This window comes from Lontra canadensis, unplaced genomic scaffold (genome assembly GCF_010015895.1).
Source record: "Lontra canadensis isolate GAN:19392208 unplaced genomic scaffold, GSC_riverotter_1.0 scaffold3, whole genome shotgun sequence".
Lineage (NCBI taxonomy): Eukaryota > Metazoa > Chordata > Mammalia > Carnivora > Mustelidae > Lontra > Lontra canadensis.
The window spans coordinates 44,691,949-44,808,199 of record NW_022630997.1 but is presented as its reverse complement, the minus strand read 5'-3'; the positions used below and the strand labels follow the sequence as shown (position 1 = coordinate 44,808,199).

Here is a 116,251-nt window from a genome sequence, read left to right as displayed (position 1 = left end):
GGACCCCGGAGGGACCCCAGAGAGCTGAGTCCAGCCGGTGCTCACCGTGTCCTTCCCGGTTGTGGCACTGTGCACTCGCTCTGCTTCCAGGTCTTTCTGACAGAAACACGTGGGTGAGCCACGTCATCATTGTCAGCACCCCCCCGCCAGGTCTCATTTGGAGCACAGAATCCGCAAAGCTCCCAGATCGGGTGGCTTCTTTTAGGATAATAACCCTAAATGCAGTCAGAAGAACAGCTGACTTACCATGTGCCAGGCACTGAGTACATGCGCACAGAGTATGTAAGTACTCTGCTTAGAGCAATCCTCACCACAGTCCCATAAACAAGCTCGGTGATTTTCCCATTTTTGTAGATGGGGAAACTGAGGCTCAAAGGGGGTTAAGAAATGTTCCGCAAGTCACAAGCATTGCGGACTTCCCTGAAGCTCTCCTGGCTGTGCATTTGATGGGATGAACCAGGGACAGTGTGTGGAATCCCCTTGGCGAGGTGTCGACCACCCAAGGTGGAGGGTGCCAGGCAGCCGTGGTGGGAGACAAGGGGTGGAAGGAGGGAGGTGGGGCTGGTGGATCAGGCAGCCCCAGTCGGTGTGGGAGTCCTGGGAGGGAGGCTGGGGTACCTGGGTTGGAACACCACAGCTTACGTTCTCTTGTTGTGGGACCTTGGCTGGTCCATCTCCACTTTCTGCCTTTCGTTTTCCCTCCAGAACAATGGCTGGGGGACCAGCGGTCGCCATTCATGGTGCTGCTGCTCCGTGATAGCTTAGCACTTGCCATGGATTGGTGGGTTAATCTTTACAAGATCTCTGATGAGTAGGTACCTCTAGTCTTTCAATTTTACATAGAAGGAAAGCAAGGCACTTGGGAGGTGAGGTGTCTTGCTCTGGGTCTGCGGCAACACTGGCCTTGAACCTGGAGCCGGTCTGACACTTGGGCCTTTAACCTCTGGGCTAAATTTGGAGCCCTGGGATTCCTACTGGCTGGATGAGCTCTGGATTCCCAGGGGTCTTCTCTATTGCTAGGATCAAGCAGTGAAGGAAGTCTCAAGGGTAGGGGTCCTTCGGGGGTGGACACAAACAGGTCACCTAAGTCACAAGCTGGACTCCTGGGCTCCCCTTATTACTTTGATGTCCGTTCTGCAGCCTCCTTCCTTCTCTTGGACCCTGGGCACCTGGTTTCCCCACCAGCCTTCCCCTGGGTATCTCAGACCCAGTTTCTCGCTGCTCTGGTCCAAGGCAGGGCTCAGCCAAGGGAGAAAAGGATGTAGCTCTGCGCTGCCCTTGCACTTAAGGAGGCAGGTGGCCTCCTCCTGCTCAGCTCACACGTGTGCATCATCTCCACCGTATCTGTTGGGACGTGATTCTAGGCAGTCTCTGTTCGTTTCCTGAATAGCTTTGGTTCTGGACCACATTTTTGAAGACTTTTGCAGAACAGATGGCCCTGGAAGGTATTGACTGTGCCTCTCTCCAGGGCAGGGGCGTTTGCTAACACCTCCCTTAGAAGACAGGCATTTCCTAAGCGTGGGGTTCCTCAGCTGTGACACCAACCCACCGTGGGCCCAGCAGCCTCCAACTTGGCCCCGTGAGACTCGACGTGAGGGAACGAGAAGCTCGCTCAGCCCGTCACACCATGAACAACAGAGTCTTTGGTCTCTGACCCGGGCATTTGACCCTCCAGGAAAGAGGGTGAGCCTACAAGGAGAGCCACATCTCAGACCATTGTGACTCTTTACGGTTCTGGTGATGAGAGTGGGTGCTACAGAGACGTGGCTTTCTGGGAGAGGGAAGAGCGAGAGCCCCGTGGGGGCCATGACGAGGGATACAACACCCCATGGATACCGCTCCCCTTGGTGGCGGCGGAGGGCTGAGGAGAAAGGGTCCCTCCTTGTCCTTCTGAGGCTGTGGGGCTGGAGGTCAGAGGGGAGCAAGCAGCCTGAGTGTCTCCTTGCTGTTGCTCACGCTCCTATAGCAAGGTGGAGGAGGAAGGACCGACGAGTCCCCAGAACTGGCAGCTGATGGCTCTGGGAGAATCCAGTCTGACCCAGGCTGCCACAGGTCTGCTCGACCCCCAAGCTCATGAGGGTCAGCAACTCCTGATGTGTCTCCTGGTGACCGATAAACCCATGTAGACTTGGAGCTAATCTGTGGCTTGTGTTTGGCTTTCTGGGCCATTTCCCTTCTGATAGGGGTGTCCCTTCGAAAGCCACTCGCCAGGGACCGATGGAGGGCCCAGCCTTCTGCGTCCCCCTGGCACTCAGGGCTCAGTGGTGAGCTTTGAGATCACAGGGTCTGGCTGCCTCCCGGGAGGGCTCATCTCTTAGCTGCTGTTCTCTCTGGGCCACGGGGCTGGAGACGTACGTGGACCTCTTTGGAACATTCGGCGGAGGTCAGTTGTGGCTGGGTGGGAGGAAGCTTTCTCTGGGCCAGCTGGAGGGGACTCGGGAGAGCACCCAGCTTGTAACATGCAATCTATGGCCCTTTTTTTAGCCCGCTCCGGATCTGGGTCTTCACCCTGTGCTTTAAATGCCCCGTGCACTTTGCTCTCTCCGCGACCCGGTCTTCCCACAGCTCTTGGCAGCCCCTCTGCCCAAGGCTGGGCTCCGCTGGCCCGAAGTAGCTCTTTGGTGGCTGGGAGGGATTTCTGACCTGGTTCCCACCCCACAAACCTCCCAACTTCTCAGCCCTGGCTTGGCTAATTGATCTGGAGGCCTTGCCAAAAATCACCTCCGGGAGGCCTGTAGAGCATAAATGCGGGGGCAGGTGGAGGGCCCGCTGGCCTCAGCTGCCCGAAGTTATAAAAAGAACAGAAGTGCCTGTGTCGGGTGGGTGAGTAATGGTGACCGCAAGGTCTCATCGTCAGCTGTTGGGTGAGATGATGTGTTTCAAGCCTCCTTCAGTTCCCAAGGCCTGAGTGTCTCTGGAGGCTTCTGCCGTTTTTCACCTCACAGCCTTCATGGGGAGGGGTTCAAACCATCCGAAGTATAACAGCCCTCTGCAGAGTGTGCTCACCCAGTGTGGAGGACTAAGGGAGGGGATTTTGATGCTGTGCAATTCAGCACGCTTTTATTGAGCACCTACTGTGTGCCAAGTCTTGGCAAGAGGGCACCCAAGCCCTGCCCTTAAGAAAGTTGATAAGAGGGGTGCCTGGGGGCTCAGCCATTAAGGGTCTGCCTTCAGCTCAGGTCATGGTCCCAGGGTCCTGGGATGGGGCCCCACATTGGGCTCTCTGCTCACCGGGAAGCCTGCTTCTCCTTCTCCTACTCCCCCTGCTTGTGTTCCCTCTGTTTACTGTGTCTCTCTCTGTCAAATAAATAAATAAAATCTTTTTAAAAATTTGATAAGAAATGCTTCACCAAGAAGTATGTGTCATAATGGGTTTAGGGAGGAGGTGTGTGCTGACAAAGGATCTGGAGGAGGAGTCATAACTTGCCAGGAGGCATCCCAGCTCAGGAAAGAGCCTGTGTGCAAAGCCCTGGGGGCTGAGTCATGGCGGGGGGCGGGGGGGCGTTGGGGGAGCTCAGAGGTTCATCATGTGTTTACAGTGCAGGGCTAGAAGGCACTGCCCAGAGCTCCCCAGCCCATTAACAGCAGAGTCGTGACCAGACCCCAACCTCCCGACTTCCCATCGGAGGTTTTCCTCTTGCCAGCAAATACTAGTCATCGTCCAGAAGATCACTTTCGGCCCTGGAATCAAAAGCAGGCATACCTCCAGGTCACCTGAACTGAGTTCAAAGTTTATACACAGAGAGCAGAGCTGGAGGAGGGGACGTTCTCTGGGACTTGGGTAGTGCTTTCCACAGTACCCAGTACACAGTTGGTGCTCAATAAAGGCCTCTTCCTCTTTTGGGGGACACAGAGGACAACTATTGACATATGACGATTTTGAAGCTAGGGCTTGTGAAAGCTCTGTGCCGATGGAAGGTGGGAATTCCGTAGGCAAAGTGTGGGTGCCCGTGTGCCCCCTCCACCCTGTCCCCATTTGAAAGAGGGTGGGTCATCCTGGAAATGAGCAAATGTACCTTCACCTCCAATCTTTGAGTGGCAGACAGCGATGCCTTTCAGTCTGAATGCTCAGAGCATTCAGTTTTAAGGGCTAAGGAGGAAGAAAATTGCCAATAATATTTTGGCTCCTCTGCCCCAGCTCTTAATGGACTTCCAGATATATGGCTGGGCTTCTCCATCCTTGATGGGAGACAGGTATTTCTAGTCTCCTTTTCCAGATTTAAAAGCCAGCTCCAAGACGAGCCATAGACCAGAGCCATCTATTGGAGCAAAGGTGGCTTTGGGTGAAGAGGAAAAAGGTGCTACCCCGTGGTGTCATTCCAGAAGCTCAGTTTCATGGTTAGAATGCCACCCTGCTGTGATGCTGAGCTCACCCATGACGCTGAGAATACAGACATACAGGAGTATTCTGTCTTCCTGAAATCTGTCAGATGTATATCCAGATAGATATCTTTATATTTTACATTGATATATAATTTAATAACTCTATAATATATAATTTTTTATTAAATATGTAATAAATTATGTAGTTTATACATCATGATATAAGTATATACTTTATAGTATGTAATATATAATGTGTACATTGTACATTATTTTTTACTTTTAATTTTTTATTTAAATGCTAATTAACATACAGTGGATTATTAGGCTCAGAGGTAGAGTTCAGTGATTCATCAGTCGTATATAACACCCAGTGCCCATTACGTCCTGTGCCCTCACTGAGTTACCCCATCCCACCACCCCCTCCGCTCCAGAAACCCTGTTTGTTCATAAATTGTACATTAAAATAGAGATTATATAATACAAAATACAAAGATATTTCTATTAAAATATATATATATATATATTTGACATGTTTTGAAAAGACAAAATACTATTATAAGCACCCCTTATGCTATATCCTAACGCCTTCACCCCCTGGGCTCTAATCACCCCAGTGAACAGCCATGATTGATTCATGCCTCAGTGTGAGTGGGGAATCTGGTAGCATTTTCTTTCTCAAGCCTAACGCTGATTCCAGCCCCTCAAAGAAGCTTCCAGGGGTTGCTGAGAGCGTTCTGGATGGACAAGATCCCTTAACAGGGCTTTTCAGCCCCTGAGAGGTAGGATCCTGCCCCACTCTCCCCACTGGCTCTTGGGCACCTATCCCGACTGCGCAAACGTGGGTCTGGCATCCCTTCTCCGGGCTCTCACAGCACCCGTGCCTCCTCCCTTCCCAGGCACACCCCTGCTGAGCTCAGGGGGTATGCTGTAGCCCTCTCTGGATCACTGGTGTCGGGCACAGAACAAGGAGAAGGGCCGTGCCAAAGGTTTGTTAGATGCTGACTGGGAGTTGGTACATGGAGCAAGGAGAATCTGTGTCCTGGGGGCGTAGGGGCACCCTGACTGGTTAAAGCCAGCTGAAGGAAACTCACACCACTCTGGCATTTTGCCGAGTTGGCCCATTTTGGAAGGTTGGGCTCATCATCCTTGGTTTCCATCCTAACCATTCACTCCCCTCCCTCCTTCCTGATTAGAAACCCAATTTCTTTCATCCCGTGAGCAGCCATGTGCTTCTGAGGAGGGCCTCAGCCCTCATCAGGGACTGGCTGTGGGGAATTCTGGGTATGCGGAGTTGAGAGGCTACAGTGCTGTAGGCAGGCTCTGGAAGCTTCTACCTGGCTCCTCAAAGGGGACACCAGAAAATGCGGAATTCTGTGGGAGAAAAGTCTTCCTTTCTTCAACCTAAAAAATGGAGAGGAGAAAAAGAAAGACAAGGGAAATTGTTTAGATTCAGGGTCATTAAACCTTTTCTGTAAAGGCCAAGTAATAAATATTTCAGTCTTGATGGCTCATCCTGGCACTGTGGAAATGACTCCCACTCTGCTTTGCAGCATGAGATGAAGCTGAGAAAGTGTAAAGGTGGTAGGCCCTGTGTACTGAAGCAGGCCGTGGGCTGGGTTTGGCCCCACGTGTCCGCCCACGCGTGGTCTTGATTAAAGGAGTCTTCTGAGACACACCAGCCAAACGCATTGCGTGGATGTTGTTTGGACTCTGATTTGAACAAACCAAATCTTCAAAACAAAACTAAAGAAAACAAATTTCTGTGACTGAGAAATTCAAATTATGAGCGGATATAAGATGATTTTAAGGAATTGTGAATAATTTTGTTAGATGTGACAAAGAAATGTCTTTTGGTTGTTGACGTTGTTTTCTTCTTTTTCTTTGAAGAAGAGAGAGTCTTTATCTATCAGTTACTGATACGAAATGGGAGATGATGTCTGAGATTTGCTTTAAAATAACCCAGGATGTATGGAGGGGAGGGGCAACGATGAAGTAAGACCCATCTTGGGCTAATAATGATAGAAGCTGGGTTGTGGGAAAATGCAGAAGGTGTTGGGTGGGTGGGTAGTGGCTTCATACTACTCTGTCTTCTTTTGTGAATGTTTGAAAATTTGTGTAATAGAATTTTTAAAAAGAGGGGACAAGGAAGAACTCTCTTTTCCATTGCCTTGGTCACCGTTGCGTTTGGTGAACATGTGCTTTAGGCTGGCACTAATGTAGCCATTTTGTGACTAAGAGGGGGACAAGCCTGAGGACTAGACTAACCACAAACATGGCAGAGTGGAAGGAGGAAAGATATGGGTTGCCATATAATTCTGCTGGGCTTCCAAATTAACCAGGCAGGCAGAGGTGTGTTTCAGTATTCCATATTATGTGGAGTAATAAATTAAGTCATGTTTATTTATTTATTTGGTTACGTGTAACACACCTCACTGGAGAAAGGACCAGAATGGAGGCCTGGCCCATCTTTGCTGCAGGATGTCACCATGATTTGAAGAAAGGCTTGTGAGCAGTGAGTCCTTGCCAAATCTCTCTGAGACTTTCTATCACAACCAGGGGACTCCCGGAAATAGGAGAGGGTCTCTGCTTTCTGCCTGCCTCTCTTGAGCCCCAGGGGGCCAATGTCAGGACCTGCACTGGATTTTGGTTTGCAATTATAAACTTACAGTTTCTGGAAAGGAAATGGCAGACACGAATTCCTGAAGGACAGCTGGCCTTTCTGGCATCCCTCCTTACAAGGACATGCAGACCTCCTCTCCCTGAACCCCTCAACATGCAGTAACCACAGCCATATAGTGTCTATATACAGGCACAAACAGCATTGTTTCTAACTGATCTCATGGTTCAGCCGGTCCTGGGGGTGTCAGCTGTTCCATAATGTATGACACATCACTGTGGTTAACTTAACCCGTCCGGGTCTCCTAGATACAGTCACTAGCCAATTGCCAAGAAATGTGCAAAGGGAATGCTGGGGGGAGGGGTGGGGGTTGGGGAAGGGTGATGTGGAGAAGGACCACGAGGCATGGTCTCTGGTTACTCTAGATGCATCTGGAGCTCTGTCCAGACCCAGACTTCAGATATAGCTCAAGGCCAGGCTTGAGAGACTGGCCTAGGAGGTGAGCGTGGTAACCCTGAATGAGAAGCGGGTCACAGATCCTCAGTGAGCTTGTTCTCATCCTAATTTGGCCCTCGTTTTCAAGGCTTTGCTCAGAATAGTGATTCTTACATTTGAGCATGGTTAGAATCCTCGGAAGATTTGCTAAAGCCTGGTTGCTGGGCCCCGCCCCCCTGAGATTCTTGTTGAACCGGTCTGGGGCGGGGCCTGAGAATTCAAATTGATAGCAAATACCTAAGTGATACTGCTTCTGCTGGTCCAGGGACCCTGACCTGGAACTTCTTAGTGGGACCGTGGGTCTCAGATATCAGGAAGAAGAGCTCCAAACCTTTCTTCTTCCCTTAGGAATGAGATTAAAACCGATGATGAGCAGCCAAAGGGCCGAGGTCCTGGGCGGGAGGAACGAACAGGGTGATGCTCTAGGATCATCTGGCCAGGAGCTGGGAGTCTTGGGTCGTTATCCTGCCCCTGAACCAGCCCACTGTGTGGCCTCGGGGAAGTCGCCTCTGTTTTCTGGGCCTCCGTTTACCCTGTTAGAAAACGAGCAGAGAGCACTCTTCTGTGTGCCTCCTAGTTTTCACAACAGAAAGAGTTGTAAAAAGAAAAAGGGAAGACAAGCTGACCCACGTGACCTCTCAGGGAAGCCTGTGGGCTTTGGCTTGGACCCAGGTCTTCTACTAAACTTGTCAGGAACCCCTTCCTTTCTGGAATCCCTGTAGCCCTCACTGGTGACTCTGCTCCAAGGTGGGTTTTGCCCACCTTGGCCTGTGGAGGGGTTTCTGGTGCCGGAAGTGGAGGGTATTTTATTGAACACCTACTATCTCTTTCCCATCTTACTTGGTTTTCAGGCGTTCTCATTCACCCGTCGTGACTTCCAACTGGCGGCTGACTGCACGCCGTGACAGCTGTTTGCATTTCCCCCTCCTCTGCCGGGGTCTTGGACAGAAGGAGCGTTGGATAAAAGCTGGAGGGCTGTCAGCAGGAGAAACATCCAAGCCGTACTCTACTGGGCAAGGATCTCAAGGTAAGAGACAGGGAACCCAGAACTTGCCTTCCTAGGAGCGTCCCCAGCTGATGCCTATAGATTTTTTTGCTTTGGCCCTGTGGACCTCTAGAAATGGGGCCTGCCCCTCAGCCATTTCCTCTACCTTCCGCCCAGACTCTGAATTATGCTCTCCTGTCCTCTCTTCCTAACAAAGGCTTCCTCAGTAGAAAAGAGCTTGGACATACAATACTTGCCAACAAAAGCAACCGTTGTAGCCCCAGGGAAGGGGGTGGGGGTAGAGAACCAGGGTGAGGTTTTGCTCTCTGCTTGCCGGGACGGACTCCGGGGAAGGCCCCAGCCCATTGCTCATGAGTCAGGCTGCTGGGGTCCCTCTTGACTTCCCAAGTTTAAGGCATGAAGAATGGGGTGGGGTTCAGGGAGGGGGCTAGGCGAGCTTTTGGGATGGCAAGGGGGAAAATCAGCGCTCACTTTTCCGTCTCCACAAGGCCCCCACTCTTCAGCTGGGAAAACTGAGGCCCCGAGAAGGGAGGTCATTTTATCCTGAGGTCATTTAGTGGATTTGTGGAGGGCCAGATGGAGACAGTTCCAGCCTGATCATCTCACAGCCTCTCCTCCAAGTTCCCATTGACACACTCACACACACACACACACACACACACACACACACAAACCCCTCACATTCTTGCTCCATCTGCCCTCACACACAAAACCACAGTCTGGCTCTTGACTTCACAGCTCTTAAAGAACCAGAAAGAGGAGAAAAAGGAACTCTCTTTTGCCTGAACTTCATATAGATCAGTTTGGTGGTGCCATTTTCAAATAACTGGATGGTATTGGTGTTACTTGGAACAAAATACGCTCTGCATTTTCACAGGACCTCAGAGGTCGCCTGCGAGCCCTGTGAGCCTCCTGGTTTCTTCCCTTTGACAGATGAGGTACTGCAGCCCAAAAAGAAAGAGACTTGCCCTTGGTCACACAGACTATACTTGGCAAAGCTCAGCCTAGGGTAGTCTACTGACCCCCGGTCTTGTCTCTTTTTCCAGCTCAGTACCAGACTCTGGATTCTGATCCCAGCTCTGCGGCAGACACGCTGTGTGACCCAGGACACTGCTTCAGTCTCTGAACCTGCCTTCATGAAATCGCTGCCCCTCCAAAGCCTCTTCACTCTAGAAGCACTTCCTCTCAGGAGGCCCTGGGCCAAGGCCTGGGGCCACGGGGAGGAGGAATCCAGCTCTCTGCCCACAGGACAGGAGACTATTTGGAACCTAGCAAGGGTGCAGACCCGAAGGCCTCACGTCGTCATAGGCGGAAAAGTGCAGGAAGCCAAGGCCTCTCTCTCAGGGGATCCAGAGTTTCCCAAGAGAAGTCTGGTTAGGGAATTTCCACCCACAAGCTGGTCTCCTTTTAAGAAGGCCCCACAACAAAATGTCTGGCCTCAAAAGTGGAAAGATTAGGGGTCTTTATACTCTTTATACAAAGATTCTTTATTCCACAGTTCCTTAAACACACACTCACACACACACACACACACACAAAACTCCTTTCTCCAATTCCCACCTCTGGCTTGCTTGAAATACAGTTCATTCGTAAACTGTTAGGAACACCTTTATACAGTCAAGCAGCCTCTGGGCTATTTGCCCTGACACTGCAAAACCAGCAATCCACTCTCATCCCTGACTCTTGGTTTTGCCCACCTTGGCCTGTGGAGGGGGTTACTGGTGCTGGAAGTGGAGGATATTTTATTGAACACCTACTATGTGCTACCGTTCACACTCCAAGGGAGGCTCAGTGCTGGGACTTCTATCAGGGCCGTCTGAGCATGAAGCCGGGGCTCTCTCTCTTCCCCTTTTTCAGCACCGCTTCTTGACTAGGACACAAGTTGCTCACTGCAACTGTGGGCACAGAGAGCTGTAGTCTGCGAAATGGGTAGATCCAAGGGGTCAAAGGTTAGTGTTGGCGTCAAAGTAATGAAGAGAGAAAGAAGGAGACACCCTCTCTTAGGGAGGAGAGTGCTCACTGTCTCCCCACCCAAACGTAGTTGGACATTCCCTTCGACGCTGTGCCTCTGGAGAGTGGGCCCTGTGGTCAAGTTAGGGGAGCCGAGGGAACAAGGAAAGCGGCTACTCTGGGGGGGAGCCCAGGCGCCTGGCTCCGCGTGGCACTTCCGATCCGGCTGGGCCGCATGCCGCTGCTCTCCCCGGCCCCGCGCTCCGCCCCGGCCGCGCGGCGCCCCCCGTCCGACCCGCGCCCGGCCCCGCCCCGCCCCGCCAGCGTGCCCACCCCCGGCCCGGCCCGCCCCGCCGCCCCGCCGCCCCGCCGCCCCCGTGGCCGGCTCCTGCCGCGTCCGGGAGCGTCACGGCGCGGGCGGACGGAGTGGCTCGCTGCAGTTTGGCACGGCGGGTGCTGGCGCGTCGGCCGCTCCGCTCCCCCGCCGGCAGCCTCGGGCGCGTGGAGCCAGCGGTCCAGGCGGTGGCGCGGGGGCCCGGGAGCTGGCCGGCGGCGGCGGCGGCGGCGGAGCAGGCAGAGGCCGGCTGGCCCGCGCTGGGCAGTCCGGGGCGCGCTCCAGCCTCGCGGGCAGCCGGGAGCTGGGGGCTCGGGCGCCCTCCAGCCCGCGTCCGCGCGCGGCCACATGGCTCGGCTCCGCGCGCTGCTGTCCTGCCTGCTGCCCCTGCACTATGCGCTCTGCGCCTCCGCGGGCAGCCGGACCCCAGGTGCGTGCAGGTCGGGCGCGCGGGGGCGCGAGGGGTCCCGGGTGCCCGAGAGTCGGGCTGGTGCCTGGGGGCCGGAGGAGCCCCGCAGCATTCGAGCGAGTGGGAGTGGGAGGCGGTGCGCGCCCGGGGCTTGAGCTCATTTCTTCCCCTAGGTCCCCAGCGCTGACCCGCGATTGCTCTTCTTTTTTGGCACAAGAGGCCGAGAGAGACCCTGGGAGAGGTTTTGGGAATTTGGAGTCTCTTCTTCGGGGGTGTATATTGGTCTTTGTCTCTGTATTTCGCAGTGTATTTCTCTAGTTTTCATCCTCTCTCTCTCTCTCTCTCTCTCTCTCACACACACACACAATCGGTCTGTGTCTGTCCTGTGTGTCTTTCACTTCAGTGTCTTCTCCCTCTCCAACTTGTGTGCGTGTGTCTGTCTCATCCTTATGGAATTAGGCTGGCAGGTGGTCCCCCCACCCGCCAGGGAGCACCTGGCACTCCCACTCCTGCTTGGAAACACACGCCTAGCCCTCTCCTCCAGCATTCTCGGGCTCTGTGCAGACACCCTCCTCACACACAGACCAGACACCCTGCGCCCTCACCTGCTGTGGCTCTGAGCGTGGGGAAGAGGCTCTGGTCGTTTCCATACTCCCTGCTTGTCTGTGAACTGAAGTGGGTTCTCTCTAGCAGAAATCTTGGGGGTCTTAATGGGTAAAACCAGAAGAGACTCCCCCCACTGGAAGTGCCTTAGGCATGGGAGGTTTCAGGAGACCTCGTTTTCTAGGCTTCATCAGTAGTGTGAAGGGGCCCAGGGAGGCAAGAGATAGAGAGCCATGTGGAAATGAAAATCCCTCCAAACTCCAGTCCTGAGTCACCAAGCCTGGAAGCCAGCGAGCTGTCATTCCTGCTGGGCCTGGCTGGGCTCGGGGAGAGCTGTGCGAGGACCTCGCTGCTGGCATGCAGCCTAGAGCGTGGGGCCATGACCTCACACTTAATTCAGTCCGAGTGGGCAGGTCACCCCGTGCGTCTCCTTTTATTTTTGAAGATCTATATTTACCGGGCTTGGTGCTGGGCCATGTAGAAATCTCAGCAGCCTCTGTTGACTTTAAAAAGTTTTATTTCTATACTTGGAAAAATATAGAACCTGTATTCCCTCCCTTCCCTCTCCAGCTCCTCCTTTCCCCCTGACACGTGCCCAGGATCCCCTGGGTTTCTAGGTGTGTTTGTTTTGCCAGCTGTGTTCAGAGAGCTTGGCAAGGAGGAGGGGCCTACCCCAGGCTGGGCGGGTGACTTCAGCACAGGGGGTGGGGGGAGTTGGGGCAGATCCTGCCATCCCTCACTTTGCCCTGGGGGCTTTCGGGGAATCTCAGCCCATTCCTCGGCAGTGCCCCAAATTGGAAGGCTCGTTGCTAGAGTGACAGACAGGACTCTGGCATCATTCTTTTCTTCTGTTAAGTTTAACAGGGCCTTGGGGACTACAGGAGCAAGTCAAGTCCACAGAGTACTTGAACGCCGCTCAGTCCAAGTGCAGAGATCCAGAGGCTCAGGAAGCCCTGGATGAGTCTTGGATGAACTTGGACTAAGGGGTCCCTCCAAGTGACGCTCAGGGTTGCAGTGGGATTGCCGGTCTCCCTTTACCTTTGCACAGAATACGTTTATATAACTCTGTTTGTTCCAGCAGAAATGCGTCTCTCTGGAAAGCTCCGTGACTATGGTGTGACAGTGCCATGCAGCACAGATTTTCGGGGACGCTTCCTCTCCCACGTGCTGTCTGGGCCAGCAGCAGCCTCCGCCGGGAGCACCGTAGCAGAGGGGCCCCCTGCACCACAGTCACACTCTGGTCCCCTCCGGGTGGCCCGCAGCCTCCCACGCCCAGAAGGAGCCACCCTGCACCCTGGCCGGGTGGGGCGCCCCTCCCTCTACTTCAATGTCACGGTTTTTGGGGAGGAACTGCATCTGCGCCTGCGGCCCAACCAACGGCTGGTGGTGCCCGGAGCCTCGGTGGAGTGGCAGGAGGATTTTCGGGAGCTCTTCCGACAGCCCCTGCGGCGGGAGTGTGTCTACACTGGGGATGTCATGGGCATGCCTGGGGCTGCTGTTGCCATCAGCAACTGCGATGGATTGGTAAGGACAAGCCTTTCATCAAGCCACTTTTTGCCCCTGACCCCAGGCCATCTGAGCCTGTCTGACAGTTTCCTCCTTGGCTCCTCTGTGTTTGGGACTCCTATGGGCACAGTGTATGATTTGGGCCATGTCCCGGACTTCCCTGCCTTCAGAGAGCTCTGCATTTGCTCCGCTGGCCACCAGGTTGCCGCTCTAGTGGGTGTGCAAGGCCTGGTGTGGATGGTGTCTTGTTCATTCCCTCATGGTCCATGGATACATGGGATGCCAGCTTGCCTAGCCCAGACATGTGCAGGGGTGAGGAAGGCAGGCTTGGCTGGGATTGAGTCCTGGCTGGGCCACTCACCTTCTCTGCGCTGCTTTCCCTTATGCGTGAAGTGAGGCTTTATTCATAATGCACATATTTACTGTGTGTGTCCCTTGTGCCCAGCACCCTTCAGGCTCTGGAGGGTACGTCAGGGCCTGGGGCACATGTGGTCCTTACCTTCACGGAGCGGACGTGGTAGCGATGATGATGGGATCTCCCTTACCGGGCAGCATGGTTGGGGGTCAGCACCCACCTGGCATGGGGTCAAGGCTCTGGCGACATTAGCGGCTGTTAGGATTCTTACTGTTAGGTCCTCACTCATCCCCTGATGTCTTTGGTCCTAAAGTCTGTCTGCTCTTTCCCAGGGCCCTGCTCTGGGAGCTCCCTTTCTCAGGACCTATTCCCTCCTCCCAGGCTTGGAAGGCCCTGCTAGTTGGCTCACTATGGCAAATCAGAAAGCCACGGGTGGCTCCTGTCTGAGGCTTGACTCGTGCTGAGGTTCAAGTCCATCCGCGGGCCCAGGGCCCTGGTGGAGGTTCTTTCTGTGGCCTCTGCGTTGTCAGGTAGGAGCTGATGTGTCCCAGGAAAGGACCCCCATACTTTGCCCTTTCACTTGAAGTGAGGGATGAGTCAGATTTGGGGGGATGGGAAAGGGGGTGTTTCTTCCCTAGCAGGGCTGAGAGCACCCCTCACACTCCTTCCCTTGCGAAGCGTCATCCTGCTGATTGTCACATGACCTGTGTTTGGGCTGGTGCATCTTGATCTTTCTTTTTCATTATCAGCCCCCTTCAAGTGTCTTTTTAGCCATTTTTCCTCCAGCTCCCCTCTTGAAATTTTAAGACCACAGATGGACTGCACATCTGTTTGTAAATTGTATGTGTATCTGTGCGTCATATATATATATATATATATATATAAAAAGAATACATTTTCTGCCTTCCAAAGAATGAGTTTTTGTCCGTATTGGAGGTGATGGCGCCCTCCCCGCCCCCCGCCGGAGAGGCATGGTCTGGGCAGTGGTTGGCTCTCAAGGTTGAGCGTATGCTGGAATCACCTTGCATGCAAGTGTTCTGTGAGGCCGACTTTGAGAAGCCCGGGTTGTGAGCACGCTGCAGAAGGCTGAGGCCTTGTCCTGGGCGAGCCTTGGCTGCCACCCACCCTGGACCAGCAGGTTTATGCAGCAGAAGCCCGTTGGCCAGAGCTGCGCTGTGGCCACAGCTTGGCTTGAAAATCCGAAGGGATGCTTGGGGTCTCCCAGGGACACAGTGTCTTTGCAAACGGAGAGACGGAACACGCTAGAGCAGACTGGTGACTTGACTGCATTGCATGGACCCCTACAGCCCTCGGCTGCAGAGGCTGCTGGCCGTCTCGGGACTGGGCTGTGTCTCCCACTTCTTTCGCTACCCCTGTTAAAGTACCCTGGGCCTGACAGAGGTGTCAGTCGGTGATTAACACTGTCCCTGAGCAACTGTCCATGGTCTTTGCTTGCCACTGGGGCACCGCTTCTGCTGTTGGCTGTCTCCTTAGCCAGTCCCCGGCCACAGCCCAGCACAGAGTCCTCCCCAGGGCGGGGATTTCCGTGTTTCCAGCCCATTCCAGAAAGCTACCCTGTGTCCCCTGAGAGCAAGGGGCTCTTTGTAGTGACCCAGCTGAGCCACCTTTGGACGCCAAGGCCACAGGGCAGCATCTCTGATAAGATTTAACTCTGCATCTGTATGTGGTCTTTGGCTCTTAATTCCATCCTCCTTGGCATTGCACGTCCTGAAGTCATTCCTTCCAAAAAATGATGCACACATAGAATGTCCCTATGCACACATAGAGACACACAGAATAGTAGCAGCCGGAGTCCTTCCTGCAGGCCAGACCCAGCCCAGACCGGATCCCTGCGTTTGTTAACTTCGCTCATTGTGTAGCCGAGGAAACAGCCTTAGCAGGGAGAGCTGACGATAATGCAGACAGCTTCTGTTCACACAGGACCAAAGAGTTGATAGAGCCCTTCAGTCGTGTGTGGTGTGTATGGGATGTTGTCATCACCCTGCTTTGCAGAGAGTCCCATCCCTGCCCTCAAGGAACTTGGGTGCCAAGCAGGAGAAACCTCTCTAGTGGTTTCAGCATTCTCTTGTTGGTTTTCAGGAGCCCGGAGGGGACGGTACTCAGTCGGTGGGAGTGACTGTTGTCTTTGGTGCTGGAGAAGGTGATATCGGAACTGGGCCTTGAAGGATGAGTAGAAGTTTGCTGGGGCCAGAGGAGGGTGGGGAGGGTGTTCTGGGCAGAGCGAAGAGTGAGTGACGGCACTGGATGGATCTGGGGAGGGGTTGCCAGGAGACACAGTGGGAAGGTGGGCTTTGGCCCGACCTTGAAGGAAGGCAGGATAGGAGAGAGGGCCCGCAGTGGGGATGGGGCAGCCTAGTATCTGGGAATTGGAGGCACAAGCTGTGTGTCCCTGAGCACGCTGCCTTCCTTCTCTGGGCTCCACTTGCCTCTTAGGTACATCTCCGAGGCTAGAATGGGAGAGCTCAGAGCCCCTTCCAGCTTCAACATTGGTGCTTTGTGATAGGGAGCAGGCCTTGCCGAAGGAGTTTGAAGCCAGACCTCTCTAAACCTATAGTTAACGCCTCCCTCCCTAGCTGGTCCTAGGATCTGCTTTGTGCCGGATGGGGCTGCTTTGGAGGTATAGGGAGGAAAGATTCTAGCCCTGAGCTTGACCCTCATGGCCAAGCAAAACTTCCAATTGTGAGAAGGTCTTGAACAAAGACCCCTTTGTGTGGACAGACTGCAGCCATTTGGATCTTAGCTGCTCTGGTGAGAGGCACCATGTGTAAACTGGTGGCCTGACCCTCATTTCCAACTGGGCCCTGTAGTGGGGGGCAGTGGGCATCACTGCCTTTCCATCTCCCGACATCCCATAGAGTGCCATGGGATGGAAACTGGGAGCATTCCCTGCGCTGTGGTTAATTCCTGCTAAAACTGAGGAATGAGTGCTTCCCCTCACTTCCCACCTGCTCTTCTGGAGGATTTGGTGTGGCACAGGAGTGCAGAGGGGTCAGGAAGGACCTAGGAATGAGGAAGCCAGGACCTCTACCCTGGATGAGTTTTCAGGGTAACGGGGACCCAGACATAAAAGCAGACAAATGACAGTCTTGTGTGATGCAGCAGTGGAAGGACTGATTTTTGGTTAGGGAATCTAGGAAGGCTCCCTGAAGGAGGTGGCGTTGGCTCGAGACTGATTGAACATTGTAAAGATGAGAGACAGTGCTGGGCCTCTGGCCAGCAGAGAGATTGACTGACCCAGAGCAGGCTTGAGAATGTTTGGCAGAAGGGAAGAAGGGATGTGGGGAGGCCACGTTCTATCTGCAGAGAGTTTCCTCTGGGGCCTGGGGCAGCTGTCAGACCCTGGGGTCCCTGCCCAGGAATGTACTCAGGCAGCAGCTGCAACCTGATGGACCACCATCCAGGGCCTTTTTCGGGGAACCCAGCCAGTCAGTGCAATGGTTCTCCTGACACTCCTGTGACCCCTAACCTCTGAGGGCCTCTGGGCTGGGAAGGCCTGTGTCACCTTAGGACCCCTCCAGCTTGAGGCCAAGTGCAGAACAGACCCCCTATTAGCGATTATGGCTCTGAATTCCTGGGAGGAACATGGAGGCCTGTGTGTCCCTGTGGGTTCAGAGCCAGTTCTGGAGTATAGCAATAGGGTTAGCAGAGTGGGGGACCCTACATATCATCTAGTACTCAGACCAAAAGTCCCCCCCCCCCCCCCCACCATGTCATCTCTGCCTCTCTGGTCCTGGGCCTTGCTGCCCCTCCGCTGGGGCGACGGGGACTTGGTTGTGCTGTTCATCCCCCCTTTGCCTCCAGGACTCTGTGAGTCACCAGCCTGGTGTGGAAGCAAGGCACGTGTAAGCTTTGTCACCATCTGGTTCCATTTACCACCCTCTGCAGCTCATGCATATTCAATGGCTTACAGAGCAGACCCCTGGCAGGCAGTGGGAGGAGGAGTGCAGGGAGGGTGAGTCCCAGCCCTGCTTCTTGCCCCTGCCTGCTGTACAAAACCCAGCAGCTTCAGAGCCTCAGTCCTTCATCTGTAGAATAGGATTACAGCGGGGGAGGGGGCGGCGTGGGGATGGGTGGTGACAAGGTCCGGGGTTTTGGGGTTTCATTAGGCGGTGATGATGAAATGTTCCAAAACAGACCACGGTGGTGATCGCATGACTCGGTGCGTACACTAAATGCCATTAAATTCTACACTTTAAATGGGGGAACTGTTTGGTAGATGAATTACATTTCAATAAAGCAGTTAGAAAATGTGGCTGGCCAGCAGTAAGGCCTGAGAGAGGCGGTGTCCATAATTATGGGGAGACAGTCTAGGATGGCAGAAAGTGTGGGGTCTCTTTGCTCAGGCCCAGACTAGCTATGTGACCTTGGGTGAGTTTCTAAATTCCTCTGTGCTTAGACTCCTCATCTTTAAGGAGTGGGGGTGGGGGGGTGGGGCGGGGAGCAACCACCTGTAGGATTGTTCAGAGGATTAAATAAGATAATGTAAAAAAAAAAAAGTGCCTTCTCTAGTATAGGCTGGAGTTAAAAGGGGAGCTTATTTCAGTGGTTCTTGGTAGTCATGCTTCTTACTTCTCTGTAGTAATTGCTACCGTCATTACAGTTATTAGGAATAGCGGAAAACACTGTAAATATGGTTAGAGTCCATTGTATTGCAACAATATATAGATTAGCGGGGTTCTCTGGGGAGGGTCTGAGGCTATCTCTAGTACCCGGGGCCGGCCAAGCCCTGCCTTCCCTCTGCTTTGGCAGTCTTCTCTGTCTGATCAGCCGATTGGCGCTTGCGCGAGGTGTGGAAGTGTGAGCCTCATGGCCCATCTGCGATAACCCCACATGCCCTCCAGGACAGGGATACTGAGAGGCTCAGAGGAGCACTGTGCTGACAATCCTTGGGCCCCTGGCCAGAACCCAGCCCTTGACTAGGTCCTGGGGGGTGCAGGGATGAAACTCGACCTTGGCTCTCTCCCCAGAAGCCCACAGTTGAAAGAGAAGGCAGATGTGTGCTGTGGACAGTGTGAAACAAGAGAGACCGTCCTGAACTTGACCTTGTGGGAATGCAAGAAAGCAGAATGCCCTTGGTGGGTGGCCTGGAGGTGAATGTTGCCAAGGAGAGGTGCTCAAGGAGGGCTTCCCAGGGAAGAGGACATTTGGGCCACATTTTAAAGCCACAGTAGGAGTTCTCAAAGCTGAGAGGTAGAAACTGTAGGCATTCTGCAGGGAATGAAATCTTGTGTCTTCCCAGGATTCAGGAAATGGTGAGTCATCCCAGCTCTCCATGGGAGAGGGAGAGCAGTGAAAATGTGGGCTGGAAAATCTTTGCCTCCCCTTGAAGCTTAGACTTGTCCCTCTGGCTATAGGGAGCCACAGAAGGTTTGTAAGCTAGAGTTAACGTTGGTGCTGGGGTAAGATGCTGATGCAACGCTGGAGATTTGCCTGTGGCTCACTGGTGCTCCTGTCAGCACCTGTTCTTGCCCCGGGGACTGCTCCTTGCTGGCTGGGGAGTGGGCTGACCTAGCAACTCCTTGCGAAGCCCCCTTCTCTGCCCTGCCATCCACCCCTGCCCTGGGGATGAGGAATGTGAGGCCTAGATTTCCAGAGGGACCCTCGTCCTGCCACCCAGCTGGCCTGTCTCTGTACATCGTGGTCTGTGGGCCACCTGCCCTCACCCCAGTGTGCTGACAACCCTGGGAGGGATGGAAGGGGTCTGGCCTCATCTCCTTGCTCCCAGCCTGGAGAGTGGCTTCTGCCCTGCAGACCCCCACCCCCACCCCAGCTGAGCTGATGTGTTCACACCTTGCTCTGCAGCCCCCCACCTTTGCTCATGCCGTTCCTACCTCCCACAGTGCCTTTCCCTTCCCTCCGCCTGATACCTCTGTCTCAGTCACCCGGTTTTTAGGAACCAGAGACTGGCTTATACCTTCATTTATCTCAGCACAGAGCATAGGCTGGGCTCATGCAACCTAGGAGGCCGTGGAGCAGGGAGGCACAGGAGAAAGAGAGAGGGCCAGGAATAGTAGGGGACGTGGGACTGTGCCCTGTTTAAAGGGAACACGGTCTGGCTTTGCGAGACCTTTGAGTATTTGAAGGAGAAATGAGCAATAACGGTTTTTAAGCAAGGTGTTCTATTTGGTAAGATGGTGTGTGGGCCCAGCACAGCAGGGCAATTAGCTAGAGGCCTTGGATCGCCATCGGGGCAGCTCGTGAGGTGACGGGAGCATGGCCCCTGCAACCGGATCACCTGGGTTGACACCCCAGCTCCGGCTTTTACGTGCTGTGTGGCCTTAGACAATTCCTGAGCCTCTCTGTGCCTTGGTGGCCTCGTCCGTGAAGTGGGGATTATGATAAAAGTCACTTAGCCCAGTTGTCCTGCATGCAAGGGGGTTATGAGCTTGGTACCCGTTCGCTGTTCGCTGTTGCTGTGGGAGGGTGTGAGCTTACGAGGTGAGGCTGCTGGGTTGGAGGGGCTGGGTGGTGGGAAAGAAGAGAAGTCAAGAGCATCTCATTAGTCTGCTTGACAACCCTGTGCTCCGGCCCAGAGGTCTCCGGGATTTCAGCTGGGCAGCCAGAGCCCATCCCCTTCCTGACCCCACCAGGCCTGTTAGTTTTTCTCAGGCCGCACCCCGCTCCTGGCCTGGTTTGCCATCTCACCAGAACAGTCCCACGGGGTTCGCAAAGGGTGGGGTCTGAGCTTAGTTACTGGTGTGTTCTTAGGGTGCTGGCGCCCAGCCTGCCTCGAGGTGGGTTCTTGGTGGCCGCCGGCTGAGCTGACCCCAGGAGGGAAGGTGGCGGATTCGCTCCAAGGGGGCATAAAGCTTATGTTTGCATCTCCTCAGCCCATGAGGTGAGGAGGGACAGCATGTCTGTCACTCTCTCCGTGGCTGACTGTCCATCTGTCCCAGGCGGGCGGTGACAGATGTGGCACATGCGCCATCATTTGTCCTCCTGCACCCCTGGCTGACATACTGGTCTCCTGGGGCACCCTGTCCCCCAAGCCCGTGTCCCCAGCATGTGGGCCTCACAGCTGCGCCCAGGGTGGGGGCCTGAGTGGGTGTGTGAGCTGAGACCTGTCTGACCCCTGCTCTCCGCGGCCCCCTCCTCTTTTGTCTCCAGAGCTCATGCCCCTCCCAGGGGTACCACCTGCTTTACTGTGCCTGCTTTTCTGGGGAGAACCCTGGGTCTGCTCCTCAGAACTGAGGTCTGCAGAATGAAAGCAGGACATGGTCTCTCGGGTGGGAGAGGGCTCTCCTCATGATGCCCCTCACCAGGCCGACCGCCGATCGCCAGCTGGGAAGTGGCCCTGCCTGGACCTCAGCCGCATCCCAGGACGCAGGCAGCCCAGGTGTTGCTGGGGAAACCGAGGGGCTGGACCAGTTACCCACGACTGTGTGACAAGCTGGCCTAGAATGGACGTACTCACAGTGACCACATGTTCTTTCTCACCGCTCCAGTTGGCCGGGCTCTTCTGCTGCTGCTTGCTTCCGGCTCCCCTGTGGCTGCTCGCAGCTGGAGGGTGGGCTGGCCTGGAAGGCCCGAGCGGACCTCATTCCCACATCCAGCGTCAATGCTGGCCGGGCTGCGCTGCTCCCTCTACCCGGTGGGCATGACAGGCCTCCTGCACGCTGTGTTAGGGGACACTCCGGGACAGCGCGGTCACAAGCTGCAGGGCCTCTCCGGGCCTAGTCTGCCAAGTTGCCTGACGTGGCTTTGGTGTGTTCTGTGGGTCAAAGTGAGCCACCAGGCCAGACTAGATTTTCCGATGGGGGGGAATGGATGCTGCCTCTGGAGGGCAGGGGCAGCAGAGTCTCACTGCAAACAGGCGTGTGAACAGGGCCAGGAGGACGGCAGCCATCTTCGCAGGCATTCTCCCATACTGTGGGCAAGTCACCTGACCCCTCTGAGCCTCAGTTTCCACATCTGTAAAGTGGGTGTCTACCTTGTAGTTTTATTCATTAGAAATCCAGCATGCCGCCATAGTGTCAGAATCATAAATGGTAGCTTTATCATGATCATTGATCTCCTGGGATAAATATGGAGACTGAGGCAGGATCCACAGCAGGTTTGTTTCTGGACCTCTGGTCACCCGTTCCAGTGCTCTTCCTGCTTCCCAGAAGGCCCTGTCCCATCAGGGCCTCTGTCTGTCTGAGCAGATGTGCAGGGTCTGGGTCCTGGGTAGTTTTCTTGTCTGGAAGGTGGTCTGGTCTTGCAGAATTTCACCTCCCTAGTCTCCCCACGGCTGGGCTGTGCTGTCTGCCCTGGATTAATAACTTATTTATGATATGGACTAAAAGCCAGACATCACCTCACTGCTGCTTCTCCTGAGCAGAGCCAGTGAGGGCTGGACTGGGGGCTGGTTTTATTTGCCTTCCCCGGCATCCTCAGGCTGGCTGGTGGGAGGGCAGCCTCGGGGCCGCTGAGTGTGGTGGGGGCTGTGCTTGCCTTCCCTCTGCCTCCCATGCTCAGTGGCTTAGAGGCCAGGGAGTGGGCTTTTGGAGGGGACCCAGGGCATTTGTGCCAGCGGATGTTTCCAAGCCATCTGCCAGGCCTGGCATTCTGTTTTCAGCAGGTGGGCCTTGCCCTGCCTTCAGAGCCTGCTAAACAACAACAATGACCCAGACCACAACAATAACAGTAATCCTTGCAGGCTGCCTCAGCTCTGGCAGCCGAGTTTCCTGTTAGCACAAATAATCTTTGTGTTATGAAAACCTCCAGTGATGAGTTCAGCTCAGCATCATTTGCCCAGATGACCTTGACTTTGGCCCAAGTGCAGATAGCTTTGGCCAAAGGAGGCTTTCAGGGCCTCTTAGTCCCCTCTTAGTTTTCTAGACGAGGAAGCTGAGGCTCAGGAAGGGGAAAAGACTCACCCAGGGTCACACAGCAACTGTCAGGACCCTTGGCTCTCTGTCCAGTGCTTCCCCACAATCCCACTCTTGGACTCTCCTGAGTCAGTGGGCAAGGACCGAGTAAATGTTGACAGTGATTCAGGTTGTCAGCCCTGTGTGGGCCAGAGATGCACCAGCCATGGCCACGGCTTCAGAGCCCAAATGCTAAAGCGATGGGTCCCGCTGTTGCCCTCTGGGGTGCGTCCCGGCAGTCCTCCGGCCTGGGTCCTACCGCGAGGTCAGGACATTGAACTTCTACATGTCCTTGTTTCCCCGAAAACTGGGAAGCCAACTAAGAAACAGTGTCAGCTGCCCGGTTAGCAGGATCTGAAGGTCGAACAGAAGCTTGTGGTATTTCTTGGCCCTAAGTCGGCATTGCCACTGTTTTAGCCATTTTCGAAATACAGGAGGGCAGTGGGGCTCCTAGTTCTCACACTTCACTTGTCAGAGAATATCAGACAGCCTGCAGTCTCCTTTTCTTCTGCTTTCCCTAACACGGCTGAGGGGTGGGTAGAACAGGCTCCTTTCAGAAAAATGTTTGATTTGAAGGTGGGAGTGTTTGTGGGGACACAGTTGGTCTGAATGCAAACCCTGTTCCCAGCAGGTTGTCTGAAGCCTTTTGTCAGCCTTTGCTTTTAAGCCAACCAAATATTTATAACTTGGATCTGTCCAGAAAATGACCATACCCCCCAACCCCTCCCCCTGCTCCCCCTACCCCACCCCACAGTAGAGGTTCATTCTGCTCCAGGAGGCTAGCAGGAGCTCGAACTCTGAATGAGCAACTCTAGCCCAAAGAGGCCTTGTGTTCTGTAGCCCGACAGGCCACTGGCCTGGGTGCGTTGAAAGCTTGGTGCTTTGTCACCTCATAATTCATCGCCCCTAGTGGGGAGACTCTAGGTAAAACATGTTGTTCCCTCAGCCGTGTCGACATTGTATGGGGAGCGGGTCCCTCATGAAGGCCCATATGCCCGAGGGAGTTCGTTAAGGGGGCTTGGCCCGAAGGATGCTTATTGAAGGTTTGGTCCCAAAGTTGGGCCCCTGGTATGTCTCAGTATTTGTCCTCCTGAAGCTCACATTTCGAAGAGCAATAGAGAGGAATATCCCCTTGGTGGGGACAGAGCATGGCCATGAGCCATGTCCCCCTCCGGGGACACGGAGGAAGGAATGATGACGGGGTGACATCTGAGCTGGGCTGGAGGGGCAGTCCTGGCAGAGCTCACAGCAGCCACGAAGGTATGGAGGGCCAGGTGTGAGTGTGTGTGGTTCCAAGTGTGGAACAGGGTCCATGTGGCTGCCGTGGGAGGGGAGATTTTTGTTGCCAATAATTCCCAAAGGGAAACATATGGCTTGACAGGAAAAACAAGTTGTGGGGGAGGTCCAGACACCACCCCTCTCTGGGGTGACAGTTGTGGCCTCCCTAACTGATCTCCTTGCCTCTATCCCTGCCCCTGTCTTCCATCACCACCAGCAGCCAGAGCAGTCTTGCTCAAGCCCAGCGCTCCCGTGACGCTCCTATTGGGGGGCCCAAGTAGGCTGGGGCTGTGGTCCCCCCTCCTCGTCCTCCTGGGACCCCTCCTCCCGTAGTGCTCCCCTGACTGCCCTTGTCTGGAGCCCTCCTTCTCCCCTCATCTCCCTCAGGTGTTTGCTCAAATGTCATCTTCTGTATAACCTCTTTCCTGACTCCATTCCTCATCCCATTTCTCTCCTCTGCTTAAGTACCTCTCCAGCCCCTCCCCGGCTCCTTTCATCTGGTATGCCATGGTTTTACTGATTGCCTGTCTCACCACGTAGAATGTGAGCTTGAGGTGAGGAAGGGGTTTGGGGCTGTGACCCCATCATCTAGAATGGGACCTGCTCAGTACGCAGCTCAGGAATGACAGGGGAACCGTACCAGACAGAGGTTTAGGAGAAGGGCAAATGCAGAGACGTACAGGACTCGGGTGCCTGGCGAGTGGCCCACGCGGCTGGGGTGTGAGCACTTGCGTTGCTAGTAACTGACAGGGCTTTGCACAGACAAGTTTTGGTGACCTGTCAGAGTTCTGAGAATTCTAGAGAACATGTTCATGGTGCCAGGCATAGGTCAGGAGCAAGGGCAGTAACGTGCCCCAGCTAATCGGGCTTCCTCTCCATGGAGGGCAGTGAGGGCATGTGTGGTCAGGGGCAGCTTGTGGCTGGAGCTTGGCCCTGCACGGGAATCCCCATGACGAAGCCAACTCCTACTTCCATCCTGCCATGCCTACCCGCCTTGCGTAGGGAACCTTCCCTGCCACCGCCGCATCCCTCATTTATCACCCGCTGAGGTACTGCTGTGTATCAGTCTCAGTAGTAAACATTTTACATGCATGACCTCATTGTGGGGAGCATGGCTGAAAACCAGATCGGCGTCCCTCTTATTGTTGGATGGACCAGAGGGGAGGTCTGGCTGGGACAAGTGAGCTGAGGGGGGCTGGCCCTCAGCTCTTGGCAAGGGGATGGACTGGCTCACCTCTTCTGGGAGCCACCCTGCAGTCAGCTGCCTTGCTTCTGAGCTGTGGGGCTCCGACTGCAGGGCCTTTAGTGCAGGGAGGCCCTCCTCGGCTCAGGGCCAGGCAGCCGCACTCCCTCCTGACAGCTCTCCCACTGCTTCCTGTCTCCTTGTCCCGAAGCTGCTGCCACCGCCAGGACTCAGGGCCAAGCAAGGGGCGGCCAGGTAGAGCTCCCAGCCCGAGCTTGGTGTGCTGTGGTGGTGATGGGGGGACACTTCGGAGCCACATGGCTTCTGGGCCCAGGGAATGGAAAGTGGTGGTGGCTACCAGCCTGGCAAGGGCTGCCTTGAACTCTGACTGGGCTCCAGGGTGGGGGTTTGCTGCAGATGGGGACTCTGAGCACCTGCACCTGTGAGGCCCTGTCCTGTCCCTGGGTCGGGACCTCTACTGCTGGGGGGTGGGGGCAGTGTCGTAAAAAGTGACACTGTTCCTTTAAGAATATTTACCAAGCTTTCGAAGGCCTAAGCAACTGCTGTCCACGGTGCCAGAGGACAGAATCAATCATCACCTTCGTCATCATCACAGAGGCCTTGCTACTAATTTTCTCACCCTCCTCACTGTGTACTTCCCAGCTTGGGTGGCCGTGACATCATTGGCTTGCCACTGACCACCCAGCAGATCACAGGCCCCCCCCCGCCAGCTCAGGGCAAACTTGGTGAATTATCCTTCACTCCCAGTGGAGTCACCCCTGGAGGGAAGGAGCTGGTTAGGTTCTCAGACCAGATAGATGCCATGTGGACCATCCTTGGTCAGGCTCAGCCCAGGGACAGGCTCACGACCCGAGGCGTGCAGTAATGCGGCTGCCCACACCCCCTGTCCAGCCCCCCTCTCGTTCACAGCCCGTTCTCATTGTCCTCCCCTTCCCTCTCTGTCTTGCCCACTTCCTGCATATTACGGCAAATGGATTCTGGTCGGACGACTACAGTTGATAATACTCTGTGAAACTCCCATGATCCCTTAAACATTCCATTGTCCGGAAGCTTCCGGAGTCCAGATCAGTGGTTGCCAGCCCTGGCGGCACAGGACAGTCACCTGGGCAGCTCAGAGAACCTCCTGATGCCTGGGCTGTACCCACTGAGATTTGATCTGTTGGCCTGGGGTGTGGTCTCAGCGCTGGAAATTCTGCAAATGCCCCTGGGGATTCAAATGGGCATCTGGCAGGGCTGCCCACTGCTATGTGCTTCTGGAAAAGTCTACTGTGTGTTTGGTGGAAAAGTCGGGGTCAGGTCAGGCGTTTCAGGAGGGCCAGCCGAGAGAAGGACAGAACGGAAGAGGCTGCCCCCCTGCCGTGGGCCACGCCTCAGAAGGACCTTGGCACGTAGTGGCTTCAGTCCATCCTGCCAGTAACCCTTTGGTTTTACACGGGGACTCTGAGACTTGGGGAGGGTCTGATTCCCAGCTGCAGCCTCTACACCAGTGGCAGGGAAGTTGGGGGACAGAAATGGAGGGCTTCATGGGGTTGGTTTCCTTTTTTTAAACTGTGTTTTAAATGCTTCTCATATAATGATGCCTCGCTCGTTGCAGCAGACCGACATTCCGTGCAGAACCGACGTCCCTTTTCAGATGGGCAATTGTAGAAAAGTCAGAAAACACCTCAGAGTTTAAAGAGAAGGACGTTGCCGCAATTTCGCCACCCAGAGACAGGTCTCTCGCAGCTGGGTGTGTTCCACCAACCTGGTGCGTCCTTTGTCATTTTCGAAATTACCCTGCACCGGCGCAGCCACTTCTTGGGAAGGAAGTTTCCCCTCAAGGATGCTCAACCCATGGTATCATTTTCCTCCGGGATTTCTTCCCGTGTGTGGACAGGGATCTGAGTGGGGCAAAGCCAGGTCACAGTGGGACCCAGAGTTCGAGGCTAACCATCCCATGGTTCCAGAATGCAGCTCCTGGAGCCATCTGCTCCCTTCCTGAGCCACGGGGACTCCCAGGCACACGGTGAATGAGGTGGATGATAATCCTGGCAGCCAGTGGGAACACGGGCATAGCCCTCGCCGTGCGCCTGGACCCTACTAGCAGCTCTGTGCACGTTCCTCAGCGCAAGACCCCAGGATCGGTGCTGGTATAATCCGGAGACATGGGGATGAGGGAGCAACTTGTCCAAGACCACAGGGCATGAGAGTGGCAGCGCCCAGGGATGCTGGGTGGCTCCCTGCATTGACCCACCACACCTACCACAGCCCTTCTCCCCCGAGAAGGATCCCAGCTGCAGATGGCCTGGGAAGCCTGTCCCCTAGCGCCTCCCAGGGTGTGGGGCCTGCAGAGGTCCTGAGTTCAGCTGAACACCTCCAGCTGGTGGAGGCGGTCGGCTTCCTGGTGTTTCTTCTGAGACTCTGGCCTGTTCAGGGAGTTCTCCGGCTGCGCATGTGGGGCAGGCAGGGCTGGGCACACCGGCTGAGGACGAGCCCTTCAGCTCTCGCTCCGGCCTCCGAGGGCTCCTTCCTCCCGCCTGTCCCCAGAGTGGCAGCTCGGTTAGAATCAGCTTTCAGACTCGCCTTGGCCGGGGTCCAGGCCTTGGCAGCAGAGCTCCCGCGGCCTGGAGCTCTCACAGCAGGTTTGAATTACCCAGGATCGCAGCCTCCTCGGGCCTTGGTCCCAGCCGCGCTGACTCACACTTCTGTGGCCCCGTGAGGCTCGTGTGCGAGTGTCCTCGGCGTGCGTGCGTGTGTGTCCTCCAGCACGTGGCAGGCGCCATCCCTTGAGTGGCCTCGCGGTGTGTGCGTGGCCCTGTGGTACGCCTGTGTGTGGTCTCTCATTTCCGTAAATGTGCATCCTGTTTAATAGGTTTATTGAGATACAGGTCCCGTACTGTAAAGTGTAAAGTGTACAATGCAGTGAATTTTTATGATGTGCATGGATTTGGGTAATTATTGCCACATTCAGTTTGAGACTGTTTTTACTATCCCATAAAGAAGCCTTGTGCCCTTTTGCGGTCACCATTTACCTCCCCCCCCCACCCCCAATCCATGACCCCAGCCCTTGGCAACTGCTCATCTTTCTCTGTCTGTATCTGTCTAAAGAGTTTTCTCCATTCTGGATGTTTCCTATGGATGGAATCGTATACTGTGTGGCCTGTCATGCCTGGCTTCTTTGACTCAGCAGGACGTGTTCGAGATTCATCTGTGTTTCGGCATGCATCAGTTTTTTGCTTTTGTTTTTCTGTTCATCCATTCATCTGTTGGAGTGGAATTGTGGGGTCCTGTGGTCACCGTTTCGTATTTTGTGGGGCTGCTAGAGTGCTGTCCAGAGTGGCCGCATCACCAGCTGTGTCCGGTGTGGAGGGGAGCAGAGACTCTGGCAGTAGCCGGCCAGGGCTGGTGAGGGGAGGGAGTTTCCCAGGTGGGGCATCCCTGAGGACATGCGCGTGCCAGCAAGAATGTTCCAAGAGAGCCTGAGCATGGTGATGCCAGAAAGAGGGGTGCTAATTTCAGGAGAGGGAGAGAGGGAGGGGAGCCGGAGATGAGGAGGGGCACAGCTGGAGGAAGTTCGTAGGGTGGTGGGTGGCAGGGTAGGGAAGAGCCTGCCGCATGGTGCCCGTTTCTCTTTGAAAATAGGACAAGAAGAGCTGGGGACAGTGGTAGGTGTCTCAGCCATCGGGAGAGCTGGGATGCAGATGTAGCAGGGAAATGCAGCCGCTGATTCCAAGTGAGATCAGTGGGCACTGCCCGTGTTTCTCTCTCGGTATGCAGACCTGGAGAGGGTGGTCAGGTGGGTCGAACCAGGGCAGCGGGAAGGAAGGAAAGGCAGGGAGAGAGAGCTATGGGTGTTCACAGAAGTATTATGTATCTAGACTGAGAAGTCCAAGGTGGGAGGAAGGGGCGCGAGGACGTGGCAGGGGCGGGTGGTGGTGGTGGAGGTATGGACAGTGATGGAGCAGTGAGGTCACGTCATGCACTGGAGGTCTTGGTGATGCTTGGTGACAGCTGGAGCCAGAGTGCAGGGGTTGGGTGAGTAGGACGGTGGCAGGAGGGAAGTGGACACCTGCAGTGGGGGTTTTTGAGTTCTGGCCGGTGATGTGGTCTAGGCCGGGGATAGAAGCAGGTTGCTGGGTTGGGGCGGGGAGTCGGGGGACCGGAGGGAAGCCATTTCAGGTTCTCTTACTGCTCCCAGCTATGTGCATCTCCCCCCACCCCCACCGGCTTCCCCTTGCTAGGCTTCCTTTCGTTTCCTACAGTGGAAGAGTTTTAAGCTGGGTTTGCTGGAAGCCTGGAACCTGAGGCAGCACAGCCGGCAGTAAAACCTTGGTAATGGAATATCCAGAACACGTTTGGGCCCAAGAATGTGCTCTCCTTGGGAGGTGGTGGGATGGTTGGATGGGTTGGAGGCCTGCTCTGCTCCTTTATCCTCTGGGGAGGCCCTGCATGGGCTCACCTTGGAAGAAGAAGCAGGAGGGGACCTGGCTTACCCCTCACCTGGCTTCACTGGGGCTGTCATCTTGAAATAGGTCCTCCTGGGCATTCTGAAAGGTTAGTGAATCTGAGGGCACAGCAAGGGGGCTCTGGATTACACTTTGCTAGAAAGAGGGTGTATGGCTGTCCTCTCAGAGTTCCGCCACTTACCAGTGCCTGGACCCCAGGCCAAGTCCTTGCTCACTGTCTCTGCACTTGACCTTGCACAGACGGAGCGCTTTCCTGTCTCAGCCCAGACTTCAGCACCTGCAGGACACATATGTCAGTCTTTGAGAGTCTCTTCTAGGAGAAGTGTTGCCTTATCGTACCCTTGCCTCACGGTTTATGTGCAAATACGTGCAATGTCAGAATAAACACGTTTATATATACACATGTACACAGATGTCTAATTCTAAAATAACATGGCTTTAGTTACCTGCTGAAATATGTGGGACCTCGTCCTGATGGTAGACAGCTACCAATGACCAGCTGAACTTGCTCAATTATGACCTGTGGCAGGAGACAAGGATAAGCCAGTGCCTGTGTCCTCCAACACCACATGACCCCGTCTCCTTCAGGTGCCCCAGACTTGCCCTCTGGACCTGGGGGCTTCCCCTGCAGGGAGGCTGGGCTGAGGCCTCTGGATGAAGACACAGCAGAAGGCATTACCTTTGCAACTGACATGATGTCATGATGCCATATTGGAAATGTCAGACAGGTCCCCTTTGGCCACTCACCTCTCAAGAAAGGCCTCTCAGTAGCAGCCATAGGAAAGGGGTCCAGAGCCTGGCTGCTGGTGGCCAGGCCTGTGCCTTGGAGAGTTTCCATTTGGAGAAATGGCCTGAGGGCCTGCCTAGTATGTGGCTCAGCGGGCTCTAAGCAGCTGTGTGTTGTTGCTGTCCGTGCTGCATGAAGACCCTTTCTCACGCATGTTTCCATGGAGTTCTATTTCCACGAGAAGAAGGTACCGGTGAAAACAGATAGGGCCGACTTTTATTTTCCAGAAACTTAAGTTCCCCCTTTTCTGGATGTCTTATACAGAAATTTGATTTGATTTGAGTCCTTTAAAATTAGCCACCACTTTTCAGAAATATAAACATCCCGTAAATTGAGAGACGGGAGTAATTTGGCAGGGAGGCAGAGAGCCAGAATGTTCCCGTTGCCAGTCTGTCTGCCCCAAGTGGTGCCTGGTTTCCTGGCCAGGGCAGAGCAGGAGATGGTCCGCCAAGCCTCTCACGATGCAGATGGGGAAACCGAAGGCCATGGGGGGAGGGACCTGCCCAGTCTACCCCCTGATCGTGGCCAAGCCTGCCCACCCATGCCCTCTCTAGGAGGAGGGTCTCAGAGGTTGAAGTCTGTCAAGGCCAGACGCAATGCCCAAAATGGACTAGGAACATTGCTGGCAAGTTCTGTCCTTGACCCCAGGGGTTTGGTGGGATCGATAGTCACAGAGAGGTTTCAAACTTCTTTCCCAGGTTGTGTATTACAGGGCTTGGGTCTTTGCCCTCCCCAGTTAACCGGGACAGGGGAAATAGGGGTTCACTAACTCTTCCCTGGGGAGAGGCCTGTGCTGTCACTTACTTACTGGGTGACTGGGCAGGTTTCTTAACCATCCCAATGGAGCCTGCTTCCTGATCTGTGAAATGGGTCTAATATTTGCGTCTGTCTTCTAAGGCTGTTGTAAAGGTGAAATGAGATATGTAAACAAAGTGGCAGATAGTGTTGTTACCATCAGTGATAAGAAGACTGTTTACAAAGGGTGGAGTGTAGAGAAGTGTGTTGCAGCTCAGTAAAACCTTACCAGTGTCCCTGCACGGAACAGTTTACATCTTGAAGGAGGGAGCTCTGTGTTGCTGGAGGCATCCAAACAAAAGTGAAGAACTCCCCTGAGTAGGGAGGTGGTTGACGGATTGATTGAAGCTTCAGACTGGGGCACACATGGCGATCTTGAAAGGCCCATGATTGTGGGCAGAAGGGGTGAGCTGGACGGCAGTGCCTTGCAGCCCAGTCTGCTGCCGTGTGGATCATTCCAGAGCCTGCATCCCTCATGGGAGGCCCTAAGATCTGGTGGCCACATGGAGCAGGGGATGCCAGAATTTGAGGAGCTGCAGTAGCTGTGGCTGGAAGAGGACTGATGGCGGCCGACGCACGTGCTCAGGAGGTCTTAGAGGACGTCTCTCAGAACAGGCTGCGGTGGGGATATTGGTGGCATTTGGCTGCGTAAAGTCACAGCTGCTTTAAAAAGAGTCTCTTTGATTCAAGTGGAGAAGGTCTGATGGTTTGGTAAGAATGGTTTCTTCACACGCTGCCTGGTGTTCACAGCTGCATTCCCAGTGTCTGGAGCGGTGCTGGTATACAGCAGGCACTTAATAGATGGCTGTTGAATGAGTGAAGGAATTCGACAAATGTATATTCCTTTAGAACTGCCTAATGTTTTTCAGGCACTGTGGTGGGTGGGCTTGTCTGACTGCTTTCTAGAGCTGGCGAGGGTGGGAGGATGGGGGAGATGATGGAGGGTGGGGGGTGGGGGAGGTGAGGGGTGGTGGGGGGTGGGCGGGAGCTTGTGCAACCCAACCCGTGTCTTCACACACATCGCATTACAAGTCTTGTTGGCCCCTGTAATTATTGCCTTCATTGGGGGCTAATAACACGCTTGCCGGCCTTGGCCAAGGTTATATTTTTAATGTTGTCATTTCCAAGGCCAACACCTGATTATTTTTACAGGCATATCTTGATTCAGGCGAAAAATTAGATTAAAAACAGGGCACGCATTCCTGTGCCCTACCCTGGCTCTTTCGTTGTCGGTGAACATTAGCGGCTGTCCCTGGTGTAGACGCACACATGCTTTAAATCTGAAATAATAGCCCTTTGTATGGGAGTGGGGGAGCAAGCACCCATGTGAGGCATAATTAACCTTTACCAGTAGGACCCCCCCCCCATCTGCCCTGTAGGTAAAGGCAGATCTTCAGGATGGCGCTTTGGGGGTGGAATTCTGCACACTCATGGGGTTCCACAGCACAGGAAAAGTGGGTCCGCTTTGCTCGAAATGGGCATGCCCCCCCACCCCTTCCTCGGCGTCCCCCCACCCACTTGCCCCTCCTCGCCCTCGAGGAGGGGTCTGCACGCGGGGAGTCACACACGTGTGTTCCCAAATGCTTGCCTGTTGTGTGCCGTGTATTCACACTCCTTCTCTCTCCCCCTTTGCTCCTCCGGCTGGCCGCGGGCCTGGTTCAGGCGGGCCTCATCCGCACAGACAGCAGCGACTACTTCATAGAGCCCCTGGAGTGGGGGCAGCAGGAGCAGGAGGCCAGCGGGAGGACACACGTGGTGTACCGCCGGGAGGTCCGCCGGCAGGAGTGGGCCGAGCCCGGCGGGGACCTTCACAATGAAGGTAGGCAATGGGCAGGTCCCTGAGCTCCACCTCGGCCTGGACCTGTGGTATTTCTAGGTCACTTTGGACCTTAACCTCTGGAGCCTTGGCCTCAGTCTTCTCATCTGTAAAGTGGGACTGGAGCACGTATACCAGCAGAGAAACCCAGGGGGTTTTAGAGGCTACTACAGCTGGCTGGAGTTGGGGGCCAGGCGAGTGACTCGGGTCCCCTGAACTGAGGCCCTGGGGACTCCAGAGGTCTCTGCGCAGCCCTACATTGCTTCGGAAGGCGATTTCCTGGCCTAGCAGAAGGTGCAATGGTTCCAGTTAGTTCTTTCCCCCCTTAAAAATCAGCTCAGCCCTTGGGAACCAGAGGAAGGAAGGTCTTAAGGCACTCATAGGGGGAACTACCGGGTATCAGGGCATCAGGGTCCACTTTCGGTCCAACAGACCATTTTTAAATCCTATGTCCAACACTGTCGGCTGTGAGACCCTAACCAAGTTACTTAACATCTCTGAACCTCGTTTTCTAATCTGTAAGGTGGGGGCAACTGTGGCTGTCTCTGGCCACGTGTATTAGTGATAGTCCATATAAAACTCCCAGTGTGGGGCTTGGCACGTAGCAGGTGTTTGATAAATGATTTGCTCTTACTCCAATATTGTTATTAGGGTAAGTACTGAGCAGTTAGGGGTGAGCCCCCAGGCAGCAGGGGTAGCCTTGCAGCCTGGGGATGGGCACAGGAGTCCGCATACCAGCAGCCCTTAGGACCCATGCTCGTGGGAGTGAAGCGGGGAGGCAGCGTGTGCTGGTCCCAGGCCCATGGCCAGACACACTGTCCAGCTTAGCTTTGCCATGAAGCCCCTTGGGCCAAGAGGACATGAGGAGGCCTTGGGTGGAATCTGGCCTTCAATGGACCGCACCCTCCTGCCAGGGCCCTGGTGGGGTGGGGCAGAGTGAGAAGGAATGCTTGGAAACCGTTGTCCCCACACACGAGGCCTCCTTTGAGGCTCCAGCTGCTGTCCCAGTGTTGCTCATAGGAGAGGCCGAGCTGGATGGTGGAGGGTTCTGCAGGCCTGGGATGGGGGGCTCAGGGACTCGTGGAGCCTCGGGGGGTGTTGGGGAGATCTGGGGTGGATTTCAGGGGCAGCCTGGGACAGCACCATGCCTTCCACTGTGGCTGGGAAGAAGAACGTGTCTCCCTGGGCTCCATTTTATCTGAGGCCAGTTCTGAACAAAAGACCATCAATATCCCTTTTTGGGTAGACCCTGGGGAAGTTCTGTTCCATGGCCGTGAGCTTGGAACCAACCACATTGCTTGCCATCACAGTCAGTGGCTAGGAAGCCACTGAGCTCACAGAGTTGGCACTCAGGCTGGGGAAGGCTGGTGGGGCTCCCCGTCATTGAGGGAGCCCTGGGCCTGTGGGGGATGCCAGGCTCTGGGCCCACCTGTGTCCCTCCTTAGAAAGACAAGCGGTGGTGGAGGGCTTTCTTGGAAACCTGTCGACATTCACTGTTACTTTAAGACCACTGGTGGGTCTGGGCCCAGGGAGCCCAGATTAGCATTTCTGGGTGTGCCTGTCTCTACTTATCATTCTTGATAAAGTCAAAAGGTTTCACCTCAGGTCTGTGGGTATACCTCTTAGCCCTCAGAGAAATGCCTCAGAGGCCTAGGCTAGAGTTTGCTTAGTTGCCAATAGATGGGCTTTTGAGAAATCTGCCTCAGCCTGCGCTCCTTTCTCCATCTCTCTCTGCCCCCATGACCCATGCTGCCCAAGTGCCAGCCCAGCTCAAGGGTCCCCTTTCCTGGATCACTGAGCTCTCTTGATTTTGCCTGGGACCATCTTCTTGTCCCAGATAGGCTGGGGGGTTCCTGGAGAACAGTTACTAAGTCTTCATGATCTTTCGGAACTTACATGGCCTCTACCACCCCACAGGGTCTGGCTTTCCTCGAGGAAGGAGAGGAGGCATCAGAAGACCCATCAGATTGATTTTCTAGCTGAGCTGTGGCCTGTGAAGGGGCCTCAGCCCCCTGGGCGCCACTGTAGGAGTATCTGACACGCACCGATGAACTTGGGGACAGAGGGGACTCTTCCTGGCACTCAGGGTGTGGTCTTGACGGCTGCTTCCGGAAGAGCATGCGTGTCCCCACAGACTCACCCACTCATACAGAGAACACACTCACGTGCACACTCACACACCTCACACACTCATCCACTCATACGTAACACACTACATTCGGAGTCTGGAGGTAGAAATTCTCCTGGCCAGACCGCCACAGGGACTGCCCTGTGGACCCTGCTTGGCCTCAGGGCCTGTGTCCCAGACACAGCCAGGCTCCTAAGGCTGCGCTTTCCCTCCTCACCCCACAGCCCTGCTCTCATGAATTAACGACCAGTCCCCCTTTGCCCCCTCCCCAGCCCCCGGGCACCCACCCATCTACCTCCTCTCTCCATGGATATGCCTGTTCTGGGCGTCTTATGTAAAAGGAATCAGGCAACATGTGGCCTTTTGTGACTGGCTTCTGTCACTCAGCCTGTGCGTTCCATCCTTGTAGCATGTGTCAGCCCTTCCCTGCGTGTGGCCGGTGATACTCCAATTGCATGAACAGACCACGTTTTCTTTATCTCACCATCTGTGGATGGACGTTTGGGTCGTTTCCATTTTTTGGTTATGACGATGACACCGCTATGAGTGTTCACGTACAAGTTTTTGTGTGGACGTATGTTTTCAATTCTTTTGGGTATAGAGCTTGGAGTGGAATTGCTGCGTCCTGTGGTAACACTGTATTTAACTTCTGGGCAACTGCCAGGCTGTTTTTCAGAGCAGCCACCCCACGTCACACTCTCAGGGGGCTTCTTGGGTGGGCTCCTGGAAAGCTTCCCAGGGGCCCTGCTCCCCCCACCCTCCCTACTTGGAAGGTTACCTAGGTCTGGCCCAAACAATGAGAGACGGAAGAGGGTGTGGGTGGCACCTCGCAGGGCCTATGGTGACGTCAGCAGGTCCTCCCCACAGCCCCTTGCTATCTTCGCTGTGAGGGAAGTCTGGGTGGGCCCTGAGAGGGTGTGACCACAGGAGAGCAGGAGCCCTGGGTTTGCTTTTGTTCTGGGCTTTGGCCGTTAACCTGCTGTGTGACCTGGGAGGCATCCGGCAGCCTCTCTGAGCCTCCCTTTGACAGACCTGACTGGGAGAACTGTCAAGGTTCCAGCTGCACATTTCACTTGCAGTTGGTAAATCTACGGGCCCTGCTCACGTGTTGTGTTGGGAGTGACTGTCATTTAATGTCCCCACTCCAGGGCGAGAATGCCTGCCCCCTCTCCTCCCCACCCCTCTCCTAGACATTTGTCTCTGGGCTGCTATACTCACCCCTGGGCTCAGGTGCCAGGTCGAGTGAGGGCGACAGCAGCCGGAGCCCCGCTCTCCAGCCTGTGCGTCACTCAGTGGGCTGGCCGCATGCTTCTGCTTTCCCCATGGGCCAGTGGGCACGTTTTTCCAACGCTTTAGTCCAGTGCTTTCCTTCCTTTGCGATTGTGGGCCGCTAACCAGAGGGAAGAGAAAGAGAAACAGCAGAGTCCCATGGTTCCCCCTGTTGTCCTGTCCTCAGATTTCAGGTCCTCAATTGCCCGAGTCCATAGAAGCTGAGAGGCAGGACTTGCGTCTCTGCCGAGGTACCGGTGGAACCCTCCACAAGGGTTACCCACACTGTGGCCAGCGTCACCCCATACTTGCTCACAGTGGATTTTGCCAGTGTCTTTCCCTCTGCTCGGGATCCTCCGTTCCCTAAACTCCAGCAGGTTTCTCCTATTCCCGGTCTGGCCCAGCTTAGATGTCCTCTCTTCCAGAAGCTTCTGTCTGTTCCCCAGTTCTGGTTTGGGTCTCCGGTGTGGCAGCCTTCCCTAGTCAGTCCTCCTGTAGGCCTTGAAGTTATCGTAATACTACCTTCTGGTTCCTTCTCTGTCACCTGGGGCAGGCAGTGGGGCTCGAGAGGAGGGGACCCTGCCTTCATCACCTACCCACCTCCTAAGTTTGGGTCCCTTCTGCAGCCACACACCTTGATACATGCTGGGCGTGCACTGGTGGCATTTTTCTATCCTTAGCCTCTGTCCCACTCTTTGGGAGATTCTCACATATCTGTATATTCACAGAAATCAGTGGCACAAGGATCAGAACTTCAGAGTAGGATGGTGGGGAAATCATGAAATGTTAAGGCTTTGGAGCCTTCTCAAGAGACCCCAGGCTCCTATCTTTCTTCCTTAGTGTGGGGGAGGAGAAATAAATTTCCCTTTACCCTTCAAGGTTCTTGGCTGAGGCACCCTGTAATAAAAGATAAGCAAGAATAAAGCAAAGAGAGGTTTAACTACATGGATACCTCCTGTATACATGGGAGAGCCCCAGGGAGACTGAGTAACCCCCCAAATGTCGAAGCCACCACCTTAACATCTCCAGCTAAAGACAAAAGAAGATGTTGGAGGGTGGAGAGGAGGAGCAGGTTATGGGACGTTACCAAGGAAAGCTCAGTAAACAAGGGGAAGGTTATGTGGATCTAGGTCATTTCCTTCTTTATTGATAAGAGTTTCCCGAGATTTAAAGTCATCCTCCTTTTCCTGGTAGAGACAGGGAGACACCCTTACAAATGGGGATTTTCCTTCTACATGAAAACGTCTCTTGAGAAAAGGCTCACTTCTACACAATTTCCAGAACTTTCCCTGTGTCTGCTGTTTCTTAAAAATAATCCGTCTAAAATAACCCTCATGCCACAGAGATATATTTTGGGGCGGCAAATGGTGCCCCCCTTCATTAGTTTTTCCCACAGCGTCCTCAGGAACCCTTAACTTGACTGCCCCAAGCAATGTTGCTCTGGTCTATTCAGACTAGGATGTAGATGACTGATATCTGCTTTGGGTGCTACCTTCTCGGTAGTAGCCCCCATGGTGACTTTCCAAGCCCACTCTCTTGATTGGGACATACCAGGACAAGCTTCTCTGGACCTCAGTATGTTGACCTGTTGGAGCAGTGACCATATTGGAGCAGTGACCTGAGAGTTGTAAGGATTGGATTGGACTCAGGCTGGGGGTTTGCAAACTAAGACCCACCACGTATTTCTGGAATTTAAGTTTTATTGGGACAGACATACTTGTCTGCTTATATATTGTCTATGGGCACTTGTATGCCAGATTGAATCGCGGAGACAGAGACGGTATGACTCACAAAGCCAGAAATACTTACTATCTGGTCCTCTACAGAAAATGTTTGACAACTCCTAGATTACATCATACAAGTTCATGATCCTAGTTAAATAAACATTTTTGCTTTTTGCCAAAAAGGCAAAGTGGTGGTGATGACATTTTGGGTTGCTAGCAGTGACCTGGAGGGAGGGATCTGGGGGGGTGGGGAGACATACTCCAGGGGTTCCTGCATAGGCTTGCACCACGATTTTTTCTCTTTATCGAAATGTTTCTATCCACTGCCCCCTTTGATTTTTATAGCCAGGTCCTGGGTAAGAGATCAAGGATGGTTCATCCCCACGTCACAGGAGGGGAAAGGGGGGCTTGGATGGGTGAATGGGCCAGGCTAGGGCACACAAGGAGATAGCGCTGCATGAGAACTGGGGACCTAGGCTCAGGATTCCCAGCCAGATCCCCCTTCTCTGCTGTTCATCGCCCCAAAGATGGAGCCATAGCATGGTGCTCGGCAAAGGGCTTGTGCCCCCAAATTCCGCCGTGTGGAAGGAACCGTCATGCTAAGCTGGCTTCCAGAGGCAGGAAGAGGGCCCACGTGATGGGGTTGGGTGGGCCGGTGGGCGGCATCCGAGCCACAGCCGCTCCCGTGGGTCTGACCTCTGTCCGTCTTCCCATCCTGGTTGGCAGCCTTCGGCCTGGGCGACCTCCCCAACCTGCTGGGCCTGGTGGGGCAGCCGCTGGGCGACGGGGAGCGGAAGCGGCGGCACGCGAAGGCGGGGAGTTATAGCATCGAGGTGCTGCTGGTGGTCGATGACTCGGTGGTGCGTTTCCACGGCAAGGAGCACGTGCAGAACTACGTCCTCACCCTCATGAACATCGTGAGTGTCCCCGCATCCCGGGGTGTTGGGGTTGGGGGGTGCCACCGGTCTTGGTCCTAGCAGCCCATTTCTCTCGGGCCTGGTGTTTCCCAGTGGAGTTTTCCCAGCAGTGGGACAGGCCTGAGCAGACCTGTTGTCCACTCCAGGCCAAGGCTGGTCTCCACTGTGCACGCATGTGCCAAGGGGTCCCTGACCATCAGCACCAGCCCCTGGCAAGCTGGCATCCCGGGGACAGTGGCTTCAGGGTGGGGACACATTCAGAGCCCCAGGCAGTGGTGGTGGTGGTGGTGGGAGCAGCTCAGGAGGCTTGGAGTTGCAGACTTCTTTGCTGAGACACCCATCTGCAGAAAATGCCTGATCCCAGGAGGAAAGGCTGGCCAGCTAGTTGTGAGTTGGCCCTGGGGTGGGGATGGGGGCAAATCCCAGGCCTGGAAGGTGGGCCTTTGATGTTCACTGAGAACAAAAACACTCTTCTGCAGATTTAGGTCTTCGGCTCCATTGGTAAGAGTTTCCAGAGCTTGAAGCATCCCTTTCTGGTACCGCTGGGGAGACACCCTTACAAATACAGTTCCCTTACACCTGTCAATGTCTCCTACAAAAGGGTAGCTTCCGCTGGGGTTGGCAGGGCTTCTCATATGTCCGGAATTTCTTAAAAATAACCAGCTTAAAACAATCAGTATGCCAAAGAGGCATCTTTTGGGGGTGACAAAACCTTCCATCCTTCCTTGTTCTTACAGCTCTGTCTAAGCCCCTGAAGCTGGGGTCCTGAGGTGGGGGCTTTGTCTTATACTTTTTTTGATGCACCAAGTGCACAGCGCACAGTACGCAACCCCCGATAGGTGATCTGGAAGCAAGCGGCGTCTATGGGAGAGGCAGGGGGCCAGCATCCCCTGAGAGGGAGCGGGAAGGCAGCAGATTTGTGTCTGCAACGCAGGTGTAAGGAAAAGCGGGGCTAGAAATCCGATCCAATTACAAGGAGCCTCAGGGGAGAGGAGGGGTGCCTGAAAGTATTGCCCCCCTCCCTGCCTCTTTGTTTGGATATTAATTCTTCCATCCCTTAAGGAACCTGCTGTTTGGGACTCAAGGAGCAAAGGCTACCAATTGGGGCTGTTCATGAGGGAGGGGGGATAACTATGAATACGGACCACCTACCCTGGCTCTAGAGATTGCTAGCCTAACCTCAGGCACACAGCCCAGTACTAATCCCATCAGTGAGAGAGCAGGGTTAGCCGGAGCCCGCAGGCAGGTGGAGAATGGGAGTGGCGGGGCGGGGACAGGGGCCCCTCAGATGCTGGGAGCCTGGGTCCTGGGTCCAGACCGAGGGCTGCAGACCCCAGGAGGGTGACCCTATGAGCCAGGCCCTATTCAGTCCCAGAGTCCTTCAGTTTGTTAAAGGATAATTTTCAGAAAAGGTAAAATCAGGGCTCTCGTACAGAAGTAAAAGCAGCCAAGTGTTACAGGTTTTGTTTCACTCACTAATCAATGAGAGGACCAGGCAAATGTGATAACGCTTTCAAAAGAGAACTCCAAGAATGGAAACATTAATAATCAGGCATTTTGAAATAAAGGTGCGAACAGAGAGCAGAATTGGCTGTCTCCCAGGGCAGAGGACAAGACCGAATTTGTGCAGCCGTGGACAAGAACTGTGCGTTGTTGTCAGGCGTCGAGCTCTCAGTCGTAAAGCAGCTTCCGTGGAATCGGGTTCAGATGAGGCTGAAAGGCGTGCTGTGGACAAGGCCATTTCCATCAAAGCGCCTGTTACAATTATTCTCCCAGTTTGAGGCCTGCTCAGGGTCTCTGGTAGAGAGCCTGTCCCAGGGACGGCAGGGAGTCTGGTGGCCCATCTGATGTACCGGCAGCGTCCCTGTCCCTGGAGTTAGGAGGGTAGCAGTCTCGCTCAGGACACACCCCCGGGTGCTGGCTGTGTGACCATCCAAGCGACTGAGTGGTCGAGGTCTTTGATGAATCGTATAAGGAAATACTGTTTTCTGTAGAGCAAAGTATACTTTTGGAACTGTTTTCCAAAGGCTTGCCCAGACGGAGATGGGATTCCTTCAGAAGGGTCTCGTTAAATCTCTGGGATCTGAAGCTGTGTGGAGGGCGGAGGCCAGTGCGTGGGAAGTGCCACCAAGGTCTTGGCGTTCCCGACATGGAGGCCAGTCGCCTAGTAGTCCTCCTTCCCTGGAGTCTCTCCCCATGTCCTCTGAACTTTATTGGGTACCTTTACTGGAGAAAAGTAAGCCTGTGTCCCGCTCAGGCTCTCTTGACCTCGGACCCATGACTCAGCCTTGGACAGGGAGCACCTCTGCTTCGCCCTCACCAAACACTGTGCCCCCGTGGCCTACCTTGGAGACTATTATTTCCAGAGGCTTGGTTCCACGTTCCTTCTCCTTATAGCCTACCGGAAAGTGGGTGGGGAGAGTAAATGTCTTCCAGAGGTTCCCGAAAGGCTGCTTAAGTCTGATTCTTCTGCTTACTGCTGGCTTGCCCTATGGGATGTGGAAACAGAAGGGGAAGTTGAGGCAGAGCTTCTCCACCCCACGAGGGGCCTGTTCCTCTGGGGAAGGGAGGCTCGCCACGTTGAGGAGATGTTGTGTGTGGACCTACAGCTGCCTCAGGGGGTCTGTGAGCGGTGGGTTCCTGACTTCCTAGCTGCAGGGTTCTGGCCACCTTTCCTCCCAGGGGACCCACAGCTCAGCCCGTGCATTGTGTGGGGAGTTTATCTGGCTGGGACGCTGGAAACACTAATTTCCTGTGGGATTTCATGAAGCCGGTAAGAAGGGTGTCCCTGTGCTGTCCCCTTGGAGCACCTGCCTGCCTGCCTGTGACCATTTCTGATCTTGATTTGCGGGGCCGGGCCTGTCCTGGTGAGATCAGGGAGGGATCCTGTTCCCGGGATGTATGGACCCTTTGTGCTAACCCTGGAGGAGGGGCCAAAGCCATCAGTGAAACGCTCCAAACCATCTGATCAGGCCCAGCTCTCAGGCTGAGCTCAGGGCATCCTGCCTCTCACTTTCCTCTTGCATTACCCTGGGGATGTGCTGTACGTATTCACAAAGCTGCAGCTGGTGGCCTGACTCCCTCCTCTCTCCTCCTGACATGCTGCGTGGGCCCCTGATGGACTTCATTTGCCTGTGCCTCTGTTTACCCATCCGAACCAGGCCACTTTCCTTAAAGCATCTTCAAATCTCAGGACTGGGGAACCATTTTGAGAGCTTTGAAACAGAAGGAGCAGTTGTGTTCAGCAGGTAGTGAGTGCCTGGCGTATGCCTAGGATGACAGACAGGCTCACATTCTAGAAGCTTCGGTCTGGATGCAAAGATAAGCCTCGGCCCATGGAATGATTTGGGGGCAGTGCTGAAGTTGCTTAGAGGAGGCAGCCCTCCCTGTGGACTGGGGGGAGAGGATTTCTGGAGTGGTTTGGAGCTGAGGCTGCCTCAGGCTGGGGGTGGAGCGGTTTGGTGATGTGGAGCGTGTGGGCCCGGTGAGGATGCTACCATGCACAGCGGGGTTGCGAATGCAGGAATGAGGGGACAGTCAGGCTGGCAGAGGTCCCCGAGGCAGTAGCTGGGCCCTGGCACAGACAGGAGTGGCGAACAGCACCTGACAGGGGCACCAGCATAGATTTGAAGGAGGAGAGGATGGCCCCAGAGCCAGCTGAGGCTGTGACGGGCCCACAGAAAGACTCTGAGGACAGGGACTCTGCACTTTCTCAAATACCACAGTATCATTCCAGTACCTACCACATGTCAGGCACAGGGCTGAGAACCTCAGAGAAAGGCGCCGTGAATCCTTACTGTGGCCTCAGGCCAGTGGCATTCCTTTGACAGCTGTGGCTCCCAGAAGCCAAGTGACTTGGCTCAGACTAGTAAGTGGCTGAGTTAGGATTCAAACCCAGATCTGTCTGATCCCGAAGTTCGTGCTTTCCCCCCACTGCTGCTGTGGTAGAACATGGTGGGGAGCAGCTCTGAGGAGGAGGCGGGGGAGGATCCCAGCCCCCCGGCCTGGGAGGTGGGGACAGTGCTGCCTGTCCCCCGCAGATGGATCTTTGTATCCGAGTCAGGATTCTGAGGCTTCACCCCTGGGCTGGCTTCCTCCTCTTGGCTCCTAGCTGTGGCCAGATGCTCCGGCCAGGGCCGTGGAGAGAGGCAGGCACTGTCAGGGGCCCTCTCCTTGCCTGGGGCGACACACCCAACCTCTGGGGCGAGGACTTCCTTGGACAGGGTGTTCCTCCGAGGTCAGAGCGGAGGGAGGGCGAGGAGATACAGAAGCCCTTCTGTTGGTCCTCACCGAGCTGGTCTACAGCGGGAACCTTCTCGGCAGCCCACTCGGGGTGGCAGGCTCGTTGCCTACCTTGCTCTCTACCCTGCCGGGCCATGCTGCCACCACAAAGGTGTTGGACGTGGTTGCTGGAGAGACATTGCCTGGTGTCTCTTGAGTGGGTCCCCCCGCTCTGACCTGCTTTGGGGCCCCTTCCTGAGGCCTCCCAGAGGTCCTGCTGGGAAAGCGGGGTCCAGATGGCTGTCAGACCAGGGCCTTGGTAGCCTCAGCCCGGGAGGGTGGCATTCTCTTGGCACATCACTCTATTAAATATTCATTATAAAGTCCGGTTTGGAACACCACGGAAACACCATTTTCGTACCGAGAGAGCGTTGTTTCGCCAGCCCTCCTCCATTTGGGGATACGCCAGCCTCCGGAGCAGTCGTCCTCCCTGCTCACTGGAAGGACGTGAATCCTCCCCCTCCCTCTCTTGTGGATTCTTTCTCTTCTCTCGTCTCTCTCTCCAAAAAGCTTTCCACTGCTCCTTCAGGGCACTCAGAGACCCCCCAAAACAGAAAGCAAAAATCTTCTTACTTTAAGGTCATGGTTCTTCATGGGGGCAGTGTTGCCTCCCAGGGGACTCTTGGGAGGGTTTGGAGATATTTTTTGGTTATCCCAGCCGGAGGGGATGGGAGGTGTCTGACATCCCCGAGGAGCCCGTGTGCTGGCTGTTTAACGTCCTAACATGCATGGGACACCCCAAACCTGAGTGGCCCTGGGGGCCAGGGGGCCGGCCCAGAGGTGTTAGTGTCAGTTCCCATTTGCTGGCATTCGCTTTTCCAGAGTAGGCCCCCCAGGCAGAGAACGGTGCTTCTCACAGAAGCACCAATGCTAGGGTTCTGAGCCCTAATTACCATGAGTATCCCTCACGGTGGGGAGAGCTTGTGGTCGACAGCCTGGCATCCCAGCTGCTGGAAGGGAGGTCACACGCCTGAAATCCCCATCCCGGGCCCGCCTGATGGACCTGTCCTCGCCTCCCAAATCGGGAAGCGGAGGTTCTAAACTGACCGAGAGATGCCACTGATTGACCACATCCAGGTTCTAGGCGCTGTCCCAGACGCTTGACGTTGGCCTCACCGTCTGTTCTCCGGGGCTTCTCTGCAAGGTTGGTTTGTCTACACTCGGGTGAGAGAGTTGGGCTTGGCGGGGTGAGGTCATGGGCACTTTGGGTCTTTCCAGGTCTCCACGGTGCTTCTCTTCACTCTCCGAGAGGCTGACCTGGGACAGAGAGGCTGCTGTGTTTTGGAGACAGGTCACTGGGGGTATGTGCTGAGCACTGAGGACCCATGAAAGGGGCTTTCCGGGGCTGGGTGGTCCGTCCCCATGCGCCCTGGAGCCCTCCTGCCCGAGCAGCTAGCCTGTGAGGTGGGCTGAGTGGTCGAGTGGCTCAGGCCAGCCTGCAGGCCCTGGGAGCCTCAGCCTCCAAGATCTCACTGGGGACCTCCGAGGCAGGGCCTGCCCACGGGGTATGGGAGTGAGCGCAGTGCACTGGCTGGGACTCAGCATCCCAGCCCCGGGGGAAACCGGGGCCCACTCTGGCCACCGCCTGGGTTAGCCCTATGCTGGGGGCGCTGGGTGGCAGGGATCCTGGGCTGTAGGCCTCGGAGGATTACTGATGCACAGCCCCACACGGTGCACACCCCACAGAGAGAAGGCTTGTTTCCATGCATGCGTGTGTGCAAGCGCCCACATCTGGTCACCTGTGTGTTTAACATGGATGTGTATGTGTGTGTAGATACGTGTACCATATCACATGAGCACACACAGAGGAGTCCACACGTCATGTGTGGGGCACGTACTTGCCATATTTCATCAAAATTGAGCACATCGATTGTCAGATGCTCTTGTTATTCTATGTAGTTAAGAAGCAGAAAAAGTGGGGCGCCTGGGTGGCTCGGTTGCTTAAGCATCTGTCTTCGGCTCAGGTCATGAACTCAGGGTCCTGGGATTGAGTCCTGTGTCGGACTCTGTGCTTGGCAGGGCGTCTGCTTCCGGATTGTCTCTCCCTCTACCCCCTCCCCCTGCTCACATGCGCTCACTCCCTCTCTCTCTAAAATAAATAAATAAATCTTAAAAAAAGAAAGTACTACCTGTTAAACTCTGATAAAGATGTTTCCTTATCACTTAGAATGTTTATTTGCACATTTTGGAAGAGCCCTTTTAACTTGATCGAGACTTAGGTGTTTATCACGTATTACTTGTGTACACACATAGATGTGACATGTGGGAGAGTAAAGTGTTCCCTTCGCTTCCTCAATTTGGAGCATTCCTTGTCCAAGTCCCTTTCCGCACGGAGCCATCCAAGTGTGTGCTTCCCCGCACAGCATTTCCCGGTGCCATCTGGAGTGTTGGCGAGGCTGCAGGCGCGCCCCACACTTTGGGATTTCCTCCAAGCTGGAACCTGTTCCAAACCCCTGTTTGAAATGGGGATGCCTTCTTGATTTTACTAGAAGGTGGCAATGGAGGTTTTCAGTCAACCAGGACCCCCATTCCTTCCTCAAATCGCCCCTAAATGGTCCAGTGCCGGCAATGGCAAGGGGTCACAGTGTCCAGGGAAGCCCCCGGGAACAACATGAGTTTCTTGCTCATGGGGGCAGTGCCAACATGATCTGAGTGCCTCCGACCCGCCGTGATGGGGAATGGGGGAAGAAGAGCGTCTGAGACACGTGCGGTGGACAGAGTTGCTGCATCCTCTCTTGTTGGAAGGGTTGGGACTGGGGGATGGAGGGCCGGTCCTGGGGCCTGAGGCTGAGGAAAGGGCAGGACAGATGACTGTGGCCGGCCTGTCTTCCCAGCAGGGCTGCGCCCATTCCGTTCGGGTTCACAGCCATAAGTGACCCGGGAAGGCACGTGAGCAGAGGCTGGATGTGAACTCCGACAGCAGCAGCTGTGCTCGGTCTGGCTCCGCCATCGCTACAGGCCTGCTCTTCTCTGGTCAGAGCGGAGTAACGGGCCACGCTCCTTGGAGCTCCTGCGAGGAATGGCTGACCCTTAGAATCAGAGCGGAGAGTGTCTAAGATGAGCACCCCGTAGTCCCAGAAAGGAAGTGCTCAGCAAACACCACCCAAACACCCCAGAACTGACAGCGGGGGTGTGTTAAAGGGACACAGGAGCCAACTGAGAGAGCTCCTGGGGGCCAAAGCTGGGACAATTGGTGCAACAAAATCAATAATGTAGTATTGAATTATAACCCACAGTGTGAAATCCATATTCATGGGTTCATACTGATAAATAAAGGACAGAATAAATAGACAGATGGGAGGAGAATTCCAAATAATTGATGGAGATACTCTGTCCCCAGGAAGGTGGATTTGAACTCCCACTCCTGTAGCAGGGGCCGTGCACAGTGACTTTGTCCTGAAGAGCACAGCTTGGGGGTGGCCGCTGTCCCAGCAGGTGGTGGGAGTCAGCCTTGCCAGGGACGGGTCCTGCCGGCACCAGGGGCCCTGACATCACATGGGGAAGGGGGCACTTCAGCTCTGTGGCCTTCCTCTCCTCGGCCCGTGCCCCCCATCTAACTGTGAGACAGACATCAGATGTGCCCACGTTGACAGACCGTCTGCTCAATCCTCACCGGAATTCCTCGAAGCCGTTGGGGTCATCAAAACCCAGGGAAGTCTGAGGAAAGATCAGGAGGAACAGTCTGGAGCAGCCCACAGGGGTGTGGTGACAAAATGTAACCTGGGGTCCTAGATGTGGTCTCGGAGCAGAAACAAAGGACATTGGGGGGAAACCAGGGAAATCTGAAACAAACATGGTCTTCGTTACCAATAACGTGTCCTGTCGGTTCAGTCGTTGTGGCAAAGGTCCTGTGGTCATGGCTGACGTTAATCACAGGGGAGTCAGGGCCTGGGGCCCTCAGAAGCTCTCTGGACTCTGCTGGCAGCTTTTCTGGAAATCTAAAGCTGTTCTAAAATCAAAAGTATACTAATTAGAAAGAAAAGAAGGGATAGTGCTTCCTTCGGAGAAGGTGGCTGGGAGGAACCCGTGAGGTGGGCAGGGCTGTGGTGGCATCAGCCCTTCCGTGGCAGTTCATGTCCTCTCCTGTCTGAGCAGGGGGTGGGCTTGAGACCTTGGGGTTGCGCTCTCCCAGCACGGCCGCTCCCATCTGGGACCTGGCTGCACCTGGCTGACGGGCAGGTGGACATGCCTCCCCAGAGCTCCTTGGGAACCGCATTCCCTAGCAATGTGGGTACTCGGGGCTGGCCAGGGACCATTCTGCCCTGGACCCCGTCTCTGCACAGACAAGGAGAAGCCCATCTTGGCCTGGTCCAGAAGGGAAGGCTGCCAGCTGCCCTCCCGTGGGCTCCCCGGGGGCCTAGCTCTCCCTTCCAGCCCTAGACAGAGGCCCAGGCATTTCTGCTGGAGCCACCCAGAGTCTGTCCCTCCCTTTGGACAGGAAAACAGATGCAGCGCTCCCACCCCAATTAGACCCTCTTTTGCTTCTTCTTGCTCCCTGGGCTTGACCACAAAGCTCCTCCCCACCCCCCAACTCCGGGAGTCCTGCCCATGCTTACAGGAGAACAGGGAAGGGGCTCTTGCTGCCACTCCCTGCCTAACTGTGTTGCTGTTTACTGGGTGTGGAAACCCACTTTCCCATCTCCTCTCCCAGGCCAGAGAACGCCCACTCCAGCCGGCCTCCATAGGGACTGGTTCTGGAAAGCAGCTGAGTTTTAGTGGCAAGAGTCACAAAGATCTGAGCGTAAATCTGAGCCTTCCCAGCTGGGTGGAGTTACTCAGTTGGAGTTACTGGGTTACTGGAGTACTGGAGTTACTGGAGTTACTCAGTTACTCTGGAGTTTCTGGGTGTAGCCATGGGCGAGTTACTCAGCCTCTCTGAGCCCTGGCTTTATCACCTGTGAAAAGGGAACAATTCCTCTCTCCATAAGGTTGGTATGAGGTTGTATGCAAGCCCTCAGCATGGCGCCTGACACATAGTAGGTGTTCAATGAACAGCAGCTCTTCCTGTAAGCCTGGTGGTTTCTGGCTTCTGCTGTGTTATCGCATAGCTTCTCCCTTCTTCTCTTTTGTCTCCCCTTGGCCACAGAGAGTCCTGACCTTTGCCTGTTTTTCTAGTATATACCCAGGTGCTGTCCTAAGCCAATACATGAAGTGGAACCCTAACCCGGGGGTCTTAGCAGATGACATTGAACTTGGCTGAGGTGGGGAAGCAAGGAGATCAGACACAGGGTTCTTTTCTGCTCTGTGGGTGTGTCTGGCTGCTGTCGCACGGGGGCCCACCACCAGGGGAAGCAGTTCCTGGTCTCCCCAGAGCTGGCAAGCTGGCCTGACTGCTGCCATTTGGGAGGCAGCCGTCCGTGGAGGGCAGAGGCTGACAGAGCCAGTTCTTGATCGCCCAGCCGGACCAGAGCCTGTCTGGGAGCCGCCTGTGGGTGTGAGCCAGCGGTCCTGAGCCTCTCAGGTAGCTGTGCCTCCCCTGGCTGTGGTCCCAGCATCCACTGGCTCACGGCTGTGGCTGGGACCCGCGTGCCAGGCGGCTTCTGTGGTTCTGGGTGGACATGGCAGCCCCATCCAGCCGCCTCCTCGGCCTGTGCAAGCGGTCAGAACAGCTTCAGCTGAATCTAAGCCCTAAGGTCCTCCTCAAGGGCTGGGGCTGATCAGGGTGTGTGCAAATGAGCGTGCCGGGCCCCAGAGACCGACCAGACCAGGAGATGTGGAATGGCAGGGCTAACCCCACCTTTTTTTTTTTTTTTTTTTTTTGTAAAATAGAATAACTTTATTTTCAGCACCCTTATGTAGTATGAGGAAAGACTAGACTACCGTTCATGGCTGAATCGTGCTTCTTTACCCCCTTCAGAGCTATTTGTCCATTCTTGTGCTTCAGGCCACCTTTTGGAGATCACTTTCCATCTTCCTTTGCTGCAGACCCCTCAATGGGGTCTGTGTAACTGTCTCGGCTTCTGTTTCCTTGATAATGTCTTCTTTCATCATGGTTCTTAAAAGCTGGTTTCCGGCTTCCAGGACCATGGGCGGGCGGTTTCTTTTATTTTGGTGCTTTGACGGTATTACTTCAGCGTTTCCCCTTGTCGTTGTTGAAAACCTACTCCTAACCAGATGGCCCTTCCTTGGCAAGTGGCCCGTCCTCTCTCTTCTTTGCTCCCAGAAGGTTTTGTCTGTGACTGACGTGAGCACGGGGGGTTGGCCCCCAGAGACCATGGCCACCGTCTCGCCCCAGGAAGAGAGCAGGTATGGTCAGTGGGACTTCCAGAGAGAGACTTGAGGCCAGTGGGGGAGGCTGAATGGGGCCCATGGCACCCAGAATTTTCCAAAGGGCTAGCGCATGCATTGCCGAAAGTGTGCCAGCATGAGCTGGGAAGAAATTCTCCATCCCGGCTGGGGCTGGCCTCAGCTTTCTTGATCACCACTGGCCTCAGGGCTCTCTTGCTAGCTCCATAGGATTCCTGCTTTTCTCTCTCCTGCACCAAACCTCAGCCCATCTTCTCCAAAGGGCCACAGCCTTCTTGGGCGAGGCTCTTTCTGGGTTCTCCAGCAAGCCCTCCCCGCCCCCTCCAGCCCATGTATACCCCATCTCCTTTTCTCCCAACTCCCGGGATCTGGGTCCACCCGTCACCTGAAACATTTGGTTGCTAGATTATTTCAGAGTGCTGTGCTCTGCCGAGCAAGGTCTTTCTGGATGGAGAGACCTTGTCTCTGTCTCTTTATGCTCGCTCAGTATTGCATTTAGGCCAGTTACCCCTGAGTGGGAGGTGGCATCACGAGGCCCCACTCAGTCACCACCAGTGTTGGACACTCGGGCTCTGATTCTACCTCCCTTTCAGAGAGGTGGCAGCCTCCTTCCCATTTGCACGTGAGGACCTCACAGTGTCCTGGGCTGGAGATGCCAGTCACAGGAGCAGAAGTCACTGGAGGCTTTGATGGGTCGGTTTTGTCCTGCCAAGTGTGGGGACAGCCGTGAAGGATATGGCCAGTCCTGGCAGGGATCTGCCTGGCCCGCTTTGGAGCGAGACAGAGCAGGAAGACAATGGCCCTGAGAATTTCCAAATGCCCAGAGGCCTTACAGATGCCTCCACCCAAGCATTCCAGGGACTGCTCTCTTTTCCGGCCCCGGGGCAACCGTGGGTTTACACGTGTCCATGTGGGGCGCAGATGCGTCTTTGGTGTGCGTGCTTACAGGGCATGTCAGGGGGTCTGAGAAGCTGACTGCACCCCATGTAGGAGAAAAGCCACGTTCCGAGTTGGAGGGGCTGAGATGTGAAGGTTTGGGTAAGAGTTATCCTGCGGCAGGTTGAGGATGATTTCAGCAGAAGAGCAAAGAATTCTTAGGTTGGAATTCTGTTAGGGAGAAAATGTATGTGTGGCCGATGGCCCCTCCCCCCATGGAACCCCCCCTCTACCACACAGTTCTCCTAGGATAAGTCAGGGGCACATGGTTGAGAAGGACGTTGTCTCTTTCTGCATTTGGACACTTTGCCCCTGAGATGTGTGCTGGGGAGCGGAGGAGGGCGGAAGGGAACGCCGCTACCCAGTGGATTTTCCGGCATTCCCTATGCTGAGGTGTCGGGATGGGTGGGGGCTGTGTTCCACGGCAGGCACTGGTGTTTGCTCTCAGTTGGGTCCAGACATGGGTGCCAGCTAGGCCCGGTGGAAGGAAGCCGGACACAGCCTGCTCTGAAGTCCCCATGCTCCCGAGTTGGGGCAGCTTCCCGTTCTGGGGGAGCGGTGTGTGGCACACCTGGCTTCGGCTGCCAGAGACCTGCTCTGTCTTTGGCTGGCCCTGGAATAGGCCTCCCCTCACCTCCTGGCTTTCCTCTCCCTGCGGGACTCTCACATAACAGTTTGGCAGCGCTGTTCCTCTCCATTGGGCAGACAGTAGTCCCTTTGTGGGTTGTAGGCTGGTTCCTTTTCTCATGGGCGGAAGTGGGGAGAACAGGGCCACGTATGAAACGTCCTCCAGCTCCTGGGAAGACGTCCTGGCAGGAGTCGAAGGCTGGGACCCACTTCTGCCTCTCTCTGTGTGTGGCCCACTCATTGTTCCCAGATGTGTTGTTGGCACGAGGGGTTCATGTGCCAGCCCTAGGATGGCCGTTAGGATCCCCACTCTACAGAAACAGAAACAAGTCCTAAGAAGTTGCCTGATGTGCCCTGAGCCTCCCAGCGTCCAGAGCAGAGGTAGGATTTGAACCCAGGACTCCGGCCCCAGTAGCTGCATTGCTTTACCAGTGCTGTGTGCCAACTTTGTGAGTGAGTAACTCCTCCCCCTGGGGTTGCATCTAATGAGGCAATCAGTTCCGTAAGTCGTGGCCCATCACACACAGACATCGGGGATGATGCTTTTAGGTATGCAGAATAATGTTTCATGAAAGAAGCGACATATAAGCAGTATATTCAGGATGATTACGATTTGGTAAAATGAGCCCACGCGCGTGCACGCACACACGCGCACAAACCCATGCACGTGTGCACATGGCGAGAAGTGCGGTAACTGTGGTTATCCTTAATCTATCTGGCCAATGGTTGATTTTCTTTCACCATTTTTGTACTTTTCAAAGTTCATAGGGCAAAGTGTCTTTAGAAAAAAAGTTAAAACAGCTGCAATTCTTCAAGGGGCATCCTCAGGGGATGGACCTTCAGGAGAGAGGGGGCTTCCTGTCCTTGGGGGTGGACAGACTGAGGCTTGTCCATCTGTCGTGGACACTGTACCGGGGGTGTCCTGATTAGGGGAGTGGGAGGGACGGCACTCTTTGGTGGACGGTGCCTGGCATGGCCCCATGGCTCCCTGGGGCTGTGGGAGAAGGGAGTTTCCCGATGCCATGCTCCTCGACTTGAACGTGGCAGAGAATCCCTGGGGATTGTGGTTGTATCACAGGCTCTGACTTGGGAGGCAGGCCTGAGACTCTGCATTTCCAAGAGTTTCCCTTGGATCTGCTCTGGAAAAGTTCCCCGGGCCCTGCAGAACAGACGAGTCCAGTGGCAACTAGAGGGGTACACTGGCCTGTGAGGATGAGCAACCTGGCCCGGGTGACATTTGTGGAAGGACCCTTCCCAGCCGTGGAAAGATGAGTGTTTGTCAGAGGGCTGAGTGAGACCGGGGGCCCCTCGCACTTGGCTTCACGGAGAGAGTGCTCAGGTGGAACCAGGAGGGCCGGGATCTGAATCCCAGCTCTGCGGCTCCTTAGCTGTGTGTCCTGGGGAAGGCCATTTTGCCTCTCTCTGCCTCAGTTTCTCCATTGGTACAGTAGGGCTAAGAATGCTGCCGCGAAGGCCGTGGTGAGGATGGGTTGGGATGGTGTGGGTCAGGTACCCGGCTCAGGACCCACTCTGTGGTCGGCTCTTAACCCACGCTTAATCCCCTCAGATTACCCGCTCGCTTCTCCTGGCAGGTGGATGAGATTTACCACGACGAGTCCCTGGGAGCCCACATAAACATCGCTCTGGTCCGCTTGATCATGGTTGGCTACCGACAGGTAAGCCCATCCACCAACAGTTAGGGTCTTGGGGGAGAAGGGGTGTGGGGCCGGTGCATCGGCCTGATGGCTGTGGGGTGGGGCGGTGTTGGTCAGCATCCAGGAAGCATTTTGTTTCTAGAATCAGAACCCTGAGACCATTAGAACTGAGGCTTTGGAAGCAGAGGCATTTGGGGGTGTTACACAGGGATTGAGGGATTCCCTCCAAACTCCTAAATGGACAGTCCTACAGCCTCACAGCTGGAGAGCCCTCTCCCTGAGGAATCAATGTGGAGATGGGCTCAGAGCGGGGCAGTGACGGAGACAGGGCCTGCTCTGGTTGATCGCTGGGGCCCTGGGCTCTGCAGTCTTAGACTCTCTCATTCTCCCCCGAACAGGGGGTAGCAACAGAACTTTCCTCCAGGGGCTGTGGTCAAGGTAAAATGAGACTGTGAACATAAAGTCTGGAAGAAGTGCTCAGTCCGGCACCTGCCTTGCAAGCCGGTTGAGGGATGAGAGGGCATGTGTGTTGAGTTCTTGGCGGACAGGCGGCCCAGCACAGGGCCTGAAGTGGGAGGGCTGTGCGCCAGCAGCTGGAGTTGGGGCTCCTGGTGACCCGGAACCCGCTCTGCCGTCCTGTGGGCCTCAGTGTCCTCTACCGGTGGGAGGGGAGCGACGGGTGCCCCCTGCATTCTGGGGACTACGGCGATCGCCCATCTGCTGACGCTCTTGGCCCCTGCAGTCTCTGAGCCTGATTGAGCGTGGGAACCCGTCTCGCAGCCTGGAGCAGGTGTGTCGCTGGGCGCACTCTCAGCAGCGCCAGGACCCGAGCCACTCGGAGCACCACGACCACGTGGTCTTCCTCACCCGGCAGGACTTCGGGCCCTCAGGTACGTAGCTGCAGTATTAGCTGCGGCCGGGTGTGCACAGCCGTTGGGCCGAGGCCCGGGGCCAGGTGCTCTGGAGCCACCCCAAGTTGGTTCGAGGGGCCAGGCTCCCTGTCGACAGAGAGAGTCCTGGGACTCTGGAGATAGGACCTGGCCGGACAGGTGGGTAAGCTTGAGGTGGTTTCCTGGAGATCAGGGAAGTGAATGGGTCCCCATTCTGGCCCCTGCGGTCTTGGCTGAGTCTGCTGGTGGCTCAGCAGCATGTGTTCGTTGACTGACCAACTGACTGGCTCGCGTGGAAGTCGGGTGTGTGCAGGCTTGGGGCATCTGCAGATCTCACTGCCTGGATCAGAGGAGGGGATGACAGTGGCCTGGAAGCTGCAGGGGGGCTGTAGAGCTTCATGATGTGGGAGCGTTATGATGTGGCGGGGAGGGGATGGACTTTGCAAAGATCTTTCGTCCTCTAGGCACTCTTTGGCAGCGACCACGTCACATGTCCCTATAGTGGCTGGCTGGGCCCAGACCTCGCTGAGTCCTGCCTCGCTTTCCTGTGACTTCCCTCTGCCCCCTCTCCCTCTCCCCGGCAGGGTATGCGCCTGTCACCGGCATGTGCCACCCCCTGAGAAGCTGTACCCTCAACCACGAGGATGGCTTCTCCTCAGCCTTCGTGGTGGCCCATGAGACTGGCCACGTGTAAGTGTGCGTAAGCGGCACTGGGAAGGCGGGCTGCGCTGTGAGCACCGAGGAGTTCTGTGGGGGTGGGTGGCTTGATCTCAGATGGGGCTTCCATCCCAGGGTCCTGGGAGAGGCCAAGGAAGATGCCCATGTGTTAAGGCCCAGCTGTGATGGCCGGGGACCTGGGGGCCCCAATGGCGATTCTGGGCCTGCCTTGGGACCGGCCCTCAAATCCCAGGGCCATGGAAAACCAGAAGTGGCCCCGCCTTTGGGCAGGTTGACGCCGTGTCCCATCCTAGGCAACGGTCTGTTCTCTGGATGGTCTCTATCACTCATCCCGTCCATAACTCGAGGCCCTTCTGACAGCTGTCCCGGCCCACACTGCTGCTCGGTGAACACTGCAGGGCTCGCCTGAGCCCATCATAAACAGGCACTCAGAGTCTCAGGCCCCGGGCCAGGCTGGCAGCCGGCTCTCTTGGTCTCTGGACCTGGTTTTTGTTTAGAGCATAGTCATTCATGCCTTTGACCAGTATTTCTCGAGCATGCACTGTGTGCCAGGCCCTGTGATAGGACTGGATTGCCGCGGAGAATAGGACAGAGAAGCTCCATTCTGGGAGAAAGCAAATCTCCCACTGTCATCCAGGTTTTCCTTTGGTAACTTGCACTTGCGTAGTCGTGCCTCCTGGCCTCGTCTGCCCGCTGGGCAGAACTGAGGGACGCACCCCCGGCCCTTCTGTAGCGCACCCATGTGGAGTGAGGGCCCCTTCCTGCCGGGGGAAGGACCTGGGCAGGAGGGGGGTGCTGGGCCATCCCGGAGAGGGTCTGCCCCTGCCATCTCCCACGCCCCTCTCCATGCCAACCCTGTCAGCCCAGGAGGCCTGTGGGGACTCCATGCCAGCTCCTTTGCTCACTGAGGCCCCAGCTTCCTCCTCTACCGTGTGGAGGCTGACACACAGGAATCCTCAGGGTCCCCTTGTGCCCTGGAAGCCCATGGGTCCACATATTTTAGAGCTGGGAGTTTGTCCTCCTGTGTGTGGGAGGTGAGGGGGATGGTCCACTCTTCGTGGAGCAGAGCCTCTCCCTGTGGAGAGACGAGGACAGCCTTAGTAGTCCACGTGTCTGTCTGGTGGTCAAGGCCAGACGTTGCCACCTGGGAGTATTTGAGAATTTAGAGCCTCTGGGCTTTGGCATTCAATAGTAATGATAAAAAACCAGACTTTACAATTTAAACTATCACTATGGTAGGTGCGTACCACATATAAAGCTCTGTGCTCTGTACTCTGGGGTCTTGGAGAAGCTTAAGAGATGGTGTGGAGACACTCGGGAAATGAAGTTGAACTGAACCAAATGAATGAGACCCGGTCTTTGCACCTTGCAGGCCTTGGGTCTGGTGGGGAGATGTGGAGGGCATGCGAGTTGCTAGTGGCAGGACAGCTGGCTTCTGCTATGGGAGGTCAGCCCTCGGGCAGGGTGGCCAGGGAGCGCGTCCTGGAGTGGGGCTTGAGCTGGCCTCGGAACCCATGAGGATGTGGCTGGAGTTTGAGGAGAATGCAGGAGGGCAGAATGAGCCCAGCCCCATTGGGGAGGAGGGCGGGACTTCAGCTTCCATCCAGAGGGGTGGTCATCACCCCTGCATGGTGGGGAAACTGAGGCCAGGAGGAAGAGTCTGAAGCCTGGCCAGGGCATGCTGTCCTATTGCTGGCCCGCCTGCCTGTCTTCACAGGTGTGAAGTGCCCTGGTGTGACTCGGGGCTCCTTTCTGTACCCCACCCCTGCCCTCCAGGCTCGGCATGGAGCATGACGGTCAGGGGAACGGCTGCGCCGACGAGACCAGCCTGGGCAGCGTCATGGCACCCTTGGTGCAGGCTGCCTTCCACCGCTTCCACTGGTCCCGCTGCAGCAAAGTGGAACTCAGCCGCTACCTTCCGTAGGTCGCCGCCACCTCCCGGCTGGGGACAGGGGAGCTTGCAGCCTGCCACCTCACCTCCCCCTGCCCCCAGCATCTCTCTCTCCATACCACCCTGACCCTGACACGTGTGCTGGATTCCCAGCCTTGCTGCTCAGCTCCTGGGCCTCCAGGAGCTCAAGGCCGGGTGGGGCAGGTGTGGGTCGAGCTGCTGTCTCTAACCTCATGCGGCAGCTGGCCAGGGTCCTGAGTAATGTGGGGCAGGCTGCCTTTCCTTCCCTCCATGCAGTGAGCCCTCTGCCCAGGAACCGGCCCTTCCTCCCAGGAAGACATAGCGCCTAGCACAGGGCAGCCGGGGCCGGTTCCTGCAGGCTGTCTTTGCTCCTTATAGCCCTCACCTCCTTGTCTCCACTGGCAGCTCCTACGACTGCCTCCTTGATGACCCGTTTGTGCCCACCTGGCCCCGGCCCCAGGAGCTGCCAGGTGTCGACTACTCAATGGACGAGCAATGCCGCTTTGACTTTGGCTCTGGATACCACACCTGCTCTGCAGTGAGTTCCTGCTGGCCTCTGCCTGCTGGAGTGCCCAGGCCGTGTCCTCCAGTGACCCTGATGGTGCCTCCACAGGGCACCTTCCTCCCAGCTGGCCGAGTGGCCTAGTGATGGGCCCGCAGGCTTGGTGCTACCTGCCACGGTGACGGGGTGGTGCAGGGGGATCAGGGCCCGGCCCTGCCTCCTTCTGCCATGTACCTGCCCCACCCAGTCCTACCTTAGGAGGCGGGTGTGTGCTGTGGCTAGAGGATGCTTTAGTCCTGGGAAAGATGGAACAGAGTAGAACAGAGAGAGCAGGAGGCTGATGGGGTCCTGGCTGGACGGGTTCCTGGGGAGCACATCTGCAGGACAGTCCCTCTGTCAGATCAGGTGCTGGGCTCTGGCCTGCTGGAGGACTAGCTGCCTCCGTCTACCTTCTAGGGATTTGATAGGATGTTTTGGGCCAATTTGTCACCCTGGTGCAAATCTCCTGTGTCCCCACATAGTCTCTCTCCAGAGGGTCAGTTGCATGCTCCCCCTTCCCACCTCATGTTTAGGAGATTGATACAAGGGAGCATAGCCTTTCCTTAACCTGCAGGACAGGGCAGGGGGAGCCTGTCCCTGGGGAGCCCCCTGGGGAGAATCGAACAGCCACTGGCCAGAGCCCGGGCAGAGGCTCACATCCTGCAGGACCAGGAGTTATGGAGTATGGTCACCTTCCTATTGCTCAGGCCACATGGGGACACAGGGTCTCTGAGCTGGGCGGGGAGAAAGCCTGGGATGTGAGATTTCAGGGCCTGGAAGGGCTGTATCTGTAGGACACTGCTCTGGCTGGCAGAGACCCAGGGGGTCTCCTGGACAGCATGAAACAGGAGATCACCAACATGTGGCACAGCCTGGTGAGACCAGACCGGGGTGGGTGGGAGTCTTGGCCATGCCTGGGTGCCTAGGGCTCTGGGCTAGACCGGAAGCCCCTTGAAGCCTTGACGTGCACTGGGTTCACGGGGCTCGGCAGGCCCAAGCGTTCCAGAGCCTCAAACCCTGGTCCCTGCCCAGTGGCACGGCGGCTTCTGCAAAGGCAGGGAGGGAGGCCTGGGGAGGCAACGAGGGAATTATGGGCTGTGGCCTGCCCCGTTTCGGCACCCCGGCGGAGAGAGGAGGGGGTCTCTGGAGGCCATGGGAGTGGGGTCCAGTTTGGGGACGTGGACCCTCCTGCCTCCCTGACCATATTTTGGCCCCAGCGTCCACCACAGCCCTCCCCTCTCTCTGTTACTCCCCTTGGCCGCCTGCCGGACAGCTTGGAGCCTAAGTGCCGGTGTGGCGGGTGGCCGCTCTCCCCTTCCACGCAGTTCCAGACCTTCGAGCCCTGTAAGCAGCTCTGGTGCAGCCGCCCCGACAACCCGTACTTCTGCAAGACAAAGAAAGGGCCCCCTCTGGACGGGACCGAGTGTGCGCCTGGCCAGGTACGTGGGGCCCGGGGCTGTGGCAGGACTGTTCGGGTCCCTGGGAGCCCCTACCCCCCACCCCAGGCATGTGTGCTCAGGAGGTATGCATGGAGCCCCCCTCCCCTGGCCTGTAAACTCCTATGTTCACACTCTCCTTCCCATACCAGTCACCTGCTTCCTCCATGTGCAGAGCTTGGCATTCTCTTCCAGCTCTTTCGGCAGGAAGGCTTACTCCCATTTTACGGATGAGAAGAATGAGGAACGGGCGGGCAGGCAAAGGAACTTGGGAAGTCAAAGAAGGGGTGAGGGAAGATTCCAGGTGTCCTGCCTGCCCTCCCCGGCCCCCCACATTGTTTCTCCCATACACGTGTTGCCTCCCCTGCCCCAGAACCCCCCCTTTCACATACAAGCTGGCGTGTGTTTCCCCCCTTGAGCATGTGTGCGTGTCAAGGCTTCATTTGTCCCGGAGGGCCTTGTGGCCGGGTCTGAGGGCCTTGACCTGGGGTTTGAAACCCACCTCTGCTCTCTCACTGGCTCTGAGCCAGATCTCTGTGCTGCCCGTGGGCCATTTGTGGCACTTCTCTGGGTCCTGCTGACCCCAATCAAGTGGCCTTCCCATGCCTCAGGTAGTTCTGAGGTCAGCGTGAGAGCCAAAGGCAAAAGCAGGGCGCTGAGAGAGGCTCCAGGCTTATTCAGCATCAGCTGGGAGCCGAGCCACAGACCTGCCCCCTAGCCAGCCCTCTGCCCTCTGCCCTGTGCCCTCGCCAGGCTCTACCCACCCAGCACAGGTGGTGGTTGGGGTCTGCCGTTCACAGATGGATGGGGCTTCCCATGGCCTTGCACGGGCCCAGGAGGCTCCATGTCTGCGGGCTTTTATCCTGGAGACTTGGTGGACCTGCTCCAGGGGTTCCCAGAGTTCCAGGTCTTTCTGTCACCATTTCACATGACGGTTAATCCGTGGCTCTCAGTTTGTGCTGCATATTGGAACCATCTAGGGAGCTTTCCAAGTCCCCATCCCCCAGGACAGGGAGAGACTGCAGATGGGCACGAGAGAGCTCTCTGGGTGATGGAAATGTTCTAGAATTGGATGTGGTGACAGTTGTACAAGGCTGTAAGTTACGAAAACTTACTGACTTGTACCCTTGACCTGAGCGATTTTTATGACACATGAGATATCTGCTGCGTCTTTAAAAAAATCCCGACCCCTTGGAGCGCCTGGTGGTTCAGTCGTTAAGTGTCTGCCTTCAGCTCAGGTCGTGATCTCAGGGTCCTGGGATCGAGCCTTGCATCGGGCCCCCTGCTCAGTGGGGAGCCTGCTTCTCCCCTCTCCCACTCCCCCTGCTTGCGTTCCCTCTCTCGCTGTGTCTCTCTCTGTCAAATAAATAAATAAAATCTTTAAAAAAATCCCTACCCCTAGAGATCCTGATCAGTTGGTCTGGGATGGAGTTTTAGAAGTTGCCCAGGTAACTCTGAGGCTGAGAACCACTCTGTTATCTCTTGAAAAAGATCCAGGGAGATTTGCTGTTTTCTCACATGTCCTGTGGGAGAAGGGAAGGGAGTCACTTCGGTTGAGTACACCTTCGTGCCTGGCCCTGAGCTAGGGCTTTTGTAGGTCTTCTTGCTTTCAGTGGTTAGAACAGTCCCATTTAGCAGGTGAGCACACTGAGGCTCAGCAAGGGGGAAGTTATGCCAAAGACCCACACAGCTAGTAATGGCTGAGCTGGGATTCAAACCTAGGCCCCTTGGACTGGATTCATATACTCCCTCCATTTGTGCATTTGTAGACCTCCCCTGTGGGGCTGGCTTGCCTCCCACAAGCACCCTGCCTGCAGTCCTTGCAAGGGGGTTTCGAGATACAGAGTCAAGATCAACTCTAGATGGCATGGAAAGATTGTGTCTTCTATCCCTGATCAGCTCTTTTTTTTCTCCAGGAGTGGTTATCTTCCTTGAGAATACTGCTTGCCATTTTTGGAGGGCCGTGTGTGCCAGGCATGGTCTCCTTGAAGGCTCCCCGCAGCCCTGTGGGTGGGCGCTGTTACCCACACTGTACAGTGGAGGGATAGGCTCAGAAAGGGGAGCCCTTTGCTGAAGGTCACTTGGCTGATGGTAGAGGTGGGATTCTGTGCAGTCCTGAGGCTTGTGCTCTCAATGTCCCTTTCTCTGGTCTCACCTGGGTGCCTCCCAGCTGTGCCACCTGCGACGTCGGGCACTCTCCGTCATGGGCTGGGCAGCCGTGGCCCCAGGGTAACCTCGTTCCCTCTGTTCCCTCCCAGTGGTGCTTTAAAGGTCACTGCATCTGGAAGTCGCTGGAGCAGACTTACGGCCAGGATGGAGGCTGGAGCTCCTGGACCAAGTTCGGGTCATGTTCGAGGTCATGTGGGGGCGGGGTTCGATCCCGCAGCCGGAGCTGTAACAATCCCCCGTGAGTGCTCTTGGCTGAGGTGGGCAGGGCAGGGGACACCCTCTCCCCCCAGGGCTGAGGGGCTGGGAGAAGAAGGCACACGGGGAGGGATGGGGGCAGGACACTAGAGAGAAGGACCCCTGCAGGTGGTTTGTATTCTGTTGGTGGGAACCCAAAAATGTTGGTGGGGGGTGGGGCCGGATCTCTTCCACCCGGGCCTGGCATCTCCCATCAGGTGTGGCGCCTGAGAATTGATCCGAACCAGTGATTCTCAAACTCCGGTGTGCGGAAGATTCTGAGTCGGGTCAGGACTCTTGATCCTCTGGCTAAGCTTTGAGAAGACACTGATCTAAATGCTCAGGAGCTGTGTTTGCTTTCTTGCCCCATGAAGCAGAACTTCCATGATTTTTTCTTAGCTTATCTCTTTCTGTCATTAAATCCTGCCTTGCACTACCCCAAGTTCCACGAGTCTGGGGGAACAGTCATGTGTCTCCCCCTTTTATTCTCTCTGTCGGGGATCCCTCTCATTGTTTTTGGAGCTTCTGAGTGCTAGCTGGCTCTGGCTTCCCTGTCCCAGGCTGAAGCCACCTGGTCAGAATGGCCTAGATGGGGGCCGGCTGGGGGGCGGCATGTGGGTCAGCGGGCTCCAGGAACCAGGGGTATCCAGCCTCCGCAGAACAGCAGTGCCCTTGGCTGCTGTGGCTCGGTAGTGGCCATCTTCCCTCGCATCCTCAGGAGGGGTCCTTCGTACTCTGCTCTTTACCTCCAGGGATGGGAGGCTCCCTGTCGCCTGGAGTAACCTATTCCCGTGTCCGCTGGCTGCGCTCTCCTTTTACAAATATGAGCCCAAACAAACGGCCCTGTAACTTCCACCTGTTGGGGGTGTGAAAGCCCGGGTTGTCAGAGCAGGACCCAGTGGGGCCCACTCTAAGTAAACCACCTTCCAGTGAAGACGGACGGTTATCCCCTGGATCAAAGCCGCCATTTAGCGAACTCCTCTGTAATCGTAACTCTTTCTATTGTCTGAGGCTTAAGTGTCAGAACATGGGTGCTGTCAGCACTGTGCCCAGCCCAGATTAAGCACTAACGAAGGGCAGCTGGGATGCTGAGCACACACCCGTGTGATGCCCCCGGCTCTGTGAGCACTGTACCAGGAGCCTATGCTTGGAGGCTTTGCATCGATTAATCCTACCCAATCTTCTTCACGTAACAGAGAAGAGAATACAGATCGCTTTAAACACCTTTTCTTATTTATTCTTCACAGACAAACCAGGAGGTGGGCAAGAGAAGCTGTACCCCAGTCCCACCTTTAAAGAGGGTATTAAGGAGGGCACGTGTTGTGATGAGCATTGGGTGTCATATGTCATTAATGAATCATTGAACGTGACACCAAAAACCAATGATGTACTTATACAGTGGCTAACCGAACGTAATAAAAAATAAATAAAAAGAAAAAAAGAGGAAATAGTGGTGCAGCAAGGCTGGGTGACTTGGCCGAGATTTGCATGGGTGGGACTGGGGGTTCGATCTAGCCGCAGCCTTCTGGTTCCAGACCCATGTCTCTCTCTACCGATCCTTAGTTTATCATGAGGTGAAGCGGAAGCGGGTGGGAGCTGGAATTGTGGAGGCATGCTTTGAGTGCCGACTGTGTACCAGGCCCTGTGCAATGGTTGAAAGATGAGTACAAAGATGAGTAAGACTGGTTTGTTTCCCAGCCGGTCGGCGAGTCAGTTGTCCCTGTCCCCGCCCCGTTTCTCAGCTCACCGTGCCCCACCCCCCAACAGTGGAACAGGGATGCACGTGCCCGAGGGGTGAGGCAAGAGGAATCTGGGAGGGCTCTGAGCCCAGCAGCCCCCGCTGTGGGGGTTCCTCTCTAGTTGCTAAGTTACCAGTGTTCCTCTCAAAGCCTGAGCTGCCAGCGGTGGCCATGTGGGAAGCCTGGCCCTCCCCAGCCTTCCATCAAGGTCACCTGGTCCTTCTGTGCCCGCTGCAGCCCAGCCTACGGAGGCCGCCTGTGTTCAGGGCCCGAGTTCCAGTACCAGATATGCAACAGCGAGGAGTGCCCTGGGCCCTATGAGGACTTCCGGGCCCAGCAGTGTGCCAAGCGCAACTCCTACTACGTCCACCAGAACGCCAAGCACAGCTGGCTCCCCTATGAGCCTGAGGACGGTGAGTGAGCCTCTCCCCCAACCCCCTCATGTCCTTGGGTGTCTGCTGGGTCCCTGTCTTCCTGGGGGCAGGGGCCTCCCATGACTGGGGCTGCCAGTGGAGGTGGAGGGACAGTCGGGGCACCATAAGGGACATGCAATAGGCAGGCCCTTGTGCCGTGTGCCTTGGGGCCAGCAGTCCTCATTAAAGCCATCCCTGATTTGTGCATTTATGCTGACTGTTCTCTGGCAGGGAAAACCCCCCGAACCATGGACCCTTCACCCCGAGGTGCCGTTGAGGCCGGTGGCAGTGTTGGCCGTTGGGTTGGTGCCCCTGACATGGGTCCGTATGTGTACAAGAAGGCACTCTACGGGTGCAGGTGCCCTGGCTTTGCGTGACCACCGTCCCTAGAGGCTCTGCCCTAGTTTCTACTGTGTTTCTAGGTTCTACTAACCGTGCTACTGTTTGAGCAGTTAACGAAGAGGATTTGAAAGGCAGGCGGATGAGAGTCCCTGGGATCCTGATACTGACTCCCTCCTGGCTGCTCTGGGATAGACACAGGCCCCAGGACTCATGCAGAGGAACTGAATTTTGGGACTGTGCCAGGGCCAGGACCTTTCCATTGATGGCTCTCCTAAAGGCAGAGAGATGCCAGTGAAGGGCTGCGGTTCGAGGCGTCTTAGAGCCTTCAGGCTGGAAGGACCCTTCATGGACCTCTGTGTCCTCTCGGCCTGCCAGCCTCTCCACGGTCCTCGATAGACAACCCCTGCCACACAGCTCTCGGCCTCAGATGGCACCTACTAGAATGGCCTTTCCTCTCCTGAGCCCCAGGCCACCTCTTTGTAGCCCTGGTTCCAAAAGAGTTAATTACAAGACCCTTGGTAGTTCAGCTCATAGTTAGAATGACAGTCTTCATGCTGGAAGGGAACTCAAAGGCCTGTCCATTGCACACCAGGGCACAGATTTCTCTGGAACATGAATGATAGAGATTATTTTCCCTCTGCTTTGAATTCTTCCCACATTAGGGAGTTTGCCAGTCCCTTGACACTGTCGGCTGGCTTTCATGGCTGCCCAGAGAGCTGCTGGCCTGGGTCGCATTGGTCAGGGTCCCTAACCCTTCAGAAAGGTTAGGGTCTCCTATGCCTCTCCCCCTGGCTCAGATCCCACCAGGAATCTGGCTCTTGTGCATGAAATCCGAAGTGTTATTGGAAGCTATGGTTCTGGATTGAGCCCTGAGTACTGGGGCAAGATGTATCCTGGGAGCTCAGGGACCAGGAGGAGGGAGCCAGATGGTTCATTAAAAATTTAGCTGAGGGGCTGGCTTGCTTTGAAAGCCTTGCAGATCCATTCAGATCCAAACAAGCCCCCTTCAAGGCCCCTGGGGCAGCTGGACCTTGGGTTTTCCCAGGACTTTTCGACAACTTCCAGAAAGTTAGTTAAGCCCCAGCCTCCCTTTTTCTAAGAAATAAAGCAAATGTTTATATGTTCTCTGGAACCTTCTTTTAAGGACATCAACGGCCCAGAGAGAGAAGAGAACAATTAGTTGTTAGTATTAGAAAGGACCTCCTTTCCTCTCTCACTGCAGCCTCATTTGGCAAATGCAAACCCAGATCACTGTTCTGCCTTCTTTCACACAACCTCCCAATGTTGACAAACATGTTAAGATACACCATCATTCATGTGGCTGGGGACGTGTAGGGAGAGGTCAGTTTGGGACTCGAGCCAGACTGCTTAGGTTAGAATCCTGGCTCTTCTTGGCATGTGGCTGTGTGGCCTTGAGCAAATTTCTTAGCCTCTCTTGTCCTTGGTTTCCTCCTCTGTAGTGTGAGAACTTTCTTCCTTGGGGTATTGAAAAACTTAAATGAGTTCATTCACAGAAGACATTTGAAGTTTTATATCCAAGGTGTGTAGGAGCACCTGGCTAGCTTGGTCAGTAGAGCACATGACTAGTTCAATCCCCACCTTGGGCATGGAGCCTACTTACAAAGAAAAACAGAAAAGAAAAGAAAATAGCGTGTGAAGGTTTTGGAAGCATCTGGCACATAGTAAGCGTTCACTAAGTGTTGGTTTATTATTATTACTATTATTTTATCACTTGATTTTCTTTAACATCCTGTGTGGCATTTTACTGAACAGGGATAAGGAACTGAGGCTCAGAGATGTCTGATAATTTGCCCAGGGTCACTACGCAGGGATTGTAAGTCCCAGCTCCACCCCCAGGGATCCCACCAGCACCCCAGAGCTGACCAGGGAGCTTCCTGCTTGGGACAGGTGCTGGCGTCCTCCTGGGCCAGCCTACTTTCTCTGATCAGACTGGGAATTCAGCATGGTCTCTGTCCACAGATGCCCAGAAGTGTGAGTTGATCTGCCGGTCGGAAGACACAGGGGATGTGGTCTTCATGAACCAGGTGGTCCACGATGGGACGCGCTGCAGCTACCGGGACCCATATAGCGTCTGTGCCCGCGGCGAGTGTGTGGTAGGTGTCCTGCTCCGGGCCCCCCACCTTCTGGCTTCCCTGGGGAGACTGGAGGGCTGCCCCTCTTCCTGCCCCTCTTCCTGCTCCCTGGGGAGACCAGCCTCTCCTCGACTGCCCCACCCATGACACATTTGGTCGTCAGCATAATCCCGGATGCTGAAAAGGGATTATGTCCCCAGCCCCATTCAAGGGAATAAGATCTGTGCATGTCACATGGCGAGTTTGTGGCAGAGACCTGTCCAGGAGTGCCTCTTGGTCCCTGGTCAACTTGTGGGGCCTCAGGACTGGGGAGGGAGTCAGGGGCTGCTAGCATGGGGATGGTAGCAGGGGGAATGGGAGCCTTCCCCTGCTGACCCCACCTCTGGCCTCAGCCCGTCGGCTGTGACAAGGAGGTGGGATCCATGAAGGCAGATGACAAGTGTGGGGTCTGTGGCGGCGACAACTCTCACTGCAGGACTGTGAAGGGGACACTGGGCAAGGCCTCCAAGCAGGCAGGTGAGCAGCCTGGGGCTGGGGAGATGACCAGGAGTGGCTGGGGTTCTGGCCTGGCCATGTGGGCCCTCCTTCCTCTGCTGGGCCAGTTCAAGCTCGGGTGGGTGGGGTGGAGTGGGGGAGGCACCTGGAGCCTGCCTCGGGCTTCCCAGGCTGCCCCAGGCTGCTGAGTCCAGAGCTACAGCTTGCCGCCCCCTCTTCCAGGGCGTGCTGCCTGCATTTGGGCCCGGGAGCTCAGAAGCATTTTTCTGCCATCTAGTGTGGGATGATAGGAGCTCAGCCATCTCTTTGACCCCAGGACTGCTGGGGGGAGTGAGAGCTCAGACAGGTCTGAAGAGGTAGCCCAGACTGGACGCGATTGCTTTTTCTCTTCCTCCCTCCCTTTTTTGGTAAATTTGTGGCACTTCCTACTTTGAACTCCTGGTACCTTGAGTTCCTTGACTTCCCTCCCCATCTTCAGTCTGGCCACACCTGGCTGATGAAAAGGGCCGGGTATTAGTACTTTACACTCGAGGATGAATTAGTTCCATCTCCCCTTTGAGAGTGTCACAGCTTTGCCTCGCCTCTCCTTGTGGGGGCAAGTTTGACAGAGGTTTGTTTCCAGGGCTGGGATTGGGAGCAGAGAAGCCGTGCTGGGTCTTCATTTAAATCCCTTAAGGTGTGAGAAGAAAGTGGGAGGGACATCAGGAGAGAAAAGGAGGCTCAGGAAAGTGAGGAATAATAATACCTAACACGCATGCGTGCTTACCCACACACCAACCCCTCACACGCCGCCCTTGGACTTGATAAAGCATTTAAGCAATAGGATCTCATTTGACCCTCTCAGCACCTTGTGGACAAGGGCCCGTTGCTCTTTTACAGATGAGGGAACAGGTTCTTGGGTACGTGCTAGGGGCGGGGGGCAGACCGCTGGGCAGAGAGGCCACCAGTTCGAGATGCCCACGGATCCTTCTCTGTGGCAGGAGCTCTCAAACTGGTACAGATCCCAGCAGGTGCCCGGCACATCCAGATTGAGGAGCTGGAGAAGGTCCCCCACCACATTGGTGAGTGCCGGGGAGCTGGGAGAGGGACCACCAGGCCGTGGGGTCTGCGCTGAGCTGTGGAGAAGCTGGGAGGACAGAGGAAAGCATTCTAAAGCAGGGGAGATTTTACAAATTTGAATGATGGCAGGGAACCCTTAATTTTTTTTTTTTAACTTATGTTGAATAGACAACCTGTTCCATGGTTCAAATTTCGGAAGGTGTGAGAGGGCATCCCCTGCCCTCCTGGAGCAGTTTGTTTCCCCAGGGGGCAGCCACTGTTAATTAATTGTACATCTCTTTTGAAGGAAAACCATTTTTGTACAATGTATCAGTCCCCTTTTACTGTGTAACATACCATCCCCAGACTTTGTGGTTTCAAACAAGTGTTTATATTAGATTACGGTTCTGTGGGCCATCAGTCTGAGCTGGGCCCTCTCATGTTGCTTCTGCTTCTCTGCCTGGACTCCCCCATGCAAAGGCAGCATCAGGTCAGTCCATTAGATACTGGTTGGTATTGGCAGTTAACCAGTGTGAGGGGGTGACAGGGCCATGTCCTCAACTGGTTAGCCTGGGATTATTCACATGGTGTCTGTCACATGGTCCTCAGTGGGGGCAAGAGCAGGCAAGTGCTTGCCAGGTCTCTGCTTGTGTCATGCTTGGTAATATCCTGTTGGCCCAAGCAGTCTCATGGCCAAGACTACCCCAGACTCAGGGGGTAGCAACAGACAATCTCTTGGTGGGAAGTATGGTAGAGTCATAGTGCAAGGAGGTGTGCACGCTGGCACAGGAGGAATTTGTAGCCGTTTTTGCAGTCTGCCACATGGACCCTTAAATTATTCTTTTTTAAAAAAATATTGTATTTATTTATTTGACAGAGATCACAAGTAGGCAGAAAGGCAGGCAGAGAGAGGAGGAAGCAGGCTCCCTGCTGAGCAGAGAGCCCGATGTGGGGCTCGATCCCAGGACCCTGGGATCATGACCTGAGCCGAAGGCAGAGGCTTTAACCCACTGAGCCACCCAGGCGCCCCAATTATTTTATTATAATGACACTTAAACACAATCACTAAATCACTCCTTATAGTAGTTATACAACTACAAAACCAAGAGAGATTAAAAATTAGGGCCCCAAAATAAATCGACAAAGTTCAAGTTGAGAACATTAATGTAACGGGAGAGATTTTTGTGTTCATTTGTTCGCTGTGTTCCGTTTGTGCTGAAACCAAGTTGGAGGCCAAACAAATGAATGTGTCCAGAACAGGCAAATCCAGAGAGACAGGAGGGCAGACTCGTGGTACCCAGGGGCCAGTGGTGGGGGGCACAGGAGGGTCTGCAAATGGGGGTGATGACGTGTCTTCAGGAATCAGACAGTGGTCAAATAGTCACTGAATTCCACACTTTAAAAGACCAAGTGTGTAGTAGGTGAATTAATGTCAATTTAAACCGCACAAGCATGGTTTGGAGCAGGGTCTCAATGAGCAAGCAGAGAAGCCTGCCACCCCAACACTGGGTAGTGGCTGGGCTCTCCCACACTTGTCTGTGTTCAGACCCCTCACAGAGGGCGTGTGAGCCATGATGTCGCTGGGCTTCAGCATATCCCAGAGGCCCCTCTTACTTCTTATGCCCACCTGGTCACACTGCTTGTCACTAGTTCTTCCTAAACACGAAAGCAAAGCATAACGTCTCTGGGCAGGCTCATCTGTTACAGAAATGCTGATACTCCTATTTTTAGGTTATCACTAAAATAACAGAAAATGTTTTAAAGCATCCTGAGGAAATTGCACCCCTCAGGGAATACACCTGCGTTCACACAGCTGTAATAGAGCCAGGCTGCTCTGGAAGGCACCTGAGAGGGCGCAGTGCAAATAGGCAAGAGGCACAAGGGGAAACCGAGGCCCACAGTGGCTCATGGGCCCTCTGTGTTCCCCGACTCACCCACACAGTGAGCCAGTCTGGGCTGTCTGCCAGCCCAGTGCCCTTGCCTACCACGCCACTCTGCACCGGGAGTGAGAGTCTGGAGGGCTTGGCTTGGCTTAGCCAACTCCCTGCCAGCCTGCCTGTCCAACTCTGGGGTATTTTGTGGGAACAGGGGCCAGGAGGGGGGGAAGGGGGCAAGGAGGGAAGGGTCATTTACTCCAAGAAGATGGTGGACCTTGCAGACACTCCTCCTATCCCACCCCTCAGATGAGTCCATAATACCAGCAGCCCCTCGGGCCTCCTTGGCCTGCCCCTTCTACCCGGCCACCCCCCAACCCCCACTGCTGCCCCGGCCCCCACCCCTGCCTGCAGAAGTCTACTCCTCCCTCCTCCAGAGGTGAGGAGTGCTCTATGAGGGAGGCTGCACACAGACTCCTGTAAGGGTCCAGACAGAAGCTTCTAGAACCCAGGGCAGGTTCAGCTTGGGCAGTAAACACACCCAGTGTGTTTACTGGGTGAGTTCCCTGGAGGTCTAGAGCTCCACAGGAGCTGGGCAGGGAGGGGAGTGGAACTGAGACCCGACGTTGCCACGCACATTGTGTGATTACACACGGGTGAGGTCCACAGTGTGCCCCCGGTGAAAATGTGCAAGGTGTGTATGCATGAGTGAGTGAGTGTGTGCGTGCGTGCCTGCCTGTCGGGGCACGCGCTCTCTGGAGAAGTCCAGGACAGGTGGCAGTGTTGGCAGTGAAGGCCAAGGTCCTGCCCAAACTCGTTGGAGTCTCTGAGAATCTGGGGCTGTGGACTCTTTGAAAGGAAACGAGGGGAGGAGAAGCCTGCAGTTACTGTCTCCCCTGTGCTCGCCTTGAGCTGGGACTTTTCCTCTGGCACTGCCCATCAGCCTCGTGAGGATCATGGAGGCTCCTCTCTAGCCATGAAAGGCCTCGATGGCATCTTTCAGGAGGAGACTGTCTTCATCTACACTGAAAAATCTCTTGTTGGGCTTAGCCACCTTCTTGAATGATCTCAGCCGGGTCTTCTGGATAACTTGCTGCAGCTTCTCCTTCAGCACTCACTGCCTTACCTTCTGCTTCTTTGTTATGGGGTCCCGCTTCTTAAACCTCAAGAACCAACCTCTCTTAGCTTCCAGCTTTTCTTCTACAGCTTCTTCCCCTCTCTCAGCCTTCACAGAATTGAAGAGAATTAGGGCCTTGCTCTGGGGTAGGCTCTGGCTTAAGGGAATGTCGTGGCTGGTTTGATCTTGCATTCAGACCACTTTCCCCATATTGGCAATAAGGCTGCTTCACTTTCTTATCATTCGTGTGTTCACTGGAGAAACACGTTCCTTCAAGAACCTTTCCTTTGCCTTCACAAATGGGCTGACTATTTAGTACAACATGCCTGGCTTTTGGCCCGTCTCGGCTTTGGACTTGAGTTCTGCACCAAGCTTCATCATTTCCAGCTTTTTTTTTTTTTTAAGATTTTTAAAAATTTTTATTTGACAGACAGATCACAAGTAGGCAGAGAGGCAGGCAGAGAGAAAGGGGGAAGCAGGCTCCCCGCTGAGCAGAGAGCCCGATGTGAGGCTCGATCCCAGGACCCTGAGATCACGACCTGAGCCGAAGGCAGAGGCTTTAACCCCCTGAGCCACCCAGGCACCCCATTTCTAGCTTTTGATGTAAAATGAGAGACAGTGACTGCTCCCTTCACTGGAACACTTAGTGGCCATTGAAAGGTTATTTGTTGACCTGATTTACTATTGTCTCAGGGCATAAGCAGGCTTGAGGACAGGGACAGAGACAGGGGACAGACCCGTCCATGGAGCAGTCAGGACATGCATGACATTGATCCGTGAAGTTCCCTGCACTATGTGGGCTCAGTGCTTGGTGCCCCAAAACAATTCCAGTAGGAGCACCAAGTACCAATGACCACAGATCACCAGAACAAGTATCATACTGAAAATGTCTGAAATACTGCAAGAATTATCAAAATGGGACACAGATGTGAAGTGAGCAACTGCTGTTGGAAAAATGTCACCAACAGACTTGCTTGAGGCCCGGTTGCCACAGATGTTCAGTTTGTAGAAAATGCAGTATCTGAAAAGCACCATGAAGTGAAGGTCAGTCAAATGAGGGACGCCCGTGGTCGCTCAGGGTACAGCGTGGGTCAGCGGTCAGGCCAGGACTCACAGGCGAGCGTGGGTGGTAACGTCCCCAAGGAGCCCAGCCCACCGCCCCTGGAATGAGGGGTGTACAGCCTGAGGAGGGGAGTGGTGACTGCCTCGAGGTGTTGGAGCAGACAGGGTGGTGGGAAGATTTGGGGCTGGGCCAGGCTCGAGGAGCTGCTTGGCTCCGGCCCCAGGTCTGGCGATTTCTGGGGGCTAAGAGAGATTGGGCAATGAGAAATGAGGGATATCTCTCCTCCTCCTGCTTGCTAGGGAGGCTGGTCCCTGGAAAGCTGGGCCACCGGCCCTCTGTGCATCTGGGACAAGCCCTTGCCCCTTGGGGACCTCTGACTCTCCATGTGGGCTCAGGGTAGCACCAGCCTTGGGACATGCGTGAGGAGTCCACAGGGGCAGGTAGCAGAGTGACCGGTGTGTAGTTAATGCTCTGATTGTTGGCTCTCGGGTTGCATAATTACGCAGAATGGTTTTCTTCCTCACCAAGTGGGGACACGCCCAGGCTCTGGAGCCTTTGCTGTCCTACCTGCCTGGGAGGCTTGGGTCCCTGGCTGCAACCCTACCCCGACCTCCTGCTTCCAGGGTGGCCAAGCCTGTGACACCGGGGCCTTTCCCTGGGGGGGTCTGCACCTGCATACCTCTCGCCCACCTGCCAGGCACTTTCAGGACCACATTGCAAGTTACTCACTGACGGGATGTTAGAGGGTAGAAATATACAGATGTTTTTAAAACTCTCCCTCTAGGCCAGGCCCCAAGAACACCAAGATGAAGGTGACAGGCTGTGGGGGGGATGGGACATCTGTAAGGACAATGGTGCCAAGTATCAGGCCCTGTACTGATGATAATAATAATGCTTACCATTTATTGAGTGCCAGCAGCATACCACGCATGCCACCTAGTTCTTTATGCATATGAACTATTTTAACTGTTGCCGGAGCCCCGTGGAGCATAGGTGGGGGTGGGGTACCGCAGTTTTCCTCATGGGGCAGCAGCCCTATGAGCAAGGTATAGTTAGGATTCTCATTTTATGGATGGTGAAACTGAGGCAACACAGGGAAGCTAAGTAACTTCCCCAGATCTGTATGACTCCAGAGCCTGTATGTTTAGCCTTAAGGTTCTCCGATAAAAGTCTTAGGGGGTGGGGAGGGGGGCAATTTCTTGAGGACGGAGCAATCAAAGAAGGCTTCCTGGAGGAGGGGAGAATTATGCTGAGCCTTCCATATGAGTGCAGATTAGTCAGGCAGGAGGAAGGGAAGGGAGGACAGGGTGGGGTGCACCAGGGTCCAGAAGCAGGGAAGCTGTCTGCCGTCAGTGTGGTGACTCATCTGACTGCGGAGCCTCCGGTGGAAAGGAGTAATGGGTCACAGGGAGCCCCAAGGGGTTCACTAGGAAAGTCTTGGTGCCCCGGAGGAGGTCTGGCTAGTGCTCCTGTGAAGGGGAATAGAAATCTGTGTGACCCTCTCCCCATGGCCAGCGGTGAAGAACCAGGTCACAGGCAGCTTCATCCTCAACCCCAAGGGCAAGGAAGCAATGAGCCGGACCTTTACTGCAATGGGCCTGGAGTGGGAGTACGTGGTGGAGGATGCCAAGGAGAGCCTCAAGACCAGTGGGCCCCTGCCTGAAGCCATTGCTGTCCTGGTGAGCCCCCACACTGCACGGTAGCCTCTGTCCACTCCCTTGGTGCCCCAGCCCAGCCTCCCCTAGCTTACTGTCTTCACTATTGAGCCAGCACCGACCTGTTGAAGTCCTCCTGTTGTAGTGTCTTCGGCAGCCTGGGCAAGGTCAAGGCCAAGATACCCTCTGTGCTTAAAGGCAGGCAGCATGGCAAATGATGAAGGAGAAAGAAGTGGTTGTCTTCCTGTCAGAGGGAGTCTCCTTAATGCAGTGTCAGAAATAGGGCCTAGGAATGAGCAGGAGGCCCCTGGGTTGGTTCCCCATGTTGTCCTGGCATCATCTGGTGTCTTCTGGCATTATGGCCTTGCCAACAAGTGACCAGGGGGTGCCGTCTCATGCTGCCAGCTTCCTGTGAAGGGGATGAGGTCACTGTCCTTGCTGGGGCCACCTCTGCCCACACCACCTCTTCCTAGACCATAGACCGGGGCTTATAGAGCAGGGACTGTTAATGCAGGACATCAGACCAGGAGGGGCTTTGTCTGCAGGCCCTTGGCACTGGCTGGTGGCAGGGACACTGGGGACAGGTTTTGTTCCTGGTGTTGCCCTCACTAGTCAGAAGGTCCAAGAGGGAAGGGTCTGAAGCCCATTGGGGTCAGCATATTAATTCAATCTATGTGTATTTCTCTTCACCCTAATTTGCTGACTCCCCATATACCTACAGCTAGTGCTTTTCAGTGAGGGTACCAAGACCATTCAGAGGGCAAAGAATAATCTCTTCAACTAAAACGGTGCTGGGACAACTGGATTATCCACATGTAAAAGAATGAAGTTGAATCCCTACCTCACACCATATACACAAAGGAGCTCCAAATAGATCAAATACCCAAGTACAAGAGCTAAAAACCTAGAACTCTTAGAGAAAATAGAGGGCTCAATCCCATGACCTTGGATCATAGTTGTGATACCCAAAGCATGAGCAACAGAAGGAAAATAGGTTAATTGGTCTTCGTGGAAACTGAGAACTTTTGTGCATCAGAAGACACGAGGACAGCCATGAGAAGACAAGCTGAACAGGATGGGAGAAACCATTGGCCATCCTATGTCCGATAAGAGTCTACCTTATAGACCATCTTCTGAAGTCAGGTAGTGCATGGCTGCCCTAGTGAGGAGGACCAGCTGACAGACACGGTTCCTGCCCTCATTAGAACTGAGGTCTGTGGGAGGCAGGTGTGTAGCCCGAGTCTGCCACGCAGCGGCTGGTGTGAATGGCCTCCCAGGCCAGGCTGGGTGCTGAGCCCACATCCTTCCCTTTGACTCCTCCTCTCTGGCCCCCCTACTCTGTGCTGGTCTTGCCTCTCTGCTCTCCAGTCCTGTGCCACCTCTTCTGTCTGTCCTCAGGTGCTCCCCCCAGCCGAGGGGGGCCCCCGCAGCAGCCTGGCCTACAAATACGTCATCCATGAGGACCTGCTGCCTCTTATCGGGAGCAACAATGTGCTTCTGGAGGAGACGGACACCTACGAGTGGGCGCTCAAGAGCTGGGCCCCTTGCACCAAGTCCTGTGGAGGAGGTACCGGCCCGTCCAGCCGTCTGGTGGCCTCGTCAGGGCAGCCCAGGGCTTTTCAGGGGAGGAGCAGGAGTGTCTGGGGGCCAGCATTGTCTCCACTTGATCTGTCCCTAGCTTGTGCCTCACTGTCTCTTCAAAGATGTCTCGGGTGTGATATCCTGTCTGGGCAGGGCCGTGGGGATGGGGCTGGGATGCTGGAGTGGTGGCTCTGAGGCTGGGCCTGCGCCCTGTGAGGGCTCGCCAGCTTGGCAGAGAGGCAGCCCTCCAGCCAGGTCCCCTACTCCCTCACCCAGGGACATGGGAGATGGGCTGATCAGGGCTTCTTCAGAAAGCGACTGGGGCAGGAGGGGTGCAAAGGCACAGAAGGAGGTAGGCTTCGCCCTCCAGGCTCTCCACAGAGTTTGGCATCCCCTAGGCCCAGCAGAGCAGTGGGGGCCTAGTGGGACCAGGCCCAAGTCAGCCTGCCCTCCCCACAGGGATCCAGTTTACCAAATACGGCTGCCGGCGCCGCCGTGACCACCACATGGTCCAGCGGCACCTGTGCGACCACAGGAAGAGGCCCAAGCCCATCCGCCGGCGCTGCAACCAGCACCCGTGTGCCCAGCCCGTGTGAGTGTCCCCGAGGAGCGACTGCATTTCCAGGGGTGTTGCTGACCCTCCCTTGGCCAGGAGGGGGAGCTGCCGGGCCCGCTTCCTCTGGCCCCAGAGCGTGGAGGCACACCGCCCTTTGTCTCCGGCTCCCTGGGCAGAGCAGCCCACTGGGCAGACTCTGCCCGAGGTCCACGCTGCCCTCCTTGCCTGCCTGTCCCCTGTGGGGCTTCTGGGTTAACTTCCACTCCCGGAAGAAGGATGGTGCTCCCTTTGTTCTGCCCCTTCCAGCGTTCTTTAACAGATGGGGAAACCAAGGCCCACTTTGGGGACATCGCTTTCCCTCAACGATCTGAGGGGTCTTTGAGGTGAGGTGGATTTCAGCGCTTGTAGGCTCCGGGCCATAGGCCGTAGCCGCAGCTGCGGTCTAGCCCCCACTGGGGTTCCCTGGCCTGAGGAGACGGGTTCATTTGAGCACAAGGTCGTATTCTTGGGGCTATTTGGAGGGGGCTTTGTGGAGAGGAAGAGCTATGACTTGTCAGGGATTCAATGTCTGGCCTTGAGCCTGTCACAGAGGTGGCCCCAGCACCTCCTCGGCCCCCAGGCAGAGAGTCGAGGCCTTTCTCCAGCCTCCTCAGGAATCCTTGGGGGTCCGAGCAGTCTAACTTGGCCTTGCTGACTCACAGCAGCTCTGCTCCCTCAGGCTGAGGGAGCCTCGGGGCCGGGGGAGGGGGAGCTGGTGACTGGCACGGAGCCCACAGTGGCCTCCCTGCGCCAGGCCTGGGCCGGGATACTCTGCTCCCCAGCCCTCTGCACGTCCCTTTCACGCCATATGCAGACCGTTTTCCTGCCAATGTCCATGGCCACAGAGCACGTGGTGCTCACTCCACTGTGGTCATGGGCGGGTCACCCCACCTGGCTTCTCATCTGTAAACCGCCAAGTGAAGTTTGGGGCCTTTTTGTTTTTTGTCTTTTAAAGGAAGGGGTTGGCCGAAAGAGCCCTCATTCACTAAAAGATGTCTCAGGAAACACGGGAGTAGGGGTTGGGGGCTGCCTCCCACCCCGCTAACCCTCCCAACCCCCGTTTGGTCTTTGTCTAACTCAGCCAGCAGCGTCGTCTACTTCTCGTGTTCTTGGGGGCTGCTCTGGGCTGGAAGACATTGGAGACCACCAGCTTAGCTGATCAGCACCAAAGCTCCGCAGGTGCTGATGGTGATAATATAATAGTATCTGCATTTATTATGTGCCTACTGTGTGCACACACTCTGCCAAGTGCTCTAAGTATACAAGTCCTTTTAATTGTCCCAGGAGGCTCAGGGGAGAGGCTTCAGTTCTACAAGGTGCCACTCTGTTTTGCGTCCCGCCGTAGCTCAGCACCTAGGACAGTACCTGCCCACGGGAGACACTCTGCTAGTTACCAGGTGTTGAAGGAATCCTGATGTGAAGATGAGGCAGCTGAGTTCAGAGGCGTTAACAGCTTGCCTGCAAACATGCAGGGTGCCAGATTTCAGGATGAATTATACCCATTTTTCAGATAAGGAAACAGAGGAGAGAGTAAGTGACCTCCATAAGGGCACACAGCCTGGCAGCTGCAGACCCAAGCAGGTGGCTGTCTTGGCTCCCAAGCATTCTGAAACTCAAACCCACTCTCCAGCTCCTGCCTGCAGTGATTCAAGGGGTGGGAGTGACCCTACGAGGAAGTGTCCCCCTAGTCCCTCCTCTCCTCCACCTTTTGCCTTGTCTGTCTCCAGGTGGGTGACGGAAGAGTGGGGTGCCTGCAGCCGGAGCTGTGGGAAGCTGGGGGTGCAGACCCGAGGGGTGCAGTGCCTGTTGCCCCTCTCCAACGGTACCCACAAGGCCATGCCGGCCAAGGCCTGCCCTGGGGACCGGCCCGAGGCCCGGCGGCCCTGCTTCCGTGTGCCCTGTCCAGCCCAGTGGCGCATGGGAGCCTGGTCCCAGGTGAGTTGTTCCCAGAGGGCAGGAGGGGCTGGACCAGCGGGCACCTTCTCTGGGGAGTCCTAGAAAAGGTGGCTCTGGCTGAGGCATTGCTAAAAGGTGTGATGCTCCCTGCAGGCAGAGAGTCTCTGACTGCATTTCTTTCCCCCATCTGATCTGATCCCCTCTGATCTTTCTCAAAACTAAGTCCAACAGCTCCCACGTCTGCTGGGCCAGGTTTCTAGGCTAGGCCTTTCTATTCATTCACTCTCCGCTTTGACCTAGATCTGGGTCAGAATTAGGAGGCATGGGCTAATATCCTTGTGACACAGGTGGGCAAACGGAAGCACTTTCTTGCACTCAAGAAATATTTACTGAGTGCCAACTACATGCCAGGCATACTGTACTAGGAATGTCTGGAATCCATCGTTGACTAGATGTGATTCTTGGCCTCGTGTAGCATCTAGCCCAGTAAGAGAGAAGGAAGAGATAAGTAAACCAGTAACAAAAGCATTAACAGGTTGCAGCTGGAGCTGTGCGGAAGCGAATGGGGGTGATGTATCTGGGAGGGCTTCCTTGTGGAGGTGACATTTGAGCTAAGACCTGATGGATGAGCCCCAGAAGGACCCTGTGGCAGGAGCAACTTTGCTATGTTCCAGAAACCAAAAAGACAGTGGGACTGGAGCTGAATGGAAGGGACGGGGCCTACAGGATGATGGAGAGGCAGGCAGGGGTCAGTGCTATGGGGTCTTTGTGAGGAGTTAGAATGTATCCTAAGAGCAGTGAGAAACTCTTGAGGGGTTTTCATGTGGGTGTTCCAAGCTCTGGTTCCAGGTGTAAAAGATCACCTAGCAGCTCTGAAGAAAGTTCGCTGTTGGAAGGCCAGGGTAGGAAAGGAGAGACCATAAGGAGTATTCAGTCCAAGTTCTCCTGGCTAAGCCCTTGAAGTGGCCACGGGGAAATTTTCTGCCTTGAGTTTTCTCTTAAAAGTTCATCTGATGCAAACCTTGAACGTGTTATGCTAAGGGAAACCAGCCAGACATGAAGTGACAAATGCTGTGCGATTCCACTTACCCACATTCATAGAGAAGCCGAATAGGAGGGTGGGTGCCCGGGGCTTGGGGAGGGGGCGGGGGAATTTGTGTTTAGAGGGGACAGGGTCTCAGTTTAGGAGGAAGGAGAAAGTCCTGGGCGTGGTGATAGAGATGGTCATACCACAATGAGAATGCCCTTGTTGCCACTGAACTGGACACTTACAAAGGGTTAAAATAGTAAATGTTACGGTATCTATGTTTTGCCATCATTTTTAAGACCTCATTTGGTCACAAGGATAAGCACAACAGTACTTATTGTAATAGCGGAATTTCAGGCGATACTCTAACTGCCCATCTGCAGGGGATTGGACCCCGAATCAGGGTCTGATCATACAGTAAAATAGCCCAGACAGAGAAAAATAAATAAGCTTGAACTGTACTTAAGCGAGATAGGTAAACCTCAGAACAGGCGTGAGAGGAAAGTGCAGGAGTATGGAGAACGATCACTTCCAATGGAACGGAGTGCATCTAAAGTTTAAGAAGGCGCCACACAGTATTTGAAAACGTGCCCGAATGCTGATTTATGAAAGCTGGTGTTGGTATTTGAACAGGCTCTCATGACCGACTTTCCAATACTTTAACGTACGCTGGAAACATTACATAATAAAGGGTATTTTTAAATAATCCCAAATCCCTGCACGACTTATGCAGACTTTAGTTTCTTCTCCCTAACATATAGCTTTATTTGTTTTAATATAAAACAGACAGCTGGTCTACAGAAGACGCTTTGGAGAAAACTGACAGCAGGGGGACGGCGGGTTGGGGAGGGGGCAGGGAGAGTGGAAGTTCATTGCCCTGGTAAGATTGACCCCTCAAGGGCTACTGTCATTCTGCAACCTGGGGGGTGGGAATGAGATATGTCATCCCACAATCTGTGTGGTCCTCTGTGCCCGTGTTTCCCTCAGGCCCCAACAGAAGTACACGTCTGTAAGGTCTTCCCCATCCCATTAGGAGAGGTGGGGAGCAGTGCTGACCAAGCCATGTGACCCGGTCACGCCAGGTGGCCTTGTTCTTTGGGAGCCACTGCCACCAGCCTCCATCTCTCAGAGGAGATGAGGCCCGGGAACTGAGGTGCACAGTGGCCCTTGGAGACTGTGCTCCTGTGCCTTGCCCTCTCCGGGAAGAAGGCACTTCCGAGCCCACCTCTGCCGGCTGAGTTTCAGTACACGGAGTCACAGAGTCTTTGAATGTCAGAGCTAGAGGGGTCCGGGGCGCCCGTGTCACCCAGCTCACTCAGCCAAGCAAGTGTCGCAATCCGGGTCCCTCCATCCTGTTACTAAGATACCATCGAGTGAGTGGACCTGCCCCAGGTGCCTCAGGCTGGTGGATTGCAACAAGGGGGTTGGCCAGAATGATACCCAAAGTATTTCAGGCCCCAGGAACACAGACTAGACATGGTGGGACCAGGCAGAAGGGCTGGAATGGGATCCCCGAGGTCTCCTGCTGAGCTGCTTAGGTGACACAAAGGATCCGGGAGCTCCGAGCGGAAGAGTACTGATGTGAGCGTTCTCTCCTGGGGAGGCTCTTCACTGCCGTCCTCCCATGTCCCTCGGATCATATAAAAACTCAGTGCCTTTGCACCTTTCTGTCCTGGGCATTGGCTGGACTCTGGAGCTCACCACCCCCTCCCTCTTGTCTCTCCACCTGTCCCCCTACCCCCGGCTGCTGGGGCCTGGCCCGCTTTCCCGGCCCAGTGCTCTGCCACCTGTGGAGAGGGCATCCAGCAGCGACAAGTGGTGTGTCGGACCAACGCCAACAGTCTCGGGCAGTGTGAGGGGGACAAGCCGGACACCGTTCAGGTCTGCAGCCTGCCAGCCTGTGCAGGTGAGCTGGATAGGGTGGGGGCAGGCCCGGCTTTTTTGGCCGAGGCCTGAAACCCAGCCCGGCGGGCATCCTGGCCCCCTCGAAATCCCAAACCCTAGAGCTGCTTCTCCCCGCTCCCAGGAAATCTCCAGAACTCTACAGTGAACACTGACATTCAGGAACCTGTGACCCCAGAAGAAGAGTGGGTGCCACAGTCTGGGCCCCTACATCCCATTAACAAGATATCATCAAGTAAGTGTATCTCGGGACTTTACTTCCTCCCCAGACCTTCCTGTGGTTGTAATGTAACGAGCACGGGCTGTGGGTGGGGGTGGACAGCCCCAGCTTCCAGTCCACGTGACCTTAGCCTCCTGGAGCCTCTGATTCCTCATCTGTGAGCTGCGGGTCTTGCCCATGCTGGTCCACAGACCCTTATCTGCACTGCCAAAATGTCGAGAGCTGCAAGTGTTTCCCTAAATTTGGTGCAAACTCACCAGGCCAGAATCTGGCCTGATGCAAGAGATCACTTTCTTTTGCTATAGAAACTTTGCTGTAGTTACAAGGGGATGTCCCACTCCCAACTCGGGATTGTTCTGTAACATGAAGAATACTTCTCAAACTTCAGAGGTTCTGAATTATGCATCCAACTGGTTTCAAGATTTTGGATAAGCAATTATAGATCTGAACTGTCTTCATAGGGCTATTGAGAGAATTAAATGAGACAGACATGTACTCCTGCCTAGCTGTCAGCTAACATCAAAAATAGTAATAATAGTGCTTTCTCTCTGCCTCATGATCAGGAGCTCATTAGTACACCCTCCCATTTTTCCATCCATCCACCCATCCACCCACCTCTCCAGCCACCCGTCCATCCATCCACCCACCTATCCATCCATCCATCATCCATCCACCCACACATCTGCCCATCTACCCATCCATCCATCATCTATCCATCATCCATCCACCCATCGATCCATCCACCAATCCATCAATTAATATTGACTGGACACCTGCCAAGAACCAGGGCCTGTGTTCTAAGCTTCCTTGCTAGAATTTTTTCCTTCACTTTTAGTTCCTCACCTTCTCAAGGACCAGGGTCTGATAAGACAAGTAGCAGAAAAATAGACCTTAATTTCTAGTGGAGGACGGGCTGACTGTGTGACCCTATGCAAATCCCTAAACCTCTTTGAACTCAATGGTCTCATTTGTTAAAAAAAAAAAAAAAAGAAAGAAAAGAAAAGAAAAAAGAAAGAAAAGTGGGGGACTCACTAGATGTGCTCAGAGTATCTTCTAGCTCCCTCCTTACTGCTGTTCCGCACCCCCTTCCAGTCTGCTCAAGATTCTGGTCCTGGAATTCTGGCGCCATCTAGAGGCCACTGGCTTTCCATTTTTTTCCCCCGAATCTATCGTGTTCCCCCAAACCAGCCCCCAGCCTCTTCCCCATCCCACCCCTGAAACCTCCCCTCCATGCCCTGGGGCAAAAACTAGTAGAAAGCGGAGTTCCTGCCTTCATATGGTCTGGAGAGACCTACCTGGAATTATCACAGAAACATAAAAACATTTTTAGATGCTATTTGAACTGAAGCAAGTGAAACTAGTGTAGAGGGCAGCCCTGTGTGCCAGGAACTTCATAAATGGTATTTGTCTTCATAAAGTTATTATTCACTGACAGATGTATAGCGTTATTCCATTTTATAGGAGAAAAAATAGGGTTGGAGAGTTTAAATGCCTTGCCCAAGGGCTCGTGCTTTTTAAGCAGCAGAGCCTCAGTTGGATCCCAGATCTGCTTTATTCTGGATTTATTGGTGGAGGTCTTCAGATGCCTGTTGATGGGTACCAGGACGTTTCATCTGCTTGTCCCACATGTGGGTTTGCCAGGCATCTGCCTGGCCCTGGCCCGAGGGGATCAATTCCTTTGGGTTGATGGAGAGGGGCCGAGGGTTCCCACTTCTTCAAGAGCAGAGTTCCCAAGCTTTGCTGCAGGTCACAACCCCCCCCAGTGCCCAGGCCACACTGACCGTCCGGTCTCCCTGGGCATGGCTCTTTGTCAAGCCCCCACCCCCACTGCGGGGGGTTCCACTTCTCAGCCAAGTCTGATGACTGGTGATGTAGGGCTTGTGATGCTCAGGTTTCTCCTTGCCTTGGAATCACCTCAAAGATTTTGTTAAAATCCGGAGCTGGGCTCCACCCCCCCGAATTTCTGATTCAGTCCGGCTGGATGGGGCCTGAGAATCAGCATTTCCAGCAAGCTTCCAGGTGATGTTGATGGTTCGTGTGTGGGGACCCTCCTTGGAGAACTGCTGCTCTAGGGAGTTTTAATTCCTCTTCCATAGAATAAAGGCTCTTACTCTGGCCAGTGTCTCCCTCAGGCAGCACTGTGGCATGCTCTGGCAAAGAGCTTTAGAAGAGGTCCAGCGAGGGCAGGAGCTGGAGGGCCTGCTGTTGCTGGGTGGAGTGGGGGGGGGGAGGCCTCCTCCCGGCATTGGTCCTTGTGCTGTGTGTGCAGCAGAGCCGTGCACGGGGGACCGGTCCATCTTCTGCCGGATGGAAGTTCTCGATCGCTACTGCTCCATCCCTGGCTACCACCGGCTCTGCTGTGAGTCCTGTACCAAGAGGGCCGTGGGCCCCGACGCCAGCCTGGACCTGAGCCTGACCTCACCACCACCCTTCTCCACCCCCGGGAGTCCTCTGCTGGGACCCGAGGCCCCTCCAGATGCTGTGGAGCCCACCGTGGGGCCGACAGGAGCAGATGACCATCAGCATGGCCGGCCCACACAGCTCCCGAGGCCTCTGGGCACCAGCTCCCCAGTGACCCAGCACCACTCTCCTCCCCAGAATCTGAGTCCTCGGGCATCCTGGGGCACTTCCCCCAGCACCCCCCGGGGACTGCCCTGGGGCTGGACCAGGGCACCTGTGCCCGTCTCCAAGGATAAAAGACAGCTCAGGGAAGCCCCGAAGCCCCCAGGCACCAGCCTCCCCACCACGTCCCTGGTCACATGAGCCTCCCCTTGCCTCTCCCACCGGTCAAGTTTACAGTGTGTGCTGCCTCAGAGAGGACCGGGCTCGGAGGACACACAGCGGGATGGGGCAAACACAGACTGCCTTATAAATTATTTGCCTTCTTGTTGTTCTAGTTTAGGGCTATGGCACTTCACCCCATGATGTGGGTGTGCGAGGACGAAAAAGATCAGGGAAAGCCCCTAACCGGAGACCCGGGGGCGACACAGCCGAATTTCTCAGGGGCTCCTGTCCGTCTCCTGGCGGGACTGAGGGTCGTCTGGCCCCTCTTCCTCACGGACACACCTTGGGCCCCATGCTGGATCCCTCCAGCTGCCTGCCTTTGCCAGCACATGTGGGGACCACCATGGAGGCCCATTCTGTCCAGGCCCCCTCCCCAGAGAGGCAAAGTGGGGCAGGGAAGGTGAGGAGGAGTGTTCTCAGGCAGTCCATGGGGAAAAGGGCGCGGGTGCGTGTGGTCACGAGGCTCTGGCTCCAGGGCTGGGGGGTTGGTCGGTGGGGAGGCAAGTTCATCTCAGGCCTGGCTCTTCTTAGCAAGAGCTCCACACAGCTCCTCCCGCCAAGGCCAAGAGCAGAGTCCAGCTCACCTCTGCCGGCTGGAAGTCAGAGTTGGCCATCTCTGCCCTTGCCGAGGGCATTTCCTGTTCCTTCTGGTGCTTCCCAACTTCACTCAGCCCAGCCCAGAGAAGGGGGCTCTGGACTCTCTGGAATGTGTGTCCCCCTCATCCAGGGCCAGCTGGTGCTAGCCTGCTTGCTGAAGCAGGAGTGTCAACCTTGGCCATCACGCTGGGGCATGAAGGGAGGCAGACGTGGAAGGTCACTTTGTGGGACACAGAAACAGGAGTTCTCAGGTCGTGCCCCATCAAGTCTTGGTCTCCGCCAAAGACCGCTCCTCCTGGAGTCAGGGGTCTTCTCCCGCATGGCTCAAGCTGGCCAGAGGTTAGTGGTGCTAGGGCAAGGGGGTGTGGTCATGTCCCCAGGCTGAGGACCAGAGTCCCCCTCCAACAGGCCCAGTGGCCCCCGGCAGGATGTGAGCCTTGCTCCATGTTGGAGTGGGGAGTGGAGACGTGACCCACAGTGCTGTGGGACCTCAGCCGCCCTCCGTGTTACCTCCAAAGACAGGTAACTTCTCTAGACCTCTCAGGAAGCCTCCTGGGTTCCCAGGAATTCTCCCAAGGGTCCTTACTCCCAGTCATGCAAGAGTCTCCCGGGCTCCGCAACGGGTGCTAGAGGCATTTGCCAGGCTTCCTTCCCAGGGGCGGGGGCGGGAGGCTGTTCTGAGCAGGCTGGAGGACTAGGAGCAGTGGGTCCCTGTCTGCAACCCCTGGAGAATAGCGGCCCTGGAGGGGGCCCCCTTGTGCCCTCTCCATCCACTGCTGCCCCTCCCCGGGATGCTGGGACGCACGCTGCGTCATTCCTGTGAGCCCCAGCCTGCCCGCGTTAGGACACACGTTCTTGTGCCTCTGAGATCCAGATATCTACATTTTTATGTATTTATTAACACTGTCCTTGGTGTTTTGTTTTGGACCCCAAAGTGTCGTGTTGTGTTTTTCTTGTTCTCTCTGTTCTAGAGGAAACGGTCTGTGAAGCAACTTTCTTACGTGCTCTGCTGGGCAAGATAAGTAGGGGGAGGGAATGGACTGGGGGTCAGGCAGGGCCGTAGACCCTCAGCCCCCCGCCTTGGCCTCACTCGTTCTGGGGTTCCTCTGAGCACTAGCTCAGTGTGGAGACGCAAGAACAGCGCCACGGGCTGGGGATTCTTCCATTCAGTAGTTCTGTGGCCTTGGGTAGGTCACCATCCAGAATCTGATCCAAAGGATAGACATGCCTGGGAGGTGGTTTCGGGGTGTGCTTAGGGAAGAATGTTCTAATTAGCGGAGCTGTTCAGACATGCAAAAGGTGGCTTCTGTAGACGGTGCGGGGGGCGCTGAGGACTCTCCCCAGAAAAGTCCAGGCAGAACGAGAGTGCCAGACAGGAGGGAGAAGGAACGTGACCCGCCTGGGTGAGCAGGGAAAGCTGATGGAGCTTGTAGAGCTTAAAGCTGTCCCTCCGTGCCTCATACCTTGCTGGGTCACACATCGCTAATCCACCACCACACTTTTTATTTTTTAAGAGCGAGAGAGGTGTGGGGAGGGGCAGAGGGAGAGAGAGAATCTTAAGCCGGCTCCACAGCCAGTGTGGAACCCAAAGCAGGGCTCGATCTTATGACCCTGAGATCATGACCTGAGCTGAAATCAAGAGTTGGACGCTTAACCGACGGAGCCACCCAGGCGCCGTGCCCCCCGTCCGCCTGACCATGGTCTTTTAATGAATATACCCCAGGCCCTTCCCTGCCAGTTGTGGAGCTCGGAATTGAGCACAGAGACCCCCTCCAGGCCTCACCTGCCTGTGTGTGGACAGTCTAGCCTGCAAGTCCAAACTCCCTTTATATCCATCTGCAGACAGCCTCCCTCTGAGAACCACCTGTTCTAAACATACTGCTGGAGCCTAGGGGTGCACACACAGTGACCTGTCACTCCTTAGGGGGGCCTAGGGAGAGGCCAGCTCAGGCCCTACAGTTGCTCTCATGACTGTTCAGACAGGGATTTCTGTGGGCCGAGACACCCAGAGTGTCGTTCGAAAGAGCAGGATCCCGGGGCCTGGGTGGGCCTCTGTCTTTGGCTTGGGGGCAGAGGGGGTCCCCCAAGAGCCCCAGCACCCCTGCTCTGGTGGTGGGCAGGTATTACACCTGGGCATGTGTGCAGAGGTGCCCCATTTGTGTGCCATGGTAGACACTGCCAGGCAGTGGCCGCACTGAGCCTGGGCTGCTGGAGGAATCCTTCCTAAAATTGCCATCATCAGGACAAGGAGCAGTGCCATTGGGCTGAATGGGTAATTTGAACACCGTCGGGAACCCGTATTCAGCCATCTCAGGCAGAAGTGCCATATCTCAAAGCAGGTCTGCAGAGCTCCAGTCCGGGCAGAGTGACCCAGAAGCCAGCCCTGAGGAAACTCCACTGGTCTTTAGGGCCCCCACAGAGCCTAGTGCAGGGTGAGATCGCTCTAGAGAGCATTTGGGCCCTAAGATTCTGGGGGACATGACCCCTCTGCTCATCTCAAAAATGGCAGTGAAAGCATTTGTCCTGCCTACCAGTGAAAACAGCGGAAACAACCTGACCAGGAAATGCAAGGGGCGATGGGGAGGGTGTCTCCCAGGGATGGCATTGACCCTGGCAAGTTCCTGCAATGGAGCTTAGGGGACCCGCTCCTCCTGGGGGATCAGATGAGCTGTTGGCTATGCCATAGGAGTGGGCCAGAGTCAGAGTCCAGGTTCCTGAAAAAGCCCCAGATGTCCACCTGAGGAGTCTTACCCCTTCTCCAATCTCCCTATAGCCCTTCTGCCCATGAAAGTGTTGGCCAGGGCCTAGAGAGCCCAAGCCACACTTTTTTTTTTTCTTTTTAAGATTTTATTTATTTTAGATGGGGGAAGAGCATAGGGAGAGGGAGAGAGAAACTCTAACAGACTCCGTTCTGAGTGCCTGGCTCAGCAGAAGGCTCCATCTCAAGACCCTGAGATCATGACCTGAGCCGGAGCCAAGACTTGGATGCTTAACCGACTGAGCCCCCCAGGCGCCCTTTCAAAGTGGTACTTTCTTAGCTTCTCAGAGAGTTGAGCTTGCATGGCAAGCAGATGAACTAAATTCCAGAGTGACAAGCCCTGATCAGCTGAGAGGGTGTAGGGAAAAAGTGGTCAACAGAGGGGCAGGTAAGAAAATACAAGTGAAATTTAACAGATTTGTAAATGTCAGTGTGACAATTTAGAATCATTGGGCGCCCTGTGCACAAGGCAAGGGTTGGGGAGTGTAGCTCTCTATGTCCTCATCAGCTCTTGTCCATAGGCCTCTGCTGGATGTATGGGAGAAAGATCTAGGGTTCCAGCCAAGCTGGAGAGTGCAAATGGAGGAGGCAGTCAATACACATCAAAATATCTCTCCACAGAAAACCATAAGAATATCTAACAATAGATTGTTTATGAATCACAAGACTCAGTGTTGGTAAGATGTCAGTTAGTGGTGATTGACAATTACAGTCCCATAGTGATCTACAAATTTAATGGTATTTCAATCAAAATTTCAGCAGACTGTTTTTTGTTTCTTTTAGAATTGGAAAAAGTCATTACGTTTTTATGGAAATAAAGAGCATCTAGAATAGAATAGCCAAAACAATTCTGAAAAAGCACTGAGTGGTCCAACTTACACTACCTGATTTCACAACCATGAAATCACAACCACACAACCATGGTGCTGAGATAATTCAATTAGGATAGGTGAGTCTTTTCGATAAATGATCTGAGAAATTGGAGACTCCAGATGAACAAAAATAAACCTCAACCCTCGTATCCTATACAGAGATTGACTCGGTCCAAATGGGCAATCCACTTAAAGGTATGAACCAAAGCAGTAACACTTCCAGAAGGAAACATAAAAAATACCTTTGTGACTTCGGGTGAGACAGAGGTAACAAGGAAGGTATTCGCCACAAAAGAAAGAATGGACACATTGGACAGGTCAAAACTAAGAGCTTCAATTCCTCAAAAAGCAGTGGAAAGGAAGACAAAACACCAGCAAGTCTTTCTACATGTATATCTGGAATTGAACCCGCAACCGAAATACGTAATGAACTCTCCCACAATCTGATAAAAAATAGGCAAAGGGCTTGGACATTTTTCCAGAGATGTACAATGACTAGTTAAGCCCATGAAGAGGGCACTCCCCATCATGAGTCATTAGTGAAATGCAAGTTCAAACCACAGAGGGATACTATCTCACACCTACGGGAAGCGTTAAAATAGAAAAGAAGGATCACATCCAGGGTCGGGCGTCATTAGGCAACTGGAACTCTACTTGGGGGTGGGGACACAAAATGGTACAACCACTTCGGAAAATAGTTTGACAGATTTTTATGAGGTTAAACACACACTTATCCTCAACCTAGCAATGCCTCCCCTATGTTGTATCCACACGAGGGAAAGGGAAACGTCTGCCCACAAAAGGACCTGTGTGCAAATGTCCACGGCAACTTTATTTGACGTCTCCTCCACCTGGAAACAACCCAGATGTACCACGTCTACCAAACAGTGAATGGAGAGATGAATTGTGCCATATCCATACAACAGAGTTGTACTCAACAATAGAAAGGCATAAGCCATTCATATATACATGCATACGTTGACCTGGCTGGATCGTGCTTCGTGATAAAAAGCCAGGCCTCAAAGACTACACACTGGGCAGTTCCATTCATAGGATATTCTGATAAAATGTTAGGACAGAAAGCAGATCGCTCGTAGCCAGGCTGGGGGTGGGACAGAGGGTTGGCTGGGAGAGGGTACAAGGGAACTTCCTGGAGTGAGGGAGATGCTCTCACTCTTGATGGTGTTGGTGCTGCACATGACTGTCACACACTTTAAAATGGACTTTCTTGTGTGCAAATCAAATCGCAGTTAGAAAATAAATTGAAATCGAGGCACCTGGGTGGCTCAGTTCATTAAGCATCTGACTCTTGGTTTTGGAGTCTGCTTGAGATTCCTTCCCCCTCCCTCTCCTTCCTCCTCTGCGCCTCCCTCTGTTTGCACACACTCTCTCTTTCTTTCTCACTCTCTCAAAATAAATACATAAAATCTTTAAAAAATGTTTAAGTCACATAACGAAGGCAACGGGAGACACTCTGTCCACCCTGGATTGCTGAGATCATGCTGCCCTGTGTCCCTGGTGGAAAACGTCTCCCCGCCCCTCATGGGACACGGATTCTTTTGATTCCCAGCCTCCCATTTGCGACCTGGATGGGTTGGGAAAAGTCATTTTGCCTCTCTGAGACTTAGACCCTCTCCTCTGTAAAATGGGCACAATTCTTACCTATTGGATTGATGATCATTATGGAAGGTGCTGAGTGCTGTGTCTGGCACAGAATTATTACATTATAAGTAATAATTATTCCATATCATTTTTAACATATTTGACTCAGCCTACCAAGGCTGTCAGCAGCCAGCTGGGAAGTTCTTTTTGTATTTTTATTTTTTTTTCCTCTCTGCCCCTTGACCCTGCACAGGCAGCAACAAGGACCCTGGGGCTCCCAGCTTCTGTGGCCCTGGCCGGCACCGTGCAGGAGGAACTTGCAAGGACAGCCCGAGATGCTCAAACTGAGCCTTTGACTCTCAGGAGAAGGGCCTGTTCCTGCTGCCATGGACAGGGTGACCGCCCAGGGCTGGCCATGCCTCATCTTCCCCAGAGGGACAGGCAGGAGTCACTGGCTCCCGAAGCTCTGAGTCCCAGGACGAGTGTGAAGAGGTGGGAGGTGGCCACTCCGCCCTTGGCTCGGGGCCCCGTGCAGCCCGCCCCACCACGCTCACGGCCCTGCCGGCCTCCGCTCCCTCATTTGTGAAACGGGGCTGTGGAGCTGTTCACAGGACTGATTTGGAGCAAAGGAAACCGCGTCTATGACTATGCTTAGTGGGTGAGGGTTATTACTGTTCCTAAAAATGTGACGATGAAGGATAAAGCCAAAGAATGATGCCAAGACAAAGCTGGGGAGACTGGCTGGGGCTCGTTCAGTTCTGCCTCGTGAGGGCCTGGCCAAAAGCCATTTGGCAGCTTCCGTCCCCTTCGGGGAGAAGAGGCCCTGCTGGCCTTCCTTAGGCCGCCTTCCTCCAGCTGTGGCTTCCGAGCACTCGGTGCGCTCGTGAGGTGATGTCCGGTCACTGAAGAAGCCTGTCTGTCCCCCGGGCCACACACCCCTTCAGGGTGGCTCTTGTCTCGTGAATGCAGTATTTACAGGGTAGATAAACAGCAGTGCCCAGAGATGGCGGGTTCTCTGCCTCCCTTCAAGGCCCCACAGGGCTCTCGTCCCCTCACTAGGCCCTCCCTGGAAACCCAGAGGCAGCTGGAAGCCAGGGGGGGCGGGCCACCCACTGGGTCTTGGAGCTGGTTTCAGTCCAGGAGACAGTGTCTTCCTTGGAGGAGCCTGTCGCTGGCTGGATCTGTAAGAGGGCACTTGACGCCTTCTGTTCATACAAGATTAGCTGCAGGACAATGTGTGGACAGGTCCGATCTCCTTGTACAAGTAGGGGAACTGAGGCCCAGGGAAAACAAAAGTTTCCTCCCAACCCAAATCTCGTGGTGGCAAGGTCCAGGCGGGAATTCAGGGCTCCGTCTCCAGTTCATAGATGTTTCTGTGACTCTGGGAACTCTGTGTCACAGGGCTTGTGGGAGGGAGGGCCTCAGGCTGCATGGTGTGCCCCAGTGCTGGGGGAGGAGCTGACGGCCTTATAGACAGGACCAGTGGAGCACCTTGTGGCCTTGTAGACACACGGTGGAGCACTGCCAGGATGATGTCAGGGACCGGTGGAGTCCTCCCTGTGAAGGAGGGTGAGGGAGAAGGTGGTCCAGCCTGCAGGAGGTCCACATCCTGCCCCTGTGGGCAGAGAGAAGCCAGGCTTCAGGAAGTGGTCCCCTGAGCTCTCCAAGGGAGGCCCCACTTCCCCAAGACCTCTGCCTCCCTCCTAGTCTTGGTCCACCAGCTTCTCACGAGGTCTACTGATCTCCTCAGCAGTGCTGGCCTCCAGCACACTGCCCTCCGCCCAAACACACACCTGATTATCTCATCAGAAAAAATTCTGATATTCTGATTTGGCCTGTCCTTCCTTCCTGCCCCTGGTCTGTCCCAGGCTACTGCCAGGAGGAGCCTGGGAGAGCTGCCCAGCCTCTGCCCACCCCAGTTCCGCCCCCTGCAATGCCATCCCTTCAGGGAGCCGTGCTAGTGGCAGGTAGAGTGTGGTCATTGGAGCCACCGCAGGGGCCAGATCCCAGCCCACAATCTAGTTGCTGGAGTCCCTTCTCTGAGCCTCAGTCTCCCCCTTGTAGAGCTGAGAGGGGCTCTGAATGAGCTCGGGCTTTGCAGGACTGGGAACAGTTAGCATTTCCCAGGCTTCTTCCTCTATGAAGCCCTCGAGGCCCCTCCTGAGCACCCAGGAGGCCAGCCCGCCCTGTGTGCTTTTCTCTCTCTCCCCCGGAGCCTGTACTTTTCTTTCTGAGCCCAGCACGAGCCCAACGTTAGAAGAGGGCAACAAGTTCTGCTAGGTGTGTTTCTTCCCATCCCGGAGTTTCCTGGGAAAGAAGATAGAGGTTATTGTGGGCCAAAGTGAGGGCAGAAAGGCTACTCTTGCTCGAAGCCTGGTCTCGTTATTAACTCTTCCAGCCCCCATCACAGCTGCCTCAGCTGTCCCTTCTGTGTGCTCCTACAGCACCGAGGGCATCCGTCTTGGGTGTGATGCATCAGTCTCCAGCACTAACCCGAGAAGCCCCAAGAACCTGGCTGGCAGCTCCGAGCCCGGCACTCAGCAAGCACATAGTAAACGCTTGTGGAATGGTGAGCGGATGTGTGAAGCACATAGTGGGCCACTCTGGGAGAATTTCCATCAGACCCTGGTGTGGACCAAAGCGTCCTGGGGTTCCCCCTCTTCCCTGAAGGATGTCTCCCCCCGGCCCCCTGCAGCGGCAGACCCTGGTGTCTGGTGCACGGCACTGGCCGACGCTGCCAAGGCCATGTCCAAGGCCGTGGGTGACCACGTCCACCTGGGCTGTCAACTCAGCACCCCTGTGAAAGGCAGCCACAGAGAACAGGAAATATGTTTTTGGGGCAGCCCCAAAGGGGGACCTCTCTCATTTTGGGGCTCCTGCTCGCTCACATGGAATGATTATCCAGATCACCAGGGCCTCACCCTGTGCCTCGGCCAAGCATTTGCTGAGAGGTAGCCGGAAGAAATCCAGGAACCTCACCACCCATGTGGGGACAGGCTTGAGGAGAACCCATTCCTGTGGGGGCTCAGGACCTCCATCCCCAGCCTCGGGCACCAGACTTGCCTGGATTTTGGTTTTCAGTTTCTGTGCCCAGAGGCTCACGTGGACTTGACACTTCTGGTGAAGGTGCTTGTACGTTCATCATGGCCCTGCAGCACTCACTACAGTTGGGGTGGGGGGCCTCAGGTGGTTCCCCCCCTCCACAGGCCCGGGCTCATGCAGTTCCCCCACCTTTCCCTTACTCTTCTTTCAGGACTGGGCCCTGATGTCGCCTCCCCTGGGAAGCCAGGCGAGTTCGCGATGCCCTCCTCCCATGTGCAGACTGAGCTGTCTTTACGGACCCTGCCTTCACATCCCTCACTGTCTCATGACTCATGTCCCCTCCTGGGCTGGGGCTCCTTGAGGGCAGGGGCCTGGTCTTCATTCAATCAGCATTTATTGAGTCCCTACTGTGTGCACCAGGGCCACGCAGAGGTGGGCAAGACAGATGAGGTCCTTCCCTGCCTAGAGCTTATAGTTTGATGGGGAAGGCAGATGGCAAACACATTAAGAATGAAGTTGGGAAGGTCCTTACAGGTTGTTGAAGTTCTAGGAGGAAGAAATGGGTCATCTGTCCTTGAGGAGGATGAACGGGGTCTCTTGGAGGGAGCGGTGACTATGCTGAGACCCAAGTATAAGAAGCAGCAGTAGGTGGGGCCCCTGGGTGGCTCAGTGGGTTAAAGCCTCTGCTTTCAGCTCAGGTCATGATCTTAGGGTCCTGGGATTAAGCCCAGCATCGGCTCTCTGCTCGGCGGGGAGCCTGCATGCCCCCCTCTCTCTGCATGTGTCTCTGCCTACTTGTGATCTCTCTCTCTCTCTCTGTCAAATAAATAAATAAAATTTTGAAAAAAAAGAAAAAAAAGAAGAAGGAGCAGCAGGCAAGCGCCAGAAGAGCATCACCGCGGGCAGTGGGAATGGCATCTGTGGGTGCTCTGCGGTGGGAACGGGACCATGGCTCCCCTACCATCCAGGAGATGTGTGTGTCATTGGGGAGAGAACCAGAGGAGGCCCTCACAAAGAAACGGCATGATGGCCACAGCTGGGCCTATGGCTGGGGCAGAAACGATGGGATCTGGTTTGCATTTTCAAGTTGGCTTTGCAGGGAACAGGGAGGAAGACGAGAGCAAGGACGCTGCCATCAGCCCAGAAATGCTGCTGGCCTCGACCAGGTCACCTGCAGCGGAAGTGGGTCCGAGAGTCAGATGGTGGAGGTGCGAGTCAGATGGTGGAGATAGATTGGCTGTGGGGTCAAGGGGAGCCCCCAGGTTGCTGAGCCTTTGGGTGAGTGAGGGGCTGTGCTGGAAGAGCACTACCCGGCGGACATACAAGGTGTGAGGTACTGGGATCCCTGAAGTGGAGACATTGGAAAGCAGCAGCTCAGGGCAGAGGACAGGGCTGGCAGGCAGGTGTGAGGGCCCTCAGTTTATTGGAGTGTCTTATGAGGAAGCTGGAAGGATGGCCACCAGGGAGAGAGCCGTTGTGGGGGAGCAGATGGCCCAGGCAGGAAACCGGTGGGGCTCTGACAGTTAAAAATTCAGGCACCTAAGTCATGTGTGTTGGCCCAGTGCAGGACACTGAGGGTCGTGAATCGAGAGCGAGGACGAGCTGGGCCTAGAAGACCTCACACGTGTGTTGTGTTGTGGGTTGAATTGTGTCCCCCCATTCATACGTTGAACACCTAACCCCAGTAGCCCAGAAGGTGTCCTTATTTGGAAATAGCCTTGTTGTAGATGTAATTAGGTAACAGGAGGTCATACCAGAGTAGGGGGGGCCTCTAATCCTCATGAGTGGGATCCTTATAAAAAGAGGAAATTTGGATACAGACACACATATAGAGAAAGGCCATGTGAACATGAAGGCAGAGATCAGATGAGGCATCTTTAAGCCAAGGAATGGCAGAGATTGCCATCGAACCACCAAAAGCGAGGGGAGCATCTGGAAGAGGCTGTCCACGCAGCCCTCGGCAGGAACCCACTGACACCTCGTTCTCAGACTTCTGGGCTCTAGAATGGGGAGACAATAAATTCCTGTTGTTGTACTCACCCAGCTTGTGCGACTTGAGTTATGGCAGCCCTAGAAAAGTAACAAACTGGCCAAGGAATTCAGAAAAAAAAAAAAAAAAAGTCACATGCCAACTGTCCAGAAAACTGACACAGAGCCCACAGTGTGACCTTGGGCAAATCACATGGCCTCTCTGTGCCATTCCAACTGTGACACACTGATGAATGGCTATGAAGGAACCAGGAGTGGAGGAAAGCCACCAAGGAAGAAGGAGCACTGGGTAGATGGGGGAAGTCCAGGGAAAGAGGAAGGAGCCGGAAGGGAAAGGGAAGGGAAAGCCGGGATCCAGAGCGAGACTGGGTGTTACAAGGTCAGTGACATGGCAGGTGTGGAACTGCTCCAAGGGCTCTGTGGCCCCAGCTGTCCCCCAGCTCTGCCCCTGGCTGTGTTCAGGGTGATGCAAGAGGAGGGGCTTAGCTCCGGAGAGGTGGCTTACCCTCCGAGCCATCAGGCCTGGGACGAGGTCACACTGTGGAGATAGAGGAGGTGGAAGGGGTTACAGGTCAGTAACAGAGGCTCTCAGCTCTGTAAGGATTCTGATGGGCCACCTTTGTGGGTGTCAAGGTCCTGGCCCAGCAGCAAATCCTAGGGAAAAGGAACCAGGGGGATTGCTTTGTCTCTCTGAGAATAAGATGGGGGGAGGGGCCTCTTAGGGACAGGTCTTGGTAATGCCACTTGGGGAGTCATGGATGCAAGGCCAGTATCCCCCAGTACTAAGACTTGCCAAAGGCTGGGAGCTTCTGTTCCGGAGCAAGGGATAGTCTCTAAGGGCTCCTGCAGAGCTAATGGAGAGACAGCCATGGGGAGACCATGGTAGGAATGGTAGGAATGCCATTGGTAGGAATGCCACCATAAGAATGCAAAACGCAGAGATCCCCTGCACACATTACGATTGGACTCCTCATTGCAATTTGTGTAGGGGCTAAATTCTGCATCTGGGTTAACACGAGGGACAAAGCAGGGGGTCCAAGATTCAGTCTGTCGGAGCCCCAGAAATCTGTAGACTATGGGAGTTGGGACAGTTCAAGGAGGTCTGCCCTGGAGTGCCATGCCAGCAGGACAGAGGGCCACAGAGCCACATGGGACTGAATGCTGGGTAGGGCCCTGGATCAGGAATTTGGGATGCTGCTTTCTACCTCATGTATTAATACTGTCCATGGGTCTGACGCTGGCAGTTTGCCAGTTTGCAAGGTGCTTTCATGAAATAATTTCATTGTTATGTTTGCCCACTTTCTGTGTGTGGACACTGGTGGACTGAGAAGTAAAGCAACCTGCCCCCAGGAAGGCATTCAGAGCTGGGACAGGAACCCAGGCATGGGTCTGGTCCCAGAGCATCTGGATCTTGTCCCTTGCAGACCAGGGGGTGAAAGGACTTGGCTAAGCCCCTGGACCAGAGACACGCAGGTGGTGGGCATTCTGCATCATCTGATCGAGACTCCCAAGGGATGTTCTGAGAAGTATCTGCTCCCTCCCTCACTTCAGGTGCTAGAGAGCTTGGGGGAAGGCAGAGGTGTGCCCCGGTTTGAGGGTGTGGGGAAGAGAAGGGGCAGGCAGAGACCCAGCTCCTACTGTCTAGGAAATCCCAGGGCCTACACTTCAAGTCTTTTTCTTTAAAAAATTTACACAAGAAATTACAAACTTGTTATTGAAAATGAATCTAAAAACCTAATGAGAAAAGAAAATCCATTTTTCTACTTAGCAGTAGCCTCTGTTAACCGTTTAGTTATCCTTCTAGACATATGCAGATCTGTGCACGGATGTACACACTTGCACACGCACACACACCTGGGCGTTACAATGCATGCCATCAGAAACTTGCTTCCCTCCCGCTCTGGCCCTGCAACAAAAGAAGAAGGTCATCTTGGGGTCCCTGGTGGCTCAGGTGGTTAAGTGTCTGCCTTCAACTTAGGTCATGATCTCAGGGTCTTCGGATCAAGTCCCGCATCGGGCTCCCCACTCAGTGGAGAGTCTGCTTCTCCCTGGCTTGTCTGTCTCTCAAATAAATAAATAGAATCTTTAAAAAAGAAGAAGAAAGAAGGAGGAGGAGGAAGAGGAGGAGGAGGAGGAGGACATCTTTCCAACCTGAAATATGTAGAGATGTGTCTTCATTCTCAATCTACCCCATCTACCCCATCATATGGCTAGATAATCACTTATTTAATCATATCCTCTAGTACTGTAAATTGACATTGTTTCTAAATTTTGGTATCATAAAAAATGATGGAAGGTAAATCGATTTCGGCTTACCTGGTTTTTCTTAGGAAACTCCTGGTTTCCAGAAGTGCATCTGAGTGAAAAATGTACCAAAACCACATTCTGAGGGCCCTTGACGTACATTTCCCAATTAAGCCAAGTGGGATAGGTTGATCCAGAAAGGTTGTTCAGGTTTTAGTCTTTTCCATGGTGTAATAGGATGACAGCCCAAATATTCTAAATTTTGGTTTACACCATCTACTCTCAAAACACTTCAAAAAGTCTTAAGCATCCAAATGGATGACCCTACCAGAAATTTTTGACTTTGCTGTCTACTTGGCAGGATTCTGGCATTCCTAATGATGCTCCCAACGGGCCTAGCACATTCGAGGGACCTTCTGGTATCATCTCAGCTGATTGTCTTGCTAAGTGGTCAGGAGGATATAGGGGACAGAACACTGGTTTGGGAGGCAGAAGACACAGATTCTAGCCCAACTCTGCCATCTTCGTGTCTGACATGAGCGTTCTGTGGGTGTATGTGGTGAAGTTTGCACAGTGTGCATGTATGAGCAGGGAACTGGACTCTTGACAATGGGTAAGGTGCTAAGTGTTATGTTAAAAATGCATACAAATCAACTGTAAGAAGTAATTTTAGGGACACATATAATAAGGAGGCATGGGGGACAGTCAGGGGCTACAGGTATGACTGATGCTTTGTCCCCTCGGAATGATGATGACCAATGATGGCATCTTCGTAAAGGCCAATATTCCCCTCCCTCCACCTCAAGCCCAACGATTGGCCAAGTCCAAGGATTGGCCAAGTCCGAATCTGTGATTGGCTCAGCTTGGGTCACATGCTTATCCTACCCCAGAACCAGTCACTGTGCCCAGGGATGGGGTGCTGTGATTTGGATGGAGCTAGGTTCAGGCCCACCCTGGAAGGAGGATGGGGGACATCCTGGACAACCCCAAACAATGGCTACCACAGTGCCTAAGGAGACTGGATCCCAAGAAGGACCCAGAGCCATCTGGGAGAAGATTGGAAGGAAAAATCTGTCCTCATGCTTCAGGCAGGCAGGCAGAAGGTAGGGAGAAATTTCAAGGTCTGGAGCCAGTAGAAACTTAAGAGTGACCTAGAGGTGGCCATGACGGCCAAATGGGTGTCCAGCCACTGTCACCAGGGGACACTGCTAAGCAAAGCATAGAGACCGCACGGCCTTTAGGGGCCACAGCCCAGGAACCAGTCTGACCTCCAACCCACATAGGATCTGAGGGCACAGGTGGCCTGGGGCAGGTGACGAGGAAGGCAGGCTGGACGCCACTCACATTTCCTGAGAAGGCCAGTGACAACTCTGACCCGTGTACAGGTCTGGAATCTTCAAGTGCCCCCAGCTGGCTATCTCCCTGGGATTTAGCAATAATTCCCTTAAAACCTAGGAAGAGGATGGGGGCCTGATGAGGGGCTTTGAAGAGAGTCAGAGAGTGAGTGAGAGGAAACCCTGACATGCTCTCTGATCTGAGAGATGGGGGAAGAGGAAGCAGGAGGTGGGGAAGTGGGGTGAGTGGCTGGAAATGAGAGACAAGCAGGCTGGGGGTGGGGAGAGTGGCTGGTAAGGTGGCAGGGGAGCACTGACTGAGAAGCCCAACAGCCCTGGATTCGAGCCACTGTTTACTAGCCATGTGAACTTCAACATGTTACTTTTCCTCTAAGCCTTGGATTTCCCACCTCTAAGATGTAGGTGAGGACACCTGCCTTACAGGTTATCGTGAGTGCTGAACGAGGTCAGGTCATCTGTGCAGGCCTAGCTCGACCGTCCACATGTCTGCACGATGGCAGTGTCCCATGGGTGTGTATCACAGGGCTCTTTTCCACGCTGTCCTTATGTGTGCATGCTTGCTCAGTCTCTTTGCCTTTCTTCCTCCCGATAGACCGCGGGGCTGTGAAGAAAGATCTGTTTGCCATCTCTCCTCAAAACATATGAGTAAGAAGCCAGGCCCAGAACATCCTGTCTTTAAGCGCACTGACAATGGGTGCAAAGGCCAGGCAGTGACACAAGCAGTTTGCAGGGAGTTGCAAAAGGGAAATCAATCTATCTGCAGGACTGGCTCAGCAGCCTTTGGAATAAGAAACTGACAAGAACTGGCAGCTGTAAATGTTAATGGGTCGGCCATACTTCCTGAGCAATCAAAGGGGACGTGGAAAGATGACCAGAAGAGCCAAGTTTTTTTGTTTGTTTGTGCCAACAAGTATGGTTTATTCTAGAAGCAGATATCTTCCAGGATTTTTTACTGTGTGGATTATTAAAAATCATTCCTTATGGAGGAGGGAGAGACTGTTCTAGCCACCACCGCAGCGGGTGGGGGTGGGGCGGGGGGCAGAGCTCAAGGACCATTCCATGAACAGACTTCTAGGTCAGCCCCTTGATGGGACTGGATAGGCCAACGTGGGGCTGGAGACTCTAGGAATGGGGCTTGAGGGGCTGGTGGGTCTGAAAAAAATATTAAATGTGAGGGGAAATTCCTACAACATGGATGAGACTTGAGGACATCCTACTCCATGAACAGAGCCAGTCTCAAAAGGACGAATATTTTGTGGCCCCACTGATATGGGGTGCCTGGAGCAGTCCTGTTCATAGGGACAGAGAGTAGAAAGGTGCTGATGGGGGCAGTGCGGTGGAGGAGGGGGAATGCTGTTCGCATTTAATGGGCATGAAGTTGAAGTTTTGCAAGACGCAGAGAGTTCTGTGGACAGATGGTGGCGATGTTTGCACAACAATGTATGAACTGTACGTTTGAAGCATGGTCAAAATGGTAAATTTTATGTTACGTGGATTTTACCACAATAAAAAAAAATGAGAAAGAAGAAGAACACAATGCACGTGGGCTTTTGGGGGGGCAAACTGGGGGCGAACTGGGGGCAGTGATGCGTACAGGGGAGGACAGCCAGCAAGATGACAAGGCGCGTGGCTGTTAGATGCTGCAGCCAGGGGAACATCCTCAGTGGGATGGGGTCTTGAAAAATACACGGCGGTTTAATATTGACATGATGCTGTTGGCTGGATTCACAGTGAATCCCCATCCAGCCCCTGATCTAGGCTGAAGCCGGCTGCGGACACAGGTTTTGTGCAAATGGGGTTTTCGAGAAAACCCGGAGGGACCGAATCCATCTGAGCTGCTGTGAGCTGGACCTGTGTTGCCAGCACAGGAGGGAGCCACAGTCCAGGGACCTGATTTAGTGGAAGTAGGAGCTCAGAGCCACAGGTGGCCAGGACACTGTGGAACCCCAATGCTTCTTCCCACGTCTCCCCATCCTGGCTTTCCACAGAATCTGCAGCCATCTCAAGGAACACTGGACTTCCCAGAGCATCAAAGGCCACCTTCTCTAGATGGTAAAGGATAGCAAAACCCCAGCTGGGTCCCATTTATGGAAGGTCTCTTTCCTCCTTGATCTTGCCAACCATCATTCTGCAGCCACCTTTGGCACGTAGCTGTTTGGAAGGCAGGAGAGCACGGTGGGGGAGAGCGGGGGTTCCCCAGCCAGACTTGTTGGATTTTGGGCCTGGCTCTGCCACTTACTGTGTGGCTTTGGACAAGTTATTCACTGTTTTTTTTTTTTTAAAGATTTTATTTATTTATTTGACAGAGAGATCACAAGGAGACAGAGAGGCAAGGCGGAGAGAGAGGAAGGAGCAGGCTCCCTGCTGAGCAGAGAGCCCGATGTGGGACTCGATCCCAGGACCCTGAGATCATGACCCGAGCCGAAGGCAGCGGCTTAACCCACTGAGCCACCCAGGCGCCCAGTTATTCACTGTTTGAGCCTCAATGTATTCATCTGTAAAATGGGAGTGATGCTACTCATAGTCTGCTGCACAGAACTTTTGCGAGAATCGAATATGGTACTGCAAGGAACTCAAGTGTTGGTATGGATGGTTACTTTCCAGAGGCCCGTGGGTTCCTGACCTCTGCTCTAGCCTCCCTGGAACCCTGTGTGTCTTGGCTCGGAAGGGACAGAACTTCTTCCTTGGGCTGCCCATCAACTCTTAGGAACATAGAACGCGTTAGGAACATAGAACACCACTTACACACTAAGTGCTGTATTCTACCGCTTAGACTTTCTCCAAGGGAATGGGACCGTTCCACAGCCCATCCCAGCTCCTGGAATCACCCAGCCCCCAAGCACAGAGCCACTACAGAGGGGAGAGTGGAACTGTCCTCCTAAAGGGAAGGCAGCCTTTTAATGGGCTCCGTGTGATAGGCAAGTCGGTATTGCTGTTGAGATGGTGGGGCTGAGAACAGCCTCAAGCCCGGGGGCAGCTCCTGAGCAAGGCGGGCAAAGGGACTCGGACTCAGCATTCTGCCTTTGGCTGTGAGGCTCTCTCTTCTGCGATCTGGCTTGAATGCATCCGAAGAACTTGTGCTCTTCCGATATACTCTGGGAGAAGGGAAGACATCCTTCAGGTGAGTCAGGAGAGGACAGGGAGGGGCCAGGCCCCTAGCTGGGAGCTGCTCAGGAGACCTGGGTGGACCTGCTCTCCCCACAAGACCCCAGGCAGATGTGGGTCAAGGCCAGATTCTGCTCTGGGCTCTGCTGGGGACCTGGAAGGAGCCAACCCCCTTCTCAGAGCTTCACCTCCCCCTCCCTTTCTCCATCCAGACAAAAAATACCTAGAGAGCAAGACAGCCAGCCCCCTTAGGATCCCTTACAGTCTAGTGGGGGAGAATACTATACATGGTGGGTAGCTGTCCTCTTCAGCCCTTGCCAAAGGCCCCAGGATGATGCTGCAGCCTCCTCCCTGGTCTCCCCCACCCCCTGGCCCCCGACAGTCCATTCTTTACTGGGCAGCCAGGGGTCCCCCTCAGGTCCTGCTCATAAGGCTCCAGGGCACCCCCACGCCCTCTGCGTGGGACCACCGGTCCCGCCCACCTACCCCATCTCATTTCTTACTTCTGTCCTGACCCACAAGGCCCCAGGCACCCTGGCCTATGTGTGATTTCACCCACACACCAGCACGTGAGAGCCCTACTTCTGGGCTCTCCCTAGACCCACATCGGGCTGGATCCTACCTTTTGTTCGGCTTAAGGAGCCCTCTCCCCACCCTGCCAGTCCTCCCTACTGTCCCTCACTTTACCTTTTTTTTTCCCTTATGGCACCTGGCCCTCTCCGATGTTTATGTTGGCTGCCCTCCTCCTCATAAGCCCCGTGGCCATGGAAGCCCGTCTGGACTCTTCCCCAGAGCCTAGCTTACAGCTGCTAAGGAAGCCTCTTGAATGAGTGGAGAGATGAATGGACAGAATGGGCAGCTTCCTGGGACAGGGCCTTATCTCCAGGGTCCTTGGATCCCCCGGGCATACAGCCAGGGTGGGCCTCGGGGAGCCCCCAGGATGACCTGCTGCCTGGGATCTTACCTGGTTTGTCGCCTTTGGGTAGGGACGGTGTCTTTATCTTCTTCAGGGATTGGCTGTAACAGACAGAAAGATAAGGCTGGGAAGGTGAGGCCGGAGCCCACTGGGGCACAGTGGCAGGGTGGTTGGGGCGGGGAGGGAAGTGCTCCAGGGAGACACCTGAGAACCCAGTGCAGGGCCAGAGCGAGAACCCAGGCCCTCAAACCTAAATGAGCACAAGCCCCAGCCCCCAAGCTGCAACCACCCTCAAACTCAGCATTCCCTAGAGTGAGCCATTCCTGCCTTCCCTTCCTGACTGTCCCCACCCTCTCTCATCGGCTCCTTCTAGTTCTACCAATCCCAGCAGCGTTCCCCGAGCTCTACTGGAAAAACTCCGGGAGGCCTGTCAAAATGACACAGCCCCTGGTTCATCCCCAACGTGCTGTGTTAGAATGTTCCAGAATCTGCATTTTTCACAAGGTCTCCTGCAAATCTGCGTGCTACTGGGCTGGGAAGTGAGACTAGCCCCAGGCTTAATCCCAGCTCTGGGGTGGACCCCCCGGGTGACTTTGGACCTCCATGTAGCAGTGGCTTAGGCCGAGTTTTCCAATTTGTAAAATGGGGGTGTACCACTGCCTCCACAGATGGTAGTGTGGGCTGCAGATACGTGAGACATCTGCCAGGGTCAGGCAGTGTAGTGGGCATGTATTACTGCCAGATCCATCGCTGACACCTGGCCCTACACACCTGCTTTGTGAGGACTTCCCTACTCTCCCCTTTCCCTGTGTCCTTCGGCCGTGGGAGGCACGTAACACCCCGGTAAGGGACTTCTGCTTGCCTGTTAGCTTTCCTTCTCTACTTGTCTTCCCAAAGACCGAGAGCAGAAGGGTTCCATGTGGCTCCTCTGGCCCTTGTCTTGCTATAGCTGACACAGGGCGCCCCTAGGGCATCCCCCAGAGCCAGCCACGGAAGCCTGGGCTGTAGCACAGGCTGATCTGGGGATCCCCAGGGGAGGGGCTGGGCCTTCTCCTCCTCCAGCACAGGCTCAGTGAGCCCAGGCTGAGGCCAGCACCCAGATCCCTTTTTCAGACCACCCCAGCCTCCCCTGGGAGGACAGGTGGATGAATGTGAGGGAGCAGCTCTGGGAGCAGGGGGGCAGGTGAGGGGTGTGGAGCCCACCTGTAGGGTGGTTGTTGCCTCTCTTGAGAAGGTTCTTGGACTTCGTGGAGCTGATGGAGAAGTTTTTCCACCGGGAGAGAGTCTAGGGGCTGTGGAAGGAGCTGAGCCACCGCTGTCTGCAGGAGCCCCAGGGCCAGGTCTTTCTCTGCAAGCATAGCCGGGGGGGGGGGGGGCACGGTCTTCAGTGGCAAGACCCATGCTGTCCTGTCCCCATAAGGGACAGGCTGGAAGCAGGGCCTCCAGCTCTTCTGCCCAACCCTGACCCAGGACAGCTCTCTCTAACCTTCTGACATTCTGCGTCCAGGTCCCCTTTTGGGTGGGGGGGCTTTCTCTGTCCTGGCCCATATGTGTGGAGAACACCCAACCCTTCCCCACTTTCTCTCACTGCAAGGTCACATGCCCGTACCTGTTCTTGGCCCCCTCTGGCCCAGCCACCATGCTTCCGGGCTCTCTCTGGAAAGCCCCCTGGGGACCTGCCTCCTTCCCCGCCTCCCCTCCCCCACTCCCTCCAGCTCCCATCAACACTCCTCAACCCCCCCACTTGGATACACCTTCCACCCACCATCCCAGTGTGTGCATGTGCGTCCGCTCATGTGTCCCTGTGCATATGCTGTGCCTGTATGTGCATGTTTCCCACAGCGGCGGGTGTCTGCTGAAGACAGCTCTGGACTTCTCCCTGCCAGGTGTCCAGGGTGGTGGTCAGCCCGAAGCCCCCTCTGAGAAGCAGGGGGGTGGAAATCCTGCTGAGGGAGCAGGAGGAGGGAGCAGGGGCACTGTCCTGCTGGAAAAGGCTAGTTTGGGGCTCCAAAAAGCAGCAGCAGCCCAGGGGGATGGATCTGGGTGGGAGCCGAGTGACATCCAGAGAACAAGGCCCTCAACAGCCTCCAGTCCGAGAACGCCCCGGGCACCGGCCGTGTCCTCACCCTTTGGAGGAGCGTACAGGAGCCAGAACTGGATGGCGCTCAAGGAGTCTGTCTGCAGGATCTGACAAAGGAGCTCCAGGATCTGCAGGCAGGAGGACAGGCCCCGGGTCAGCGTGTCTGGTAGGCACGTCCCAGCCGGCAGCACAGGCCCCTCTCCCACAACGTGGGCTCCCAGAGCCACATACTTGGCTCCACTGATCCCCACCAAGGTCCCTGCCCCGTGACTTCGCACTTTACAAAGCACTTTCTGTCCCACCAGTCCCGGAGGAAGAGTCTTGAGGACACCCATCCAGGAGAGTGCGGCAGAACCAAGCTTCTGAACCCTGTGTGTGGACGCCTCCTCCCTGAACCCCATGTGGGCTGATGGTGCCCCAGAGTCCCTCACTGGAAGGGCAGAGTGTGAGCGGGCCGCGTGGCCTCTCAGAGACGCACCGAGTCTCGGATCCCTGGGTCCTGGGCGTGGGGATTTCAGGAACCCCACAGGCCTCCCCTCCCTGGAGCTCCCAGGGTCTGGCGACGCTAGCATAGAGGTGGGGTGATCGGAGTGGGCGGGCTGCGGCTCAGGGCTGGCTGGCTCCGCAGACTGCCCGACCTGGGACTCCGTCTGGCCCAGTGGCGTGCGCACTTCACACTCAGCCGCTTCCTCGGCCTCGGGCGTCACTGCTACTTTCCGACCCTCTTCCCCCTGTGTTCTCCAGGCAAGTGTCATCCGGGGGAGAGCCAGCTCTGTGTCGAACGGGCTACGGGGGCTCCCTAGGCCGAGCTGCTGATGGCGGCTGTAGCTATGGCCGGCTGGAGTTGGGGCTCGCGGTAGCAGGTGGAACCCTTGGAGTCCTAGGAAAGTGGGGTCCCCTCAGTGCTTGACAGTTGGTCTTCCCAGGACCTGGGGGGGCCTGTCAGTCCCCAGCAAGTCTGCCTCATCCTCAGCAGAGTGGGAACCGGGCTGAGAATCTTCCCAGGCCTCTGCCGCCTAGGGCACCCCCTCGGTCCCAGATACCCACTTGTTGCAGTGACTCCCACCCTGGGTCTGCCCCTGGGCCCTTCTCCGTTCTCCGCGTCCAACTTACCTGCCCTGGACCCCCTCCCCACAGGACCCGAGAACCTAATTCCAGGCAAGGTGAGGCCGCCCTATGGTGGAGAAAGTGCTGTTCTAGTCCGGGTTGCGCCGCTCCCTCTCTGGGGGCCTGGGCCACAGAATGTCACCTGGCAGGGTCTTAGCCTTGCCATCTGTGGAATGGGGATTCTGGGCCCTGCCTACACTATCCATTTCAGTCGACCGTGCAGTTCTCCAAAGGACTGCAGGCTTGGAAGCGCTGGTCATGGGGGGGGGTGTTAAGAAACTGGCTCTGTGTGTAACCTTTTCTGGAGAACATGGATGCTTTTGGAAAGGGACGGCGAGATAGCTTTAAGCCACCGGCAAGAGGCAAGGACTCATCTCAGGCCTTGACTGGGAAACTTGTGCAGGCAGGGCGGGGGGTGGGGGTGAGTCTGTGCGTCACTGTGGCAGAGACCAAACCCCTCCAAGTGTGGGAGACCGTGCTGGGACTGGCCTGGCTGGCTGCAGCCCAAGGCAGAGCAGGGCATGCTTTGGGGACAACACTAGGCAGGACCTTCCTCTCCAGCCACTCAGCCACAGCGGCTCCCTTCCTGAACTCCTCCAGCGCCCCCGCTGGAACAGCCCCTCTTGACAAGACGTTCATGCTCCGGGCGTGGGTGGATCATGGAACTAAAGCCCTGAGCGGGGAAGGCCTTCAAAGAGAGGGAGAGCCTCCCACAGAAACCTGGATGCAACAGGGGGTTGGATCCAGGGGCTGGACTCCCAGGTCGGGAGTTCCTGAGGCTGACGGTCTCAGGTACATGTGTCCCCAGGAGAGGCCACGCTGCCTTTTTCCTTTTTTTTTAAAGAGGGAGAGGTGGGGGAAGGGGCAGAGGGAGAGGAAAAGGGAGAATCCCAAGCAGGCTCCACCCCATTATGGAGCCCAAAGTGGGGGTCCATGCCACGACCCTGAGATCATGACCTGAGCCACCCAGGCGCCCCGAGAGGCCACACTTTAAAGCACACTTGGAAGTTTTTAAGCTCCTAGTTGGGATTGCTGGGAGCCTGGGAGCAGCAACCCCCATGTTCTCAGCCCTCAGACCAGGCCTCCATCGGGCCGTAGCTCCCAGCGTTCGTTCCCAGGGCCTCACCAGCAGCTCCTGATCCCGCAGGACAATGGTCTGAACTCCTCCATCTTTGCCAGAAGGATAAATCCGGGGGCTCTGGCGGGAGTGGCGGCGACCAACGGCTCGGGTGGAAGTGGGGATGAGCCTCCCGGTCTCGGCTGAGTACTTTGCCCCCTGCTCCCGCTGAGGTTCCTCCTTCTGCTGGGGGCAAAGTGGCCAGAGACTCCAGGCAGTGAGAGAGAGATCGAGCGAGATCAAGAGAGATCGAGAGATCGAGAGAGAGAGAGCGCGAGCAGGGGGGGGGCCTCAAGAAAGAAGGCAGAAGGGGCCCAGTCATACCTCTAGGGCATTCCCACCCTCCTGAAATCCCAGCATCACCAGATTGCAGGAAACTGGGAGGATGACCAGGCCAGCCCGCCCTGTTCTAGACTCCTCTCCCCAGCCAGAGGCCCCTCTATAGCCCAATTCCTTCTCCTGGAACTTGAATGCTGGAGCCCCTGGCGGTCCTCTGAAGTCCTCGTACTTCCTCCTAGGGAGACCCTCCTTCCCTCCCCTCCCCCAAGCCCATCATAGATTTGAAAGCAGTATCCTGGGCCATGGTCCCCATCGCCTACCTTAACTCCCAGGTCAGCTGCTCCCAAGTTTGTCCCCCAGAACTTGGCATCTTTTCTTTGCCCTGGGAAACCCTCCTGAGCCAGGCCTGTGGGTACGAGGCCTGGGACCTCCTACCCTTGCAACCCAGTAGACTGGGGCATACTTCCTATTTTATTTGTTTGTTTACTTGTTTATTTATTTTAGAGAGATCAAGAGAGCTCCTGTGTGTGAGCAGGGGAGGGGCAGAGGAAGAGGGAGAGAAGCAGACTCCCTGCTGAGCACAGAGCTCCAACGTGGTGCTCCATCCCAGGACCCTGAGATCAAGAGTTGGACGTTCAACTGACGGAGCCACCCAGGCACCCCTATACTTTTCCCCATTTTCAAGATAAGAAAAGTGAGACCCAGATTGCTTAACTGAGTTGCTGTGAGCATTGCACTGAGTTAGCCACAAAGCAATCAGGAGAACTCTGTTGCCCCAGACAAGGGCGGAGCCAGAGTCCGTCCCAAGGGCCACACCTGCCTCAGTCCCTTTCTAGCTACCTCCAAGCTGCCTCCAATTGTCTTTACTGAATTACCAGCAAATGGCACCCATGAGGTCACCCCATCCTATTTGAAATCCTTCAGTGAATCTCCCCTCCTTATGAGATCCGGCACTACAGTAAGTTCAGAAATTAAGAACAAGCTCCTCTTTTTGTCCACATTCAAAGTCGGCCCCTTCTCACACTTCCCCCCTTCCCCCCTCCATGGCTGCCCACGTATCCCTGCACGTCAGCCCGGTCTCTAAGGATGTCTTGCCTTTCTTTCCCAGCTTCTGCGGTCTTGTGCTGCAGGCCTCCCCTAAGGACGCCTCCCTTGTCCACTTCTTCACATCCCCCTTCTGTTACGAACCCTTCCTGGATTTCTCCACCCAGCCACCTTCTCTTCTCCTCCAAGCCCTTGCCGCGACCTTCCCCCTTCAGGCCGGTGTTCTGTAGCCCCCTCCTCCCTGGGCCGACAGCCCCCCACCTCTTGTGGACATGGGCTTTACTGTCCATGAGGAGGGAAGCCCCTCGGGAGGGATTTTGTTACAAAGAGATGGACCCTCTGATCTCTTCCCGGACGGCGCCTTTGATCCACACCCACCTCTTTGCTCTTCAGCTCATTTTCCTTGGTGAAGACGGCCACCCGGGAGGCCAGGTCCTTCAACTCCTTCTTCCAGGTCTCTGGGAAGACACTGCCAGCTGATATGTGGGGTCCTCCTCCCCGCCCTCTCTGTGGTACCCAGCACTGGGGGGAAGCGCCTGGTCACCTCCTCAGCCTTCCCAGCCTCATGTCTTACAGGGAAATGGGGAGGCAGTGACCTTGAAGGAGGGAGGAGGAACCCCCCCCCCCCCGCACCTTGGTGCAGTCACTACTACGTTGATACCCTAGCCTGTGGCTTCACTGGGGGATGCTGGAGATGCTTGGCTCCCTGTGCTAGGAAGTGTGCGGGTTAATCCAGCTTTGCCTCCTTCGGACACTGAGGCCAGGCCAGAGACCCAGTGTCTGTGCTGTACCAGTCACTCAGACATCCACCTGTTCCTGGCGAAGCTGGTCTGGGAGCAGGCTGGCGACAGAGAGCCTCGGAACCCTCTCTGCTCTGCACCACTGTCCTGGTTCCTCCCTGGGGCCTCTCTCCACACCCACCGGTGAGCTTCCCCTTGGCCCGCAGGGAGGGGCAAGGGCCTGGGCAGGGCCATGGCCGCCTGAGAGCTGCCACTCCATCTCTGGCTGTCTGCTCCGACGGCCCAGTGACGGAGCATACAAGCTACTCAACATTTCCAGTATCATTCCTGTCTCTGGCTGTCAGTCACGTGACTGTGGCCCCCCCCTGCCTCTCCTCTGATGGTTATTACTCCTCAAATACCTCAAATCTGAGTAGGGGCCATATTTCTTAGGACCTGGGGAGGGGGTGGGGAAGAATGCAGATGCTGCTGCCTGAGGAAATGTGGAAAAATCTAGGGTACCCCACGGGACCCCACCAACCTAAGAGCTCTTTCCTTCCCAGGCACCTGGAGAGAGAGGGGTTGCTGCCCAAGTACACACCAGAGGAAAGCTGAGGCTCCCGATTGGACTGTGGGTCTCCAACGGGGACAGAGATGCCAGGCATCCCCATCAGACAGCGGGATAAAAGTGTGACTCGAGGCACGGGGGCCAGAGAGAACTCGTCTCTGACGACACAGACGGGCTTCCCGGTGAGATCTGCGAAGGGTGAGAGGCCGTGAGGAGGAGAGCCTGGGTGGACCCTAGGAAGCCTGGGAGACTGGGAGGCGGTGGGCAGGGAGAGCACTGAACCCGCTTCTTCCAGTAACCACAAAAGCCCATAGATCACTGGAGCTGGGAGATCCCGCAGCCACGGAGGCCCTACCCACAGGGACATTACAATAGACAGTGACAGGCTCACCCAGCGAGTCAGGTGGAGGTGAGCTAGGAACCCAGGCTTTCTGGGACCTTAGTATTGGGGTCTTTCTGATGTTCTAGGACAGAGCAAGGAACTGCAGGTGTGAACACACAGAGGCAGACAGCTTAAAGAGGAAGGCATGGGGGTGCGGCGCTAAGCCACAGTCTGTGACCAGAGGGGCCTGGGCTCAAATCACAGGGAGTGGTAAGAGTTAGCCAGACCCCCCTGGAGAAAACTCCTTGCCATCTGTCAGCCTGTGCCAGGCAGCCTGGGGGATATGGCGAGCTGCTTACACACAAGGACCCTGATGCCTTACAGTCTGACCATGTATTATCGTCCACCGTGAAGCTTTAAGGACCAGCCTTGTAGGACCGAGCATGGTAGCTCACTCTGTCCTTTCAGAAACATTCTCCTTTTTGGCCAGGGGTCCCCTCATTCTCCTGGTCCCTTCTAACTCGCAGGCCACTCCTCACCTCCTCTGCTCCTTCCTTCTCACCAATGGCGTCCCTCCTAGAATGGCCACATCAGGGTCTCTTGCCTGAACTCTGGGCCCAGCTGCTTACTCTGCCCTTCCACCCCCGTGCCTGAAAGTCATGTGCAGTCTTGCATCTCCCAGGTCCTCACCAAATTCCCAACCCCCCTTCCACCCGGCTTGAGCCCTTGCTTTGGGCTCTTTTTGCCTCAGTCCATGTGACTCTGGTTTTCTAGCCATCAGGCCCAGCACCTGGGAGTCATCCTTGACCACTCTTTGCCTTTCTCACTCATTTCTAACCAGTCTGCAAATCCTGTTGGCTTCACCTCTGTAGGTCTCTAGAGCAGGGCTTCTCAGTCTTCTACTGCTACCTCCTTGGTCCATGCCACCCTCCAGACAGCGGCCAACATGTCACTCCTGTCACTTCTTTGCTTTTGCCCCTTCCCATGGCTCCTGTTGCCTCAGTGAGATGGCTCAATGGTAAGTGGGTGACCTCCAAGGCCCACGTGCTCTGGACCCCCATCACCTCTCTGGCCCATCTCCTTTTTACCCTTCCTTATTCTGCTCCAGCCACACTGGATTCCTTACTGACCCTCTAACAGAGCCAGGATGTGTGCCGCAGGGCCTTTGCACTTGCTGTTCCCACTGCCCGGGACATTTTTCCCCCCAATATCCACAATATCCCTTTAGTTCTTTGCCCAAAGGCCATGCTATTGATGAGGTTTCCTCCCCTCTAGAGCCTTGGCGCTTTCTACACCCTGACACCTTATCTGTTTCCTATCCTTTCTCACCAGAGTCAACTCTGTGGGGTCAGGGACTGTCTTATTCACTGTCATATCCCCAGCGCCTAAAATGTACCTGACCTGTAGTTCACACTCAATAGATGGCTAAGTGGATTAATTGGCTTGAGTTTCAGAACAGAGTACAGTTCTGGGGCAAAACATTTATCCCTTTCCCTGAATCCTAAAATGGGAGGATTGGCAATGAGGAACATGGTCTAGGACTAGACACTCAGCCTTGGAGCCTGTTCCCTGGGTCAAGTCTTTGCTTGACCAAGTGCTTGCAAGTGGCCAAGGAGCTCTCTGACCCCGACCAAATCCCCACCCTTTCCGGGTCTCAACTTGGAAATGGGGGCTGACACTTCCCTTTCCCATTTTTAAGATGGCCCCACCACCTCCAGCCGGGCCCCTACCCACCCCAGGTCTACCTTGGATGTGGGTCACACGTTGTGGGTGCGGGTGGTGTCGGGAGAAGAAGGAGTGGTGGCTGAGGCGGCCAAAGCGGTAGGCCCCAGGGGTTTGGGGCCTGGGGGTCCTCAGTGCCGTTTGGATCAGCTGGAAATCCACAATCCCTGGGATCATCAGTTCTTTCTGCGGCCTGCCGTCCCCGTGGCTCCTCGGCCTGTGTCCTGACTTCTTTTCAGGCTCAGCCCTTGGACTGAAGAAGATCAAGGAGAAGCTAATGGAGCCTCCGGGCAGCAGTGCCCACCCGGCTTGGAGCTCGGGGCTTATCTGGAGTCTATTACCGAGACACTCTGAAACGGGTTTCCAGGATCTCACTCCCACTCCCCTGGCACCCAAAGCCGGCCTCTCCCGGGGTCCACTCCCAACTGGTACAATCCAGTCTCAGGGAGCTTCCTGTCTTCCTAAGATGCCTTCGCAGGGAGCTCGAATCTATTTGAGAGAATTCAGATGGAATCTCTCGAGACCTCAGTTTTCTCCCACAAACCCTCTGTCAAGCCACAGGGAAGAAGCCACAGACCCACCTACTCATCCAAATACCTGGGTAGAAGCAAAGGGACCTTATATACACAGACACAGCAAGGGCCTGTCCCCAAGCTGACTCTTGGCAGCCCAGGAGAAGCCAGCTACAGGCAGCCCCCTGGCCCCCGTCCCCCCAGGCAGTCTTGGCCCAGGCATCCAGAGGCTAAAGCTGGAGCATGGAGGCCAGATGGCGCCAGCATGTCCTTCTCCGGGGGGGGGGGGGGACCCTCCCAGGAGACGCAGAGCTGATGGGGTAGCCTTCAGAGTCGCAATGCTGCAGGGAAGCGTCAAGCTCTTGCTCTGCTTTGCTGGAGACAAGCTTCTCAGGTTGTCTGTCCTCCGCCCTGCGCCCCTGCCCTCCGCTGAGGATGCCGGGCCCTGCCTCTGGAGGAGGAGCTCGAGGTCAGTCCAGCAAGGTTCCAAAGGTGGGGTGCTCTCCGCCTGGGGCCTGGGGGGGCCACCTGCCTGCGCGCTGTCTGCACTCCCTTCTCCCGCTGGCCCCGGCTGAAGGGAGGCCCTCTGGAGAAGAGACGGACTCTGGATATGCTAAGCAAGGTGCTCTGCCCCGGGACCCTCTGAGAATTTCGCTGACCAGGCCCCTGAGTTTTCTGTGCCGTCCTCGATTGGCCTCTAAGGGATCTGGGGCTTAAAGAAATAAAGCAAACCTTCTCTGAAATTTGCAGTTACCTGGTGGTCCCCTACCCCAAGTGATGGAGGAAGTCACCCCTCAGAAACCCCAGGAATTCTAGTACTAGGTGCTTCAGCTCCCCGTCACCATGTCCTCTCCCACCAGGGAGGGACCCGGTTTGTGACCTGTGCTAAACTCAGGCTCAGGAACCCATGGGGACCTGGCTGAGGGCGGCGGAAGTCGAAGCCCTTCAGTCTGCTGGGTTCCCCCTGGCCACCATTGTCTCCCACCCCGCCCTGCCTCCACCACCCCCTTGGTCAGCAGCGGGGGGGCACACGTAAGAGGGGTCTTACGTCATTAGTGGATGTTCAGCCAACTGGGTCTTCACTTGTGTAGCCATCGTAGCCTTTCTGACAGAATAAAGGGCAGTGCACCTACTACTAGTGCTGGAGATGGACGGCAGGAACTCTCATACACTGATGGTGGAAGTCTAAACCGGAACACACACTTGGGGGAGAAAAATTGACAATATCTTGTAAAATTGAACATTGGCATGTTGAACTGGCACAGAGCGCTCAGCCGTTCCTCTCCCTGACATGTACCCAGGGAGGCCCTTGCGGTGGTACCACGGGGGCTATATGTAAAAATATTCAGACTAACATCATGCAAATTAGCCAACACCTGGCGACATCCCAAATGTCCGATGGTGACAGGAACGGGCAGATGAGCTGTGCTGCATGTGGACAATTGAGCATCATATTGCCATGACAATGAACCACAGCTACGCAGAACAACATGGGTGAATCTTAAAAATATAATGTGAGGTCAAGGAAAGCGAGTCCCAGAAGCCCCAGAGCCCGAGATTCCTTTTTAGAGGTAGAGTTCAAAGGCAAGCAAAAGTATCATAAATGTGATACAATAAGGGCGGGGGAGCAAGAAAACAGTACGCACAAAATTCAGCTAGTGGCTATTTCTGAGGAAAGTAAGGGAGGGGGGATGGGATGGGAGGGGGCGGGTTAGATTGTTAGTGGTGCTGTTCTAGTTCTTGGCTTGAGAGGCGCCTTTGCCGGTCGGTGCTCATTATAAAATGAAATAAGCTAATTCGGTGACATGGATGTAAGATGATAGGTGTTGAAGTCAAGAATTATGATTGGGGCCGCCTGGGTGGCTCAGTGGGTGAAGCCTCTGCCTTTGGCACAGGTTATGATCTCAGGGTCCTGGGATGGAGCCCCGCATCGGGCTCCTTGCTCAGAGGAGAGCCTGCTCTCCCTCTCCCACTCCCCCTGCTTGTGTTTCCTCTTTTGCTGTGCCTCTCCCTGTTAAATAAATAGAAAAAATGTTAAAAAAAAAAGAATTGTGATTGGTCTAAATCTATGGACCTGAATATAGCTATATATATGCATATATGCATAATATATACACACACATACATATACACATACACGTACATATACACATATAGTACACGCACAGATATACATGTACACATACAAATACACGTGAACACTCACACATACACATGTACATAAGCACACACATGTACACATTTATATAGTATGTGCATGTATACATACATGTACACACACACGTGCACACATGCTTATATATACACAGACATACACACATGCATATACACACATACACACATACATCTACACAATACACACACATACACGTACATATACATGTGCATAACATACATATACATATGCACACATACAGGTACATGTACACACAGCACATATATACGGTCACATACAAATACACACGAACACACATACACATGCACATGCATATATGTGCACACGTGCACACACATACAGTATACGCATATACACATGCATGTACACATATACACATACACATTTACATAGACACACATACATAGACACATGCACATATACATATACACACAGCATGCACATACATGTACACACATATACACTTGTATACACATACCTATACACATGTACACGTACATGTACACACATATGTACACACATACACAGGCACATATATAGCACACATATACAGGTACACACAAAAATACACGTGAGCACACATGCACATACACATGTGCATTTACACGTACATGTACACACGCATACAGTATATAGATCTCTAGATCTATCTGTCTATATCTCTCCAAAGTGCAGGGTAGTGATGGGGTTGGGACAGGAAGCCAGTGCATTCTGAAAATGAACTCTCAGTCACAAAATCTGCAAAGGACCCAGAGAACTTCAGGGCCAGCCTCTCAAGCACTCCTTGAGTTCAGGGAAGGGGAGACTTTCAGGCGTCCTGCCTTTAAGTCTCCTGGTCTCTTCTCTAAAGAGCAAAACAGTCGGCAGAACTTCCTTGGAAGGAAGCTTTGGACATCCTTGGTTATGGGGGCTGGGTCTAGAGCACTCACATGCTGCAGGCTTGAGGACAGGCCATTTGGAAGCCCAAACCCATCTGCCTACAGGAAAAAGTACTCGTTAGAACAAAGACTTTCAAATGCTTTTGACTGTGATCATACTAAGAAACTCCTTCCTAGATCCTGATTCACACACACACGTGCACACACATCTGTGTATGTGAAACTGAAGCAAGAACATTCTAGAGCAATCCTTACCCTTGCCACATAGCATGCACAGCACTATTTTCATCCTACTTCTTGTTTTCATTTCGCAAATGTTAGCCGTGACCAATTACATTGATTTTATAAGCCACAAATGGGTCATGACCCACAGTTGCAGTAGAGGTCAACAGGGACTGAAGCAGGCCTGTCTTTTCCAGAGTGGGACAGGCCGGGCCCTGCTGTGTCTGCTTCTGTCCTCACTCCCCTCTCTGCCTGGCCCCCAACCAGCTGGACACAAGGAGTCCAAACACTCACACCCATCCTAAGACAGACCTTCCCTTTCGGCATCTCGGCCTCTGGAGGCCCTCCCCTGGCCCCTCTGTCTGGCTCTAGTGTCCATTTCCTCCCCGGGAGACATCCGTGGTGGACTCACCGGGGCAGGTGCCTGCTACGGTCCGTGTATGAGAAGTCCCCACTGCCTGAGCAGAAAGGAGTGAGAGGACACATCAATAGGCAGGCAGGCTCACTGGTTCTGTGGGCAAGCCTGTTGGCTTTGTGACCACGTAAGCCACTGGTTGCTAGGCTACCCCTGCCCCACAACTCCAGAACCACTCCCCAGCACCCCTCTCCTCACCAGCTCCTCTGACCCCTCCAGGTTCCCTCCAAGTTCCTTCTCCACCTGGCACTCGGCATTTTCAGTGGGGGCCGAGGGAGACAATGAGAGTCGGGGGCCGGTTTCAGTCAGCAGGAGGCAGACAGAAAAACTGGCAAAGAAGGTTGGTGGAGGTTGGTCCCAGCTTTGTCAGCCCAACCAGGCCTGATGCCACTCTAGAGAGCTCTGCTTCCCACACATCCTGTTTCTGGGGGTTGATTGGCAAGACAGCTGTCTCTTAGCTGGAGAGAAGGAGGCTGCCCAAGTGACCCAGAGCCTCCCTCCAGCCCTCCTCTGGGCAGGATAACGGGGTGGGAAGACTCTGGTTTTTAGCTGGGCAGGGGTTTCAATCTGATTCGGACACTTCCTAGATGTGGCACCTTGGGGAAGTCACCCGTGCTGCCAGAAACATGGAACAGTGGTAAGAAGGCTTGGTTTGAACACCAGTTCTGTTACTTGCGAGCTGTGTGACCTCAGACAGATTACCTGATGTCTCTGAACTTCAGTTATCACATCTCAGAAATGAACATGCTCATGGGATTGTTGGGAAGACAGAGTGACTTCATGCACATTGAAGTGTTTAGAACAATGCCAGGCACTCAGTATGATCTCCTACATTATTGCCTTCTCTGAGCCTGTCTGACGGGGCAGCCTCCTCTACCCCTGGTGTCCTTCTGAAGGACGAATGAGCTCAGGGAATTCAGCTACCTAGTCTTTTACCTGGCGTACACGAGATGCTCGAAAATGGTAATAACAATGCTCATTAGTATTGGTGTCAGGATGGACGTAGGATTTTTTACTATATATACATACGTAGGTGGGATGAGTCCTTCGTCTGAGAACTCCCTTGGGTAATTCACTTGATTGCTCTGAGGCTCAACTTGGGACACCTGTAAAGTGAAGTGGGTCTCCTTTTGTCCGCAGGGTACGATGAGATCAGGCACTGTGAGGGGTGCATGCCGGTTCTATGAACTAAGGGAGCGTGTTTGATGCTGTGTCCTCGGCTAGGAAGGAAGGAAAGGAAGAAGGGAAGCTAGAGGCAAACCCAACTCCTTCAGGAGTTCTGCTCATCCCAGCAGAGGGTGGGGATTCCAACAATGGTGGTGACCCACTGTGGGGCGGTGCCTGATCTTGGCCTGGCCCCCAGTGCTCCTCCATCCATACAGGTCAGCATGGTCTCCATGTAAGTGTAGCTTTTCCCGGGCCTGTCTCTGGGGGAATAAGGAGACCCCTTTGAACCCATTCTGCAAGATCCTTCTTCCACGTTTCTGGGGTTGTAGCAACTATTACGATAAACAGTACTGTGTTTGAAAGAAGAGAAAACTTCTTCCCTGCCCAGTCCCTCCCTGTTGCTTCCACCCCACTTTGGGGGGTTTCCCACCAGATGACCTGAGGCAGCTGAAACTAAAGCCCACCTTCCCTTTCTGATTGTACCTCTTACGCTTCCACTGTATTCTTCAGAACCCAACAGTGGGGTCTGCATGTAGATTGATCTGTGGGGGTGAAGGGAGTACCTTAGGGAATGCCTTCAACACTGGTTTGTGAGGCTGATAACATAATTGCTAAGCAAACCCTCCTGACATCATCTTTATGGAGCATCCAAGGCAGGAAGGTCTGTCTGCCTGGAAATGCTCTGAAGCTTGGTCCTCCTGCTCAGACATCTCAGTTATGAGAGGAGAAACATTACATTTTATGGAGCACTTTCTATGTGCCAGGCACTGTGCAAATCCTTTTAGACCTGTTATCTCATAATCCTAGAGTTGAGGAGATTAATGATCAAAGAAATCCTGAGTTACAGGTATTATAATTATTTCTAAAATTTCCATTTGGTTCCTTATAGCTTCTATTACTTTGCTAAAACTTTCTATTTTCTTTTCCATCACTTATCTCCAGTGTGTTTCTCATTGATCATTAGAACATTTTTTTTTTTTTATCATGGCTTCTGTAAAATCTTCCTCAGATAATTCTAACATCACTGTCCTTTTGGTATTGGCATCATTGGGTATTTTGAGGAATTTCTCCAGAACATCAACATTTTCAATTGTATCGCATAGGTCATATCTTTGTATTGTTTCCAGGAACGATAGTGATACCCATTGTTTCATTCCAGACACTGGACTG

The 116,251-nt window shown here is 54.8% G+C and overlaps 2 protein-coding genes across 8 annotated transcripts; one reads left to right on the top strand and one right to left on the bottom strand.

Moving 5' to 3' along the window:
• The first annotated feature begins 9,966 nt into the window (after window positions 1–9,966).
• On the top strand, window positions 9,967–82,632 carry ADAMTS14 (ADAM metallopeptidase with thrombospondin type 1 motif 14). 4 transcript variants are annotated; one of them, XM_032841169.1, is made up of 22 exons: window positions 9,967–10,393; window positions 12,822–13,264; window positions 32,643–32,799; window positions 38,644–38,834; window positions 52,517–52,600; window positions 53,322–53,469; window positions 54,054–54,159; window positions 55,924–56,067; window positions 56,465–56,597; window positions 57,926–58,039; window positions 60,295–60,443; window positions 62,416–62,591; window positions 64,914–65,047; window positions 65,419–65,542; window positions 66,502–66,582; window positions 72,129–72,292; window positions 73,667–73,835; window positions 74,309–74,441; window positions 76,172–76,379; window positions 79,144–79,273; window positions 79,394–79,504; window positions 81,759–82,632. In XM_032841169.1, the coding sequence occupies exons 2-22, from the start codon at window positions 12,824–12,826 to the stop codon at window positions 82,250–82,252; spliced, it is 3,591 nt and encodes a 1,196-aa protein (XP_032697060.1). In that variant the 5' UTR covers window positions 9,967–10,393; window positions 12,822–12,823; the 3' UTR covers window positions 82,253–82,632. The 4 variants fall into 4 exon arrangements, with proteins under 4 accessions (XP_032697060.1, XP_032697056.1, XP_032697051.1 ...); XM_032841160.1 differs by lacking the exon at window positions 9,967–10,393 and adding an exon at window positions 10,991–11,158 and having other exon boundaries at window positions 81,762–82,632; XM_032841150.1 differs by lacking the exon at window positions 9,967–10,393 and adding an exon at window positions 10,992–11,158.
• A 16,965-nt stretch (window positions 82,633–99,597) lies between these two features.
• Window positions 99,598–111,358, bottom strand: TBATA (thymus, brain and testes associated). Of its 4 annotated transcripts, XM_032878001.1 has the most exons (12): window positions 111,272–111,355; window positions 110,756–110,935; window positions 109,735–109,964; window positions 107,701–107,856; window positions 106,759–106,838; window positions 105,067–105,240; window positions 103,947–104,007; window positions 103,312–103,713; window positions 102,880–102,961; window positions 101,957–102,101; window positions 100,802–100,854; window positions 99,598–99,827 (listed from the first exon to the last, which is right to left on the bottom strand). In XM_032878001.1, the coding sequence occupies exons 1-12, from the start codon at window positions 111,316–111,318 to the stop codon at window positions 99,611–99,613; spliced, it is 1,827 nt and encodes a 608-aa protein (XP_032733892.1). In that variant the 5' UTR covers window positions 111,319–111,355; the 3' UTR covers window positions 99,598–99,610. The 4 variants fall into 4 exon arrangements, with proteins under 4 accessions (XP_032733892.1, XP_032733897.1, XP_032733907.1 ...); XM_032878006.1 differs by lacking the exons at window positions 103,312–103,713; window positions 103,947–104,007 and having other exon boundaries at window positions 99,650–99,827; window positions 111,272–111,333; XM_032878016.1 differs by lacking the exons at window positions 103,312–103,713; window positions 103,947–104,007; window positions 110,756–110,935 and having other exon boundaries at window positions 99,650–99,827; window positions 111,272–111,357.
• Between the last annotated feature and the right edge of the window lie 4,893 nt (window positions 111,359–116,251).

Coding starts and splice junctions, on each gene's coding strand:
- TBATA (XM_032878001.1), bottom strand. CDS start 111,318: ATGGCTACACAAGTGAAGACCCAGTTGGCTGAACATCCACTAATGAC. Junction 109,965..110,755: donor GGAGTGCAGACAGCGCGCAG/GCAGGTGGCCCC, acceptor GATCTTCTTCAG/TCCAAGGGCTGAGCCTGAAA. Junction 107,857..109,734: donor ACGTGTGACCCACATCCAAG/GTAGACCTGGGG, acceptor CACCCTTCGCAG/ATCTCACCGGGAAGCCCGTC.
- ADAMTS14 (XM_032841150.1), top strand. CDS start 11,077: ATGGCTCGGCTCCGCGCGCTGCTGTCCTGCCTGCTGCCCCTGCACTAT. Junction 53,470..54,053: donor GCAGGACTTCGGGCCCTCAG/GTACGTAGCTGC, acceptor TCTCCCCGGCAG/GGTATGCGCCTGTCACCGGC. Junction 74,442..76,171: donor CACCCGTGTGCCCAGCCCGT/GTGAGTGTCCCC, acceptor GTCTGTCTCCAG/GTGGGTGACGGAAGAGTGGG.